Source organism: Mastacembelus armatus, chromosome 17, assembly GCF_900324485.2.
Source record: "Mastacembelus armatus chromosome 17, fMasArm1.2, whole genome shotgun sequence".
Lineage (NCBI taxonomy): Eukaryota > Metazoa > Chordata > Actinopteri > Synbranchiformes > Mastacembelidae > Mastacembelus > Mastacembelus armatus.
The window spans coordinates 9,687,286-9,809,181 of NC_046649.1; the positions used below are offsets into that span (position 1 = coordinate 9,687,286).

Here is a 121,896-nt window from a genome sequence, read left to right on the forward strand (position 1 = left end):
TTTGCACATCCCGTTTGATTTTTGTCATGTTAAATGTTTTATTGCTCTTCATTAAAAAAATATTAAAGTATTCACATTAGCACCTTTTTCCAAGACTCTTCCAACTCTCCATGCTGTGAACACTGAGTCAAAATTTACAAACCCGCTGATCATTTTCTTTTTGTTTCTAATAACTTATAAATAACTTATTCCCTGTGATAGACTGGTGCCCTGTCCAGATCCATAGATCCACTTTGGTCTGATCAAGACTGATCTATGCTTCATATGTTTTAAATCAAACTAAACCAAACACTAACACTATAAAACCACCATAGGACAATAGCAAATATTTTATTTGACATAGAATGAAAGAATAACGCCATGACAACAAACAAATCAAAGTAACATAAAAAAAGATACTATACCATTTCTAACTTACCGTTGTCATCTATATTGTTGGAATGCAAAGCACACTGTCAGTACATCTCATTAATACCAAATTTATCTAATCTTTGTGTTGTTGCTACAATAAATATATAAGAATTACATTACAGTCAAAAATATATATGATGCAAAACACTTAAAAAGTAAATGACGCCCAGTTATGACCCTTGTAAAATCAACACTCTTCCATGATGGATGGAGTCATCGTCCCCCTACACACGGTCCTTTCCTGGCTGGCCTGCAGAGCGGGCCGGTGGGTAACGTGGAGCTTTCCCTGAGCTTTTGTTGCTGCAGTTGCAGCAGAGGATGCACCCTCCTATGATGATGAGGCCTGCAGCACCCCAGCCGACATACAGGGCACTCCCAAATTCATACCTGTGAAAAATACACAGTCACTTAGGTACGTATTTGTAAAAGAGAAAAATTTCACAAACTTACCAGCTCAAACTCATAACATTATTGAAATGATATTATATTCAGTTAATTTCAAAAATGACTTTTGCTGCACATTATAATTATAGAATTAATGAAACAAATGAATATGCTTTAAAAAAGATATAGTTAATAGTTCATTTTTTCAGAAATACACTTCCTTACTTAGATTGCTCTGCATAGATAACAGAGAGATAAGACTGATAACACGCTCATCACTGACTTCTAAATATGAAGCTACCATCAGCTGCCAGTTAGTGTAACTTAGCCTGGAAAAATAGGAAAACAGCTAGTCTGACTGTCCAGAAGAAGATTGTAGTTTTATGTGCCAATCTTTTTCATGACTACAAGCCCCAGTGCTAGCTGCTCCCCAGTTTCCAGCTTTTATGCTAAGATAAGTCAATTATCTGCCAGCTGTAGCTTCATATTTAGCATGTACTTCCAAAATGTAAAAGTGTTTTTATCAAGTGTGCAATAATAAATGACCCAAGACTAAGCCTGGACTGGCAGGAGAACAGCGTGATAAAAGTGTCTCCAAAGTGTCCTTCCCCTGCATCATTACACAACCCTTCAGTGGCCTCACCTTGAATTGGTGGGAGTTAATGGGTTGTAGAAATCCTGTGCTATTCTGTGGCCATACCAAGACGTTCCCACCAGAGCAAGCAGACCTGGAAAACCACGAGCAGAGAAACTTTTTATGTTGTTCTGCTTTATCATCATCATGAAGGCAAAAACCCACATATTCAACATACAAGAGGTGCTGCAATATGGTTGTTAAGGGAAATCACACATGAACATCATCCTTAGGTCAAAATATATACATATATCATATAAGCCAGACGATGTTCAGGGAGTATCTGTCCATTGTGTGTCTGAAATTAATGAACACGGACCAGCAAAAATGAAGATACCGCCTCCAACCGTTGCCACTTTTGCCTTCTGCTCTGGTTGTTCTGCCATGCAGGTGGTGCATTTCATGCCCACTATCTCCATCAAGATGGCAATGAAGCCCAGGACGATGGAGGATAACATCAGGCCTCGTGTGCCCTGTACGATCCCTGGAGGCAACAACAAAACACAGGATCAGTGAATTTGGGATGTTTGTATTAAAGTTCATTGCTTTCTAGGGTTTCTGTCTGGAAATCTTAAATAAAACCTCATCTTTGTTTTAATGGTATATAGTAGCAAAACATTAAGCAGGCAGTTCTATATAAATGTAGTTATCTCTAAACCTCAGTCTATTGCCTATTGACTTCAAACCAATACAAACGTCTTTATGCTCAGCCAGTGGCTGGTATTTCACTGACATGTCTCTACATGCATGCAGTTTTACAGGGAGGGTAAAGAGCCACAACCTCTCAGGATGTTTGAATGACCAGAGAGTTTTCATATTTTTCTTGTACTGTACGTTGGAAACAAATTTTTTAACTTCAGATATTTCAGAAACTCATAGTATAAATTTTATAAACATAAAATTTTTTATATATTTTTACAATTTTTTATATGGTACGCTATATTTTTTTTAATCTAATGCATCATTTATCTAATTTCCACATCCACAAATCTACCTGCCATAATATTGTTGATATTTCCAAACAAGACATAATTAAAACATATGTAAAACCATGTTACCTGGCAGTTCGAGAAGTGAATCATAGACTTTACACTGAATCTGACCAGTGCTCTGTGCTGCACACGTTTCCCACAGTCCTTCATACAAAGCCTGAGCTGTAATGATGTTGTCTCCTGCATATGACGAGGCTTTCCACTCCACCATGGCTGTAGAAGCTATCGAGCCAATGATGCCCAGGAAGGCCAGCGTGAACCCAAGAAGTTGTATCCCTAAATTGGCCATTGCTTAACTTTAGGAATTAAAAAGTAGAAAAAAGTAGGAAATATGGACAAAGGAAAATTTTCAGTTATAAAGACGCTGGAAAAAAAAAAAAGCCAAAACTTTGCTGATCTTGTTCCTGGTGGATTTGGGTGGTGGATCTGCTCCCATACACTGGTGTCTACCTGTGCATCCTCAGAAATAACCTAAAGAAGAAGGAGGATCCAGGAATGTCATCACCTCTGACTGAGGTAAGGAGGAGCAGGATGACACCTAGTGGATGTAATGGATGTAAAATTACTGAAACCTCTAGTCTGACAGTGCCACCTAGATGAGACAACACTGCAGCTAGGATTTCTGTCTATTGAAGTGTTTTTAAAAGCAAAAGCAAGTTTCATTATCTATGATTATTATTATTATTTGTACCGGCAGCAGTAGTTTTAGTAATTGTTATTGCAGCGTTTGTTCTATTCTGACAGAGCTGCAATAACAATCTGACTAGTCGTTTGTAACAATGACCTATTTTTCCCATAAAAGTACATTTTATCTCAGATCTGTTTGTTTTGTTTTGGTAAACAGTGACTCGGCTCTAACAGGCATTTGCTGAAACTGACTGAAAAAGACCAGACCCAGTTATATTCTGCTGAATTACAGGAATGCCTTTTGATTTCAGGAGGAACTTTTTTTGTTGTGAAACAAATGAAACCACAGCAGGAACTGGCCACTGACCAAAGGTTTTGTCTTGCCTAATTCAGATTTGTTGTTATTTGCACTTTCTGTCCGCTGGCTCGTAGGTCCACAAGGAAACTTGTTTCAGTGCTGTGTGATCCATGTGATACAGAGGTATGTTGCATTTTCATTTATATAACTGGGAAAATGGAGTAGAACAGAGGATAGTGTATAGATTTTCCTTCCAGTATAAAAACATTATAGACTGTGGTTTCCTGTTAATTTACCCAAGTTTTTGTCTTGATTTGACAGTGAAAATGGACAAAGAAATGGGCCTGACTTTGTTCCTGGTGCTGCTTCTCTGTCACAAAGGCAACACAGAGTCAAAAACCTCTTGTCCATACACATGTCAGTGTTTCTCTCCGGTCCAAGTGCTGTGTGCTGATGAACAAATTACATCTTTACCCAGTAACTTGTCCAAGGAGGTCAAGGACTTTATTATAATGACAACAAAATTGGAGTACCTGTTCCCTCACACTCTCCGGGAGAGCCCCCAACTCACCAAGCTTGTCTTTTTAAACAATGCACTGCGAAGTATTCATGCTCAGGCATTTGAGAATCTAACTGAGCTGCAGGAGCTGGAGATCAGTGGAAACCCTCAGTTGGACCATTTATTTCTGGGGACTTTTTCAAAGCAGGGAAATTTGACTAAACTGCTGCTCAACTTTAACAGGTTCAAGACAGTGCATCCTGGCATGTTTGACTCCCTGATACAGTTAGAAACTCTGCAGATGAAGGGCAACGTTATATCAGCTCTGCCAACATTTCTTTTCATGAACCTCCAAAACCTGCACGTTCTGGACTTGTCCGAAAATAAGCTGGAGGAAGTGAAAAGAGACACTTTTTCTGGCCTGGCTAGGTTGGAAGTTTTGAAAATTAACAACAACCTGATTACCAATCTTACTTCTGACATGTTCCACAATATTTCTCAGCTGATCAAGCTTCACTTGGAGTGGAACAGGATATCAGAACTTGCTGATGGCGTCTTCTCTGTGTTAACAGAACTAAAGGTGTTAAACCTTCGTGGAAATCTTCTTACAACTTTCAGTGACAAGGTTTTCGGATTTGAGTCATTTAATTTGAAGGAGATGAACCTAAAAGACAACAAACTGACTGCACTGTCCTCTCTTGGCCGTTTGACGTCTCTTTCTGACATCATCTTGTCCTCTAACCAGCTCTCCAAACTTCCTGAGAATCTTTTTACAAATGTTACACTGCTGGAGAATGTGGATCTTTCTGAAAATCACCTCACATCTCTGCCTCAAAGGATCTTCAGTAATTTATGTGGCATCAAGATGATCAACCTCCATAAGAACAATTTAAGCAGGCTGGACGCCAGGCTGTTTGAGGATCAGGATTTCATCCAGCAGCTGTACCTCTCTGACAACCAGCTGGAAACTCTCCCATTGGGCTTTTTAGACCATTTTGCCATCCAGCATACAGTGAGACTGCATGGAAATCCCTGGAAATGTGACTGCCACATGTGGTACCTGCATGACTGGGTGGTGAGAAACAGCCAAGATATTGAGATGCCGGAGAGGATGCTCTGTGAGAGTCCTGGCTTCTTGAGAAGGCGGACAGTCACTTCTGTTGACAAGGACGAGCTGGTGTGTCAGGTGTCTAAAAGTACGATGCCTGATCTCAGCAGCTGTAGCCTGCAGGCATCCAGTGACACCATAATCATCAATTGTAAAGTAGAAAAATGTTCTCCACTGACAGTAAAGGTGCAGTTTCAGGAGGATGGCGGCAGTGTTGAGGAGCACATTTTCAAAAATGAGCCTGAACCTTTTCAGTGTAGAAACAAGACAATGATCGAGAACCCCAGTGAAGTTTTCCCTGATGATTAGACTTTGTTCTATGTGCAAATATGTCCTCATGCATCTGTCGTTTCTTCACACTAACACATCATATGTCCTGACTGTCAGAGCCAATACAGGTAAACAAACCTCTAACTTAGCCGTTGATAAGCAGTATGTGTGAATGCTGCTGAAGGATAAGAGGGGTGGATGAACCCTTTTCCTGTAAAGTTCAAAGTTCAACTCACTGTTTTTTAAGATCCTGTACCTGCTAAAAGGAACCATGAGGAACATGTTAATCATCTGCTAATGTGTTAGCAGCATTTGGACTGTAGAAAACTTGGGACAGCTCTGTGTGTGTTTTAGGTTTCTAAAATACAATATTTGACTTATTAATACATTAACACCACATTTGAAAGCACAAGAATACAGTGAAAACAACAATGGAAGTTATTTGATAAAAAAGGATGGAGTTATCAGTCTATCAGTGTTTTACTATTATATATTACATTATTAGATGATTACTACTGTTGGATTCGAGTGCAAGCAGCATCTAATGTAGTTTGGACTATATTATATACTGTTGGGTACTTTAACATGTAGAAATGCATCATATTTTAAGCTCATCATAGTTGTCAAGCAAAGCAATGCAGTAAAAAGTACAATAGTTCCTTATGAAATGTAGTGAAGCAGAAATATAAAAGTAGCAGTAAATACTGTATTTGCAAATGTTTATAGTACTCAGAATTGTACACACATATTTTTTCTAATTTACATCTCAGATATATCGAAGGGAGCCGTCCACTCTGTCATCTCTGGGTTTAAAAAGTTTATCAATAGCAGCCAGTTTGTCCCTGGTCACCAAATAGCCACTGAACACAGCGAGGGATGATAAAGAGTGAGGGAGAGGAGCAGGGAGGAGGAAAGCCTCAACACAACAAGGCACCCAGATGGCTACACCTTGAATACAGCACTCTAACCCACTCTTAAAAAGGGTCAGAGGCCAAAGGGTCAATTGGGCCCTCAATCTGAGTTGAATGACGTCACAATTCACATGACAAAAGGTGTCTTACTCCCAGAGTTTGGAGAGATGGCCTCATGTTGGAGGTAATCCTCACTTGGCAGAGACTATGTGGGTAAAAATAAGATTGAACAATTAAAGGACAGAGCTGTTATCTAATGAGCAACAGCACACGTAGCATAATCTAAACAAACAACATCCTACATGCAAATGCATCAGTTTCTACATTCATAAATGTCATGTTACCAAAACTAACTGCAGGATTACAGGTGTGAAATAGAAGTCTGAGTAAGAAAAACTAAGCAAATGTAATCACTGTTCCTTATGGGTTGATCACTTAAAATGTCTTTGAAAGTTTTACTTAAAGCTGCCATAATCCATTTTATATTACCAGTGAAATGTGTAATTTGAATGGTGGTGAACACACACAGAGTTAAGACCAACTAGAGTGTTTCAGCTTCTTTTTAACACTTTGTTTTGCTTCAACAGCCCATAACTCCACTCTCATCTATTTTGTTTCCAGCCACAGAATAAAACTCTGCATTGGTTAGCTGGAGAATATTTAGCATTTTAGCATTTTCTATGGTAGTTAAAGATGAGTGAATATAATATACAGGTGAATATTGGACTTCAATCTATCAGGTCCAATGAAACATGACCTAACATACTGTAAGGATATACTGAGTCTTTATAGGGGCATATTTATATCAAGCTAAAAAAAAAGCACTGATTTGAGATTTGACCTATGCATCAGTGTATAGTAACTTTTGCCTGATGTTTTTATATCTTTGGAAAATGATGCAGTTTTGTGTGTTTGAGTGATGGTTGGTTCCACAACATACCGTATGTTTGTTCGTAAAGATGAAAGCAATGCTGGGTTTAATGTCATTTCAGAGGTTAATAGAGCTATCATCACCACCAAACCACCTGTCAGCATCTATCACCTCTAATTACTTGGTGTGGCCAGCAATCTCACAGCAGTAGTGTTTTGGTGCTGTCCTGTGGGGCACAGTGAAAAGCAGCTCTTAACCCCCATGCTCAGACTCAAACTTTCTGTCCTATGTATCAGTCAGTTAGTGCCAGGCACCACGCTCCGCACAGCAGCTCTTCAGATGGGAGAGGAAAGAAACAGAGAGGAGGAGGCATTATCTGCTGAGACATACAATGTCCATAACAACACAAAGCCCTGGGGGGGGTTCCCACAGAGTTTAGACTGGCCACTGAGGAGAGAGGTGTTGAGGGCAGGGCAGGGTCCTTGGGACAAAGAGTAGAGGTCATCTTAGACTGGGGCAAGAATTCAAGAGGAGAGTTTTTGATCTGAAAACGTAAACTAACTTAACATCAATTTGCTGTGTGTGTCTAGTTATCACTATTATTTTTATTAATAACAAAAGGCTTGTGTCTCAGTCCTAAAACTACAGGACTCAGTAACAGTATATTGATCTCTACTTTAATGATCACTCATTAGCTTTACTTACATTCAGTCAGAATTCATTCATTCATGAAATCATCATGACAAAACAACTGCTATTGTGTGAACAGGTGTCGATTAAAGTTTCTCTCTCACCCCATGACACACACCTCCATGATACAATGACCTGAACATCTCAAAAACATAAATAGGCCATTTTGCATGCTCAAAATGTGATCCTTGCTTACAAACAAAGGTCAATATTTACCCCTCAGTGCACCCAGACCCCCGGGTGGAGGCAAAATTGGTGCTGCTGACCAAATTAAGAACAGCTGACCTGATGTGGGTGTTAAGTGGACGAGGAGATGTCACCAGAATGGCAATCTTTTAGCATAGCGGTACACCGCCCTTTGTCTTGTCCACTGCTATTGGAGGATAACAAGAGGCTATAAGCTCCTTATCATCACATTACAATTATTGAGGACAAATCAGGAACTATGGCCCTCTGGACTCTGTTCTTACGCGGCTATCCTTCTTTTATTTCCGCAGATGGAGAGGTTTTATAATGCATGCTTGCAGCTCTTCTTTGTGTATTACTAGTTGTTTGAGTGAAGAGTCATTGCAAAACATGGCTGCGAAACAACAGACATATCCCGCCCACACTACAACTCCCAGAAGCAGAGGAAATTTCTCAAGAGTCTGTTGTTTTGCAATTGAAAAACTATCCAAACACATGACCAGTTTGAGTGAGCTTCTCTGGTTTGCTGAGCGTCATCATTTGTGTAATATTTTATAAATGCAATTCCATTGAGCCCAGTGCTTGAACTTTCAATCTTGGTTCCCTGATTTTAAAAAATCTGTTTAAAATCTAAGAGCAGGCATCAAGATTGAGAAAGCATCCTCTCCCCACAGTGCTGCACAAAACAACAGGCCAGTATTTGTTACAAAGTTGTTGTGAAGTTTGCTCAGCAAGCTCTTCAGCCAGTTAACCAGCCCCAACCTTTCTGAAGAAAAAAAGATTTAGCTGAAGGCAACGAAAGTTTTCAAGTTGACTAAAGAAAGCACCAGGATTTTCACAACCTCTAGATACTCAAAGTGTGTTTTAATTTCAGGCTTCTAAACTATAGTTCTGCTGCAATTTATGAATGATGGCCAAGAGCTACAGCAAAACAAGGCCCCAACCCCCCTCCCCTCCATTCAACACTCGCTTTTGAATATGCAATGACTTGTTTTCAATGGCCGCACCAACATCATTCTGTGTGGCTCCCAAGTAATACATTTTCTACTTATAGTGCCTCATATTAAATTCACCCCCTGGAAGCTGCTTCCATCAGTATGTTATTGAGTTAACAAAAAAACAGCCAGCCAAATAAAAAAAGGAATGAATTGCAGTGAAGGAACAAAGAGTATTGTTCATTCACTATTGATATCGAGTGCATAATCTATTCATTAGCCTTGATGTGAACCACTGCTGACTACTTCAACCCCTGTCAAGCACCATAACAACCCTAAGAACAATATTACGCTCGTTCACCCGGAGAGGCGGAGGCAGTGGAGGTTTCCGGTGAGTGTCAAAGGGAATCAGAGGAACCTGTCACTGTGTTTGTGAGCAGAGACCATCAATCATGGAGCCTACCCAGCTTCAAGTTTACTGTGCTCTGCTTTGCTGGGTTTGGGATAATACTGCATCAAACTGGGGTTTTGATTAGCAAGGGGCGGTGAGAGACGGTAAGAAACAATCAGACAAAACACGGGGGGATCGGACCAACCTCCAACAAACGTGTTTCCTCAAAAATGGCCGACATTTGCTGAAGCCAATCCATCAAAAACCACTCGAGCTTCTCCATCACGTATAATGTAGATATAGATAGGCGCAACCTGTCAGCACTTCACAGCTCCTCTTATCTGAGGGACACAGCCTGGCCTGAAGAGTTCTCAAAAAGCCTTTTAGTCCAGGACCTTTGGGAGCATCCAACAATAAGCCTTCTTTAGCCCAGTGAAAGTGACAGCATGGTCCTCCCACTCTCCCAGCCATTAAACCTCTTCCTGGATAAACAATGGGAAGGCCCTTTATGAAGATGGAGAGGGTCACAAAGAGAGGAGCCACTGAGCCACTGAGGGGCCCGTCTTTGTTTTTGTGTTTTAGAGGCTCTTCTCAAAGGATGCTCAGATAGGGGGGGGAGCTCTGTTTCTGTCGTTTAACCCTCCTTACTGCCACTCAGCTGTGCCAAAACAGAGATGTAACTTAAATGACTGAATCAGCTCCGCAAAGTGAGCAGTTACTGTGTTACTGTTAGAGTGACAGAAATGAGTTAATTCACATTTAGATTTATTTACTATGTTGAAATGAATAATTAAATACTGATTTTAGGGTTTGATCCTTGATCTCAAACAATATACTCATGAGTGTAACATACTGTGACCATATTCCTGAAAGAAAAAAGGCACTCCTACTAAGAACCTAATTTGTTATACTTTAGTTACGACCTAACGCTCAAACTGTGTGAATATTACACCAGAAACAACCAAATGAACAGTCATGGATTGTGTGTGTGTGAAGTTTTGACTGATTGATGCTGTCAAAGGGAGGCTCTGTCTATTGGTGATGGGCTGCCAGGTTTGTTGATGAGTTGCCAGATTTAGGGCAACATGCTGTTGGACCGGCGTTGTCATGGGAGTGTGAATGAGGGCCACCTGTGACCTTTTGGTCATGCTCTGCCTGTGTCAGCACCACACACAGGACACAGCTGGGGCTGTCAGTCCTTCAACTGTCCACTAAACAAACAGGCTGGGTCTGCAGGGCTGTTGTTGATGAGCTGCTGTGCAAAATCATCATCATCTGCATCCCCAAAAACTTGAGTCACTTTATGAATCTCAGTTATCTCCCTTCTAGTGCCAGATAATCCAGGGGAGAGACCTCAAAAAGTAACAATAGGTATTTACTCCTCAAGTAACAGGAGGATCTTATTTAGCTCACCCTTCATTTATCAATCATCCATTCATCATCTACTACTTGTCATTTCAGGGTCGAGGGGAGGCTGGAGCCAATCCCAGCTGACACTGGGAGAGGGGTGGGTACACCCTGGACAGATCACCAGTCCAAGGCAGAGACAGACAGTCACTCACACCTATGGGCAGTTTAGAGTCACCAATTAATTAATTAAGCTAACCATAACCTACATGTGTTTGGACTCTGGGAGGAAGCAGGAGGACCTGGAGTTAACCCACACAGCCATGGGGAGAACGTGCAAACTCCAGAGAGACGAAGGGCCAGCCAGGGATGTGAGGCGACAGTGCTAACCGCCATGTCGCCCAGGATCACAATCTTGCCTCATCAGTTTCACATGTCCCATGTGGTAGGACCACAGATAGGCCTGCAGGTATCAACAGACCCTCCTTACTGTGCTGGCAGCACATCTTTTGGACTCAACATGACCTCTCATTGTCTTTGCCTCATTAGGGAGGAATTTATTTCCAGCCAGAAAGCAGATTTTCCTGTCCCTGCAAAATGAATAATCAGGTGTGGTCAAGACTCATAAGAGGAGTGCTTGTATTTAAATGGCTGCAGTTAAATGCTCTGTGATAAAGTCAAACTGAAGCCCACAGAGGCAGCACAGGCTTATCCATCGCTAAATGAATGTGCATCATCGTGACAACCTGATGAAGGCTTTTGACAAAGACGCCATTCCAGCAAACATTGTAGTAAAAATCATAGAAAGCTTTATTAATCACAAAAACAGTGCTTTTCAAGAGCTTTTCATTTAATTTCCTGACCTCCTGTGGCAAATCAATCATGGCATATCAACAGAAAATGACAGCAAAGAGGCAGAGAATATCTCCTAATGTCCATATAAAAAACACAAAGGTGTGAACATCCCTCTAAAGAGATTTTGAAATACATTTACAAAATGTACAAAAATATGTTTTATTGTGTGATAGTCCTTTTCCCCCACAAGCTGCTGAGTTAATTTCCTACCATGGTCTCCACACAGAGTCTGAGGTAACCGGAGGTGCAACAGGTGACATGTGATGACTATTTCGCACACTCAGGGGTGCAAGGGCTGCACTGGGAACGAGAAAAGCGAACTGTCCGTCTGGCGTTGGCACAACCTGGAAACCTCCGTACAGCTTCATTGCTTCTGGGGATACGTGCATCGCTGAGACAGTCTTGCAAGGCATCTGTGGGCTTGAAGCAGCTGGAGTCTGTGTACTGGTCTGTCCAAGTCCAGGCGTACCCAGATGAGGTCCATAAAAGCTCACAGCGTTGATTTGCGTCACACAGACTGCCAGGTGGCTGAGGAGGCGAGTCCTCACCTCTGAGTTCACCCCTTCACAGGTGGACAGGAAACGGGTGACCTCTCCAACACACTCACTGAACCCGGCTCTGTATTTACCCAGGACAGACGGGTCTGTGGTCACAGCAGCTGTGGAAGAAAATACAAATACATGAATACATACATTAGATAGATAGATAGATAGATAGATAGATAGATAGATAGATAGATAGATAGATAGATAGATAGATAGATAGATAGATAGATAGATAGATGGGAACATGTTTCTGTCCCTCTGTTGTTAGAGATACTTGAATTACTGTGTGCACATCAACACTTTCATGGTTACATACCAGAGATCTGAAGTCGCTGCAGGTTCCTGAGGTGCTTCACGGTCATCTCTAGTATATCTGCCTTCTCCAGTTTGGAGTGCCTGGAGCTCTACACAGAGCAAAGAACACAGGTGACAGTTTAGTTTTAGATTTCCTCATGTGGGTTATTTGCTAATCTATATAAAAATGTACTAGGGTAATCTGTGTATGCTCTTACATCTTTCTTGAGCGCGTCCAGGATAAGGGTTTTCAGCTGGCCCAGACTCTCATTGATACGCGCGCGTCTGCGCTTTTCCATGATTGGTTTGGAGGACTTGACAAAGAAAACATCAGAGAAATGATAGAAAACAGAGCCTGTAGAAAACAAGTACATATAAAAGAACATATGTTCAGAGAGCATACCTTTCTGTTCTCTGTCAGGGTCCGGGGTTTTTCGGACGTGGAGTCGCCACTTGCCGGAGATGTTCTTTCCGTAGTACCTGTCGGCATCTTCAGGTTTACAATTAAAACCGTGGATCAGAAACGCTGCACCACAATCAACAGTGAGTCCCGCCTTCCTGACCTCAGAGGACTTTACAGATGACAAACGTCAGGAGCGACTTCTGCCTCCTCGTCCCGTCCGCTCCCGTTTCCAGCGTCTCGGGTCTTATTTATAGAGCCCGCGTCCGCACGCGAGCGGCTCGTGTGCGAGTTCCCCGGGTTCCACCCGTCTGTCCAATGGGCGCGCGGCACACGGTGCCAGGGAGGTGTCGGGCTCGTGCGACCAGGCTCTCCCATTGGCTACCTGTCAGTGGGCACGACAGGTGCAGCATGGAAGTGTCGGGTTGAACTGCAGTGCGTCTTTGGATAAAGCTTAGTCTCGAACTCAAACGTTGTGCCCACTTGTTTCGAGGGGATGTTATAAAGCGTTTTTCAGCACATGCAACGAATTCATGGTCAAACTGCATCAGTGTTAAATCCCTTAAAGCCATTAGCTGTTTCAGTCACATAATGTGCTATAAATGTGTTGTCTCTGTTGTTGTTAGACTGACACTGTACCATAAACTCATACAATTACCCTACATACAAAAAATCAATAATAAAAAACTTCTAACAACAACCATAAAGAACATTAGATGATATCACAAAACGTATTTTTTTATATTTCAACAAATGTGTCTCAAAACATGTACAGCTTTAGTACAACCAGTGACCAGCAGCACTGACAGCCTGGGGACGAAAACAAAACTTATGAATGTGGATTAACAATCACATCATGTGGATTTTAACAGCCATGTAGTTCTGATAAGAGGTAAATTGTACCACCTCTTAATACAATACTTCTATAATTTAGTTTTCCTATTTTGATTAATGTGAGTATGTAAACTGTTGAAGAGATTTCCTCAAGATGTGTTCATTTGTAGAGGTTCTTTCTAAATGTGTGTCTGCTTTGGCATACAGACACACACACACACACACATTCACACATGGAAACACACTTTTAGTGGGTTATTGAGTCCTTCAGAGACCTCATCCTCTGACACACTTCAGCCCTGACGTCCAGTGAAGAAGAAAATCACAGACACAGTCAGTTGCCCGCTAACTGGCATGAATTCTGACGTCACGTCTGTGGGCAGAAATAACAAATATTTATGAAAAACCCATGTGGTGCATATACATATACATATATATATATATATATGTATATGTATATGTATATGTATATATATATATATATATATATAGTTATAGAAATTTTTATACCTTTATATATATATATATATATATATAGTTATAGAAATGTTTATACCTTTATATATATATATATATATATATATATATATATATATATATATATATATATACAGGCTTTCGATGGTTGCTAAATGGCTAAATGTATGTATAAAAAAACAACACACGATGTTTTTTAAATTCATGAATATAAAAATTAAATTGAGTAAATAATTTCAAGAACAGTACATTTATTGGCATCTAAAGAGCAGAGATAAAACAGACACAAACTGGCTGTTCATCTGCTTTCAGACTGTGGAATCTTTCGAACATCTAGACACAACTTTTTATGTTCATCTTTAGACTTGAAATGTTACTACTGTGCTGTTTTCTAAAATCCCATTTTCTCTTCCTGTGTATTGATTTTAAATGTTACTCTGCTGTAAAACTAATATATTCCATAAAGCAATTTTACCTTTTAGCTTTACAGAAATTGGTCTGTATGCTAATATGTCAGTGCATTAATTATTACAAAATTAACATTTCTCACTAAAAACCATGCCCAGTATGTAAGTGATGAACCCCTGAAATACAGATCGATAATGCTCATAACATACTGATGTATTCATTAATAAACGTCTCTATCTTGGACACCTCTATCCTCTCTGATAGACTTCAAACACTGTGTGTAAAGCTCCTAAATCCTCAGATGTGAAATGACCCCAAAAACAGAGCAGTGTTTGCACCGATGGCTTCCTTGTGTGAGTAAGACATCTTCAAGCTTCACTGGAGTCTAGACCTGAGTGAATATTAGATAAAATCAAATGAAATAAAGTGAAACCTTTACCTAAATGACTCTGACCTGTTACGTAACCAGTTATAACATTAGCTGTCAAACCTACGGCCTTTTATTTTTGCTATGCTGCACTAAATCACTCTGAAATAAAAAACCTTATCTGTTTCCCACCAATACATTTATCTCACACATGCACCGGCCCTCCAGTCATACTCATGGGATCACATAAACTGCTCAGTTAATCTTCCAACTGGATGTTTTAACATGATGCTTTAAGACAGGCCAAGGTCCCTACACACAGCAAATGAAAGGGTTTGTGGACAAGAGGCTGTGTAACAATAAATTACATCCTATCTGTTCTGTTTTCACTGAGCCTGCTGCTCTGCCACAACAGCCCGTTATTGTGCGGACGGAGGGTTATAGCACAGTCCTGATCTGTATCAGTGTGGGAACCCGGGAATGGATGTCTTTGTTGAAGAGACATGGAAGGATTAGAAGGGTCATCAAGGTCCAACATGAGACTGATAATAACAAGAAGAGGGAAGAAGAGGGAGACTTGACTTATTTTGGATCTTGAATGAACAACAACAGATCATATCAACCGTTTCACATGGCAAGAAAACACTCACTAAAAAAAGAATTTGTGTAGTACAAGACCAAAGTTGTGAAATAAGATCAACAAAGAAGATGAGAGATTCAAATTTAACAAAAAAATACTAATCTCCACGTTCTATAAAAGATTAATATCTATTGGCTGATAACCTTTGTCTGAAAGATTTGACCTAAGGAGCATGTTGGTTTTGTGCTACTTAAATTTTTTATCTCAAAGCTTTTGTAAATGCCCGTTATTGTTATTTAACATCCATCCATTCTCTATACTGTTTAGTCCAATTCTGTTATTTAACAATATTATCAAAATAACCCTGACATAGTTTCTGATTGGCTCTGTCCATTAAGATTTTTCTTTCCTAGCCAGATATAGCTCAGGACCTTTGAAGACATGTGGTCAGCTTCTGGGTTGTGTCAAGAATTCAATCTAAATAAATAACAGAGGATTTTAAAGATACTGACGCTCTCCCTTCATCAGCCAACATTTTAAACCAAACAAGACAGAGTCTGGAAAAGTCCATTTTCTGATGACAGAGATAACAGTTGTCTAGATATAAAAGCAAATAATGTAACCATGTTCTGTTGTCTTTAGGACAAAATCACTTTATTGCAGGTAAAAAATATTCGGTCTTAACTCATGCCGAGACAAAACTGTCAAACTATCAAGTTAGAATGGACAAATTCTGATAAACATCTTTGCTCTGGGCAAGTTCTGTACAAGGGGCCACATCCCAGTTGCCACACGCCTCTCCATTTTCACCTGGTGTAAAAGCTGTGGCCCCTTTCTCCTCTGCAGTCGCCACAGCCATGTGGGCAGTGAAATGACCATCCTCATCATCAAATACTGCCAAGGTTCCCTTTCATCTGCTTGTATGAAAACATACAACTCGCCAGGAGGGGAGGGTGCAGACAGAGGGGATCACTTAAACATCTCGTCCACTGCTCTGCTCCATCTCCGTCCCTCCTTCTTCCTTTGAATTCCCCTTAAAAGAAGCAAGGGGGGCCGTCCCATAGCAACTCCCAGCCCCTGGCCCTGCCCGCCTTTTGTCCCCCTCCCCAACAGCAGTTTCTGCTCCAGAAGCCTTAGACAAGGCTTCCATTAATTGCAGGCCTGTGTGGAATACATGAGGGACAATGGGCCCAACAGAGTGTCCGGCCCCCAGACAAGGCTGGAAACAAGTGGTACAGGAATCTGGCAGAATAGACTCGTCCTGGCTGATGTCACTGAATACATTTACCTACCTCAGCGCGCATTCACTCTGCGCTTTGTTTTATTTGGACAAAAAAGAAGGGGTAGGGGGATGTAGCGGTATCAATGGAGAAGAGAAGCTGGATGGAGGGGGTTCAAGAAAGGGAAATAACTGGTTGCTATGGTGACAACCTGAATTAAAAATATGGTTGAATTTAGCAGAGGCAGAGATGTAAAAAGGGTAGAGGGCATTAGATTAAACCCTGCATGAGATAAGAGAAGACTGAAAACAGAGGTTTAGCTTTTTCAGTGTATTCAGCCCTGTTTATACGGCAATAAAGAGCAGATAAAGGCTCAGGAGATTAAGAGACTCATCTAGACTCATGTTTGTCAACAACAACCTGAGCGGTTTCAAGTCAGCTTATTCCAAGTCAGTTCACCAGCCCCGGAGGAGATGCTTAGCTATGGCACGAGAAGCTGCAGAGGAAAAGGGGGACCATAGCAACTGCTATTTCAGCCTAACAACCTGCCATCTGTCACCGAACATGGTGGGTTTTTTCTTAAAAAAGCCAGCTTTTAGATCTTCAACTTGGAGGCAAAGGCAATGAGACTGAAGTCTTATTGAACTCTGGGTCTCCTGCTTTGAAAAGGGAACCCAGTCATCGCCTTATCCCTCATCAAATTGAAAAACGCTTTTCGAGATTCTAAGAGAGGCCTCACATTTAATTTTTAAAACCCAGACATGAAAGTGTTTCTAAACCACATTCAAGAGTGAAAACTCTTTAAAGGACTAGTTAGCATGTAGATTATATGCATTTCAGTGTATTGTCAAAGTATCTAAGTGTATTTACATGTTAATATGTTCAGGGATACTATCGTCCTGAAAAAGTGCCGGGGGGAGGTTGGTTAACTGTGTATTTTCTCTCTGTGGACCATGGGAATGTGATTTCTTTGTACCATCAAGGTTCAAACACATTCCTGTAAAGCCATGGATATTATGAGCATTGATTCTGTGAAGCCAAACAACCTACGAACCTGTTCATCATCTAGAAAATGAGGCTGTTGTCCATAAATATACTCTAAAAGTAACAGAACCTCTGCTTAAATTAGATTTTTCTTCTTTTTGATGAAAAAATCTGAAGCGTCGAGCTAAAAAGTTTCCCTCAACAAGACCCCTGCTGATGTCTTGCCATGTGGTGCTTATCCTTATCCAAGATTAGTCCATATCCATGAGTGTGTTTGTGTTGGGATTTATGAATGTGAAGATGGCCCATTCTTGCCACTCAAGATGACTCACAAGACCAGCGTTTCGGCCACTTATGCTGTGAAAGCAGCCTGGGGGATGCCCTTTCAGCACTCGAGGACCTCTGGCTGAGTCCCCTTCACACAGCAGATCAGCCTCACTTGGGAAAAAGTCCCTTCTCTTTACAGGGGGAGCTGTCCAGAGGGATGGTGCACTCCTTGTCCCAGGGCCTCCGTTCTTCACCTGCCGGCTTAGAGCTCATCACTTATGCACATAATCCCTGGTTAGCGCATGTGATCCACCAGCTCGGGCCCAGGCCCCTGGCCCCCAAGCCTCCCCTGCTCACATGCTTGCTGGGTGGCTCCTGGGTGGCCATAGCAACTCTCATCTTCTCATGACAGTTAGGCTTCAGTCATGGCTCTAAGTCCCTCTTCAGTCTCTGTGCGTCTTTTTCTGTCTGCAGCTTTCTGAATCCTAAAGCCTTCCTCTGTTTGTGCGTTGCTCTGTCTATGGCTCTCTGTCTCTTTTCTCCCTGTTTGCTTGTTCCCATGCTGTGACCCAGCTGAGTCTAAGAAACTCATCAAGAGTGTGGCACCTTCAGGGGCCACAAAAATGTGTATTAGTGCTTTTCTAATCTACATTTTAAGGCTGGAATTGCCATCACTGCAGCCTGAGGGAAGGCCTGATCTCATTTTACTGAGAGTCTGATCTGTGAACTGAGACAAGATACACTTGCACTTGTACTTTGTTTCATTGCAGCCTCTGAGTGTAGATCATCTCACTGTGACACAAGCCCACAGCCTCCACCATTAGTTTGTTTAAAGTGCTGAATATGGCGGACAGCGAGAGAGGCAAACCAGCAATGTGTGGCCCCACACTAACAAGTGTCACAGTGATCCGAGCTGGTCCTCCCCCTGTGTGAACGCCATGTGAGAGGCGGCTCCATCCATGCCCCCGCTACCTCAACACAAGGCCCTCCATTGACTTCTAACCTGTTGCGGGACCATGAGAGACAAAGAGCTGCGGGGCAGGGCCCGTCCCTGCAACAAGCCTGTGAACAAACGTTAACACGGTTGCAACTGTCCACCCCCTGAATCACTGAATTTATTGACCAACCACAGAGCCCATTCAGGCAAGGAAGGCCTGATAAAGGAAGAGGGACAGGGATGCCATGAAGGCCAAGGGAAGGAACCCATGCTTAGGGGACAGGAGGGAGGAGAAGAGTTTTGTGACCGCCTGGTGGGTCACAGACCTTTTACCATACGTGGGCGCCTTTGTGTCATCTGTAAAATGAAGCCAACCGTAAGTGAGCATCATGCTGGCCTTGTGTCTGGACTACTAATCGAGACAAGTGTCTTACGAGTGTCCAACAACCTTTAGAGAAGCTGCAGCCAATTGATGCCTGCATGCCGACTTTTTGAAAAATAACACTGAGAAAGCACCTGAATTTTTAGCACAACATTTACGGTAAGTGGCTAGAAAAACTCTACAAAATATTCTGAGAAGGCCCGATCCATTTTAAGTAAAGTAAGAGGAAACAAAGACCAAGTGTGCACAGCCCAAATCTTGAAAGTACACAACTCAGACAAAAAAAAAAAAAACAACAACATATGGGCAAAGGAGAAAGGAGGTGAAGTCCAAAATGTTTGAAATAGCACACATCTGACAGCAAGCTTGAGAAAATCTTTTTCAGCAAGAAGCTAGCTGTGAGGAAGAAAGGCTGTGTGTTTTAGCTTCATTATGTCTCTGCACCACTCTCCATCTGTTGCTCTACTGATACAAAAGGAATACAGCAGAGTACACAAAAACCCATATTGGTTAGTGGAGAGGCAACACTTTCCACAAAACTACATCGCAAACACTGATCGAAAGCAAGATATCCCAGCTCTGTACACATCAGTGTTTACCGAAAAGATGATCCGTGTATGTCAGGGAGACACACATGAATTCATGATGCCTCCTCATCCTCATCATGAATATTCCCAAAAGGCTCTTCCCTGATCTGTGGGAGATTCCTTTCTTTTTGGTACAAGCGAGGACCCCCTTCCCTTATTCACAGTCCCCTCTAAATCCACCCATTCACTGCCTATAGGCCCTGATCTCCACATGAAATGATACCAGTCTTTCTCCTCCACTCTCGCGCCTTTAAGCGCCCATATGCCAGGCAGAGAGGAGGCTGGGAAAGCCCATAATTGATCAGTAAGTCTTGGCTGAAAAAGTGTGACCAAGGTCAGCCCCCCACGAAGCACGCAAGAGTGGCTTATACAGATTTATTGGGAAATGTAATCGGAGTTCTGCAGAGCAAACACAGGAATGTTCGCTGACAGTCACAGGAACATTTTTGTCACATTGGAGAAGTAAGAAAATAAGTAAAAATTTTCAACATTACAATTGTCAAAAACACATTCCTTTAAAAATAAGATTTTTAGTAACATCGTGACAGATTTTTATATTTCTACTCATTTCAATTTATACAGTTAACTATAAAATTACACTCAGCACCAACATTAAAACCATTGGCAGGATAAGTAAACAACACTAACTATCTCATAATCTGGCACCTGTCAAGAGGTGGGAGTGAGTGATCAGCCAGTGATTGAAGTAAATGTGTTGAAATTAGTCAGTACCTACAAAATGTGAACTAAGGAAGGACAACCGGTGAAACTGCCACAGCATTATGGGTCCCCAACGCTCACTGACGCACAGCCTGTCCGTTCACCACCTACATAAAAATGACTGCATATGGTATTCTGGTATTCTCTGATGGCAGTGGCCTCTTTCAACAGGACAATGCACCCTGTCACAACACAAAAATTATTTGAGAAACATGACTAAGCGTTCCAGGTGTTCCCTTGGCCCCCAAATCCCCCCCCAGATATGAATCCGATAGAGAGTCTGTGGGATGTGCTGGACAAACAGGTCAGATCCATGGAAGCCCCACATCACAACTTATAGGACTTGAAGGATCTGCTGCTACACTCCGGGTGTACAGAGGACAGGTCGCTGAAGATCAGATGGACAATAACAGGCAGGTGGTTATAATGTTGTTGCTGACTGGTGCAACTGTAAACAATTACCTACAAAAGCATTAAAAAGCAAAACTGTCACAGCATTGAGTGCCTATTGATGGATACTGATTAACTACTTGATTCATTAATGAAAACATTATTATCTATGTACAGCACCTTGGTAATGTTAAGTGGTGCAATTAGAACATTTTATAAAGCATCTGGAATAGTTCACATTGATTCTCTTACACATTTTGAATTACAACCACACACACAATGGCAGTGGAAGAACAATTTTTAAAAAAAGGGAAACACATTTTTACTTCACTCTTCCACGGGAAGAATTTCACCCAAAGCAACCCTAATAGAGAATGTGGAAGACTGGTCTTGTGTTGACAGTGACGTGTACAGTCATCTAGTGCTTTTGGTCCATCACAGGGAAAATGTAATTGTAAGAACAGCAGATAATTACTGCATAATTACATAATTACTCTAAATTGTATCTGATCTTTTCTTCTCAGACTGACACAAAATGCATTTCCCTTGGTTCAGATATTTGGTCAGATAATTACAACAATTTCAAACACTGAAAAGACTCATATTACACTTATATTGCATAGTGAATGTACAATGACATTCCATTTGTATCCCAGTGGCAGCAGTACTGTTTTGTTAAAACATCCTCTCACCTTAAAGGAATAGCTCGATATTTTCAGAAATACACGGAGAGTTAGATGGGAACGAAAAGACCCCCCTGATGCATGAACACTAAACATGAAGTTACAGCTAGCAGCCTGTTGGCTTAGCACACTGACTGTTTCCCCTCTTTATACTCGGTTAATTTGCTACCATCTAAACAGCTGTTGTCTGTAACTTCATATTTGGTGTACAGATTATTTTTTACTAGAACTATTCCTTTAATAGAGGCCTCTGGCTCAGGTTTCAGTAGTATTTCACGGATGTAAAGGACAGACATTTGTGAAACTCCTGGACCGCACATCCTGCAAACATCATCTCTACATCCGTCACATCTCTCAGCTCATCTCAAGCTAACTCAACATACAAGCTTGTCTGGGGATTTAGGACTTTAGGATTTCGGTTTAGTCTGAGTAATAGTTTGCTTGTTGGTCATGTCAGAGGGGGGTCAGAGAGATTTGGGATTGCGGATTGGCATAGGTGACACTAAAGGGTCTTGGGGGCCAGTCAGCTTCATCCTGCAGCTCCAGGGCCACCTGCATGTAGCGCACCCTCGGGAGCTTGTTTCTCCGACAGAACAACCAGGAGAAGAAGAAAGAGCCCCAGCGATCGATGGCCACCTGAGGATTTGAAGCATAATCATCAGAGACTGAAAAGAAATTAATGAATGAAGACATTTCTACATTATCTGTGCTGAATGAACAGGCGATTTTCTCTGTTGGTGTGTGTTCATTTAGTTTTAGTCAATTTATTTGTCAATGTCTTGACATTGACAAATAAAGATGAAATACGTCTATTTATTGGTTGAGAATTTGAAATGGAAGAAGTCTGAGTTTTAAAGCTGTGGCTGTCAAAATAATGTAATCAACAGATTAGCTAGGTTTGATTTTTTTGATTATTACAAGTGTGTTGTGATACATGTACATGCAACACTACTAAGACTGTGTTGACTGAAAAAAGAAGAATGAACAACACGGATGATTCACACAAATTTTTAAAATATTTTACGTTACCTTCCTGCAACTGTGGAAAGTAAATACTGACATGTAACAGCTGGAGACACCAAGAATGTAGCAAAGCAAGAGAAACTATCTAGACAGTGAGAGAAGACTAAACAAAAACATAAGTGTAGTCAAAAGCTTCCCAACCTGAGTAGCGCCAGCAGAGGGGGTCTCTGTGGGGTGATTTACCCCCTGACTGCTTCTGAAAACTAGTCTCCACAAGATGATGTCAAGGATCAAAATCTACAGGAGATTTCAGTAGGAACTTGAAAATTTGCCCATCAAACATGACAAAGGATAAAAATTAGGTTAAAGCTACAAGAAAAGGCACAGACAGAGATGAAATAAAATCACTTATTGATTTAATCCATCGGGCAGTGATTTACTACTAAAACTGATTAGTGGGGAAAAAATCAACACATGCCAATCACAGTTTTCTACTTTTCAACCAAAAAGGAGATAAGTCACCACAGTGTATTTAGGCTGGGGTGTCTTGAGAGTGTACCTCCAGCAGGAAACACACAGCCACATTCCCTCCGACGAGGACGACCATCATAATGCGCCACTCATAGGGAACACACACGATCTGAGGGGAGGCAGAGCAGCAGGATGAGCAGTAAATACGACACCACACGCTCTGTTTACAGAGAAGAAACACAACAGCAACATTTACCTGCAGGAAGCTATCGATGACCGGAAAAGGATGCAGCAGGATGAGGAAGAGAAAAATATACAGGCCAATGCAGGACAGCATGAACAGCCCTTGTAAATCAAAAATAAAGAAATTTGGTACAATGACCCTACATAGTTGTCCTAAATTTGCAAGAAAATCATACATATATTTAATTCCTTTATTTTTTTCATTTTAATTGAATTTATAAATATAATAAGCCTATAGGAATTGTATTAAATGTCTTTTATATTTTATATAAAAGTTATATAAAAGTTTTATATCTTTTCTATCATTTCAAATTTCTTTCAGCTGTGTGTATGAAGCCACACTTCAAAAATAGGGCTGGCAAGTTCAAACCCAATCTGTACTGACACAAATCTCTGTCTACACCTGACAAAGAGTCACGACAGGCTCGGGAGATTATTTCAGGTGCCACTCATGTTCTCCATTCTGAGCAGATGTTTTAGAGTTGCTCTGTGTAGAAATGACCATTTTACAAACTCGTTTGTCCCCGGCTGTAACAGCAAATAATGTGTGGGTGTCTAAGGCAAATTTCCTTCAGGATAATAACGTCGATCTATTCTAATCACTGCTCTTCAACAATACAAAAGACAGTTACAGTTCTTGTAGCTTGGCTGTCTGAAGGGCTTTCCCTTCGAGAAGACGATGGCCACAGCCAAGTACTGGAAGCAGGAAATGTAGAAGATGGTGGTGTTCTCGTAGTTTCTGATGTTTTTGGGGTCATGAGGAGTTGTCACATTCAGGCTGTGAGAAAGGTTGGGCCTGGAAACATTACAGGCGCTGCAGAAGAAGAAATGACAGAGTGACAGTGAATTCACACTTCTGAAAATGTGATGCAGAAATAAAAACGAGGCCTGAGAAAAGACGACAAAAATGATTTATATGTCTTCACCCATTGTTGTATTGATACCACCTAACAAGAGCCAAGTTAAATAAGATACACAGAAGATTCACTTCATTATCACTAATTCATTTAAAGCTCTGGAACCAGGGCGAGGTGTGGAGTCAGCATCATGTGCAGCCATCACTTTATTCTCAGAGTAAGAAAGAACCTAGGGAAAACTAGAGAACAGGCCAGAACAAAGGAATATTTATAACTATACCTTTTACATTTCTATCTCAAACAATAATTGACCGATTTCTTGTTTTGGAAGGTGTGAAGTTCAGAGTTTCAGTGTTACTCACTCTGACTGAGGTGTCCATGTCTCGTACCAGCTCTGCTGCTGTACTAAGAGGAAAGCCAGGACCTGAAACACCATGCAGGTGAGGATTTGGGTCAGAACTGAGAAAAGCAGCGGGGCAGAGATCAGACTGCACGGCGGACGATAACACACCAGCTCCTTCCACGCAGGGTTCAGACTCACTGAGCACAGAAAAAAAAACACCATCAATGAGTTGATCCCCAAATATATTTGGCTGCTTTAAACTCAAACACTGTTTAAAACCATTTTAGTGCCTGTCTTCATGTTACTCACTTGTAAAGACAACGGTGAGAATTATGGCGATGTCTATGAAGAGAAACTGGAAGTCTCCCAAGTTGCTAAGTATCTACAATATCAGAAAAGTAGATAAACATTCACACAGCAGATCTACACTTAAAACACTCACTTCAGCATTGATGTGAATTAATGCGATCACATTATATTGCAAGTATTTTACTGACACTTTTCCCAGGAACAAAACGATAAGAGACATGTCACTCTGTGGTCGCTGCCTTTGTTTCATGGCCAATGGACCGAAAACCCCCCACATCCTTTTAAACCCCAAACTTGCTTCTACTTGCTCCTCACGTCTGTTCTGCTCATGAACCTTCTGCATCTCTTGTGGGAAACATATCAGTGTTTGTAACTCACTGGCACAAATCCCACAGAAATAAAAGTGCAGCTGAGATAGCATGTTCCACACATCTTCATCAAAACCTAAAATTGCTCTGATTTTTCTATTTCCTAATCAGTGTTACTCAAATAATACAATGTGATGTGTAAGGCTGGGAAACAGCGCTGTATTTACTGAGTAGAGCAGGATGACACTGAGGTACTGGATGATGCTGTAGAGCGCCATGAACTTGAATACGCAAAAGGAGGTTACGAGGGCGGCACGACCCTCCCTGTGGAAGGCAAGAAAATCCCAGTTAGAAAACTCAAACCACTTTCAAAATGGTCAGTTTGCACAGATGCACCACAATCCACCAGAAACGCTGAAAATGCACATTTTACTCCACAATAAGAATTTTCTAATGTCTTAATTTGTTTTACAGTCAAACCCATGAATTAATTATGAATGTACATGAGTGAATCCTGAGAGATGATGGTGTTACTACACCCCGGGTGGTTAACAGACATATCTGGTATACAAGTTTGAAAAGATGCATGAAACAACTTGTAACGTGCATTATGGGATACATCTGCAGTGCAAAATTCTCTGCTCTGAAAAATATTTCCAAAATCCGTGAAAAACCATCCTGGTGACAGTGGTGAGTTGCTACCTGATGAGGTTGGGGACACAGGAGATGTTTGGGGTGGAGGAGGTGAAGGGTGAAGCAACAGAAGCCTCCAGCTCTGACAAGGAAATCCCACTGTGAGCTTTCTTCAGGGCCTGAGGACAGATACAGTACTCCTTATAAATAACAAGAGGTCAAGTTTGAACGTGACCACTGCTCACAATTAATTTGCTTTTACTGAGTCTTAATTCTTGAATCTATTTTTGTGCCTGAGTTGGCAAAATGTATATTATTTACATTTCTGTGGCCTCCACACACAGCAGCATTTTAACTAATATTGACAACAACTTGATGTAGTGGATCACAGAAGGCATCGCTAAATACACCAGAACATACACAGAGACAGCACTATGATTTGTGCATATTAAATAGATCTAATCAATACTTACACCACAGTCATTAGCGCCATCACCACACATCCCAACAATGTAGCTGGAAAGCAGAGTAAGTGAAAGTTAAACATTTGCCACTGATGCTATAAAACCACAAAATCTCCATGAGACTCAAAATTACTGAACAGACTAAAAGCACAAAGTCAACAACACACTCACTCTATGCTCTGCAGGACTTCCACCAGCTGAGTCTTCTGGTTGGGAGACATGCGGGCAAACACGCTTGCTCTCAGCACAAGCTGCAGCGGCCCCGTGTGGAGAGAGAAAGAATTACAGCAACATCCAGTTTAAGTGAAGGCAGGAGGAAACACAGACACCAGCATAAACTACAAGTATTCATCTGCATATCCTGGTTTCAAAAAATCATGCGCCTGGACATGAAGATGTTACTGAACTTGTACCTTCTGGACGAGTTGAGGGAAGTGCTCCATGATAACAGCAAAGGATCTGCCACTCATGGCAAAGTGATAGCTTTGCTCCTGAAGAGTCAGTTGCTTGTTATTTATCCCTTCCCCTAGTTTGATCTCCACGGTCTGGAGGAGAGAGGATGAGTCTGTGGTTACTGAGACACCATTACTGCCACACTGCATCACCTCAGTCATCATTCATTCATTCATTCAACCTGTATCTATACAGGGTGGTCCATTGACATCCATTCTTTGTACTGACGCCCTGTGTACACAAGACAATAAAAGAAGTACTTTTAGACACAAATGCAAATGTTTATACTGCACAAAACCAATAAGCAACAAACCCAACAATATAGAATGGATCCAAACAAAAACAGGTAACAGGGTTAAGAACTTAGACTGAACCTGCATTGGAAGAAAAAACAGGATGAAGTCAAGTTAACTTCAGGGTCTGCCCTTCACTCAGATGTGTTTGTGGCACATACAAAAATCCAATGTTTTTTAAAGGCCTGCTTACCAAGATCGGTTCTAAAATCATCTTGCAGGTGTAACAGTGCGTGCATTCCTTCGCTTTAGTTTGTTTGATTAGTTTTTTAACTCGAGGCACACAAAGAATGCAAAGAGATGCCTGAACATGCAGCTCTCACACACCTTAATGTAAATAACAAAACATTCTCACACAGCCACAGATGATCCTGATAGAGTGTCAGAGGAGTCTGTCACACTCTATCATAATTATATGGACATATCTGAAGTGTTTTAACTGTGCCCTGCCACCCTAGACTCTAATGCGACAGACAATGGGTTACAAATATTAAGTCCTCTTAAATGATTATTAATGTTTTTGTGCATTGATTTATTCATTGCTCACTGGCTATGAGACTGTCTTACCTGGCTGTCCTTGACAGTCTGAGTGGGGTTTGTAGTGTGATGCCATGTGATACTGGCAGGGAGGAAATCTTTAGGAGGCATAGCCTCTACTAGAATGACTTTCTCTTGTGCATGCACCATAGCACAGTCTCTGGCAACGGATATGGCAGTCAACATGTTATCACCTGACAGGTGGCACAGGAGAAAGAAGGAAAATGAGAATGTATTAACAATATAAATTCATCTATTCAGAAGTTACTGACAAAATTCACGGTGTTGGGTCACCTGTAACCATCAAAGTGCGGATGTTAGCCTGCTGTAAGTCATGTAAAACCCCTGCAGTCTCCTGTTTAACTTTGTTCTGCATGATGATCAAACCAAGGAACTCCATGTTGGTCTCTATCAGGTCCCTGAAAGCAACAGATCATTGATTTCATTTATTTCTGACTAATAATACTAATAAAACTAATAATTCACGTATGTAGTCAATTTTTTAAATTCACATCGCAGGGGATCAGTGAGGCAGCACGCATATTTTACAATTTAATATTATTAGTTGTTCATTGCGTCACGTCATTTCATGACTCTTTCTCTGTTGGCATTGCTTTTCCTGCTAACCTTCTTTGTTCTTTTCTGTTTTAGTTAATGATTTTCTACATTTACTGCAAACAACCAGAAACAGCCAGGAAATTGTTTTCAAACAAGCATTCGTGCTGGCAAAATGAGGTAGTAAATAATTAGTCTATGATCAAAGCCAGGCGCTATAAATCAATCATATCTAGCTGTGCAGTATTACAGTTGGCAGACATCTCATTAATCTGATGGGATTTTCCCTGCATATCACTACAGATGCAAAACAATGACTCATGCAAACAGTTTGTAGTTTGATTGTGAGATATCAGACCAATGCTCATGTTTTATATAACTGGAACAGTTTCTGCTCCTCAATGTGTCAAATATTTGCACATCGTGTCATTTGATCTATGTTTGTCCAGTTATCAGAACTAAGTCTACCAAACATCAAACCTGGACAAGCTTTATCAGCAAAGCAGATTTTGTTGCAATGTTGACAGTGGGATGATTCATTTTCTCGTCTGTACCCAACCTTCTGTGGATGGGGGTGTACCTGCTGAGGATCTGGACTTTGTGCCAGGAGAGTTTGCACCCCAGCTGTCGATGTGCCAGGGCAATAACCCTGAAGCCCTGTCTGGTGTAGGTGTCCAGAGTCTCTGTGAAACTCTGTGGGACTGGAGAGAAGGACAGAGCCATGTCACACCTTTTTATTTTTTTAAATTTAGGTGGTATATATTTAAGAGAACGGATATCGAAATATATTGAAAGACAGTAAAAGGTATTTTTAGTTTATGGTCAGTAGCTCACCTGTGTGCTGTTCGCAGAGGCTGGCCACGATTTCAGGTGCTCCTTTCAAGTAAGCATCCATGTGTTTTTGCCCCAACCTCCTGACCACTACACTCATCCTCTGCTGCACTGAGGAGAAAGGGAACTGACGCACGATACCGATCTCACAGGACTGATGAACAAAAGTCACACGTTGCAGATATGGTTAGGACCATAAGAAACTTTAAATCCATAGTTTTGAGAATTTAATACGTTCGACATTTGGGAAATATGGTTGATTTCTTTCTTCCTTGCTGAGAATAAGAGAAGACAGATTTCTTACTAGACTAGATCGTACTAGTTTAGTTCTGGTGAACAACTTGTTGTTTTTAAACTTCATTTTTGAAGAGATGAAGATATATGAGATGTAACATGTTGATCAGTGAGCCTTGGGAGATGCGGACAGACAAATCAACCTTTGGATAGACCCAGGGCAGCTGGTTTTGTTTCCAGTTTTTATGATAAGCTAAGCTAACAAGTTGGCAGTAACTTTATATTCATCCTATGAGAGTGGCATCAAGTTTCTCTGACTCTTAGCAAAAAAGTGAAAAGGCATATCTGCCACAAAGTCTTTTTGTGATGATAAAAGTTTTCATATAAAACAACTTACTGGCAGGTCAGACAGCTCCTGTAAAAACAATGAATGATATAGTTGAGAGATCAGGCAGGAGGTTACAAATATATTTCTTTGTAGCTATAAATCAATTCCCTGATCCCAAAATCATAGCATGGTGTGTCATTATACCATGCTCTGTGTTTCTGGACTGGTCTGATTTGTTTTATGGACACTGGGCTTTGGAGGTCGCACAACTGTGGGCATTATGGGATTGTGTAGTGCAGTCTCCTCTTCAGTGGCCTCCTCTAGGACCTAAACAAATAGCACATATAATAATATCTTAACAATGAGCTGACAGATCACACTAAGCCTGGTGTGACAAAAAATAAACCTCCTCCTGACTTTCCTGGGAAGAAGAGAATTGTTTTTTCTGTTCCTGCTCAAATATCTGTGGTTCCAGGATGATTCATGTAGAGAACAGTAGCTGTGCCTGTAACTAAGTATGTAAACACTGATCACCATCACCACTCCTTACCCAGCCTGTAGCGTTGAACATCTTCAGGTCTAAAGGATCTCCAGAGAGTTTGCCCTCGATCTTGGTAAGTGAGTGGCAGGTGGCCATGCAGGCCACAAATGTGGAGTTCACCAGGCTCTCTTTGGCCGCATCAGACTCAGGTGGACAAAAGCTGTAATGGAGAGGGAGCATCACACTCACTGACTGTTTGTGACGACGACAGCAGTCAAGCAAACTACAGATGAGTAGGAGGCTGTTTAAAGAAAGATCATTGTGGTTACTAACAAAAATGATTTACCTGACAGATAGGAAGCCTTTTCCCAGAAAAGAGATTAAATCAAACCATCCACAAAAGAATACAGTGTTAATTTGCAAATTTATTAAAGCATGTATTCTGAATGTAAGTGTTAAAAATCTGAGCTGAGATATAGGAATCTGAGCAAGACAGGAAAAAAGATTTTTAGGTAAATCAGCTAATTAAAATACAAATTAATGCAAAATAATACAAAACATATTTCCATAAAAAAGAGCTGTTCCTTGAAATTACCCACAATACCTAAGAATATTAAAGGGATTGATATTAAAGAGATTACAGTATAAAAATAAAGGCAAAATCAACCCTGTCCCTGAGGAGTTTATAATACACATACTTTGACATGCAAATAGCCAGAATGGAGAGGAAAACTAATTTCAAGAATCCAAAAGCAATTTTCTACAAAATTAGTTTCAGTTCCTGCCGACATATCCCTCCAAACCTTTGATTCATATCAGTTTTACAGCTATTCCCAGGAAACTGATAGAGATTAGTGTGCTAAATAAAGCAAACCCAATAGTCTCTCTCTTACCTGCCATCTTCAGCTCTCTGAATACCCCACAGGTCCAACCCATCCTCAGTCAGAGTACCAGTCTCAGGGGAGAAAACATACAAGCATGTTTAGGAATCTACCATATTAATAAACCACGACATCAAGAAATCAACCTTAACAGCCTGCAGTTCTGAGACTGTCAGACATTTGGTTTTACTGTACACTCAATGCATTTAATGAACTTACTTAACCCTCTTGTGTTAATCTTATTTTCTGGTAAGCATTAGGAGGATTAGTGGAGCTAAAAAAAAAAAAAATTGCAGCTGGGTTATTGAGTGGGCCGTGGCATTCAGAAAAAAACTCGAGACTGTGACCTGCCACTGCATCTTTTTAATCAGATACAGACATGACAAACGGCCTGATTCCCACTGAGATCGGTCAAAACAATCATTTGACATGGATACTGGGCTTCCACAGGCACATTTCACTGTATTCTGTGTATTGATGACTAGGTAATAGAGAAATATAAGAATGAGCAAGACAGAGAGCTTCATAAAAGACACTATGCAGAAACACGTTGTTACTGGTTCAGTGTTACTGCCTAGAGCTGTACTGTCTCCTGTGCAAAATAGTGTTTAAAGACACATTCAGAAATCGAATGCTGACTTAAGGCTGCAACTACTTTCAGCATGAATTCAACTAAATTATATAAGATGTTTTCCAAGTGATCAAATGAATATCTTCTTCAATGCATGACATTTCATGTTGTGGCCAAACGGAAGCATTGTGCAACCACAGCGCTGCCTCGAGACATCATGATTCATTTTAATTTATGGTTTTGATGGTCAGAAAAACCATGAAGTCAAGTCTTATGCAAAAAGTTATCTGAAGTGGAAATGGATTTGGATGCTTCATAACTAATTTTCATGCATTCTGCATCAAGAATCGATTCAGTTCTGATGGGTACAGCGTCTAAATATTCACTGTGCAAACTGTGTTTCCTAATTTCTTAATGCAGGAACAAAAACTGTAAGAAATGACAACTTTGTTCTGGCCTACCTTGTCAAAGCAAACCAGGTTAAGTTGACCGCAGATGTTGATTCTTTGGGGACTGATGCAAAAGATGCCAATGCGCTTTAGGCGCTGCTGCGCGTACACGATACCAGCTGTCATAGCTGCCGGTAAGGCCGGGGGCACAGCGATGGTGATGATGTCCAGAGATTCAACAATGATGGTTTTAGCTGGAACCTGGATGAAATCGATAAAACAGGCATCAACAACAGTCAATAACACATTTAGTCATTTACTCACCCCTCCTCCTCCATACGAGCAGCGATACCTCGTTCATGACGTTGAGGACGACGGTGTAGACGAAGCCGATCCCTGCCACACCCACCAGGCACAGCAGGAACAGGTACGCATCCCGGTACAGCTTGAAGTCTGTGGGTTTAGGGTAAAGGATGGCACGCACAAGCTGGCCTTTCTCCGTACTGAAGCCTGTGGGAACGCAAGTGATGACATCTGATTAATCCACACAGTTGTTAATTACATTTTTTCACTTATTCTGTCATATTTTAGTGACTATGTTAAGGTAAGACAACATGGACATGAGCAATAAGAAACCGTTATTTTATAGAAAAGACCCATAAAAAATATATGCTAAATTCAAGGGAAACCACCAACATATTGTTTATAAAATTATTACAGGATTAATAAAACGTAAAGATCTCTAAGCTGTGCATTGAAATGATTGCAATAAATTATTTTTTCTTGTAGTGACATGCAGAGGCTGAGTGTGTGCAGTCGATGAGGATGATCAATGTACTACTGTCATTTTCAAATTATGCTCTTTCTAACCTGTTCTGACCACAACAGCTGTCACCAGTTCACCAGTATAGAAGCGGGTCTGGATAACATGGGTTCCACAGAACAGGATGTGTCTCTTATGGTCCTCTACATTGTAGGTACTGGCTGCGTCTTCGCCTGAACTGGGCAGACTGGTCTTGGTAACCGGCACACTCTCTCCTTTAGGTAAAGTCAACAAAAAAAAAAAGCTTGTGTAAACAATGGTCAGTAACCAATGACCCAAAGTAAAAGGAACCAGCATATTGCAAAATAATATGGCATGGGTATAAACATTAATTGACTGAATGGCTTACATTTAAATCACCTGGAGAAAGAATCTCCTGTTTTTTAATGGAATTACTAACTCAGACATCTGAAACAAGGCCAAGGGTCTCAAACAGACATTGCTTGTGAGCCAGAAATATCAAGGACCACTGTTTTCATACTGATGTAATCTTTAACAATATATCACATTCAGTAAGCTCATCCATATGTTTCTTCAGTGTAAAATCTTAATCTAGAAAGAAGCTTTCAGATAATTGTGGTGTAGTAAAAAGTGCAAGGTTTCTCTCTGAAATCTGGTTGAATGAAAGTGTAAAGACACACAAAGTGTGAAAAACACTCGTATCAAACAGAAATAAAACAAGTTACAACCTGTCAACATGCTTTCATTTACAATACAAGTTCCACTGATGAGCACGGCATCGCAGGGCATGATCATCCCATTTGCTGGAATAATAATGACATCACCTGGCACAAGCTCTGTCGACATGGCCTCTTCAAAATCTGCGATCAACAATAACATCTGCTGTAGATGGTATCTTTCACTGTCTGGTTTCAATCATGAGGATGCCACCAAAGAATGTGATTCATGCATTACTTAAAAAATAAATCAGGCGACTTAGTAACGAGGCCTGAAATGTCATCCCATTTATATATTTTAGAAAACATCATTCATGAGTGATAAAATTGCACTCCTAATGTCACTAATATGCAGCTCTCATTACAATCAAAAAGGAAAACATACCCTTGTTTCCTCTGCACACTGACACACGGACCACACTGTGCGCTGCAACCATGTTGTGCAGCATCACATGATGCTGAAATGAGAATGTAGGCAGAGACAGACAGAAAATGCTTCTGTAAACACACACAGAGACAAGATGCTATAACTGAAATTAACTATATATCAGCTAATTTTTGCCCTCGGATCAGGCATGACTCACCTTTTTAATGGTATACAGTGAGGTACCCACTGAAATGACAGACATAAGAACTATGGTGGCAGCATAATAGTAATAGTCCTCGATGCTCCACAGGATAACACTGAAGAGCTGGAAGATGTAGAAAGGATTCAAGACCTGATGGAGGTAGAGGAAAAAAAAAGCTGAGAAAATATTGAGGATATTGTCACATGAATGCAAATGTGTCAGATGGTAAGAGCTTAAAACTCACCTCCTTTATGAGGAGCTTGAATAAAGAGGGCACTCTCACAGCAATCTCATTCTCTCCAAAAAACATTCGCCTGATTTAAAAAAAAAAAAAAATGTTTCAAACAACCAGTGGTCAAAAGGTTTCTGCTCATGAAAACACTCAGTACTTTATTCTGTATGGCAGAAACTAGTCAGATCAGAAGAGATTTAATCTGATTGGATTAATCTGAAGTGTTCCCAAGAGGCTGTTTTCCTCAGGATTCCCCCTGGTCTTTGTGGGCCTGCTGATTTAGTCTTTTAAATCAATCTTCCAAAAAAAAAAAAAAAAATGTACACCACACATATATATATGTATATATATATATATATATATATATATATACATATATATATATATACAGTGGGTACGGAAAGTATTCAGACCCCTTTAAATTTTTCACTCTTTGTGTCATTGCAGCCATTTGCCAAAATCAAAAAAGTTCATTTTATTTCTCATTAATGTACACTCAGCACCCCATCTTGACAGAAAAAAACAGAAATGTAGAAATTTTTGCAAATTTATTAAAAAAGAAAAACTGAAATATCACATGGTCATAAATATTCAGACCCTTTGTAGTGACACTCATATTTAACTCACATGCTGTCCATTTCTTCTGATCCTCCTTGAGATGGTTCTGCTCCTTCATTGGAGTCCAGCTGTGTTTAATTAAACTGATTGGACTTGATTAGGAAAGGCACACACCTGTCTATATAAGACCTTACAGCTCACAGTGCATGTCAGAGCAAATGAGAATCATGAGGTCGAAGGAACTGCCCAAGGAGCTCAGAGACAGAATTGTGGCAAGGCACAGATCTGGCCAAGGTTACAAAAGAATTTCTGCATCACTCAAGGTTCCTAAGAGCACAGTGGCCTCCATAATCCTCAAATGGAAAAAGTTTGGGACAACCAGAACTCTTCCTAGACCTGGCCGTCCAGCCAAACTGAGCAATCGTGGGAGAAGAGCCTTGGTGAGAGAGGTAAAGAAGAACCCAAAGATCACTGTGGCTGAGCTCCAGAGATGCAGTAGGGAGATGGGAGAAAGTTCCACAAAGTCAACTATCACTGCAGCCCTCCACCAGTCGGGGCTTTATGGCAGAGTGGCCCGACGGAAGCCTCTCCTCAGTGCAAGACACATGAAAGCCTGCACAGAGTTTGCCAAAAAACACATGAAGGACTCCCAGACTATGAGAAATAAGATTCTCTGGTCTGATGAGACCAAGATTGAACTTTTTGGTGTTAATTCTAAGCGGTATGTGTGGAGAAAACCAGGCACTGCTCATCACCTGGCCAATACAATCCCTACAGTGAAACATGGTGGTGGGAGCATCATGTTGTGGGGGTGTTTTTCAGCTGCAGGGACAGGACGACTGGTTGCAATTGAAGGAAAGATGAATGTGGCCAAGTACAGAGATATCCTGGAAGAAAACCTCTTCCAGAGTGCTCAGGACCTCAGACTGGGCCGAAGGTTCACCTTTCAACAGGACAATGACCCTAAGCACACAGCTAAAATAACAAAGGAGTGGCTTCGGAACAACTCTGTGACCGTTCTTGACTGGCCCAGCCAGAGCCCTGACCTAAACCCTATTGAGCATCTCTGGAGAGACCTGAAAATGGCTGTCCACCAACGTTCACCATCCAACCTGACAGAACTGGAGAGGATCTGCAAGGAAGAATGGCAGAGGATCCCCAAATCCAGGTGTGAAAAACTTGTTGCATCATTCCCAAGAAGACTCATGGCTGTACTAGCTCAAAAGGTGCTTCTACTCAATACTGAGCACAGGGTCTGAATACTTATGACCATGTGATATTTCAGTTTTTCTTTTTTAATAAATTTGCAAAAATTTCTACGTTTCTGTTTATTTCTGTCAAGATGGGGTGCTGAGTGTACATTAATGAGAAATAAAATGAACTTTTTTGATTTTGGCAAACGGCTGCAATGACACAAAGAGTGAAAAAAAGGGGTCTGAATACTTTCCGTACCCACTGTATATATATTTATTATATAGTTAGTTTAGCTGATATCAGTGAGCAGGTCATATAAGCTGAAGAATACATTTCTTGTCAGGGATATTTGGTTCAATCCAGTCTACAAGACCTAAACTAACACTGCACAGAAAAGAGGAAAACAAACGTTGCTTTTTTGTTGTCGTGTGTTGTGTTGTTTCAGTCTGTTTTAAGGAGTCGCTGGCACAAACACCAACATCTATAACTGGATTTTAACTTTTATGTAGTTTGATGGAGTTCTGAACTGCGAACTGGAAAGGAGAAACTATTCTAGTGTGGACAATTTGTGGCAACTTTTCTGCTGTCAGTCATGTTTTTTTTTTTTAAATAAATGATAGGACAGTAGAGAGAGAGAGAAGGAAGACATGCAGGTCATTTGTGACAGCCGGCTCAGGAGTCGAACCGGCGTCCCCTGCGTTCATGGACGGGCATGCTACCGCTCCGCCACCAGTGGTCCCTATCAGTCATATTATTTAGTCAAACAGCTGATGGTCAAGAGGCGTTTTTGCTGCTGCACAGTAAAATCTTGTAAAATCAGTAAAATCACTGATCATGTGTTACACACCATTCACTAGCAGGCCTTGAGTCTTCAGCAAGTTAACAATTAATTTTATCAAACTAGGGATGAGTGCCCACAAACATTGCTCCACCCACCTTTCACTGACCAAGCACTGATAACACTGATAACATGATAACACTGGTTATATGACCTGACGCTTCATCCACTTACTATGAAGAGGCTGACAGTTTATTTAATTAATGAATGATACATAAACAATCTGTAGGAAAACATGGTGTGTGTGTGTGTGTGTGTTATGCACCTGTAGTCCTGCAGTGTTTTAGAAAGTCCAGAGCTGTGGTAAGAGTGGATGTCTTTACAGCTCACCTTCAAATCCTCCAACCCTCTAGAGAAGTCACAGAGATCATCATAATTTGTACTGGAGTTACACAGAACAGCAGCTTTATGACACAAACTGCTACCACATATCCTCAACATTTATTTAGAAATTGTGTCTTAAGCAAGGAAACACTGGTGTGTTGTTTAATTTACAGTCCGACTGATAAAACCAGTGTGTTCTGTCGGAGTCTTACCTGTACAAATCAAAGTTCTGTATCTTGTCATTCCAGTAGTATTTAGTGCTGTGGTGGGTGAAATAGTGGATCTAAAAAAGGAAAAGGGAATTCATTTAATAAACATGCATCACCAGTTTATTCCTGATTTACATATGCTCTAATCCCTGACCCTAGACATGCATCTCAATGCAACCAGTTATTGAGCATTAAACATTGAAACAGAGCAAATTTCTCATGATGATGATGATGATGATGATGTGCAGCACTGACTTTGTGGCCTCCGTCTTGATTTGCCAGTTGACCTGTGGACTGCAGATCCGGATCCAGACTGTCATAGGGTTTTTTCCCAGGAGCCAACATCACATGTACTCTGGTTCGAAACCACTGTCTGAAGTCATCCTGTGATGAACATAAAGGATTACATTTTTCTTAGTCACCTGTGGTGTAATAGAGCATGTGTACCAAACAATGTGTCATGGTGGTTTGCATTATGGTATGATATATTTCCAGTAATGCTTTATCTATTTAGAAAAATATCTATTTAGAAAAATATGTATGTATATATGTATATATATATATATATATATATATATATATATACACACATGTGACAAAATAAGGTAACAGAAACAGAAGTTAACTGTGTGAAAACAGAAGGTCATTACCGTGGTCCTGAGCAGCAGTACATGAGCGTCCTTCAGTGAGGTGTGAGTGCAGGTACCCTTGACGCTCCACTCAGGCAGCCAGTACAGCAGAAGCAGCAGGAGGCCACCGGAGCACACGGTGCCTACACCCACCAGGATTATCTTCCAGACACAGGGCCGGTACCCCCACACCTCCTGCATGGGCATGCACGAATTTTAACAAACTGAAGGGTGGGACAAAATTATTGCCCTGTAGATTTCAGAGAAGGTAGACCTATGATAGTTTGCTGTGAATAAACGTTGCTTTTCACTTCAGATCTTGTTTGGAGGTTATCAGGTTGTGGGAAGTGGAATGCCGGGCCCATTTTCAAAAAAAACAACAAAAGATCAGCAGTCCTCTTAAAATACGGCTGCTGTTTTCCTGTGAAATGTGTCTGTCGGTCCAACAGCAGCCTCAACTTTCTCACAGAAGACAGTTTGACTTGTCATTGAACCACAGGCTTTATAAATCGTTTTTAGGGTTGGCTTTGTTCTGTTAGTGTCCCAATGAGCCAATGAACACACTCCAAGCCCCTGAACTGGAATTAAAATTTTTTTTAGAGACATGTGTTGTCTTACTGTGACTGTATAACTTTCCTTTCCAAATATAATTTTTAACAAAGTAGGTAATTTCCTGGTACTATCGCATTTAGCAAACATTACTCAAACAGTAGTACAGTAGTACACTGAATATCTTTTGGATACTATTCAACAGCAGATTTCCACACGTTTAATGCTTCGAAGAATTTCTATGGCAGCAGGACTATGTGTTTGGGATTTACCCAAAATATATAAAGGAGTACAAAATAATACAATGCCTGTGTTTGTGGTAATGAGGGAGCTCATGAATCAGTGAATTGGTTTATCCCAGGGGTGGGCTACCCATGCTCTACTGGATCAGGTGTGTGTGTGTGTGTCCAGTCAATCAGAAGCTGGAAGATACCACCTCAGATGAGAGAGGGACTGCAAACAAAGTGGATTGTTATCATCCAGTTTCTGATTGACTAAACACACCTGATCCAGGTAATGAGCAGTGAGTAGGGCTGGGATAGTTGGAGAACAAAGAACAGTGGCCCTTGAGGAAAATGGGTTGGCCTAATTTAGTTAAACAATATATTTTTAGTAGTACCAGGCAATAAAGGAGCTCTCTGGCATGGAGAAATAAGTTACAGCCTAATCAGATTACATACACAGACAATACCTGTAGGATCAAATTCTTGGTTACAGTTTGTTCATGAGATTTGCTGGCAAAAGAAAAATATCACCTGCGTTATTCCTTAAGGCAACACATAAACCTGATGACCAACTTCTTTTAGCAGCTACATATAAATGACTTTACTCTAAGGGAGCAGCAGTTTGCCACCTGCTGAAACATGAAAACTCTGGGAACATTTTTGGAAAATAGTCTTGATGTCTTCCACTGAGTGAGAGATTTCAAATGTAATGTGTAAGTACAGTAAACATGATGCAGTTGGTCAGGCAGTGCTGGTACAGCAGGTGTCTTTTTACAGAGCCAGGCTATTTTATTTACCATTTCTATTCTTTAGGCCAACTGTTCTCATTTGTGACTAACACCCCTATTTCACCCCAAACATTGTGTTTTTTTCCTCTCTACACAGCTACAAATTGTTTTTCATCCTTCAATAGAAAATAAAATGATTTTCGGGGGGGGGGGGGGTTGAGAGAAGTGAATCTACCATCTCATCCTCCAGGTCCTGGTTGATGAGCTTGACCTCTTCTGTGTCCATTCTGTCACGAGTGAAGCAACTATAAAACAAAAACAGAGACAGGACACCTTTTATTTTTTCCTTCAATCTAGATAAAAGTGTTGAAAGACACTTGGTAACAGTATTTAACTGTTGGGTTCTGAAAAAATAATAAAATAAATGCAAAATCACGCATGTTTGTTTACTTATCTCACGCATTTTCATCACTGGACACCAAGAGAGGAAATGCAATGAATAGAAATGTCTCCAACTTATAATACGTGATCTCGTACAAGGAAAATGCTTATTCACCTTGGCCCTAAAACAGTGAGCTGTAAAGACCAGTAACAACCTGACTGAAGTTTGTTCAAAGTTCTTCAGAAGACAAACAGCTCCTTTACATGTTCTCTGAACACTACAGGTGTTGTTCTGGTCCTGATCACTTCTACAGCATACCTCCCAGACACAGGCTCTCTCTCACTGCATAGTGAATACAAAGCTGATGTTAAACTGAGACCTTTGTTGTATTTTCCCCATCACCCGAGCAGAAACACCACAAACACCGTGTGAAAACGTGCAGCTGAGTCTCACCGACCTGCCGACGTCTCCTCTGTCATTAAATCAGAGCTTGCATGGTCGGATCGTTGTGTTCAAAGTTTGCTCGGATGCCCTCTGCAGCCCGTCCACCCTGATCGCCTGAAGAAACGCGCCGACACGCTTGTCAACAGTGACCCGCTCCACGCTGCGACCGGACCGTCCCAAACCGGTCCATTCAGAAGGAAGTCGGGAAAACAGGATGTGAGGTCACTGGAGGGCACAGTGTTTGGGCTGAATCGCTGCAAGTTGTAACAAGACGCAGAAGTGCAGTGGAGCTGGCCCGGAGCCGTCAGCCTGCAGCAGCGACAGCAGCTCGGTGGACAGTTAGTCTGCAGACCGTGTTATTTCAGGCCAGCGGCAGAGAATAAAGTCCGGTTTGACTCAGACTGTGGCACTTCCCGGAATAACCTCTAGGGTCTTTCACAATTGTTACAACAGCAGACAAGAAAAAACAGCCGGGGTAGTTTCAAAATACATTTATCTTCACTTTAGAAACTTACACTGATGAAAACACATCGACTTTGCACATTATACACTGACTTTAACAATGAAAGCAAGTCAGCATCTCTTTTAATGTAAAAAAATGACATCAAATTACAAGATGACCCCTGTGTTCACTGACAATAGTGTCAAAGTGTTGAGAGTTTAAACATGTTCTCACATTTGAAATATTAACAGATAAAGGAAAGTGTTACACATTTTGAAGGTTTTTCGAGACATTAGCATTTATTTTCTCCTCCTTTAACGGTATCCTGCGACACACCAGCTCCACGGCCTCTTTCTGAAAGAAAAATAATATTATGCATTTTTTAATGAAATTATTTATTTACTAAAATTAAAATTAAAGCTAAAACTAAAATCTGTTAAAGAAAAAAAAAGGTGCATAGAAAGTATTCACGCACGTGGCACCCTTTGTGCATGTTGTGCTGAAGATTGGATTTTACATTTACTAGTTTTTACAATGTGAGTAGAGTTCACCTGTTCCAAGGTGAATCAACTGGACGTAGTTTAGAAAGGTGTGGTCTGACAAGATAAGAATTTAAGAAGAAGCACTATGTGGAGCTGCTCACCCTCTGGTTAATGCTACATGCTGGTGGCTGCATCAGTCTCTCACAGGGAGACTGGGCAAAAATGGGGAAAGGATGAATTCAGCTAAATATAGAGAGGTTCTTGAAGAAAACCTGCTCCAGGGTGAACGTGACCTGAGACTGGGCCAATGGTTCATCTTTCAGCAGGACAATGGAAGCAAACAACTTGGACAACACTGAAGTGGCTTCAGGACAAGTCTCTGACTGTCCTCAAGTGGGCCAACCTAAGTCCAGGGCTCAAAGGAGCGTTTACAAAGTACTGAATTAATTCAAGCTCCAAATGAGAGATTTTAGTTTCTGATTTTTAATACATGTTCTCACTTTGTCATTATGGGTTACTGAGTTTTGACTGATGGGCAAAAATAGTCTTATCCATTTTAAAATTAAATCAACTCAATACTGTATGTAAAAACAGTTTCTGCACTGACTCTAGTCATCAATAGTTCTTGTAAAACCAAAATAATAAAAAAGCTAAATCTAAATTAAAAACAAGATTAGATCTAAAATACAAGGCTCCATAAGAGCACAAGGTCAGACCAATACAAAAGTCAGACGAGTGTCTGTGTCAAATACCAAATGAAGTGAAGTATCAGGTTAATGAATATGCTCAAAACTTAATTTTTCAAGCTGACAACAGAGGAGAACTGGGTTTTTTGGCCATAGGTAAACTAAATGCAAAATTAAAGCTGTTAACAAGCAGCAGTTAATTTTATACATCCAGCAGTGACATTTACATACAGTGGGTATGGAAAGTATTCAGACCCCTTTAAATATTTCACTCTGTGTGTCATTGCAGCCATTTGCCAAAATCAAAAAAGTTCATTTTATTTCTCATTAATGTACACTCAGCACACCATCTTGACAGAAAAAAAAACAAAGAGTAGAAGTAGAGTAGAAGCACCTTTTGAGCTAGTACAGCCATGAGTCTTCTTGGGAATGATGCAACAAGTTTTTCACACCTGGATTTGGGGATCCTCTGCCATTCTTCCTTGCAGATCCTCTCCAGTTCTGTCAGGTTGGATGGTGAATGTTGGTGGACAGCCATTTTCAGGTCTCTCCAGAGATGCTCAATAGGGTTTAGGTCAGGGCTCTGGCTGGGCCAGTCAAGAACGGTCACAGAGTTGTTCCGAAGCCACTCCTTTGTTATTTTAGCTGTGTGCTTAGGGTCATTGTCCTGTTGAAAGGTGAACCTTCGGCCCAGTCTGAGGTCCTGAGCACTCTGGAAGAGGTTTTCTTCCAGGATATCTCTGTACTTGGCCGCATTCATCTTTCCTTCAATTGCAACCAGTCGTCCTGCCCCTGCAGCTGAAAAACACCCCCACAACATGATGCTCCCACCACCATGTTTCACTGTAGGGATTGTATTGGGCAGGTGATGAGCAGTGCCTGGTTTTCTCCACACATACCGCTTAGAATTAATGCCAAAAAGTTCAATCTTGGTCTCATCAGACCAGAGAATCTTAATTCTCATAGTCTGGGAGTCCTTCATGTGTTTTTTGGCAAACTCTGTGCAGGCTTTCATGTGTCTTGCACTGAGGAGAGGCTTCCGTCGGGCCACTCTGCCATAAAGCCCCGACTGATGGAGGGCTGCAGTGATAGTTGACTTTGTGGAACTTTCTCCCATCTCCCTACTGCATCTCTGGAGCTCAGCCACAGTGATCTTTGGGTTCTTCTTTACCTCTCTCACCAAGGCTCTTCTCCCACGATTGCTCAGTTTGGCTGGACGGCCAGGTCTAGGAAGAGTTCTGGTCGTCCCAAACTTTTTCCATTTGAGGATTATGGAGGCCACTGTGCTCTTAGGAACCTTGAGTGCTGCAGAAATTCTTTTGTAACCTTGGCCAGATCTGTGCCTTGCCACAATTCTGTCTCTGAGTTCTTTGGGCAGTTCCTTCGACCTCATGATTCTCATTTGCTCTGACATGCACTGTGAGCTGTAAGGTCTTATATAGACAGGTGTGTGCCTTTCCTAATCAAGTCCAATCAGTTTAATTAAACACAGCTGGACTCCAATGAAGGAGCAGAACCATCTCAAGGAGGATCAGAAGAAATGGACAGCATGTGAGTTAAATATGAGTGTCACTGCAAAGGGTCTGAATACTTATGACCATGTGATATTTCAGTTTTTCTTTTTTAATAAATTTGCAAAAATTTCTACATTTCTGTTTTTTTCTGTCAAGATGGGGTGTTGAGTGTACATTAATGAGAAATAAAATGAACTTTTTTGATTTTGGCAAATGGCTGCAATGACACAATGAGTGAAAAATTTAAAGGGGTCTGAATACTTTCCGTACCCACTGTATATCCTGTTTGTGTCCAAATGCACATCCAATATTCACTCTCCTTTTCCATGTCACCTGAAGGAAAAAAATCTGTTCTTTTTTAGCTACTAATAAAATCACTTGTGCAGATTTAAATATACATTTTAATTACATTTTTGATGTTCTGAGCCTATTCATATACCAGTAAAACCTAATGTTACCTCCTCTGCTGCCTCTTACTCGACTCCTGCCTTTGCCAGACCCCAGACCTGCAGGCGGTCCACCAGGACGCCCCACCAAGCCCCCTCTGGCACCCTGACGACCCCTTTCACCTCTGGGTTTTGCATAAGCCACAGTAACTTTGCTGCCATCGATCTCACAGTCCTCCAAGCCTGCTTTAGCAGCTGTGGCATTTTCTTCAGTCTCAAACTCCACAAAACCAAACCTGAGAGAAATGAAGAAGATAGTAGGTGGCATCCACAATAAGTGGAGAAAAAAATACAAAAAAAAAAGCACTGAATATTTATACAATTATCACAATTTTTCCACCTCTTTGAAAGTCCTGTGTCTTTATCTACAGTGACTCTGGCACTGAGAGCCCCTTCAAAGGCACTTTTAAGAGTCTCTGCAGTCGTCTTCTCAGCAAGATTCGTCACGATCAGTGTTTTTGATAGGACTAAAAAGAAAAGAACACACAACTAGACCATCACTATTTTAATAGATCATCACACAAACTGACATTAGAAACACTCAAAGCTGATGTTTTCAATCAATAAATCAATTTGAACTAATCAAGCAACTTACTGGACAACAGCTAACACCTACATAAATAATATAACATGAGCTGTCCACACACACCTTTTTCCTTCTCTGGCTTTGCTCTCACTTCACAGAACTGTACGGTGACCGCCCTTTTGCAGATCTTAATGTTTTGGGACGACTTCAAGGCCTTTTCAGCATCTGCCACTGTTGCAAACTTCACAAATGCATATCTGAGGAAAAACACCAAGATTGCTTAAGAACATTTGGAAAAAAAAAAAAAAAAAAAAAAAAGTAGCTCAGTGTACATTTGCTCACCCTCTTGATTTGCCTTTATATTGAGGTATAGTCACTTTAACAGCTTTCTGAAAGACCCTCTTGAGGTTTATTTCTTTTACAGTAAAAGACAAATTGCTCACAAATAAGATGTTGCTGGGAGGAGCTGGAGCTGTGAGAAAGAGAAAAGATCTTCTGTTGTGATACTTCAATCCAGATTTGACTGCCTGCATTTCAGTTAAATAAAAATCGAATAGCTGTAGTAAAATGTTAGCTACCGTAAGCACATTGGTGAATGCCCAGTGACTTACCTTTTGTGATGCTTTCATCGTCATTGGTTTTGGTGACTTCTGTCGAATGCGTTTCTCCTACACTGTCTACGATCAAAACACGGCCTTGGATCTTGGCTCCTTGCCTTTTTTGTCGTACTTTCTTAGCAATGGCTGTATTATTAAACTCCACAAAAGCAATGCTGTTGGAAATTATTATAAACATTACTAAATGTGGTCCATGATGTAAGTTTTGCACATTTAAAAAAATAACTCACCCTTTTATCGGGGTTTTAGTCCCACCAGGAAAGCGGACAGCGATGGCCTTGTGGAAGATTTTCAGAATGTCTTGTTTTGTTGCGTCGTACGGGACATTCTTCAGAAACAAACACCTGGCATCTTTGGCTGCCACAGAGAGGACAGTCCTCACTCAGACAGATTATGCTGTCTCACATTACATCACTTTAAACTTTTACATTACATTAAAAAAAAAAATCACTATTTACATTTCCTAAAGAAAAATCTAACTCAAAAGCATTTTCATTCATTCAGCCTCTAAAATAAATTGCCAGTTGTGGTTTGAACACAGACACACTACCACTGCATCTGGAAAGTGACAGGTAACAATTTAAATCTGATATAATTAAATAATTATAGTAAGATACGTTACTTTTTTTGTCCACTGGTGCAGCTTTCACCTTCACCTTGTCCTCACTTTTGACCATTGCTTTAGCAATCTTTATTGGTTTATCAAGGACCATCTCTCCAGTTAACTTCAGGGCTTTGGTCATGTCCATCTCTGAGGCCAAATCTACATGTGCATGTTTTCTGCAAGAGCAGAGCATTATTTTTGTGTTAAGTATGACTGTCTAATGCTCCCGCTACATGTTTGCTGCCCGAAAAAAGAAATGAAGCCTGTGACCAAAAATCATGTAAATATGTACTCACTTTGACCGAGCTACTCTGATGTCTTGAACCAGGAGACTCTGTGTCATGAAGTACCTTGCTAATGAATCTCTGACTTCTTCAAATGGTTTGGAGTTGTTCAAGTTACCAACAAAAACACAAAAACCTACAAAGTAAAGAAGGCAAATGTGTGAGGGCAAAACAAAAAAATAAACGTGGCACAAAAAAATTACCTGCTGGTCTTTTCCTGAGATCATACCTTCATCGATGAGCTTAGGTTTCTTAGATGGCGATGTCTCAACATTACAGCGTGCCCTCTGTTTCCCATTTACTGCAACAGATATTAAACACGTTAGCTCAAACTAAATCAAGCAAGTACCGGCAGCTACCAGTGTCCAGGATTTCTGGTCTCTTTTTGGTTCTATCCCACTGTCACTAAGACTGTATGGTGTACAAGAATTTCTTTTTTACTAATTTCATAGATGATCTACCTACCTACCTTTTTATTCGAAAAATGAAATTCACAAAACTTGGTTCAATATATATTATAGACAATCATGTTGTAGATTCTCAAACTTTGATCATTTTTAAGCCAAATAGTAAAATTACTTCTCCATGTGTAAACACAGTGGACAACGGTGGTGATGTAGTTTATGTGTAGTAGAGATAAAGGCTTTTATTTGTTTTGATTAGCCGATAAAAATCTGAGTGATGGATATTATATTTGTTTCTAACAGTGAAAATGTTTCAGAGACCCCTCCTCATTTGGGAGTACACAAAGGTGTTGAAAGCTACAGCATATACGGTCAAGCCCGCAATTATTCATACCCCTGGAAAATTCTGACTTAAAGTTACTTTTATTCAACCAGCAAGTTTTTTTTTTGATTAGAAATGACACAGGCGTCTCCCAGAAGAAAATAAGGCGATGTACAAGAGGCATCATTGTGGAAAAAATTATTACTCATTTTTTATTTACATTTGAACAAAAAGTGGCATGTGAATAAAAGTAACTTTAAGTCAGAATTTGCCAGAGGTATGAATAATTTCAGGCTTGACTGTACATACTGTGGGTTGCTTTAGTGGTTTAATAAGAAGACTTGTGCTTTTTAACTGCAAGTCAGAGAGGGTGCTGAGGAGAAGTTATCTGTTAGATCACTTGTCTCTTCAGAAATCATCTGTTCACTTCCATTGGTTTTCTGTTTAATATGACAGCTCTCTTCTTCCTCATTCTTCCTCTCCCTGGTTATAGTGACTGTGGGTGTATTTTCATTTCTTTCACTGTCCATCTGAGATTCTAAAGAGGAAACTCCATTACTGGCACCGCTGAAATCTTCACTCAGACGCATTGTGTATTGTATGTTGTAGGTCCAGTACCTTGATCACCAGTGATGCCCTCCTTCTCCTGCTCCATCGAATCTACAGCATCAGCTGAAGAGATGGCCTGAGTCTCTGCTTCTGAAAATATCATTTATTATAAAGACAGTGAAAACCTACTGTAAATGGATGGAAGCTGACCACAGCCTCTGTTTTCCGAGACCAATCAGTACACTTGGTATCGTTCATGTCAAGTGGTGTTTCATATTTACAGTATTCCTTCCCATTAAATGCTAAAGTGGCAGGACCTCAGCTGTGTTTACACCAGAACCAGGTACATGTCATTTACAAACACGAATCAACATAAAAAGACTGGATCTGTCCAAACGGAGCATTAAAGCTTCTAATGTGGACATAGTATAAATGTTTGGGTGGAGAATTGCTTTAAAATCAAACGATGAGTAGGGACTTTAGGTTTACCCATAAACTAATGTTTGCTGTACCTTTCCCCTCCTGTTTCATCTTGCTGTGCTCAGTGGGAGAGTCCTCCTCTGTACCAGCCGTCTGCTCTGTTTTGGTCTGTCCTTCTGAAAAAACAATCATTAAGTTGATGACTTCATTTTTATTAAAATATTCATCTAAAACGTTCATTTGTTTAAATAAATAACTTACCAGCATTAAGGTTGTTATCTTCTTCAACGTCTTTGGACACAACTTTGCTTTGTCTTTTTCTACGTCTTGTAGCCTGAAGAAAAACACACTTATTATTAAAAGTATGACCTGTATGTTTTAGAAAAGTGGCCCTGGTACTAAAAATGAATCCAGTATGAGTTTTCCTACGATGATTCACTTTACATCTTTACCAGAGCCCCAGGTGTGATGTCTTCAGACCACACAACTGGTCTAGTTCAGAGACAATTAACCTAATAACATTTTTTTGAGAGAGTACACACTTAAAAACCAGCTGAAAAGTTGTAGAGTTGTACATAAACACACAGGTGTCTTCTCGTGAGATTATCACCAGCTAACCAACTGTTAGCTAAGCTAGTTAGTTTGCAGCTAATAAGACTAGTTAGCCATGTAGCACACACTACAGCCTGGTCAACACACATATGAGGCTAGATTACTCTCACATCTACCTTTTCCATCTTTAAAAAGCACAATACACAGTCTGACACCACTGTTTGAAGCAGGAGAGTAACGTTACACGTGTGTTGAGCTAAAAACATCCACATGCGACAATGTTAAACGAAGCACTGCGCATGCGTGTGGTACTACGGGTGCCGGTGAGGAGGGTGTGTCAGTTAGGTGTTTGATTTAGCGTTAATGACTGGGTTAACCGCAAAAAGACACGGCAGTGTGTTAACTTCACTGCTATAAACACACATTCTGTGCAAATATTGGTCCGCAGTGATGTATGTTTAAAGAGAGAACACGCGTTTTAATGTGTTTTAGAAACTACTAGCAGGCTTAAAATCATTTCCTGACAATTAGCCAAGTTAGCTAATTAGCTTGTGGTGACCAGCTCATGCTGAAGTTGTATTTTCAGCTCAAAACTCCAGTGTACAGAAACTGAATCCGTTTTAACCACGTTATGGTTTCACATACTATGTATTTGTGTTGGACATGAGGAAGAAACTTCAGCAATGTGTTTCATCGAACAGGTAGAACCGGATCAACGAGGAAAACAGTACAAAGGTCAACAGGACGGACTGCTCCGTGCCAGTTAGGTATTATCGGTTCAGGCTGTAAACAGGATCAAAATGAGCTGACCGTGGAGGACGTAGGGCTGATTAGAGGAGGACTAGCTAAAGGAAACTTTTCTACAATGGGGAGTCAGAGAAACGGTTTCAATAAGGAGATGTTTATTCTATCGGTGGATGTCGGCACAACATCCGTTAGGTGTCACGTCTATGACAAGGAGGCAAAATGCCGAGGATCATGCTCCACCAAGGTATTTACCCCAGTCTTGTCAGCTAGCCCGCGTACACCACCCACTGTACACTTTATTCAAAACATGCAACACATTGCTTTGCGATTGAACTCTTTTTAATAATTTAATAATAATAATTTCTCCAGGTTGTCGCCTTGTATCCAGAGGTGGGACATGTGGAGATGGACCCAGACGAGCTGTGGAAAGAGTTTATCAGTGTGGTCAAAGGAGCTGTGCAAGGTACAATGGCACTAGGTCCTGTTGCCACATCTGTCAGCAGTTAAGGTTCAGACTGGATGTGATTTAAACCCCACGCCCCTTTAGATGCAATACTTTATGTTCTTATTTATGGACTGCTGCGATAATAGTAACGTTATACTCATATTTTGTTAAGGTTCTGTAAGAAAGTTGAGCTGTTGTTTCATTGGATTATGTTATACTGAAAGTTGAAAGGTTGTTTTGTCCAAACTGAAATGATTATACCCCCGACTGGTTCTGGCTTTGTACAGATAGGCATTAAGCCCAGGACAGGACATGAATTTTCATGGGACATTTGGTTCCTGTACCTAGAAAGGATACAATAATTATATTCAAGTCCCAGTCTCCTGCTCCTCACCATAATCGTTTTGATGTATGCTTGTGCTGCGATAGATGCAGGAATACAAATGCACCAGGTAGAGGCCCTTGGTATCTCCACTCAACGAGGCACCTTTACAACCTGGGACAAGTAAGTTGAGCACAAATAACACTGGTCAACACTGAAATCGTTACTGACTTAAAAAAGTCCTAATCTGTAGTATCTTGGTGTTCTGAACATGAATATAACCATGAAAAATTTTTATTGGCTCTCGTTTTGTAGATATTTCAGATAGTTAATTTTCTGTTTCACCAGGTAAATTTATCCCGTAGGACTGTAACAACATCCTAAATAGGCCTAGAATGATGTAAGATTGCAATCTTACACTGCATAATACCATCATGCACACATCATCCAGAATTAATTATATCCTTTTGTGATGCAATGGAATACTATTGCTGAAGTAAGCTGACATCAGCAGTGTACTTTCCATTCGGAAAGGTGGAACATTTAAAATATTTCACACTATGTACGAGAAAGTTGAAGCTACTGTTACATGAAACCGTAAACAACAAACTCGAAAGTACATTAATACCGTGGACAATTTTTGCTCTATTTGTGGGGAAGTGACATTTGTCAACCAGAAGAAAAGTATCACTTCTCAAGTGAAGAAGACATATCATCTTTACTTCGGACTCAAGGTTGGTGACCAAGACAAGCCTTGGGCCCCCGCATATATGCTGTGCTGCATGTACAACACAGCTTTCACAGTGGTTGAATGGTGAAAGACCATCAATGCCGTTTGCTGTCCCCATGGTGTGGAGAGAGCCAAGCAACCACACAAATGACTGTTACTTCTGCTTGGTTCCTCCTCTTTCCAGCGGAATAACGAAGCAAAAGAAGTCAAGAATAGTCTACCCAAACATTCCGTCTGCATTGAGACCAGTTCCACATGGTGAGGGACTTCCTATTCCAGAACCTCCAGCAGAATATTCTCTTGATTCAGCTGATAAGAACAAGGGTGTTCTTCTCCTGGTCTGTCAGCATGCAGTGATCCAGATTTTCATTTTGGTGCATCTTTAACCCCACACAGAATAACAATTCAGTTCAACAACCTGCTGCAGGGTGATGCAAAACAAGCATGGAATGCTTTTCGCCTAGTCTACAAACTTTCTTTGGAAAGTTAGGGCAGAAAACTACAAGGAACTAGTAGAAGACATGCTGATGCAGTATCAGAAACTTGACTGCAATATGTTTCTAAAGATTCATTTGCTTCATACCCATCTGGATTTCTTTCCTGACAACTGTGGTATGGTTAGTGATGAACATGGCAAACGTTTTCATCAAGATATTGCAACAATGGAACAAAGATACTAGGGAAAATGGTCCACTACCATGCTGGCTGACTACTGCTGGACACTCCCCTGAGATGCTCCCAGAGCTCCCCAGAGCTGTACAAGAGACAGGCAAAGAAATCTAAGAAGAATTTTTTTACAGGTATTAACCCTAGGCCTATTACTATTGGCATGCATTTCGTGATGTAAACAATAGTTACTGGAGATTACAAAAAAACTAGAGCCAATTTTGCATTTTGACTGTCGTATTCGTGTTGAGCACATAAAAGTTGATAAGGAATGGCTAATTTTATTTCAGTAACATGACTTGTAAAAAATTGTTGACCAGTGTAATCAATTGCTTTTTCTTACCAGTATCAAAACACTGCTTTCTTTTCACTTTCTTTCTTTAAACTTACAGGAAAACTGGAGTTCCCTTCCATAACTTCATCAGCTGGCAGGACCAGAGGGCTGCAGACCTGGTGAAGTCCTGGAACACGTCCTGTACCATGAAAGTGAGTTTTTAAGGCCTTTGTAATACTACTTTTTGTGTATTATTTCCTGTGATCAAAAAGATGTGTAATCTAAAACACAGAACTTTTAAGTGCTTCAAGCCTTGAATATACAGTACTGAACTTTTGCACATTATGGCTTTGCTTGTTTTTACAACAACCTCAGGCAATCCATGTCATGATGAAGGGGCTGTACTTCCTGACCAGGCAGAAGCGGTTACTTGCAGCAAGTCTTATTGTCTTCTCCACTCAGCATGTTACCTTCCGCCTTGTCTGGGCCCTAACACACTACAAGAAGGTGTGTATGTGTATGTGTATGTGTGTAGGCTGGTATTTAAACCACTTAACTGATATGAATGTAGAGCAGCTAACATGCACATTGACCTTCTTGCTAAACCCTGCTATAAGTGTGCTGGTCTGAACCACTGTTTATATGGAGTGGTCACATTTTACAGTTCAACCATAAGTAAATCCAGATTGACTGAAAAGTAAAATTACAAGTAAAGGCTACTAAAAGACATCAGAATTATCCTAACTAATGTTATACATGTTGAATAATCTAGCAATTTTATAATTTCGATTAATCAGTCAATTGTTTGGTCTATAACATGACAGAAAATGATGGAATTACTTGAACTGATAAATCCAAAATGTCAAATGTATTCATCTGCAAAGACTTAAAACAGTAAAAGCAGCAAATGTTCACATTGTAAGAAGCTTCACCCTCTTTTTCACCTATAGAGGGTTAGCACTAGTGTAGCACGTTAATTCACATTAATTTAAAATGAATGCAAAGATAGCTGTATCAACAGGTAAGATGCTTTTCAATAGTTGTAATGCAAGCCATGCAATCAAACTGAAAGGCCTCCAGGCTTTGAGTGTTAAAGTATTGACTCATTAAACGGAAAATAAAAGCATACAACCCGTCTCATAATCCATCAGGTCTTTCTGCCTTATTATATTTCTCTGTCCTTTCAGGTTCGTCAGGCAGTAGCTGAAGGAAACTGCTGCTTTGGAACAATTGACACTTGGCTCCTTTTCAAACTAACAAAAGGTGAATTTAAGCTCATATGAACTCTCTCCCACTAGGAGTAAAATTTCTTCTGTTTACAGTTCTTTTAAAGAGTACGGTAATATATAATTTTTCTGGTCAATTGCCTGTCATTGTCCAAAAGGATTTTAAAACCCTTGTGTTTCAAATCCTGTTACCTTCCGCCTTCATCTCACAGATGAGATTTCTGAGAAATGTTAACTCTAACTTCTTAGAAGGGGTTAGAGGGTTTTTTTGTAAAGAAATACAATAATTTCTGTAATGCACTGTATTTTAGGACGCGTCCATGCCACAGACTACTCTAATGCCAGCTCAACAGGGATTTTTGACTCCTATCAGGTCTGGTGTCTGTCATGTTATTTACTGTTCTTTTCCATGTTTCTTGTGAGTTTTTTTCCCACATCCCTATAATGAGACTTTTTTTGCAGATGTGTTGGAGTGGTTTCCTCTGCTCTCTTGTTTCTCTGCCTCTCTCTATTTTCCCCCAAGTAGAAAATACAGGGTAAGTCAATCATTCCTTCCAAAACATCTATAAAGAGAATTTTATCTATACAACACTCAAAATAATATTGGTATGTATTTATTAAAGGGTCACAACAAAATAATGGTTGGGTACCACTGCTCTGAGTATTATAACCTTTATAATTCAGTGAAAATATACACTCATAATGTACCACATCTTCATGATAACACTGTTTCACATTGTCCCTGGTTTCTCCTTCATGATGCTCCAGCCATGACTTTGGTTCTGTAGACCCGTCTATCTTTGGTGTGTCCATTCCCATAATGTCAGTGGTGAGTTGTCCGGGGTTTGACTGTGTGACTGTGATTTTAAAAAAAAAAAAAAACTGCAACCTTCTGATTTCTGATTTTGCCAGTTTTTTTTTTTTATGTTTCAAAACTATTTATCAGGGGTATTTAACTAATCAGCAGCAGGGAACACATGGCTTGTGTTCAAGTGTCTCATTCAATTGTAAGAATAGTCAAATTTTTACAGGATAAAAAAAAGAATGCATACCGTAGGAGTAACTGGTCGCTACTTTGTCTGAGAAATTAAAACAAGACAGTGATTATAAAAAAGACACCAAAACACAGAATGAGTTAAGACAGTAAACCTGTATTGAGTCGGTTTTGTATCTGGTATGACTGGTCTTCTCATAGTGAAAACCTTTATTAGATATTAGTTATTTGTTAGTTATTGGTTTTAGACATGTTCATTGTTGTTCAGTTGAAACAAAATCTGTTCAGGAGTCAATGTTTTCACAACACTCCAGTGACTTCTTCTGTTCTCTAGATGGCGGACCAGCAGGCAGCCATGTTTGGAGAGTGCTGTTTTGATGTTGGTGATGTGAAGATCACCATGGGAACGGGCACCTTCATGGACATCAACACTGGGAGCAAACCACATACATCTGTAGCAGGTATGCTTCACAGACATTAACATTTCATCTACAGTTGTCTGTGCCCTCACGTTACAAGTTAGCACTTTCTTCCCTGTAGGTCTGTATCCTCTGGTGGGGTGGAAGATTGGTGCGGAAGTGGTATACCTGGCAGAGGGCAATGCAGCAGACACAGGCACTGCTATCAAATGGGCACAAGACCTGGGTGAGACATGACCTGTATACATTAGTTGTGTTGATGGCTTCTTTTTAGTCTTATTTGTATTTTAAATGGAATGGATGGAAGTTGTCTTTCATAGTGTAGGAAAAAAAATGAATAATTTGACTGGAAATGTCAGATGTGTGAAACATGACTCCAGATGAACAACATTCCACAGTTTTGTTTTGTTTTTTAAACCTGTTAAGCAGCATAACAAGTTCATAATATGTCAGTGTTGTTCATGCATATTTAAATCCTTTACACTAAAAGCGTCTATAGAGTTTGGATGGGTGAAACCTGTTTGTGTTGTTGCAGAGCTCTTCTCTGTCGTTCAGGAGACCAGTGCCATGGCGTACAGTGTCAGAGACTCTGATGGAGTGTGCTTTGTGCCTTCTTTCAGTGGCCTGCAGGTAGACGTGCATATGTAGAACGTGCATGTTGAGTGTTTATTTTTATACACAGTGGCTATTAAATATAATGTATACATGAGTGTATTCACACAAAGCAAAACCAAATGTGTATTGTAGCATATATATATATATATATATGCACTTTACATTCATATTTAGTCTTAAAAAGCATTTATTTAATGTTTTTTCTCTTTTTTTCCTCTGTAACATGCATATGTTTTTTTTTTTTCCTCTGCCTTCCAATTAGTGATGTTTGTAAGTGCATGTCCTCAGTGTGTGGTATGAATTTGTCATTCATACAGGAACGTATAGTTTAAATACGCTGATTACAAAAACCAGTTGCCTAATGGTTATTTAAACAAGAGCTATTGAAACAGTATAACTACACTAGTTCTGTCAAGACTTTTGAGTTGTACTTACGAAAGACTACAGATATTTGATGCGTGTGTGTGTGTGTGTGTGTGTGTGTGTGTGTGTGTATACACTTATTTATCCAAAGGCTCCTCTGAATGATCCTAAAGCTTGTGCTTCACTCATGGGTCTCAAACCCTCAACCACCAAAAGCCATCTGGTTCGTGCCATACTGGAGTCTGTCGCCTTCAGGTGAATCATTTTGAGGAGACTTTGTGTTTAAACGTACTTACTGTTCTTTCTCATTCATGCTAATTGTTTTTCTTTCTGTATTGTTCTTTTCTTCCTTGCAGAAACAAGCAGCTGTATGAGATCATGCTAAAAGAAACCCAAATTCCCATTACAAAGATCAGGTGCGGACAAGCTGTACAGTCAGACTATATGATTATAGTAAAGTAGGTTTGAAAGACTCAACATACACAGGGATATCAGGGAGGGGCATCTCTTTGATATCCCAGCTTACACTGGGTGTAACGCAACAAACTCTCATGTACCCTGCTTCTGCTAATGCAGTTGGACTGTTATTGGCACTCCATTATAGGTGTATGTTTCTCTGATACTGCTACAGTAAAGTGTGTTGCAGTGTAATTGAGTGCTCTCTCTCTTTGTTTCCATCTCAGGGTGGATGGCGGTGTTTCCTCTAATGATTTTGTCATGCAGCTGACTGCAGACCTGTTTGGTAGAAAGGTGGCCAGACCCCAGTGTCATGAGATGTCATGTTTGGGAGCTGCGTTTGTTGCTGGACTTGGCGTGGGTATGTATTCATGCGCTTCATGTACACTATGCTCTTTAAATCCCAAATACAGTGGGTACGGAAAGTATTCAGACCCCTTTAAATTTTTCACTCTTTGTGTCATTGCAGCCATTTGCCAAAATCCAAAAAGTTCATTTTATTTCTCATTAATGTACACTCAGCACCCCATCTTGACAGAAAAAAACAGAAATGTAGAAATTTTTGCAAATTTATTAAAAAAGAAAAACTGAAATATCACATGGTCATAAGTATTCAGACCCTTTGCAGTGACACTCATATTTAACTCACATGCTGTCCATTTCTTCTGATCCTCCTTGAGATGGTTCTGCTCCTTCATTGGAGTCCAGCTGTGTTTAATTAAACTGATTGGACTTGATTAGGAAAGGCACACACCTGTCTATATAAGACCTTACAGCTCACAGTGCATGTCAGAGCAAATGAGAATCATGAGGTCGAAGGAACTGCCCAAGGAGCTCAGAGACAGAATTGTGGCAAGTCACAGATCTGGCCAAGGTTACAAAAGAATTTCTGCAGCACTCAAGGTTCCTAAGAGCACAGTGGCCTCTATAATCCTCAAATGGAAAAAGTTTGGGACGACCAGAACTCTTCCTAGACCTGGCCGTCCAGCCAAACTGAGCAATCGTGGGACAAGAGCCTTGGTGAGAGAGGTAAAGAAGAACCCAAAGATCACTGTGGCTGAGCTCCAGAGATGCAGTAGGGAGATGGGAGAAAGGCCAAGTACAGAGATATCCTGGAAGAAAACCTCTTCCAGAGTGCTCAGGATCTCAGACTGGGCCGAAGGTTCACCTTTCAACAGGACAATGACCCTAAGCACACAGCTAAAATAGCAAAGGAGTGGCTTCGGAACAACTCTGTGACCGTTCTTGACTGGCCCAGCCAGAGCCCTGACCTAAACCCAATTGAGCATCTCTGGAGAGACCTGAAAATGGCTGTCCACCAACGTTCACCATCCAACCTGACAGAACTGGAGAGGATCTGCAAGGAAGAATGGCAGAGGATCCCCAAATCCAGGTGTGAAAAACTTGTTGCATCATTCCCAAGAAGACTCATGGCTGTACTAGCTCAAAAGGGTGCTTCTACTCAATACTGAGCACAGGGTCTGAATACTTATGACCGTGTGATATTTCAGTTTTTCTTTTTTAATAAATTTGCAAAAATTTCTACATTTCTGTTTTTTTCTGTCAAGATGGGGTGCTGAGTGTACATTAATGAGAAATAAAATGAACTTTTTTGATTTTGGCAAATGGCTGCAATGACACAAAGAGTGAAAAATTTAAAGGGGTCTGAATACTTTCCATACCCACTGTATCCACATGTGTTTTGTAAGTCAGTTTAAACTAATACTATATTTACAGAAAATCATTTTAGGAGTAGGGGATTGAAGTCATCAGAGTTGCAGCCATGTGTCTTGGAGTAGATGATCAGCACAGAACCTGAAATGTGTACATGAGATGAGAAGCAGCTCTGTGAAGTCACTGTAGTATCTAATTTTACTCTAAAAATGTTACAACACATGGTCATGACATTGAGTTTCATTTGAAAAGTCATGATCAAAATTCCTATTTTTAGACTTGCTAGCGCAAGAAGCAAACTAAAAAGCTGATGTTTGTTATGTAACTTATGTTCCATTTAATTATTCACGTTATGTAATTAGATTGTTATACGTTAGTTGACGCTTAATCAAGTCAGGTAAAGATGATAGTTTAGTACCTGTTGTTTTGTAACAGGCCAGTAGCAGGTGTTGTCCATGACAGAATGCTAATATGGACTATGCCTTATTTAGTGTTGGGTTATTTCTCCACTATTATTTTTTTTTTTTTTTTTTTTTTTGTGAAGTAGACCTCTTTGTGTCACCCACAGTGCAAAACTGTGCATTTACAGGATGTTCTGTGTTGAGTCTTGCCTTGACTGTCACTACAGGTTTCTGGAGGACCCGTGAGGAGCTGAAGAAACTGCAGAGCACTGATGAGGAGTTCTTGCCACGAAGTCCACTGAAGGAAGGTGTTGACATCCAGAGTCAGGAATACATCGCCATCCTCCAGAGCTGGGAAAGAGCTCTCCGGCGCTCTATGAATTGGTACAGCAAGGCTTGACACAGTGTGCACACCCAGGGAGATCCATGGATTTATGAAATGGAGAGAGTGGCTGTAAATGCGGATGATCCTTTCTAAACAGAACTAATAACCTTAGGTGGTGTGTCTAAACTAGTTTCCAGGTTAATCTTTGTGAATCAACTATGAATCCTAGTTCAGATTTTGGGAAACATCGAGCAAGGCTTCTGGTGCTCAACTGTTGTTTCTTTTTCCTACTGTGAAACAAAACACAGGTGGTCACATACACTGATACACCACTGATAATTACAGTTGAAGGTCCAATACAGGTCTGATCCAGGCCACCCACCTTCTTACATTCATTCCAGATCTCAAGCCACTGGTGCCTTTCCATATTACAGTACCCTTTTTCCTGCTGGAATGATATTTTGATGAATATTTACCCACAGGGGGGCGCTAATGACTTGACAGGTTTTTATTTATTAAACTTGCCAGCGCACCCATAGAGCACATTTTAATAAAGAGCAGATATTGAAATGAAATTTATACATGATACTCTTTGGTACAGAAATAAAACAGCGATTGACTCTTCTGTTCATGACACCTCCGGTTCAAAAGGTTTACGAAGGAAAAAACTTTTTGAGTTCTCACTTGAAATGCACTTAAACATGAACTAAGTGTTTACATTTGACTGGAACAAAAACTAATGGCATATATTTTCTCTGAACAAGGGAATTCCACTGAATTTCTATATTTTCTTATATAAATGTTGAATGAAAGTAAGATGGGATTTCTATGGGTAAATGTGGAAAGACTTAGATATTTCAACTTTGCTGTAACCGCAACATATTTTGTGGGCCAGCTCTTTATTTTTGCTAATGAATAATCTTTATCAAATTGCAGATTAACACCTGATTTCTCTGGTGCCTAAGAACAAGTTGATCAGGGACACATATGGATTGATATAACCTTAAACAGAGATGAGACATGCACATACTGCAGCACAAAAAAGTATGTGAACCACTTGAAATCAACTGCTTTTCTACATTAATTTGCCACAAAATGTGATCTGAGCTTCATCTAAATCACAATAAACAAACACAATGTGCTTACGCTGATAACACACAATTCTAATTTGTGTCTTTATCAAATATTGTCTAAATCACTTTGATTGATGAAAGACAAGAATTTTAAGTTTCCTGTTCATAAGAAGCATCTACTGATGTGAACCATGCCTGGCAAATAGGAGATCTCTGAAGACATAAAATCAATAGTATCTAATCTGCATAAGGCAGGAAAGGGATACAGAGTAATCTTAAAGTGTTTAGCCCTATAGAGATACTTTGGAATGACCTCAGGAGAGCCATTCACACCAGACATCGCACAAATGTGTCTGAGCTGAAACAATTCTGAGAAAAGGAACGGTCCAAAACTCCTCCTGAACATTGTGCGGGTCTGATCCACAGCTACTGAAAGCTAATTGCTTAAAGTCATTGCTGCCAAAGGAAGTTCGACCAGCTATTAAGTCCAAGTGTTCACGTATGCTTCCATCCAGCACTGTTCAAGGGTGTGTTCAATAAACACACAAAAAAATTAGAACTGTGTGTTATCAGCTTAGGCATATTGTGTTTGGCTAATTAACATTAGAAACACCATGTGGGTCAAACTTACCCATGACTGGTTTTAATTAGACATTACTATGTTTCAATAAGTTATTTAAGTCCCTCAGTCTTTGACTTTTCTTGAAATCATGTTTTGTGGCATCTCTAGTTGTTATAAATAGTTAAAATAAAATCAGACTAAAAATAGAAGCAGTTATACCTGTAAGCGGCAGCAGGGTCAGATTTACCCACTTAAATAACAGCTTACAGTGTTTTTACTTTAGTCTCACGTTTTAGCATTTTATGTTCGTAGGCACTGCCTGTCATTGGCAGAGGACAATATGCTGAGAAATTTATCAATATTGATCTTATAATGGATAAAAGAAGACAATTTGTCAGTGCCAAATGGACATTAGCGCGAGTGAATCAAATGGGCCTATATGAGCAACATGTACATCAAGATATGTTCAAAGATAATTTAGTCTAGTTACAAATGTGTCCTGTCTGTTAAAATTAAATTAGTTTACTTACTTTTATTTTTCCATGGTTATTGTTTGGTGTCGTGCTGCTATATGGACTATTTTATCTGTTGTCTCTTTAGTATTAATAATGCTGAATGCATCTTTAAGTTGCTAGTAGTTTGTTTTATTTTGGGCTTCTTTGTTATTTGAAGTCTCTTGATGTTGGTCGGTAATTGAAATTATAAACAAAATATATTGTTTATAATGTTTATATATGTTTGTAATAAAAAAAAATACTAGTTTTTAACACTATCCTAATTGTCTAGGGAATTTTAGTAGTTTAAACAACCTGAACTATTTTAATATGTGGTGAATGGTATAATTGTAATGTATGTTTCCTTTTAGCGGCTGAACTATGTTTAGTGCTGTCTTCGATTGATTAATGCAATGTGTCGTGGGATGCTTAAAATTCCAAAGAAGACCAAAGCACATACTCATGCATACTAATTTCATTACTCTGGGCATTTCTTTGTGAATAGAATAATACAGTGACCTAAAATATTCTTAGCATGGTCAATACAGTAGGTGCATCAGTAAATTGTACCCCATTGATGGTTTTAGGTTTACAAAGACCCCTGGCTGTTGATCTGTTAAACCAGTTAATTCTAAGGGGTTTGCATACTTTTTCTTGCCACTGTGCTTTTTACTGGGTGTCAGTCCATTTATGTTTGTGTATATTGTTTACTTGTCCCAGCCATACGATGTCATATGAAAATGTTTTGACTCGTCACTTCACTTGATTTTAATGTAATCATATTATCATTCAATGTGCCTGTACTTAAGTCACATCATAAAGCAATGTGAATCTTATCATAGCAATGTGGCTATTGTTACATAATGTTTGCCTTTATCAATACTATAGTGTGGTTCTTGTATTTTGTTATGCAAAGTGACACTGTGCAATATTGAAACACCTCTGATCAAAATGGCTTCAAGTTATTACACGCAAGATTTAGTACACTTGTACTATTCAGTTCTTGAATGGCAAGCATCATCCAATCTGCTAGGAAATAGGTTTGTGTAAGTGCATATTTTGTTACCAAAGCTGAAAGGACTAATAATAAAAACATATATTATCAGCCGTTGTCTGTGGTGACTTGAGAGTGTTGTGCTTATTACAGTAGGTGTGACTGACTTGGTGAGTGAACAGACACAACCTGAAGAGCTTTTCTTCCACATGGACTTTGGGGAAATGCTGCTGTCTCCTGCTTGGGGAATTGTCAGAAACACAGGCTGTTGGATGAGTGTGGGAATTGCTTCCCATTGATGTGACCAACCTCTCTGTGAGGGTTGCTATGGTAGCTTGTGGATGGAGTGACTGAGAACAAATGGGGTGTGTATATCGCTCATGGTGCCAGTGTGATGAAGGGGGTGCTAATTGAGTGCACAGAAAGGGGGTTTTCCAAAACAATGGGAAGACTGTGTGCTTGTTAACTCAGATGAAGAGCAGAAGTGAGTTTTGTGTACATCGCACAGGTCTATACAGTGCCTCAGGTTCCTCTCTACACCCAAACACGTCCTCTAGCTGTCAATCTGACATGGACAGCTTTTTGACCAGTGGGCTTGTGTGGACTTCACAGGAAAAAAAAGTGCTAGAGTGACTGAGACAGACAGGACTAGCCCATGAATCAATGCTTCCGGCTCTCACACTAATCAGTAAAATGTGTGTTTGTGTGTGCCAGCGATGTGCCTGGTGCCGCATTGTATGAGTTGTGGTGGACCCTGCCTTTCAACAAATTCAATCTGACAGCAGGAATTGGATGCAATGCGACCACTACTCCAGTCCCCTCCCCCATACAAGCTGAACCCTGCATCAGGGGTCATTATATAACTCCCTCTTCTCTTTTCTGTCCCCTTGTGACACACTGGGATTGCTCACTGAAGTGTCAGGGGGTTGGAAGTTAAGCTTTTGTCGTTTTTCTCCCTCTCAGTCTTTCAGTCTCTCCCCCTGCTTCCTCAGCATGTTCCTCATCTCTAAATTCAGTTCATCTGACCACTGACACAGCATACATGTGCACACTTTGCCAAGGAAACGTACATGGAAATGAAATGACAGACAATAGTTTTGTTCAACGTGCGTAGCTAATACCCTAATGTCAATATAAAATCATTCAAGAGTAATGTGGCATCCAAAACATCTGTTTACAGTGTAATCTCTGCCTCTGTGTATGTGTATGTGTATGTGTATATATATATATATATATATATATACACATACACATACATACTGTGCTGACAGTAGTGCTCAATTGCCATAGCAACAAGGAATGGTAAATGCCCCAAATATCTATGTCATTCACAAGTAATATCCTGATCACTTTCAATATGTTGATCACTGGCATTTATGCATTTTAGGACATTTCAGGTGTTCATACTGTATATATTTATATATATAATGTGTGTGTGTGTGTTGCTGTACACTTATAGCCTTTGCTGCCCATTGGATTGGTTAAGGGTTTGGTGATTCAGTGCATACGTGTTGCACACAGAACAGCTTTAATGAAGCTACAGTAAAAATAAGAGCACTATGATACAGAAGTATAAAATACCTTTTGCTGAACTATAGCTTCACTACTATCACGGACGCACCTTCAGTCCTAAACTCCTTTGGATTCACAAGAAAAAAAAAGGTCACGTTTGTGTTTGTTGAATGATCCCACAGCCTGCAGTCACTTTATATAAAATGGAGATGTCATCGTGTCCCCCAATGCACGTAGCCATCATAATGGTATTGATTATAAGAAAGATAGCGCGCACGCTATTATAATTTGTGCGCGTAACGTTGCGTCTCCGTCGTTAACCAATGTACATCCATCTGGTCGCACTGCATCAGCTGCCACGACGGGGCTTGTGTGGACGTCACTGATTTTTTTTTCCTCTTTCCTCACCTTCCCCTTCTCTTTGTGTGTGTGTGTGCGTGTGTGTGTGTGTTCCACCACAGCATCTCTCTCCTTCTGCTCTCCCTCTTTCTACACCGCCCACTCCTTCCCAACCATTGATCCGACCACTCACCGCCGCCTCGCCGGCTTCTTCGCTTCATTACATCGCCCGCTGCGCTTTTCTGCATTTTTTTAGGAAAAAAGAAAACGCGCATTTTGGACCAAATAAAATATCACCATGGCGAGCACCGAGGACAAAGCGGCCAACAAGGAGAGCGCGTCCAACTGGAAGGACTCCATCTACAACCCGAGGACCGGGGAGCTGCTGGGTCGCACAGCCAGCAGCTGGGGTAAGAATCCGAGTCAATTAGTGGGGATGTGCTATGACATTCACGGGGATTATACCTAATCTGTTGTTTACCTCCTTCCATTGGCAAAGCATTGCTTCTCGATTATATGGCCTGGTATATACTTGTGGTTATGGATGGATTAAATGAGATACTGTATAGTTTTTCCATTAGCTGAGGGGCCGTCATTGGCCTACATGAAGGTGTGAAGGAGAAGCCTGTATCAAGAGCATCATCAAGATGAATAATGCCACCAAAGGTCTGCACCGGTCTCTCTTTGCTGCATACACAGGGATAACCAACTGGGTGATAATCAATCATAACAGCAGAGATTTTCTAATTAGTTTCTGTCATCTGGATTTGGAGGATTGTGAGGAATGTGTTCAGATCCCAGAGCAGATCCCAGGTGACAAATGCCCCGCTCATATCGGAGAACTGTGCCACAGCTGAATCTATAGCTGATCAGGCCATACATTTTATGTAATGATTCCCCAGTTATTTCCAGAGTGAGGTGGTAACACGCCACCCTCCCTCCAGCAGCCAGCTCCTATAGGCTAACACAGGCTGTCAGGCTGCCTGGGCCCCTGTGCTGCTGTGCAGTGGGATGCTCCATTGCAGTTGCATGGCCGCCCACATTAGCATGCCTGTCAAGGTCAAATGGGATTCCCTCTCTCCTCTTTCCCTCTCTTTCACACACTAGGCAGGTGCATTGTGGGATACTGTCAGAGAGGAATGAGAGAAAGGGGGGTATACAGCAGGAAGCTGAGGGGTCCATCTTTTTTTTTTCCTCTCTGTCAGCTTAGAGGGCATCCGTGCTGTGAGAGCTGGGAGAGTGGTGAACCATTTTGAGTCAGATGTTTCCATAACTGGCTCATTTTTCTGTTTCTCCTCCTGCCTTGATGAGTGAGACAGCAGACGTTTTGAGCATTGCAGCGTCATCTTAAAAATCTTACGTGATTTGAACACTGAGGGTCTCTAGTGAAAAATGGCTTCACGTTTGTTAGCAGTGAGCAGCGTCTCCCCTTCATCCAAAATGGTTTCTCTCAAAGGGTTAGTACATGCAACTGATGATTTTCTTTGGCTTGCAGAGGAATAATGAAGAAAATGAGAAGGCATTTGTCCGTGTCCGTGTGTGGTTAAAGCTCATGCTTAATTATACATGACTGCTCTCTGCCTCCTTCCCTCATTATGTCTCTTTCTGTTTCTCTGACTTCAGCCCTCATTCTGCTGTTCTACTTGGTTTTCTACTGTTTCTTGGCTGGTATGTTCGCCCTGACCATGTGGGTGATGCTGCTCACTCTGGACGATCATGCTCCGAAATACAGAGACCGCGTTCCCCATCCAGGTCAGTGTCTCTCCACATACAAGGGGAGTAACAGGGGCTTTCAGCTGTTGTAACTGGCACCATTCATTATTCATACTCGCTCCAACGAGATGCTGTCACAATAATGCGCTACATTACAGCTGCTTTTTGTATCGACCTGTTTTCGAGCATCCTCCTGTGAGATGTCAACAGCAGAGCTGAGTCGTAAATGTTTTCTGTCCAGGTGTAATTCGAGACAAGCCCCAGTGCTGGCTGTGCGTTCTCTGCTCTTGTTGGGATGATATGCTACTTTATTTAGTGTCTCTGTTGCAGGATTGGTGATTCGTCCAAATACACTGGATATCTCATTCAACAAATCTGAACCACTCAAGTACGCACGGTTTGTCCAGCACCTGGAGTCCTTCCTGCAAAGTAAGTGCACCTCTCCCAGATACACTGATAACTGAAACATCCTCTCAGAAGCTTTTCCATCGACTCGTCCACGTATCTGAATATATCTGTTCGTATTGTTTCCCACTCTCTCTCTCTCTCTCTCTCTCTCTCAGGGTATAACGACACGGAGCAGGAGAAGAACGAGGACTGCCCTAAAGGAGAGTATTTTATGCAGGACGATGGTGAGGAAATAAAGAAAACGTGTCGCTTCAAGAGGGGCTCTCTGAGTTTTTGCTCTGGCCTTTCTGACACCACCTTTGGATATTCTGAGGGAAAACCCTGTGTGTTGCTCAAAATGAACAGGGTAAAACTTATTTTTGATGATTTTTGGGCTGGTTTCTCTCATGTTTTTTTTTTTAGATGCTTAACTGTGAACTGCACATTTGTCTTTATATCCCCTCATCTTTCAACCTGTTCTTCCTCCTCCTTCTAAACTACTTTCATCCCGTCTCTAAAATAAAATGAATAATTATATTAATTTCTGACTTTGGTTCCACACACACACACACACACACACACACACCGCTAATAGTCTCAACTTTTCCTGTTTCGCTCACCCCATAGATCATTGGCCTGAAGCCCCGTGGGGATCCCTATATCAACTGCACAGTAAAAGTAAACATTTCTCTTCGGACTGTATATGTTCTACTTGCTTGTATGTCTATTTTTTTTCTTTTCCTTTCTTCCATATAAAAAGACACTGATAACCATAACAGTCTCAATATTTTCTTTCTGTTGATCTTTTTTTCCTTCTTTTTTGTTTGTTTTGTGTCTGATTTCTTTCTGCATGCTGTCACTGATGGCTTTAGGGTAAGATAAATTATGTAAATTCTCAGGATAAGGCCAGTAGGAGTGTTAGAACATATTTTTATTAAGTAACATGTCATTATACATGTGCCTCTGAATTCATCATAGAGCCTTTTTAATCTAACGGGTGTCATTTCTAGCCACACATGTCTTTTTGCAGGTTAAAGCAGGACACATCATAGTCATTGCTTTTCCTTTTTTATCCCATGTCCTGTCTCGTGATCTTGGAAAAATGTCTGATTTGATATAAACTAACCAATAAAACATTTCATGTAATAATAAGTCGTAATGGGCTAACACATGATTTTGTTTGCAGAGAGATACCCCAATTCAAATGCAGTATTTTCCCAGTGAGGGACGTATTGACAAGATGTATTTCCCCTACTACGGCAAGAAAGCCCATGTAAGTGTTTATCCCCGGTCAGATCACGTCCTCTAAGATCCTCACACTGATGCATTATTGACAGATGGATGTCTCTTTCCTGATGCAGAAGAATTATGTGCAGCCTGTGGTGGCTGTGAAGCTGCTGCTTACCAGGGAGGAGTACAACAAGGAGCTGACAGTGGAGTGCAGGGTAGAGGGCTCAGACCTCCGCAACAACGACGAAAGGGATAAGTTCCTCGGCCGTGTCACCTTCCGGATCAAGGTTATCGAGTAAAACAGAAAACCACCGGTAAAAATAGAAAAACCTGATGCAGAAGCTGCCCATGTTTGCTAAGGAGTTATGTTTTTAAAAAAAAAAAAAAAAAAAAGGAAGGAAGTGTCAAAGACGTCACAAAGACGGTATTTTGAGATGTGGCCAAACAGTCTGATGCAGATTTGTTTGGCCTCCTGCAGGAAGGCCAGATACAGATCTTGAATGTTGTTTTTGGTGACATTTCTGACTCTTCTTTCCTTTGTGATTCCTTGCTGATCTCCTCAAAGATCCCCAGAACAAGACACAGGCTCTGCTCCTGACTATCCATCCTTTCATTCCCCTCTTGCACTGCTCATTCTTCACTCAGTATATTTTTATTTTCTGTTCTTCAGCATTGATGTGATTAGATAACTTATAGCCATTGCGACCAAGCCATTTGGAGGTGTTGTGTAATTGCTGATACAACTTTTTTTTTTTTTTAAATGTTTTTAGATCTTCCTGCTGTCAGGAAGTGAGTGTTGTTTTCATCTCTGCCAACTGTATGAATGACTTAGTATCACTGATGGTGAGAGGATTTTTAACTTGCTGTATAGTATAGCTGAGAAAGTAGAACATTCATTCCAACACATCTCCCGTGTGTTATCACATCACAAAGACCTCATAGCAACGTACCTTGATAATCAAGTATAACCACTATATCCCTGTATATGAAATGCCAGTTACAAAGTCCCTTTCTCCATATAAATACATTGTGATCCTTACCATATTTAGGGAATTATAGATAGATCTTTGTGTTGTGGTCTGCGTAACCACAACCAAGTCTTGTGCTGTCTGTCTGTTTGTCTGCATGTCTGTCTATCTGTCTGCCCATCTTACTGTTTGCTCACCTCTCCACTGCAATAGCCAATATGTGGGTGAGCCCTCCAGGAATAGATAAGTTGTCTTGCTCCACCTCGCGAGGTGCTGCGTATCGATGATGGCTGAGGCGACACACAGAAGCTAGGGTGTAAAAATTGCTTTAGGGCGGAGAGGCGCTGGAAAAAGCGTTGCAAAAATAAAAAGTTCACTGTAAACTATGTACTGTATATCTTTACGTGATCTGTATATCTATCTGGGTCTCAAAGATTGTTTGATAGTTTTCTCTCTTCTTCAAGCCTGTTGATCTGATTGTCTGCCAATCTATTACTCTTCAATGTATATATATATACACTATCTACCATATTTACTTACTTCACACTGTATTTTTGTCACAAAACGCAATGTCTGTGCACTGTAAAGAAATAATTTAAGCAAAGATTTACAGGAAATTATCTTATTCAAAGCTATGTTTACACAGTCTTAAAAGGAACCCACATTTGAACAAACATCTTGTAACATCTCTTCAGGGTGCCTTAAGACCTGATGAAATAAATTGTGGAATAAAAGTGATTTTGAAGAAAAAAAAATGGCTATTTTTACATCATTTCTTAACTTTATAGCTTTTTGCCAGTGGGACGAAAAGTAAAAATATTAAATTTACTTAAATAAAGATACCAAGAAAATATAAAAATAGTTAATTACAAAATTGCATTCAAAATCATAATTCAATAAAACAACAATAGTATTAATAGCAAAATACAAGCAAAACAGCAAAAGACAAAACTAAAGTGCTGTATAGAAGAAAAATGACCCATGTGATTGATATTTATTTGATTATTAATACATATATAGTATCTGATATGAACATTCAAGTGAAGTACAAGTACCTCAGTGTACCATTAATAACAGTATCTGTGTAATTTCACATATTTACTAACGACCATTGGTTTTATGGTCCCTGTTTGATCATTCAGGAACAAGATTTAATGTGGAAACTAAATTAAACAAAGGAATCTCTAAAATAACTATGTGGGAAAAATGTAGTTATAATATGCAATAGTTTGAATCAACAAATCTTTTGCAAAGACCATTAATTTTAATTAATCGCATTCTCACTGCCACATGAGGGAGCCAGAAACAAGACAGATGGAGCAATCTTGTAGTGAAAGTGTGGCTCAGCCATGGTGCTGCCATAAGGACTGAGCAGATGCACAGACCTGAGTAGGTTAGTGAGGCATTTTTCATTTCCTGTTTGTGCATCTTGTGGTTTTTCTGGCTTCACAAATTGATGTAGACAAATCCACACAGTTAAATAGGGCCCAGCTTTCCACAATATCACAGACCACAGCCGCTGGTAAATAAGTTTGGTGGTTAGATGCTTAATGTCTATACTAAAATGTTACTATTAGTTCAAACGTTTAGTACACTTGCAATGATTTGTAACCACCTGTTTAAGCCTTATTAAACAAAGCGCTTGGTTTCCCAGCAGTCAGGGTAAATGAGCCTTTGATTCACAGGTTATGTTTGGGGCTTGAACCCGGGCATGTTTGTCCGCAAGTGTAGTTATATTTCTAATTATTTAGATGTTTACTGAAGCGTAAATGGCATGGGAACGGTTGTACCTGTTACTATGCCCACAGAGGGTGCACGGGCCGTAGAAGTCAGAATATATCATGTCACTATTAGAAGTTGGATCACACCTGTCTGCTCTAATTTCACAGCACCTCTCTCCGTCCAGCTCCCACAGAGCCCCGAGGCAGCGGTAGTTCTGTCCCTCACTGTCAACAGCAGTCTGTGCCCAAGTCCTGCTATATGTGAGATAATCTCTTGGGGTTTAGTCAGAACAAACATCAACCAGTATCCACTAAGCTCTTAGCGTCCTTGAGTGAGACTGCTGTAAACAAGTGGTGTTGGAGACAAAAAGCAAATACCCAACAGATGAATTAAGAAAATAAATTGGGAAAGGTTGTAGTTGTAGGATCTACACGGGTCGCACATTAAAGGCCATACTTGTGTTTTATGTGTCAGTGTTTAAATGTTTTCTACTGTTATTTTCTAAGGTTTTGTTCAAAAAACTCCATCAGTCAATTTACCTTTTCAGCATCCACAAGCTACTGGCCAATTTCTAGGACTATCTTCTTGATTTGCCAGAAACAAGGAGACGCTCGATAACCTGAAGGGATTTGAGCCTGATTTAAGCAAAGAAGGCGCAAAGATAACACTGATTATCGCCTTATCAGCTAAGAGTTTAACTTGGTATTCTGTGGCAGCCTGGAGGACAGCCTGGCTGTAGTCAGCATCCTGAAAGGGATTAATACAGCTGATATTTTTAGGTTTTACTCCAGAGTCCTCGGCAGCACTTTCCCTGTGGTTATATATAGTCCAGAGAACAAGTGGAACAGGGAAAAATTTGGGCCTTCTCTGACACTGGTTGTAGATGTGTTCCTAAAAATAAAATTAAAAAAAGCATTGGGACAAACATAGAAAGAAAAGACGCACGTTTTAAGACATATATATTAATTTATTCAAATCGTTTGAGATTCATGGAAATTTCTGCTTTACATCTCACATTTCTATAGTATCAGTTGTCTCATGTTGTATTTACAAGGACATGTATTATCTGTATATATTTATACCATATTAATATTAATTGTAAAAACTCAACTCCAAGGTCTGGAAAGTTCTGGATCTGGAAAAGCAAATGAATACCCTGAGACAGGTAAACAAGAACAACAAAGATTTCCTAAACTAAACCAAGTCTCTAAGTTCAGCTTAACATCCACAAAGGTGGGATTTTTTTCATGACCTGGCTAATATCAGTCCACTTATCTCAAACTAAGAAAAGAGCCCTGAAGTATCACAGTGTTTCAGGGCTGTGGGTGGGGCCACCTACACATTCCTGGTACAGGAATATATTGCCCCCAATTCCTCTAAATGTACCTCCTCCATACACAGTAATTAACAGCCAACGAGCCTTCATTTCTCACTAAGTTGAGCCTCATAGCACCAACAGCAGAGGGACTCAGTGACAAGGTGTTCAGTATTCATCATTTTCTTTAAAATCAATCCTAAATTTAAATGACTTTCTGTACATTTTTTCTGTACATCTCTCTGTGCCTAGTTATAGATATATTTCCTTATATACAAGACATACAATAGCAACAATTGCTTTTTATGGTTTTAATGAAACTAAAATATCAGTTGAGACGGCACAGCTCAGCAGTGGTTAGCACTGTTGCCGCACATCATGAAGGTGGCAGATTCAAGTCCTGTTCGACCCTGGACTTTGCATGTTCTCCCTGTGTCTGTGTGGGTTTTCTGATACTCCAGCTTCCTCACACAGTGCACACACATGCAGGTCGGGCTCAGGTTAATTGATGACTACATTTCCTGTAGGTGTGAATGTGTGTCTATATGTCAGCCTTATTACAGAGTAGTGATCTGTCCAGGGTGTACCCTGCTTCTCACCCAGCCCCCACCCCCACCCTTACATAGATAATCAATGGATGGAAACCACCTACATGTAAATTTAGTGGCCAACCTTAATCAAGATCACAGCATATAATACTTAACAATACAACTGTCTCTTTCACATGTAGTTAAAAAGCACTTTTCATTGTAGAGACACTGTGACCTTATGATGGCATCAGTAAAAGATATAAGGTGAGTAGTGCTATGAAATATTGTTTAAATGTCTACACATCCAAATGTCTCAGTGTTCCAGTTCCAGGTTTAATGCAGAATGTAATGGCATTGTTTCATAAGGGAACCCTGTCGAAAAAATAGTTTCTTTGTTTTGTTTCAGACAGTTTCTCATAAAGTTACATAGTATTTCTGGCACAAGAGCCCTTAACTTATTTTTCTATCTTTATTGAAAACATCATAAAAATCACTCCTAGTTATGGTCAAAGTATTACTAGTCTACTATACGTAGACTACTATGTGTGCAACAGAAGCTGTGAATCAGAGAGATGATAAATACATCATCACATCCTCCATGTTTTACTGAACGTTGCCTCAAATACAGTAGATTTATAAACCATGAGCGTCCTTTCTAGAGAGGGATGGTACATCTTTCGCCACAAAGATGCTCGCGCTCACGTCTGTTGTAAAATATGATCAATCTTTTACAACGTATTAATGTGCATTTGCATTTGTAATAATTGTGAGTTATTACTGGACATGATATTAAACGTAAGGGCTCACAGCAATATGCATGTCCCAGATTTCTTGTCATCATCACCACCACCACCCTCTTTCCTGTTGGGATCACTGAGCTCGTCAAACAGTCCAGTGTCAATCATCTCCGTCTGCCACTGAATGGGCACAGCGCCTGTGTTAAACTCCTTGAAGAATTTCTCGTCCTTGGCGTCAAACTCAATGCCCCTGATCTCAGAGAACTCCGCAATGTCACCGATGTCCTTTGTGTAGACAACGTTAGGCTTGGGCTTCCATGGAGGCTCCACCAGCCCGGCCTCCAGACGGGGGAAGTTGATAGTCTTGAACCATTCGTGCTTCCTGGGATCCTCCATGTTGTTCCTAATGAAGAGGCAAAAAATATACTTCTCAAAGTGGCTACACAAGTTCATGCAACATGGTGGTTGGAGCAAAGTGAAGGTTTTTCTAGCATCCACTGTTATTTCACTAACTATCCTACCAAATTAGCATCTTTTTAAGTCTGAAACTACATGTGGAATTGATTATAGATGTTTTGTTTTTTTTAATTAATTCTAATAAACCAAACTGGGACTGAACCATTGTTGTAAGCCTTGTAATGGTTTTACAGAGAATATTTATTTTAATAGTTAGACACAATACAAGAAAGTCTGACCTCATGCCCAGGCGCTCATCAATTTTTTTCTTGAGGAACAGCTGGATGATGTCCTTAGTAACTGCATCAAAGCATTTGTGTTCCCACTTGGGCTCCTCGTTGATAATGCGACGTTGCACCTCCTCTTTCTCCACCTTCTCCTTCTTGCTCTCAGGGCCTTTGAAAGGTGTGTACCCTGCCACCATCTCATAGATACTGCAGCCCAGGGCCCACCAGTCCACTGACGTCCTGTATGGAGTTTTTGTCAGGAGCTCTGGGGCCATATATGCTCCAGTGCCAGCCTGGAGGAGTGCAAGATGAGGAGTAGAGAAGATTGACAGGAGCAATGAGATAGGTGCATATCCATCCATTATCTATACTGCTTATCCTGCAGGGGGTCATGGGAGCCAATCCCAGCTGACTCTGGGCGAGAAGCGGGCTGACATGTAGGGATAGAAAACACTCAGACCACACTCATAGTCACACCTTTGGATGACACCTTTTAGAGTCACCAATCAACCAAACCTGCATGTGGACTGTGGGAGTATGTGCAGAACACCTATGCAGACAGGGGAGAACATGTACACATCTGTGTGGGTATTGGGTTTAAACCCAGACTCTTCTTACTATGAGGCGACAGTGCTAACTACTGCATCACCGTGTCTATGTAGTTTCTTTTTCTCAGTGTTTGTCCTGTGTGCTGATAGGGCCCACTATGCTGACCCACATGGAGACACTGATGCTGCAACAAAGATCCCCAAATAAGCTGGCCTATCTTCTGGCCTGTCGCTGCTCCCCTGTAGCACTGATATTTTATGGGAACAGATTAACAGCCTGATGCCCAGCCCCTGCAGCACCTAATATTCCGAGGTGGTCTCTGATCCGAGTACTAACTAGGCCCCACCGTGCTTGCCTCTGAGGGTAGTCAAGATCAGGACCGGGGCTAAGTGTATAGGGCCACCTTTGTGATACATATATGAGATATATCCTTCCATTAGATATTCCTACCTAGAAAGTATTTTTATATGATGATTAATGTTGACAACCTTCATATTTCCTCATTCATAAGGGTTAGACAGGTCAGTTCCCTGGTTTGTAAAAACCGTAATCAAGTAATCTTCTCTCTTTAACTTCTATCCTTCTCTCTTTTCTCCACTCTTTCTCTGCCCCTCTGCTCCTTGTCTTCCCTCCCTCGCCCTGTGTGACCTCACCTGCTGCCTCAGACCAAGAGCTTAGTCCTAATGCTAAGCCTACTACCTGTCAAGAGTCATGTTTGTCTACATACTGCCAGAGTTGTCCAGCCTCTTATGTAAAGGCCATTTGTGGAATGCTTTCACTACTTGCAGAAATACGTAACAGCCAGACGACACAGCCATTTCTCTAATATATAGTGACACACACACAGGAAACTGGCATAAAGCCTACTGCTCACTCTTTGTTACTGCAAGTAGGTCCTGAAGAAGCCCTGCTGGAAAAACCTGTTCAGGTGATCTCTTGGTTAGTACAGGTGAAGTGTTATTTAGGTATTACAAGGACTGTAAGATGCACTGTTCTTTTGTGGCCCCTTTAGACTAAATACTAAGTATATTTTAATACCACATAAAAGAGTGTGGGTCATTTAACAAGCCCTTACAACATCTGCTGTTGTAGTCATAAAACCTTTAAAGATTTTTTTGCAGGACAGATTGTGATTACTAAACATGTCTAGTAAGTCCAGATGTGTGCTTTATTCCAAGACGTCTGCCACAATTTGGCCACAGATGTGCCTGCATAGACCCTTCAGACTGACTGATGACATGATACTCCACTGGCCAAACATCAGCAGGTATGTGTGTATGTTGGTATATATATGGTCATACAGGTTACAGAATTAAGAACAGAATTAATCTGATCTCAGTCCATATGACGAAGAGCTCTCTGAATAAGTCTCAGCACTGTTATAGTCCCCTTCTTTACAAACTAACATCTTTAAACATATTCAGTGTAAGTTTTTACCTGGATCTGTCAATCTAATCAGGGACAGACTTGTGTAATGCCCACTAAGCAGATTAGGGGACCAAAGCCAGCCTTGCCTGTGGGAGGTTAGCCCAGTCACTTTGGCTGGCTGAGGAGCATCAGAGTTCTGGATAATGAGCTTACTGGAGTTTCATAGAGCTGAGAGCTTACTCTTTGCTACTGCAAGTAAGTCCTGAAGAAACCCTATTGCAGCATTCCTCATCATTTTTCAGGTCATCCTTAAGTTTGGCCTACACTGTAGCTATTATCTGACACCCCATTCAAATTACATATGTTTTTGATCTAACCTGACTCATGTTTACAACTAAGTGATCGGTTTGACAGACCATCATAATGTTCTGTCACACTGATAACATTGTCTTTTACACATTGGCAGGTTATCCCGAATAGATGCAATAAGTCTTCTGCTCAGCCACCTTGAAACATCAAGCTGAACTCATTAACTACTTGGTATCCCTGTTTCTCTTTCTCAGTGGAAGAAGAATTACAGATTACAGTGTTTAAGTGTTGTGGGGAAGAGCTCTATCAATATAACAGCTCTAAGGAAACAACTACATGCCGTTTACCAAGTTACTGGAGCAAACCCGCTTACACTTTTTGATTTCTACTTTAACAAGCACTGGGCTCTAACATAGCCCATACACATAATGGTGCCCTATAAATGGCCAAGGTACACTGTGACTGCTAAAAATTCAAATGAGTTGCATAATGGATTCAGAGATTCTCATTGCACAGATCTGTAAGCAAGCCAGTAATTCCCTGTCCAGAATTAAAGTGAAAACACCACCCAGACTGACATGCAGTTCAAGAGCCTGAGATCACTTTTTAGCCCCAACCTCTCGTGCAAATAAATGAACACAGACAAATGGAGATGTAGATGAGCTATCACCCAGCACTTTTGTTCAGTGGTTTATTCTGTGAGTTAGTGTCATTCTTGTTGATTTAAAAATCAGGTCCACATAGGCTAACAGAATCAGGAGACGATTTTTGCCTGACATTTGGTGTGTGGAACTTCAAAGACTGGATGATTAATAGATGAAATGGTACTTTGGGGGTAGAACTATTTGATCATGATATAAAATCGTATTATTCCTTTTATCATTGTTGACATCATCCAGCTACAGTAGGTGCTTTAATGATAGCAGCACCCTAATGGCTTTGGAGTGCAACTTGGTCTACTCCTTTATTCTGTTTGTGAAGAGAGCAGCATTTCCCTTTTCAACTAGAACATCTTTGTTGTGTGTACATAGACTCACCATCTGAGTGACAGTCTTCTCTGGCGTTATCTCTATGGCCAGACCCAAATCTGAAAGTCGGCACTGGCCTTGGTTATCCAGCAACACATTCTCAGGCTTCATGTCACGGTATATGATATTCATTTCATGCAAATGCAGAATGCCAGTGGTGATCTGTGCTGTGTAGTAGATGATGCGCTTCATTTCAATGCCCTTGTCCACACCTTTGCCATCATAGCCTATGTTGTAAATGTGGTACTTGAGGTCTCCTCCATTCATCAGGGTCATGACAAGGCACAGGTGGGTCTTGTTGTCATAAGCATAGGCCAGGTTGACCAGAAACAGGCTATTAACCTTCTCCAAGATTTTCTTCTCCAACAAGGCCATCTTTTCACCACCTTTCTTCTTCAGTCGCTTTTTACACAACTTCTTGCAGGCATACATCTGGCCTGTGTTCTTCACCTGAACAGCACATACCTGGAGAAAGGCAAATTATTTGTTGAAAAGAATGACTTTTTTATTACTGATTTCCGAACAGCTGTCTTGTAGAATTAATTGGAACCCAAATCAAGGCCCAAAGGTACCAGGCTAATAGACAGACCTCTCTGTTTGAAAGTTTGAAAGTGAATGAAAACAATGCTGTAAAAATAAGATCCTCTACTTCAGTATTAGTACAGTAAAGCAAATAATTTGCCTGACACAGATGTGTAATTGCTGGTAGGACTAAAGGCGAGAAAACTGGTTCAATAAGTAAACCAGGTCCAGTACCAGGTGTCTCATTCACATCTTTAAGTTTAACTTTTACTTGTCATGCCTTCTCTATGGACAGAAGATTAGGATCATAAACTGCAAAAAGTTAAATTAAACTACCCAGTGTCTAAAATGATTGTCCAGCATAAAAGCTTTTTTGTCAAGCAAAGTTACTTTAGTCAACCACTGTAGATTCATAGTAACAGCCTTAACCATGGTTTTAAATGACATCCTACAAACCTTTCATTTTAGATTTAGAAATTCTTATTTACACATGTGGCATAACTTTTAATTACACCTTCAATCGGGTTGTATACTTAGGCTTTCTGCCAAGACACAGGCTTATTGCCAAGAGCTTGGTTCCTCAGGGGTTGATCGTGGGCCCTCAGTTTTTAAGCTGTATATCAGTTACATCTCAAATGCATCTGCTACTTTTAATCAAGACAATAAAACAGGAATTATCTACAGGCATCTTCTTCAGCTTCAAAATTTTTAAATAACTATCATGACAAACTATTGCATTCACAAGACCTTCACGCTGTTTTCGATTTCCGGATTACATTCCATTACACATACAGACATTTTGGCTCTTTCGTATGTTTACATAGCTCTTCATATTTTAAAACTAATGACCTCAAAACTATTGAATGACCTCCAATTTTTGGTTACTGATTTGTTATTTTTCTTTACTGAAAATGATATCTTGATCTCAGTAACTAATGAGGGTTCCTATGAGCATGTGAAGGATGATGTCATTAGTTATATCAAAACAAATCACTATTTTCTTCATTGTGGTCTTGTATTTGTATAATGTCATGGTTGTCTGAAATTATATATAGATGCATTTGTATGCTTACCTCTCCGAAGCCTCCTTTTCCTAGAGTTCTGAACTCATAAAAGTATTTGTCACTGATGGGCTGTTTCTCATACTCTTTCCATTGGAGAAATCTATCAAAGAATGGGCTGGTCTGGTATTCTGAGAAGGGTTTGTCTTTCAGAAATTCTCTAACACCTTCCTGAATTTTGGTTTTCATCACCTCCTCAAAGTTGGCAGGTGTCACAGATTTGCACTTGTCAGCAGCCTCCGGACTAAGAAAGGACAGGAAGTTCTTAGAGTCAGCCTTGCAATATGTGTTGATGATGTTTTGGCAAGCCTGGCCTTTTGTTGCATCTTCAGCCAGGTCCCAATCATACAGATCATCCAAGAAATCTGCAGCAAGCTTGAATTCAGCATTACTTGCTAAAAATTCTCGGAAAATCTTTTTGCCAATAGGCTGTCTTTCACAAAGCGATGTAAAGTCCTTTTCAATGGAAGTTCGGATTGCAGCACATTGCTCAGGCTTGGGCAGAGACAAGCTGCGACGGCGCTTTCTCATCTCCTTGTCATCAGAACCCTGGGCTTTTAGGTAGGCCGTGTTGGCCACCAGGTTATCCAGTGCCCCCATGTCACACATTTTGGCAGCTGTGTATGGTTTGTTCCCCCTAAGTGACTGGGTTCTTTACTGGCTTCCCAGGGATACCCTCTTTCAACCAGTGTGGCGTCTCAGATACCCTCTTTCAACCAGTGTGGCGTCTCAGATACCCTCTTTCAACCAGTGTGGCGTCTCAGAATGTGTGCCTTCCTGTGAGTGCAATTTGCTCCAAAGCCAATGTGCAAATGATCTACTTCACCCAGCCTACCTGCAAACCTAAGACACACTGACACACCCAGTAATTACTCATTTAGAATTAAATACCAGGGAGGGATTTTGGCTTAAGGATCTTTGTGTGGTCTATTCAAGGATGCTGTGCACCGAAAGGGAATCGTAAGCGGGCTCTGTCCTAAGAGGCTTTCTAGCCCTCTATATTTGTTCATGATGTTCCTTAGTGTTTAACAGTGGTCCCATGGATTCTGTCGACTGTATATTTACTGATGAGACAGTCCAGGAAACAAAAAGGAAATCGTAAAACAGCTATTAAAATAGCAAGACAGCTTTGAAAATATCTCATAATACTTGTTGGAAATTCCTCTAATGAACATTGTGAGAAACTGAAGTAACATTAATATTTGATATTTACATACATTTTTTATGTAAGGATAAAAAATAAGACTGCATTTGAAGCCTTTCACTTAGACAGTTATAATAAGCACCACTCTAAGATATGGCATAATATTCCCTCACATACTCAGCTTCTTCTCTATCCTCCTCTCAGTTTCAGTACAGCGGGTACTTTCAAGAGCTTACTCGTAATCTGTATGATTCTTCATGCTCTTTCATGACACATTCACAACACATTCATCAATAAGCACCACCAACTTACCATGACACAACTTTTAACATGAAACAATAAGCTGCAAAAGTCCTATGTAACATTAGTTCTCCAATTACTGTATCTTTTTATACCAAGATGTATATGAAATGTAATGATAATCATCCCAGAATACCACTTTACACATCTGTGATGTAAGTTTACAATGTAGCATTGGTTGTTAAAATAAAGTGTCAACTTATTCGATCAGATCAATGTGGCAGAAGAGCTCCTTTCTACTGGTCCATTTTTAAAAGGCCTCTGGCACATGACCTAATCCATGTGGCAAAACTGAGGTTAAACCAAGATCCTGTGATCTGCTATATACCTGAAGAAAAGCTAATTATTGTAACCAAAGGTATGTACCACAGGTATTTTAAGATCTGAACATGCATTATCTTCTTCAGTGTCTTGTCTTATTATACTTATGTAATTAGACTACATGTATAAATATACTGTATATATTATATGTATTAACTTAATATATATATGATTAAGTAATAATATACCACACTGGACAGGTGTTCATTATTACACATATTGTGATGAATAGTCATTTTCCTTACTTTGTTGCTGTTGGCAGTAACCCCACAGCTAAGTAATGTTAGTTCATTCAGTACAATAAAACTTCAATAATATTAGTTAATCCATTCTCAAATGGTCCCAAGCAGCCAGTGCAAAGGCATTCCTTGTAGAGCTCCAGATTATGACCTTTTGAATTACAAAAGGGCAATCTAACACCCACACAAAACCATCAATTTGGATGTTAGTCTATATGTTTTTTGAAAAAAGAAATTATACAAATCAGTGTAATTACAATATTGATTAATGGATAAGAACCTTAACTTGCAATGTATTTACTAATTATTATTACAAATTCAAAAACTTACAGAGAAAGAGGCATCTTACCACTTAAAGAAAACTGCTGTAAATGTCAGCAAAGTGTCAGTAAAGCTCATAGTGTATGTCTCCTGAGAGGATGATGAGGCCAGAATGTAGGTTTTACTTTCTACCAAGTCAGGGAAGTGGAGAAAAGTAAGTTGAGAGCTAACACTTGACTCTATGTGTTTCCTATTTACAGAGGATCCCTGCTGAGCCATGTACCTGACTTCAAAGGGTCATCACAAATACATGTATTCTTTAAAAGATATGTATAGCATAAGTCAAAACATAAAACACAGCCCTTCACATTCATCTGAAACAGAGAAGTCAGTGACCAGTACTAAAAGGGACTCTACAAAAAAGATGGATCTGGTGCAACTTTTCCTACAACACAAAGTAAAATCATCTAGGAAGGTGCTGCAGTTGCTACTTATGTGGCTGCATGAACAAATTTGCTGTGGATTACTTTGTAATGTTAACACATTTCTGCTTTGCCTTCTTTATTTCAAGATCCAAGAGGAACCAGCTACAAAGTTACTGAGAAATCATGCAGCAGTACATACATGCATCTCTGTTAATTTCTGAATTAGATATGTAATCTTTTATAATTCTGTTTGTATAACCTTTAAAGCATTAACCTAACTTGGGGCTGGGGTAAAGGTAAAGATAGGCAGAGCATTCTCATCCTATCTCCCACATGATCCACTACATCATCATTATATTGTCTGGCTCCATGCTACTATGGACTCTCTCAAGTTTTCTACAGGCAGTGGACATAACATATTCACACTAGAGCAGTGACAAATACAGAGAGGTGGAGAATGAAGGTGGGGAATACAGTGAACAGGGATTTTTCTGGGAGTTCTTAGTAATTAAGTAAATAGAACCAGATACAACACAAAAAACATCTGGTGTAAGTTATCAAGTCATTTAAATCACTAAATGGTTATGCTGCACAAATATGGCTTAAGTTGGGATGATAGCACTCACCTTGTAAGCTACAACGAAACTCTCACAACTGAACCAGGTACAAGTGAAAAACACAATGTGGAACCCCACTTCATGTAAGATGAAGGATAGCAGCTGGGTGTAAATCACCAGACATGGCCCAGACACAGGAGCTTAAGCAAAACTTGAAATCTGATGGGGTGGCAGTGGGAGAGGTGGCAGTCAGGTGTGGAGCTGGCAGATGTAAAGGTCTCTTTCTGACTGATCCTCACAGAAAGGAAGCCTGACTGGTTTTGGCACATATGACCCTGCAGGTCAGGTGGTAAAGATGGCTCACGATGGTGACTACTATGTGAAACAAGAAGACTTCAACGCTCATCCTGAAAACTGTAACAGTTATGATGTGTGACTGAAGTGACTGGCATCCTAACCTGAAGATGGGTGATGAATGAGAAGAATGAAAAGAGGAAATGAGCTCACCACCAGATTACCATCTGGCATTAAGTTGGATCAGATAACAGGTAAATCTCCCTTACAGAGCATAAGGAACCAACTATGTACAAAGAGTTTGCTAGAAATGCTTGATTTAGGGAGCTCTGGCTATGGTCTGAATGGTGCTTCTCTGTAACCAGAAATTTTCCACTGGAACTATAGTCAGTGTGGTGGTAATGACCATAAATTACTAATGTAGTTGGATGAGGCAAGAGTTATTGGAAGATGACTTCTTGATGGCCTTTTATAGTCCGTAGTGAATGGCTTCCCTTAGCTGGAGATATTTTTCAGGAGCAGTAGGAACACCATAACACCTAAACATTAGATATGTCCTCTGGTCACAAAGCAGAGCCAGTTTCTGAGTCACCAGCACAGACTACGTAAAATCAGAGGTGACGTGTCCCTTTAAGGAGATACACTGCAGGCCAGTAGTACAGGTGGCTCGACTGACTTCTGCCTAATCCCGACTCATGATAGTGATGATGTCAGCATCAGCTGAGCACAGGATGGACCATTAGCACTAGTAGCTTGTGCCCCCTAGGGGACGGTTTCTTCATTTAGAGCACAGCATTTATAATTCTGTCCTACCTCACAGACATTATCTGTGTCTTCGACATAGTCAACAGACACGAAAATGAAAAGACAGATCAGAAAAAGAAAATTACATAAAATTCTGCCTGGTTGCAAAGTGAGTGAGAATGGAACCAGTAAGGGATTAACTGCTAATTATACGCAAGCTGATTATTTTCTTAATAGATTTTTCCAAGTTAACTAGTTATATGTAACCTCCTAATTAAAGTCATCATATTAATCTGTTATTAAGCATGCATTTACAATAACAATTACTTTGCCATTACTTACCATGTTTGTGTCCCATTGTGTAAAGCTGAGCATCAACCTACTAATTTGCTATGTAGATATTGAGATTTTACTCTAAATTAGTTAATTGTCATTACTCACAGAGAGCACAATTGTATATTATCCATAAAAACAATATTAATTACAGAATTGATCACTACAACATGCATATTATAATAAACAGATAATACATTCTGCACTGTCCTGTTGTGTCTTTTGGTGTTTATACAGAGCAACCTCAATAATAATAATATTGAACAAACATGAATAAAAATGATTTTACATTTTGCAAACAAAATACTTATCAGCTAATCAATGCACAACTCATTTTAGGATGATAAACATGAATAAATAAAATATAATATACACATTATTATAACAGTAACCCTGAAACACAGGATTTATATAAATGGCTTAACCTGTCTGGCTCTGCTCTGCAGTCTCCTCTACCAGTGTTCCTGTGCACTCTTCTTCGCCAGTGCTTCCACCTGATGATACTTTGTCCTCCCAGACCTGATCTGACAAAGGCTTGCTGGAATCACAGCCAGCCTCTGGTACAGGGTCAACACTGCAGCAAAAACTCGAGTCAAGGTCGGTAGTTTCAGTGCCAGGATTGGGGATAATGCTAGGGTGGGCTCCCCCATCAGAATCAGAGTTTTCATCGAGTGTCCTCTGTTTTTGTATCTGGGTCAGACATCTGTCCTTCATGTTGTTCCTCAGTCATGTTGTAGCCAATCAACTTCTGCAGGTGTAGCTTGCTGCTGAAAAAGATGCTGCGCCAGCCCACCTCAAGTGCCAAAGACGCCACCTCAGCTGAAACTGTTTTGCAGCTGCGCCGCACTGCCTGCTCCCAAAACTCCTCTGACCCACACAGCTTTGAGCAGAAGTAAAAAGTACAAGCAATATTACAAGAACAGATGATGTTGAACTGATATAGTCTCCAATTTGTTAAAGAATACGTAATTACTTTAGATTTAATAACTGTTGACTTATAATGAGGTATTCACATGAGAGACAGTAGACAAGACTTGTGAAGGTAAGCTAGACAGAACTCACCTGTCTGAACCTGTGTGATGTCCGTGCAAGCTGACCCACATCCTCTACCTATAGATAATTTATTATCCGCAGAAGTAAGGAGTCAGACAGGTGATCCAGATAATCGTACTGACACAAAGCCACTTGTACTGTATCCCAAAACTGAGCTACAAACACACATTTTCAAATCAAATCATCATGGTAAAATTTGTGAAACGTGTTTTACACACAGAGACACAGTCCTAAATATGAAGTCCTTACTCTGCAGGCTAGTGTCATCCAAGAAGTCCTCGTGAGACTCCCTCAGCTCCCCAGGCCTGGAGAGTCTGTCTACAGATCTCACAGATATTTTCCACCATCTCCATATCACCTGAAAAGTATCATTTTAAAGAGCTATGGCTTTTCTTTGAACAACAGTTACCGTTAATAAAGAAAATATACATTTAACAAATTCACCACAGTGGACTGAGACAATAGGTGTGGAAAACTTTCCTTAATAAAAGCACATGTCAAATGGTATGTTGCCATGGCAACATCATTCTCAGCTTTTTAAATTTGAAGTTGGGTTTATGAAAGTTCCCGAGAGATAACTTAACAAACATAATGCAACACAAAACACAACACATGTAGCCCACAACAAATCTGGGTACATAGAGCGAATAATTAATATTTCTCTTATTAAAACAATAAAACATTGGCTACATCTCACATCCAAACACAGCTTGCCCGACTTTTCCAGTAACAGCAATCAGTAATGAAGCACCAATAAAGTCTGTCGTGATAGTCCAGTGTGTACATTAAATTAAAAAGTGTCTGCTTGTTTTGACGCCAACAGTAATTATCCATGAGTCTTTTTTATTTTTACAAGCGTGTATTAACTTGTGAATAAAGTCTCAATGTGTAAATTTGCCCACTGCAATTCTAAATGGCCATCTATCATCAGACCCTATATGTCTTTCCACCTTTCCTCTTCGATAAAACCTCTTTCCAAGTTTGTTATTAAATGTTTACATTTCGCTATTATGCAGCTATCTGCACTATTTTTGTTTAGAAATGGCAGCCAATTGCGCACTCCCTGATTTATTTTCCTTTTCAGTTAAAATATGACCCAAATTCTTTATGCAGCTATTATTCTTGTCCATTAGGTCAAAATCATATTTAAGCTTTTAGGAGGACTTTAAAATCGAATAGTTTTTTCTTGATACAATTTAGTGGAAGGGGATTTCATTCATGTGCTCCAACAGGATGGACTGTATGTGACAATTTATCTATAGGCCCATAGGAGACAGTAAGCTCATTTTCCCTATTTTTCCAAGCAAGTCTATTTATATTTACATTTTTCATTTGCCAATTCCATGTAATTCTACAGCTAATAATACAAACCCTGTTAAATGCATCATACATGTCTAATATTTCTCTTGGTTTTAATGAGAAAAATTAGGTGGGCAAAATATCTGGAACTCTATAAGCTAAAAGTTTCAATGAAAAAAAAGACCAATATAACCACCACAGCTGTAGGATTAATTGCACAGCTGTTGTAATAACTGGTAACCAAGTGAATTTTGTCACCCCTCTGTTTGAGTAAAGACTAAGACTAACATATCAAATTCAAAATTGTATTTAAAAAACTTTTATTCTTTCCTACATATACAGTGACTGCAGACAATAGCCTATTCAGAACCACTTCTGAATACTTTTTTGTGGATTTAATAAGAAATTTACTTTTTTTGCCTATCAATCTACCTTCAATGAACCATAATAACAAAGTGAAAACATGCATTTAAACATTTTTGAATGTTTATTTTAAAAATCAAAAGCTAAAATCTGCCAATTGCAAATGCTGTCATTTACACTTTGGTTGTTTAGTTTGTCAGTTACAAAATATTAGTACACTAAGACAATTACCTCTGCAAATTAAATGTTAAATATGTCAATTTGTAGTTTTATCAATCAATTCAGTTGCTTCCTTGCAAAGATCCTTCACACATGGCATTCTTTAACTCCTTTAACAGTCTTTTAGAAGTTGGGAAAGCAAAAAACAAGATAGTGTGTAACACAAAATAATTTACATTTACAAAATAAAAGATAAAATTCTTCAGATAAAGACACAACCAGTCTTAAATTGAAAGACTGTGTATAAATGGAAAATCAGTGTAACACTTTAAACACAAGACATGCAGTATTAAATAAATGCTTAACTTGGTTTTTTGTCTAGCTCTGAACTGCAGCCTTCACTCCCATTGCTTAGTGCATTACTCAGTGCATTAGGTTAGTGTTCTCTCATCAGAAGCAGAGATCTGGTTTGTCTCTGAGCTTTCATCAGGAGATTTCTCTGTGTTTGTATCTGGGTCAGACATCTGTCCTTCATCTTGCTCTTCAGCCTTCAGTTTCCTGCGGCTGATCAACTTCTGCAGTTGTAGCTTGCTGGTGAAGAAGATGCTGCGCCAGCCCACCTCAACTGCCAGAGATGCCACCTCAGCTGAAACTGTGTTGCAGCGGTGCCGCACTGCCTGCTCCCAAAACTCCTCTGACCCACACAGCTTAGGAGCAGAGGTGAAAATTATAGGCAATTTTACAAGAAAATTTTATAAAATTGTACTCATATAGTGCATAGTTTATTAAACAATTACTTTGGCGTTTCTGGCTTCAGAATGTACTCAGTTCTCAGTTACACAGTACAGCTTTTGTAAATGAGAGATTTGAGTTTTTAATTTTGAATATATTTGCAAACATTTCTGACAACATGCTTTTACTCATTATAGGTTATTCAGTGTAGATTAATGTGCAAAACTCATTAACAGTAGACAGTGTCTTATTTCAGAATCTAGTTCATTTTTTAAAGCATATCTCTATACATATCTGGAACTCACCTGTCTAAACCTGCGTGATGTCCGTGCAAGCTGACCAACATCCTCTAGCTCCAGATAATTTATTATCCGCAGAAGTAAGGAGTCAGACAGGTGGTCCAGATAATCATAGTGGCCTTGACACAAAGCCTTGGTGTACTCCAAGATACGACAACCGAAAATAGTACTGACCTCACCTGGGAAGAAGCCAATTAGTTTAACTTTCATTCATTTTAAAGAATTAAATTTGTTGTCACACAGATTATTTACAAGGCAAACATAATTAGAATCTGAATACAGACCAACATACACCCAAGTTACTGTAAAATAAAAACAATCACTTTTTGTACAGGGCTACTGTAAACAGAACTTCCTAAAAATGATTTTATATACTGTGTAAGATTTTTTAAAGCCTAAACGTGAGCCGGGATTAGACCGCCGTGGTTAGTTTTACCCTAGTGATGATGTGTTGTTGCAATAGTAATCCTGCTCACTGTACTTATGCACAGGATTTGGAAATTAAGTATTTTTAAAAATAAACAAAACACAATACACACACAAACTTATGGGTACAAAGCCACTATGGATGCACTATCCATGGCTTACTGCTTTTTTTATTATTATATTCAACAGTATTTGTGACTGGAATGAGTATAGCGCCTGTTTAAAATTAATGGATTATACACCAACAATGAGCTATAAAAATACATTTTATAAATCAAAGAACTGAGAGGTTAGCATGGTAAAATTTGCTTGATATGTTTTAGACACAGTCCTAAAAATGAAGTCCTTACTCTGCAGGCTAGTGTCATCCAAGAAGTCCTCGTGAGACTCCCTCAGCTCCCCAGGCCTGGAGAGTCTGTCTACAGATCTCACAGATATTTTCCACCATCTCCATATCACCTGGAAACGCCAAGTCAGTCATGGATAATTGATGAGAGAGAAACCTTAACATACTATGGAAACCCACAGCTTTCTGCTTGCATGCATGTTTTAACTATCTACACTATCGTTAGAGCTGTCACAAATAGACCATAAAGAAAGTGAACACCTAACAAATGCACACACTCACCACAGTGAAATAGAAAGCAACAGGAGTAAGAACACAGTTTAACACAGGGGTCTCAAACTCTCGGCCCGCGGGCCATTTGCGGCCTGCAAGTTTGATATGTATGGCACTTTAAGGGGGTCGCACACCGAACGAGAAACGCAGCGTCCCGTCACGCCACGTCTTTAAAATTATTAGTGTACGCACACCGGCGGTGCCGTACAGCGTCTGTCCGTGGCGCCCAGCTACGACTCAGGACGCTGTTCAAATTCCTGCCGCGCCACAGAGCGCCTTCTGCATGGTTTTATATTAAATAACATCATATTTCTCTCAAATTGTCGTTAATACATTATACAAAGACACCACTGCTGCAAAATACTAGTTAGCTACTTGTATTTGTTTTCAAAAATGTAAACACATAATTAAATGTATAATAAACGTAGTCCTTTTAATCTTATTATCTAAAATTCAGGATTATTTTCTTTATTTTCATCAGATCAGATCATTATTTTGCATATACACTGTGCATTATGCATTATTCATTACCATAAAAATGTTAAATATAAAAAATAGATATTATAAACTGAAACCGAAACTAAAATAGAATACTACATCTGTTTAATTAAAATACAAAAAAACTTTACAAGGTGTTTGGTTACGTTTTCACTCAGGCTGGCTAGCTAACGTTAGCTTTTACAATGTAGTTGCCTAGACAACAGATACAACAAAACAATAACAGACTTAACAGATCATACCACCAATTATTTTAACTGATTAACGTTCAAAAGCTACAGCTACAAATATATTTAAATAATCATAATAATAAATTAAGTTTATTTTTATCCATCTTGCAGCTCAGAACTTGATTTGAAATTGAGCTCGCGGGTACAGAATGTGCGCATCCAGTGTGCAATACACAAGAGTTGTCATTCAGGACAATTCATGTTCAGAAGAAGGTTAAAGGTTAAAAAACTGTTAATACAGACATTTGAAAGAAATAGAAACCACATATAGTCACAGACTAGAGAAATCTAATTATTATTATTATTATTATTTTATTTATTTATTACGGATTGATTGATTTATTTTCTTATTAATTCTTAATTTGTTTATTTTTTATCTTATTTTGTGTTAAAAAATAAAAATAAAGAGATTTAAGAAGATTGGAATTTTTTTAACAAAGCTTTTCTTGTGGAAAAACCTGATGCGGCCCAGCCTCACCCAGACTCTGCCTCTAGCGGCCCCCAGGTAAATTGAGTTTGAGACCCCTGGTTTAACATAACTACTGAGATAAAGTTAAGGTAGCTGCAATTTCCTGCGGCCATAGCATTACTGTCAACACACCCTATGTGTTATGGGCTGACGTTAACGCTATGTAAAAATGTGTTAACGCTATCTGTTGCTTTTCTCTTTTATTTACCATTATTGCTTTTGTTGACTTTTATTTAGAATAACTAACGTTGCAGCTCATTCAAACGTTGTTGGAGTGTAGCTAACTAACTTATTTCTGACGAATGCGTCTACTGAGCTGCCTATCTAGCAGAAAATACAGATGACATGAAATCATTATTTACCTGGCGTTAGCTAACTAACTAGCTAGCTAGTCCTGTGGCTCTAACGTTGGGGAACGCTAGGTTACCGTTATTGTTGCGTTTGGCGTTAACGCTAAGCTAGAAACACTTAAAAAGTTACCTCATAACACGTCTGACAAAATATAAACTTATACTTACATCTGACTTGGTGACTGAAAAATAATAGAAATTCTTGTTAGGCGCAGGACCCCGGTCAGAGATTTCAAACAGCGGGTCTGTTATAAGGGACGCCATGTCAAGGTGTCTCCGTTGTCATGGCAACGCCACGTTCTCAGCTGGAGCAGTGGAGAGTTAGCATTTAGCTTTTCATACCCACCGTCTGGAAATTATAAGAAGTCTGCATCACGGTGGTTAATAGGACTTAACGCTAGTTGAGTTCATGAAACACTGGCCATTGTTTCTCAATATAACTGTTACGTTCACCTAGTATTTGATATTAGTTACTTATTAAGTACACTCAGTGTTAGATCTCAGTAGTTTCAATACAAGTACTTACGCTTTAATTATATAACCTCATGTTCATTTTTAATTTGTGTTTATTTTGGAGACTATTTAAATGTTTAGCCTACTCTCACATGGACAAAACAGTAACATCTATAAGATAAAACCAAAAAATGGCCTTTACGAAACTCAGCTAAATATACTTATAGGGTAGTTACACACTCATAATTGTAGTTAAAAATCTTTTAATTTATTTATACATATATTTATATATGTACATGTACTTACCTATTCTTGTAAAGACAAGAAACACATTGTCAAATTCATTGTTAGTCACTGATGGCACAGTTGAGACCCTAGTTCTCCAGTCACAGGCTGACTCAGTAATATTCCCTCATCTGTTTTCTTTTGCCTTTTTTTAAGCAAACTAAACTGAGATCAGTGTTTCTCCTCATCATGGATTTCTCTCCAAAACGGTTTTAATCAAAAGGCAAAGAGGACAGATATCAAGAGATTGTGGTGAACACAATATTTTCTAATTAATTTGCTGTCAATTTCACATTTTGGTCAAACCCACAGCCCCTAAGATTCTTTATCAGTGTTTGAGTTCATCATTATCATATTCATAAAATAGAGTGAATACCTAGAATGTGCACCTCTGACGTTTTCAACCAGCAGGAGAGGTAAATAAGAGTATATTGATTTCTCATAGATTATATAGGGTTTGCAGAACAAATAAATAATAATTGCACTTCTTGTATCATTGCTCCATTTGTGCTCTTGCAGACATGTCTGTCCCTTTACCTGGTGAGTTAAAACACCTCATCAGTGCTGGTCTCATATTCAAAGAGATGTCTCTACTTGTTTTCACCATGTCCCACACATATGCAAGAGACATTAGTTGCTTAGGGTTGTAGGCAAATTTTGACATTTGGGAATATCACTCTGTAAGTTAATAAAAGACTTTTCATACCTTTGTGCTAGTATAATAGTAGTTATGCTAAAACAGCAGGAAAAAAATCCCTTTTAAAAATAAGATACCTGCATCATAATGGCTGTTTCAAACCACAGATTATGGATTTGGATGGAACCCTGTTAATAATCTTAAAAGTCTATACCCTTACTTATGTAAATAGTCTGTAGTGGTTGATCTCCACAAGGAGTGTATACTCACCCTTGTTGACAAGGTCCGTGTTATACATAACATGTACTTAATTGCAATTACAAATGATGATATGCACAGAGCTTACAGTCATAAACAAAAAAAAATAAAAGCATATAATGTATTGTATATAGTCCCAACAGTACCCCCCCCCCCCATAACAGTCCCTTAGTCTTCAATATAGTCCTTTGTACTCCTTCATAGTGTTGTAAACTTTTTTTTTTATGGGAAAAAAGTCTTTTTTTAAGAAATGTACTGCCAATATTTGCGTGATGGAACAAGTGCTGAATATGTGCTGCATGCTGCCCTCTGATGGCAAGGACTGGGTGCTGTGCTACAGGAAAGGGTTGGTGGATGATCCCCCTGAAGGGAATGACCCAGCAGGGGCTCCTGCCTGAAATAAGAAAGGGAGTCAGTATCAAGATTGATGACAACAACATTACTTCTGAGTTAGAGTTACCACTTCAATTTTTTTCAGTGAAATCATTTGCCTCAATGGTTGCCTAAAGTTGATAAACCTTTACACACTGCATTCTTTATTTCCTTTACCCATCTTTAAAAAGCTGCGAAAACAAAAGACAGTGCAAGCTCACCATGAAGGGGTTATTGGACATGCCAGGGGCAGCCATGGGCTGCCCAAAGGGCGTCATGGAGGGCTTGGTCTGACCATAGACTGGGAATGCAGGGCCTAAGGGTTACAGAGGGAAAGGGATTTACAGCAGGTTGAGTCTTCACTCTCCACCAGTCTCCAGCAATGTGGAGCACAAGTATTTATTTCATTGCAACAATAGGCCACAAAGAGTTAAACAGTCATTTTTACAATTATTTAAATTATGAAAGGTTGTTTCCCCCCCCCCCCCATTCTGAGGGATTGTGAAGAGGAGAAAAAAAATCCACAAGTGCCAAGCCAAGTCTCAGATTGCATTCAGGTGTGAACAGTGCCTTATAACTGATGTCAGATTTGTTCATTATCTTTCTGGTCAACTGCTTTGTACCCTAAATGCAACCTTTTATCACTCTCCAGTGGAGAGGGCCATCATGTAGATTAAGAAAATACATACAATTCATGCCAGGGAACAGGCAGATGAGCTAAATTATACACAAGTATTGCACAGGTGGAAAAGGGTGAGAAGACAAAGGGATATGGGGAGGCCACTAACCATTAGACTGAGGGTGGTAGGCCCCAGGTTGAGAATAAGGGATGGGGGCCTGGCCAGGGAATTGTTGCTGGAAGTTTCCGCTGAAACTGGTCGGGAGGCAGTAGGAAGAAGCATTCCCAAAGCCGGCAGGCATGCTCATAGAGCCAGTACCAAACGAGGCTATGAGACACACAGTATGTGTGTTCAATGAATGCACACACACGTCATAAATCCTAGATACTTTGGCAAATCACAAGGCCACTTGGCATTGTAACTGGGTTACATAAAAGTAACACAAATGTCTAAGTAAAAGTCTAAGCAAAACATTTTTTATTAAATAAACTTTAAATACACACACACCTGCAGCTGGAGCTCTGCCATTGGTCTGGAAAGGGTTAGTGGCCATCTCCGGAGCAACAGCTGCAGCAACAAAGGGATTTGTGGATGGGATGGCTAAATGAAATACAGGAATAAGTTACAAGGTACGTCCTTAAAGTACATGTCAAAACGTGCCAAAAGTGTAAAACATTTTTTCATTCTGTATGCATGATTGTCACAATAATCACTATTACTACCGCCAAAGCCAGGCTGCATGCTGGGTAACACAGGGGGATTCTGGGCTGGTGATGAACCAAGCACTGGTCCAAATATGTTCCTGTAAAGAAAGTTACCAGATTACATCTATAAAAGACATACAAGCAGTTCAGCTGTGAAAAGAGTTCCTACAGACGGGAAAATGATGGTTTTCCCAGTGTCAGGATTAAATGTATGCATATTCATCCTTGAGTAATATGAACGGCAGGTCAAAAACGTTATTCAATAATACATAGCGCATTGATCATACTCATGTAGTATTCATACAATAAGGTGTATAAGGGTGTGAAGAGTAACGCCTGGAGAAAATGAACTATTTCTGGTGAACAATTCTAGGCAACAGATTGCCCGTCTCTCACCCTTGCACACTGCTGCCTGTGGAGGAGCTGAGTTCATTGTCTAACTCAGCTAGAGCAGCATAGCGGTCCTGTGTGCAGCTTCCTGTCTGGGACTGGGCAGGGACAGTACTAGACATTGATGGGACTGGCACAGCTCCCCCTTTCAAAGGTGAAAAAAAAAAAAAGTCATCAAAGATCAAGTGCCACATGTAGGCACATGCACATCAAAATGTTAACAATACAAGGAAATGATTTTTGACATTGTGTGGATCAGGATTAAATGTCCACTGGGTGTCTCCCTTGACAGCACTTCTGAGATATCCTTTTCAAATTAATTTAAACTGAACAGATATCCTAGTGTGTTCTCTACATCTAACCCCTGAGCATGTCTTGCTCTCTTTAAAATATTATACAGGAGAAATGTGATTCCATCGAGTTATCAACATTTGCTTACCAGGTGTCATGTCCAACATATGCTCTGAGATTCTGTAGAGCACTGCTGGAAACACAAAGAGCTTGTCCAGTGGACACTGAATGAGAAATTAATCAAAAAAAAAAAAAAAAAAATACTAATGTGCAATGAGTGTGTGTGGAGAGGGTGGAGGTGGACAATGGTGGGGAGAGGGGGGGTACCTGATGAAAAGGACTTTGATAGGGGTGATGTGCTCAGATGGGATGGAATTGCAGTGTTTCCAAATGCCTCAAAGTTGGCAAAGTTGGTATTTGAATTACCATGAGGTGCTGCAGCCATACAGAAGGAAAAATTAACAGACAAACAATGGCAGGGTAGCGCATGGGATGATGACAAACCAAACAGCACATGGTGCTAAATATCAGTATATCAGGATCTGTTTTAGTCTGCATGAAATGTGGGAGCCTTAAGAGAAAGGCATCTTACCTGACTGGCTTGGAAAATGTGCAAAGTTGGCAAAATTAGTAGAGCTGGCAGCTTGAGTTGGTGGAGCAGCAAAGATGTCTCCTCCCAGGTCTGACAGCAAATCAAACTTCTTCTCTTGAGCAGCACTGTGAGCCTGGGAACGACCTAGCCCTGGGGACTGGGTGGTAGGTGTAGAAAATAAGAGGCTTCTAAACTTTGACAAAGGTGATATTTAATGGGTAAAACGGAGCTTGCTGTGCATGTCTGTTACCTGGCGCAGAGGAGTCTTGTTGAGCTGTAGGGTTTTGAGGGGTTGCACTTCTGGGGTGCTGCCAGTGCTACTGGCTGAAGAGCCAGACACAGAGGCCTGGACACTTGCTACTGTTTTTGCCTGATCTGGAGGAACATACCTAAACATTTAGGAAAGAGCACCAACAAATATACACATATTCAGTCCTAACAGGTACAGCTTTAATAAAATGATCTGATAATGGCACTATGTGAAAATATGCAACAGAAATCTTTTTAGATATAAACAAAGATGCTGTTTCAAATATTTTCATGTACTGGTTTAACTGAATCGATTCATGTTTTAGTCTCTTCGCCTTCATACATAAACAACAGCATCTATGGTGGTGCAATCTTTATATCAACAACAGAGTGCATGAGTAAGATGACACATGGACATAAAGGCCTAAACAACGAAGATCAGAATATTAGTCTGAAACATATGGGCAACCAAGTCCATAACTGCAAAATGGTTTTTGGCAGAAATACCACTGAACTGACAACACTCTTTCATTTACATCTAATGAGTAACAAGCCGGTATTACTGAATGACCTGCAGAAGTATTGTCAGATGTTTTAGCACACTGAAGAATTTAGTCCCTTTCAAATGACAGTATTTAAAAATCTATGTAGCCAGGTAAAATACTACAGCCTAATTCAACTGTTATACAATTTGTATCCATAGGGTGAAGTACTGAAACCAGCACAGTCGTGAATGTTGATCTAACCCTGATGAACAGTTATCACACCGATAAACAAAAATACTTTACCATCTTTTTTTTTCATATTTTTCCTGAAGGAACTCTTTTACTTTCTGTGGTTCTCGGAAATCTGGAACAACTGATGTCCTGTCATCATAGAGGCCCAACCAGATGTGTTTACAGACCTGGTAAAAAAGGGTTTGGAGTGGGGGGTGGTGGCAAAAAGAGAGGTGGGAGAGTATAGGCAAGAGGGGGGAGGGGACAACAGAGAAAAATGTGAGGAAAAAGTAGTGCGAGAGGAATGCCAATAAAGTTGACTTAGCTAGGCTCAAGATGGGAGCACAGAAACAAAGACAGGTTAGCCATAACTAACAACGTGAGGACAAGTCCATTACATGAAAGTGTGCTTTATACCTCATTGCTGTGTTTCTGTAGAAACTCAATTTCCTGCTGTGTAAATGTGGTCATAGAGATAGACTTCACTCTGTGTGGCGGATTCAGTCCTCGTCTGTGGGTGGAGGAGGTATATGTTAGTTAGAGAGAAGCACGATGTAACCCATGGATGCTGCCAATGTGGAATCTAAATTAGCAAACAAAACAGACACATGCTTTTAAGAGAACATATACTTTTTTAACTATTTTTACTATTTTTAACTAGTTCATGTAATTGCAAATTAATTGAATTCCCTAAAACTAAATCAACATCTCTCATTAAGGAGAGAACATTATAACTGTAATGCAGATAGGACTTATCTTTCAAGGCTGTTGTGTTAGACTTAGTTAGATGTAGCTAATAAACTGGCAATCAAAAACATATTTATAGTGTCAGTAATACAAATGGACTGTCTTTAACACATTAAATCATAGTGGATGTGTAGGATTTTCAACAGTAATTCAGTTAAAATCTCTACAAATGAATCTAATCTTAGCATATAGCTAAACAATAAACAACTGTGTAAGCATTTGACATTATGTGGTGCAGCCACTTAGTACACACTTAGTCACATTTTGAGCCAAACTGAAAATCACCCATACATATTTAAGATGTGACAACTGGCATGATATTAAACACCTTTGCTGTCTGGAAGGTCCAACAAGTGTTTTCCTAGCAAAATCTGCATCGTGAAAATGAATCTGTAATGTGAGTTCTGCCAATGAGAGTGAAGACACACAAATCAAGTATATGGAACAACATCCACAAGTCTGTGCCATAACCTGCCCAGCCTATGACACCTGCTATTGTTCTCCACACAGGTAGGAAAACTTTTCACAACCACCTGCATATCTCTCAGATCAGTTTTAATGATAGAAAGATAAAGAAACAGTTGTCAAAGAGCTTTGACCAGGCAGTCTTGAAACCAAAAGGCCTATGACAACCTTGAAGTAGCACCAGACCTTTATTGTGGACATGAGAAACACAGTGTAGTCAATGACTGTTATTCTACCAGTTGCAGCTTTAGGGCAAACAGGAAAAAACTAAACTGCTATTGAAAAAAACAAAAATCATGTTCCAACTGCTCAGTTAAAATCTCTACAAATGAATCTAATCATAGCATATAGCTAAACTGTTTGCCAGAAAAGGATCTGGGCAACTCTTACGAAGCTTGGACAGTCTTATGAGATCACGGCACACCAGCCCCAAGGTAAAATGAATAAAGCTAAACAAAGGGACATCCTGCCAGACAAACCATCCTTCTATCCAAACTAGGAATTAAAAAAAATTCCAGACATTTTGACACACAAGAATGAGGAAATACCAGAGTGTTCAGATGTACAAAGCTGAGTCAGAGCTATCCACTGTACTTACTGCCAAAGGTTCATAGGATAAAGGTTCGTGGATAAAACTGTGATATAGATATTAAGCATTTAAAACTGAAAAAAGAGGGCAAACATTTAAATGACTGTATGTTTTTAAAGTGATACTATCACTGTCCACACATGGAAAGGGAGTTCATTAACATATTTCCCCTCTATCTTACCTTGATGTGCCACTGTCATTAACCTTTACAATTAAATACTGAATAAGGACTCAGACTGAACTAAAAATATCACACACAGTGCATGACAATAAGAGAGTCTGCCAAAAGAGTGATACAGGGCACAGGCTGGATTTGCAGGAGGCTTTCAGGTCTCTTTGACAGACCTAAAGAAAAGACTTGTGACAGCAGTGTTATCAGAAATATTTGCCTCTATGAGCATAAAAGGGCGTGGGCCTTAAGGAAACGGTATAAATCAGAGTCATTGCCCAAATCCTGGATGTGATATCACAACTCTCTGCCTTTCTGAGGAAGAGGTGCTGTGATCAGAGAGCAGCTCCCGACGAACCCACTCCGTCTTTCGACTTTAAAGGTTTTTCCAGGTTGAGGGACCCACCCTGCTCCTCTTTATCTAGAGGGGTGTGTGCGACTTGGCCTGTCGGAGGTCCAGCTAAAGTTCAGGGAGGAGGTTCTCCTGCAACGTGCTGACACAAACGAGTGACCCATGGGTGCACGGACCAAAGACTGTCCGTGCTAATCTTGACCGCACATGTGCTAATCTCCCAACACTTCCCCTCAAATTCAGCTTACATGGACATTTCCCACCACGTCTAACCAGACTGAAGTGAATCTGCCCACACCCAGCCCAGCGGCCTCGGACTGAACCCGTACCTGTCCTCACTTTGACGCTAGCTAACGAGCTAACGGTACCGACAAGTCCGTGCCGGACCGGACAAATCCACGACAGACAGCGGTGCCGCGTCGTCGCCTGGTGGGCACCGTGAACAGTAACGACAACACCCCCCCCCCCCCGACACAGGACACAGAAACTCACAGGATCCCGGAGCAGGTGGTACAGACGAAGGAGCCCACTGTCATGTTGACATAGGTCGGGCCGCGCTGGTCGCAGTCGAAGCATTTCCTATTCGCGGGCAGGCTAGTCATTTCCCGGAGCATCTTCAGATGGGTCTCCTCCTGCTTTCGTTTAGCGCTCGTCGCCATGACCGAAAAAAAACAACGGCTGGTATCACCGGGGGAGAAGTCTGGTCAGGGACCCGGGGCAGGACGGGTGTCTTCAGGGCGGACTTCCCGCGTACGACAGCGGTAGCCAGGCGGACACCTCTGAGGTCTGTCGGGGAGACTGGGCGACTGCCACTGCTCTTCTTCTACACGGACACACGGAGCGGCCCCACAGGCACCGGCGCCACCTGCTGGTTTGGAATGAAGCCTCAGATTTTGATGGAAATATTTCAGAGAAAAATTATTTCAAAATGCTGTAATGAAAACACTGCAGCTATATGCTTAATGATTTTAATTTAAAAAGCATTACAGCTTCATATAAAACAGTGTGTACATAAGTTTCTTTAAAATAAAATAAAATGTTCTCATTCACAACTCTTCTTTTTTCTTTTACACATGATAGAACTTCATCTTTTAAAATTCAAGCCTTTGGTCCCTGCCTTGGCACTCTTTGCACAACAGGTGCTCATTGAATATCTAGTGATGAGACATCCCCTGTCTCCAGTTTTGGCTTAGGGCACGGCCTCCCCGACAGTGATCCCACTGTTCTCTTTCAGAGAGGTCCACCGCCTGCTCTGGTTTTCTTGGTGCCTTTGCAGGAAACTGCTGGATACACTGAAGAGCTGCTCAGTGAACTGCATTGTTGCAGCCACCGCTGTTGAGACAAGATCAGATTATTGTATTGTCAGTGGGGGTGGCACTCCCCTGCAGAGACGAACACTTGAAGTCAGCGTCATGGAAGGTGCCCCTGTTGGCTTTTTGTAAACTGGGTAGAAACGAAAAGGCATGTTGAAAACTTGAGCCCTCTGCAAATGCAAAACCATTATTTAACATCAAGCTGCAGCATCTGAACAGTTTAAATTCAATGCTGAGCAATACAGAAGATAACCGATTTGAAGATAGTCCTTAGGTCAGGATCCACTGTAGGTAATTTTTTTATATCAGACCATAGAGAAATCTGAACAGTCAAGGGGGACAGAAAAAAACTTCTTTCCAGCTCTGAGAGTTAGGCAGCAACCAGCAGACAGCAGTGGACTTATTTTGACTTTGGTCTCTTTGTGTTGTTGTTTAAAGAGTCCGCAGTTTCCACGGGCTAGAAGAACAAAGACAGAATCAGAAAGAACTGTTCAGATAACAGATCTGGACCCACTGAAGTTTTCCTATTAACGTGATTGTTCCTTATGTCCCTTTATGATTTTTTTGGCTGGAATTTATCCAAACATGTTTAAGGTTGTTTAAAACTGTTTAAGTTGAAAATGCAACAAATTCAAAATCATTTTTGTAGATGATTGCTACATTCACCTTTCCTCTCTTTCTGGTGACTCTAAAGAAGTCCTCCATGTGAGTTTGCCTGCTATGTCCCGCTGCCCTCTCCTTTTCCCGCTCCTCTCGCTTACTTTCCCGCATCTGATGAAACTTCTCCAATCGATGACGGACTCTGTCTTCCCTAAAACAACAGCAACACAAATACAGTTTGTAACTGTCTCTGAAAGAGACACAGTAACATGTCATATGAATAAATATAACCTAAATCACTGTGTGTGACTTAAATCTGAGTTAAGTCCAAGTGCCCATCTCTGTATATTGAAGCTTAGTCTGAGCAAAAATTAAAACCATGATGAAAACATACTTAAGGAATTTGAAGTCCCGGAGGAACTTAACCAAGGCTTCTTCATCTGGTTCGGTCCAAATGAGCTCAGGAGCTCCAGTCTCTGGTGCTTCCAAGAATATCTTCCTTGCCTCTTTGTACTTCCATGAATGTGGCACAGGATGTTTCTGAACAGCAGTCGACAAAAGTATCTTTTCAGACTTTACACTTCTGTAAATGTACATATAGAAAGAACAACAAGGACCACTGGTTGTCCATCTTGTACCTCTCTGTTGATATGCAAAACTACGTTCTCAATAGTACGGTGCTTCTGGATCAGCGTCAGAGCATTTTTGGGACCCAAACCAGCTATTTTGTCACAGTAGTCGCAGCCCAACAAAATGCACAGGTCAACAAACTGGTGGAAGAAAAATTATAAACATATCTAGAGTAGATAGATAGATACATAGATAGTATGACAAATTGAAATCTCAAGTAATGTTTCTTACCTCCTCATGTTCAATGTCGAGCTTCTCCAACAGCTTGGGTAAAGAGTATTCAGTTACTTCACTGTGACAGAGAACAAGAGCATAGATCAACATTAGAGCTGTTTCAAAACCTCAGTCCATCCTTCAATTGAAGCAAGAGAAAACAATGTGCATGTCACCGCATCACACACTGGTAGATATCATATATGAACGATAAAGGCTGCACATCAGATAGAGAACACCATCAACAAGATGAGTCAAACTGACAGAAACTTCTTTAGCAGCAGTTTAAGGTGAAAACAAAGGAAAGCTCATTTCTACATCCCATTTCCATTAAAAGTGATTGTCCTCATAACATATGTGCTGATGGACTGCTGAATGCAGCTGTCTGTCCAACAGACCACTGCTGCGACCTGACAAAATAAGAAGCACCTACTTATGTTTCAGAGAGTGACCCTATCTTGAAATACTTCTGTCGGCTCGGCCCAGTTTGCTAACCTTCATTTTTGTTTGGTAATTGACCAAGTGACAGGTAATGCATCAAAACATTAGTGTTATCATTCACACATAACAGATGTACAGATGCCACAAACATACGACATGAGTCATCGGTTCATAGAAAACCTCAGGACAGTCTTTCAAGCAACAGATGAACTGCACAGCTCCTACCTGTCCCTCTTGGCGTTCAGCTGGCGAATAAGCACATTGGCTCCAAATGGCAGTGTGTCCATGTCCTCTGATGCCACCGCATCCACAGTCCCCTCTTTCACCAGCTGGGCACACAGTGCCTCAGCATCTCCTGGAGCCTGAAGCACAGGACAGAGAAAAGAAGGAAAGATAAAAAAATAGCAACGCATGAAAGGGGGGAGTGAAGGAACAAGACAGTATATATCGACCTTTGTGTGCACACACACACACACACACACACACACACACACACATGCATTGTATGAACTCAAAGTACCTGGATGACAGGTACACCCAGAAGCTTCAGGAGTTGAAGACAGTCTTTGGTCTGGGAAGACGCTGCATGGAGCATAAAAGACAAGAGATTCAATTAAAAAAAGAGGCATTCAAACATTATCACCAACAAATACAGCATATCTGAGGTTTGGAAGGGATCCTAAAACTAATGAACCTCTACTGTTTGTTATCACTTAGACGTTAGACGTACCTGCCCCCGTGCAGTTGAAGGAGTTCCTCCCGGCTGCTTCAGCTCGCTTCTTAAGCTGCAGGTAAATAATGAGTTTCAATTAGCCTGGGTCCCTGTCATTTGTATCACGCTGTCTCCATCATGGCACCCTATCCCATAAAATTCACTTTCACTTCCTTCTTTTAGATATTTTCTTCAATCACCACATTATCACCAGTTCTGTCACCATTATGAGCACAGGAGGGAAGCATTTAGATTAGTCTTTCTCTCAGACCCTTGACTGTCTTACACACAGGGGGGAGGATATGTTCAGTGTCAGGTTGGGCCAAAAGGTACAGACTCATGCTGTCACTTACAGCAGCTCTCTTCTCCCAAGGAGGTTTTCCGTCAAACACGAAGACTGGTTTTATATCATGCTCCAGGAAGGTGAGTGTACGGAAGAAGACACCTCTCACAGGGCTACAGAGAAGAAAACAGGGCATTTTACATGCAACAGGGCAAATGGACAGTTGCTTCAGAAAATATCTAGACACCTTCATTTTTTGCACATCTTCCTGTGTTATTCATTTAACAGAAAAGTGATTTTTTTTTTTTTTTAAATGGGCAAAACGTTCACAGGCTGATACAACACCACCACAGAGAACAACCTAAACAGAAAAATGGGTCACTGAGCACTCACCTTAGTTTAGGTGTCATTGCACGGAACTGGTTCACAACAATAGAGGTATCCAGTGCGATTACTTGTCCTGCGGATCATAACACAGCACCAAAGTATACAATTTCTATGGAGTCACAAACAGCTTGTCTCATACAGTGTGCTGCAATGTGGGTGTACTATATCACCCATGTGAAATACTTTAACAGATGTAGGGTATGAAGTACTGTTGCTTCTTTTTAGCAAGTTTACTTAGAGGAAAATACTGACGTGTAAGCATCTGTCCATTATACAATAACACAAATAATGAGATTAATTTACTTTGTAGGCAAATTACTTGACTTCAAATGCAGTATTACCAACCACTTTATCACCACTAGTGTGTATTTTCATTATTACAGCTACATTTAATCATTACTCTGTAGTTATATCTGAGGCCTCAGCCCCCTTGGGCTGTTTGTTTTGGCACGTGACAGCCATAAAAACCAACAGGAAACAAAAACAATATTTACAATTTAATGAGATGAACAATTATTTTTTATTACTAGTTTTAAATACATTGTCCTGAAATCAGGAGTTAATTTGACACCTTTTCATTATTAAGCATTAATATGTGAGCAGCATTTAAGCCACGTTTATTTATTTACTATTGTTTTTACGTAAACAAAACAACAGGAAATACACACACTCCGTTCATGTATCTTTAAAATGTACCATCATACAGTTATTTTAGTAAATGAAGTTAGTTGCCGTCACTGTAACTCAGACAGTACAGGTTACTCACCTGTATGAAGTGGGCTGATGTGTAATATAAAAGTTAGCTCGGCTTGGCCCGGCATGGCTCGACTGTATGCTAACGTTAGCAGTTAGCTCGCAGTTTAGCACGACTGAAAATGAGATAATCGCGCTGATGAAACGCCAAGCAGGCGCCAGGTGAGCCACATTACCTGTGTAATCGCTGATATCCTTATAAGAAAGAGCGTCCGGAGCTGCTGAGCGGATCAAATCTGCCAGTTTCGTGATCCCCATTGTGCGACCAGGACCACTTTGTTTTCTGACTCTAGCTGGTAATAGACGATAAAGAGCTGGTTTTAAGTTTGCCCCAAATCAAACGCGGTTTGTGGAGGCTGCTGGGTTAGAGAAATTAGCTCCTACAATTACTTTAATCAGACGAGACGTTTCTCCAACAACACCCCATTAGAAAGCAGGGCTCATCTTCCAGATGTTGCACAGCAGCAGACAGACCAGTAGGGGCAGCACTGAACATGAGACAGAGGTCTGGAAGAAATGAACATCTTCATTTATTACAGCAAAATATTTACAAACAATGTATGTATTTATATATTACAAAAAAGTAAAGTATTGAACATAACTCCTCAGGTTTAAATAATGAGTGCAGTGTTTACCACAACAAAATGATCACAGCAATAGATTAATATCAGAATTATATGTGATAAATAAACCTCCATGACATTCATGTACGCTGTTATTAAAAAATAATGACATCAGTATTCACATACATTGCAATCTATTACATATAATCGTACACACAATAGCTCTAAGATGTATATCACACTGTTTCTTGAGTAGTCACAGATAATACAGTCGCCCCTCAGTATTTTTCTCGTCACGTCGTCAAGCTAAGATCACAACCAGGGTATGTGACTGCCAACAGGTAAAAAAAAAAACATTAAAGGACAACTACATTTCAACAACAGCCTATTCCAGTACTGCACACAAATGAAGGTAACAAGGAAATCTGATAACATCCAGGAAATATTGGTATGGTATGTCCAGATTTAGTGGTTATATTTTGACACTTTAAGAAGGTTGTTTTTAATCAAACTGACGAACTTCATCTTCAGACAGGTCAGGTCAGGTCTGAAGCCTGGTCCTGGTAGTGTAGTTCCAGCTCTGGGCTGGGTTCCCAAAACAGTTGTTGCTGAAGTAAATCCTTGTTTCCCTTCTCCTAAGTCTAAAAAAGTCCACTCAGTTTACCCTCGCATAAAAGAATTATCTGTTTTTGTTGCTGTGAAAAGGATTTATCAAGCTTAAAGGTGCAATCAGTAACATCTTCCCCTTCACACAAAGTAACTAGAGCAGATCTGTAAGGGTTTGCAGTTTTTGCTGATTCATGCCAGGCACTCCTTTGTCGCTTTAAGGTTACTAGTTTCTATATGATCTGTACCATCTTTCAGTTCTCCTAAAGCTGAGTGAATGTCAAAGGAGAATTTGAAAAGTGGAGAAAGCTTCAGACCCTGAAGTGATTCGGAAGTGAACTGCATTCTATGTTGTTTCTAGATTAGGCCTAATAGAGTATCTTTTATTCACTATATGAAACCAGCTTAAATCGTCAGATCTTATTTGACAGCTTGGAATTTGTCAAAGACAAATCTCAACATAGAATTTGTTACAAACACGTGAAGGGTAGTGCATGAGGACATTGCTGACGATATTGTAGCTTCACAGTTGATGTAGATGTTTATAAAAACCCATATTATCAAGGAATTGCTTTGGCTTCCAGTGTTTTGGGAGACTCTGTCTTGCCCCATCTTAGCGACGGAACCAGATCCAGGTGTTAATGAGCCAGAACGCCACCGTAGCAGAATACAGAACCACCTCTCTCTTGGATCGTTCCTTGTTTTCTTCTTCCAGCAGCTGCAGACGTCGGTTCAACTTTATAATCTGGGTGAACACATGGACACAGACCACATGAACACAAAAAGATATTTTTGCTGATGCGAGAACACTGTGGCCATGCTAGGTCCGGGGGAGATTTGCTAAAGAATATACATAAGTCTGTCATTATCTGCTTTTAAATTTTAATTTTAATTGTGCATGGCAATGTCAAAAGTGGAACAACAATGAAAACAGCACAATATCAGACATGAAAAAACCTCTCAGATGTTCTCCTGGGATTATCTGTTTTCAAATAACGTAATAAAAGAAGCAACTACAGCAGCAACAGTTAAACAATATGTTTAGTGTACTTTTGTGTACTTTGTTACTGGTACGTGATTTGATTAGTTTTCGTACTGTATTTGTTTCGTTGAAGTATCTAAAGTGCCAGTATTAATGGATTACAGACTGTGTGCTGCTCTGCCAACAGTCTTCGAAAGCAGATATGGGATAAGTTTGTTCCAGCATAATGACAACCCAGTAAACTGAGCAGGACGGAGCAGACAAAACAGGCACAATATGCACCACACTAGAACAGCAGCGTCTTAGCCACAACAAACACAGTCATTTAGATGTGTGAGACATATTACCTGTCGTCGTAGTGACGAGGCATCCACTAAGCCAGAGTCATCTGGGTTTATATCCAGGGCCAAGTCCAGCTGAGTCCTTTGGAGATAAACATAATTTAGAATAGCGATAATAGTGATATGGCTACAAAAAGGCAATGTACACTTCCAGTATGACATCCTGGGGGATATATTCTGATTTCTCCCCTTGGTAATTCTGTTGACAACTCAAATGCAGCTGTTGAACAAGAGCAGAACAATGTGGCTTCTTCCATCTTTTAGTGAGAAATGCCAACATCTCTCAAATCAGAAACAAAGATCACCCCAGTACAATTTTCACACGCAGCACTTCATTATGTCATGTTATTCATCAAAAATGTTTTTCCTCTCCTGACATTATCCAGCTGCTTTTTCACCAGAAGCACTGGCTGTTTGCTCTGAGAAGCTTCCTGAACACACTGAGTTGTGAGATTTTCAGGGACAAAGAAGAGACCACCTGCGGTGGCTGTCATCCAGCATCTCGAGGACCTGCTGGTACGCTCTGCGTGTTGTTGCCTGGATGTAAGACAGGAACCCCGCAGCTGTGAACAGGCTGATGTTCACATCCTCAGGGGAACAGAGGGGTGGACACAAGCGGACTGGGGGGGCAGAAGGGGAAGGGCTTACACTGGAACAGAGGTGAGTGGGGAGAAACGGTAAAGACAGAAGATATTTTTTAAACCAACCAAGAGCAAAATAAGATAGAGTGGTAATAAACACAGAATCAAAAGACAGTAGCAGTTAAACAAAATTGTAACAGTCCTCTCAAACGTGGATGTGGCCTTACCTTATATCCCCTCTGATGATCTGGCTGCTGTGACGACCAGATATGTTCTCACTAGCACTGCGTTCCCTCCGAGACCGCGAATGAAAGTGGGCCTAAAGAGGACACAAAGCCATGAAATTGACAGCATGTCAGTGCTCTCCATTAGAAGCTACTAGACAACAAAAGGTTTTTTAAACTGCCACATATAAATAATGGCTTTAGTTGCTTCTGTTGGTATGAGGATGGGTAATGTATCCTTTCATCTCCTGATAATCTTTCTTCATTTCCTTGTTTTTCTTTCTTCTTCATGCCACTGGTTGGCTCTGTAAACGCCTCTTCCCAATATGTGACTTTTCTCAGGGCATGTTTGTGTTCCTCACAGCCAGCTCATCCTGTTGTTGAATACGAACTAAAATAAGGCCTGGCATTTCTTTTCTTCTGTGACCTACCATTTCAGTTTGGTAAGCAGCATTTCTATAAGTGGTTTTCACATTTATCCCCAAACAGCCTGACTGTAGTCATTAATAAAGATGTGTGCAACTATTTCCTCTTGTAACCACAGTCTCAGGTGTTTGCTGCAGGTTATTGTATTCATGAAGACAGGAGCTGAGAAGTAAACACACCTTTTAACCATCAGTGGGGGCACATACTATTATAGTTAGATAGATACTATATTCATCCCCCATAGGGGAAATTCAGATTGTCCAGCAGCTCTTATATTTACTTTAACATTAAAATGTCACCATAAAATATAATAAAGTTATTATATTTATATTAGGTGATTATATTATATTTTATTGTATTATAGGACAACATCAAAAACAACTGACCCAAAAGAATGAGAGAAATAACCGTATCTTCTCTAAGGATATTTGTGTGGTATTATTTGTATGAAAAAAAAGATTTCAATGTTTTTATCAAAATTTCCAATACAAATGTCCATGTTGGCTTTTATTTTTCATTCAGTAACCTCCAAATTAATAGCTGTCTACTGTTTTCAAACTTTATGGCCTTAAAACTGTTTCCACTAAATTAGATTAACTAATGAGAGATATTGCACTATGATACTATATTAAAATAAAAGTATTATTGTAAATTATGGACAAAAGTGCCATGTTTTGTGACATAATCCCACACTGCTATAGTACCTCTCCTATGGTAATACACAGACTAGTGTAATAGAGCGCCAGTGCTGGGATCAATGTTAAGTTCAGCGCATTAACAAAATTCTGTTCACACAAAGATAAAAATAAAAAGGACACAGAACAGACACCTTTGGCGCTTACCATGTGGCTGGGATTGTTTTGTGAAGAGGCAACCTGGTCTGTCTCAAGGGAGTCCAGAGGTTGATCTGTAAGGGTGAGGACACGTGGAGGAGCCTTCATGTTCAGGAGGTCTGCAGGCGGGACAGACTGAATCAGGTCCAAGTCTCTTGGACGAGTGAATCGAGGATCCCCGTCGTCACCTGCACATGACACATGAGAAGAGAGACAGGAGGTCATGAGAATAATAAAGGTGTTATACTGCATGTTTAGACTGGGACATTCATATGTTTTGTTTTGCACATTATATGCTGAGACACAAATGGTCGTACATATCTTAGACATGAGTACATACTGTTTGGATTTTCTACTGGGTTCTTTTTACTAAAATCCTGTCTGCTGTCCTCACCTGCAACAACAATCCTTTCAGGAACCTGCATCAGAGTCGTGTGAGCAGGCAGAGGCTGCTGAAGAGGCAGGGGCCCTGTATGGTTCTCTGGGGCCATCTTCAGGGTCTCAGGGATTCGCATCTGCTGGCTGATGCCCTCTGTGTACTCCAGCTCATAATGCATACGGTTCATCTCAGCCACCTCTGCAGAGGGTGAGGTGAAGGTTGGCCTGCTCATCCAGCCTGTACACATATCAAACACAAGAAAATGGAGAAGTTAGAAAGTAAGATGTTAAAACAATGTTTAAAAGTAAGACCAGAACCTGCAGGTGATTATGTGAGATTTATGGTGCAATTCAGTTTGGTACCACTGATAAACAAACCCAACAAAGCTCATTTCTGTGAGTGTCCCTCATGTTAATATCAGTGCCACCCTGCCCTTATGATTATAGTCTAAAGCAACAGCATTGTGCCTAATTTAAAATGACAAAACATGGTGAATTAAGTTCTTACTGATTGGCTCTGTAGCAAAACCTGATCTGTAGCTCCTGTGAAAGGACCCAAATATGAGGGCTCGTGGTGGATGGTAGAGGGTGCACTGGATAAACTCAAACCCAATAAATGACATAAGGAAAATACCAGTGACGGTGTGAAGTTATGCAATATCGCTGACTTAAGGTGCACCTGTCGTTAGCACATGGCTTCAATGTCACTGAATGAAAACCCACATTAGGCGCCATGTCCAGAGGTAGCTAGTACCTAGCTAATGTCAGGGTGCACTAGTGTCTGACGGGCAGTAGCTGCTGTTGTCTTAACCACAACACGTTAACCGAGCAGAGCTGCTATGGCTGTAAATGATGTGACTACTCACCGTTAAGGTTTTAGCAGCGGAGTTAAGATGTCATGTGTCAAAATGTTGTTCGCTGTGTAATATAAACAGTATTTACCGGGACCAACGACGACTGAAGCGTAAAGACACACGGTGTCGGCGGGGGCGGGGCTAATGAGCTACGCTGTGACACTGTGCGCGGCGCGCCAGTACGGACCGTCCGGGTTATAAAACAAACGCACACAATTCTTGCACTAAAATGATCTGTTTCCCAGGCGGCGTTTAAGTAACAAACTATTAATTAGACTCAGAAATTATTTAGTTCATTATAATTCTAATGCAAGATACTGGGGACATGAACAAAACAACTATCGCGTTACGGAACAGCACTGTTTCGCATCTAGACAAATTTTTCTCGTTTGTGAGACTGTACCTTGTTTTGAACAAAATGTGTACATGGTAGAGTGTACTTGGTAATGTTGTTTTACAGTTCAAACAATGTGCATGTAGATGTTTAACTACCAGCATATGTTTACAAAGAGCCAGAGAAAAACTGCATCTGACTGGATGCTCAGGTTTGATCTTTTGCATTTTGGGTGTTGAATTAAAAGGGGCCCTGTGATGGACTGGTGACCTGTCCAGGGTGTACCCCTGCCTTTCACCCAAAGAGAACTCTTGTCACAAGAGATCGTGACAATGGGGTTTAAAATTGAATAACACAAAACGCCATGTAAAAAACTTTTCGACTCATTAATACTGAGACAAATGTATGTAAATGCTGGATTAAAATGTCATAGCAGCATCTACAAAGAGGATAAACCTTTGTGTGCTTGTACTGCAACGGAGAGAAAGTTTAGAAATACACCTCCCACAATTCTGTCTTCGACAACCAGTGCGCATGCGTCGTTTGCCTGGGCCATTATTTTGTCCTCCTCAAGCTTCAAATGAACAACAGGCTAAGCCTTCCTTGAAATGAATTAAATATTAATCCACGGAAGGGACGTTTTATTTCTTCGTGTTCATCGCCGCCGACATACATGGAGTCTCTCGGTCAGTAGCTGCTTGTCTCGCCGGGCTGTTCGGTCCTCCCTTGGACTCGGAGGCCGAAAACAGTGTGCGGAGTGACAGCCCCGTTAAAGCCAGCAGACTGGGTGTTTATCTAACGTTAGTTGGCTAGCCACCTAGCTAGCGACCAGACAGCTAAGAGGGGAGACAAAAACCCGAACGGACCATTTGGTAACTTCAGGAAAGATAGAGCTGTGGCTGTCCCTGTCCCGTCCAACCTGCTGAGGGGATGGCACACCTTCGAGACATGCAGAACCAGGTACAGAAATCCTTTTTTTCACCAGCTGTCACCTCCCTGCTTCTTGTCCGAGACAAGGCGAGCCCCCATGGCTGTCAGGCTTTGCATGAGTAGGTGGATGGAGGGCTAAGCCATCAGTGCAAGTGCAAAACGAAAGGACATGCACAGACATTAATTCATTAATTTTCCATCTCTTTCCATGTAATTGTCAATCATTTTTATTTTAGTATAAACAAGTGTTTTGAAATTGTAATTGTTTTATACATTAAAATCATAAATGAACGTCTGGAGACTTCTCCAGGTGCCTTCAGTCAAATCATCACTCATTTCCTGCTGCAGTGTAGAGACAAAACCACAGAACTTTCAAGTGTCATGCTTCTTGAATTACATCCTGGCATGAAGGTCTGTCTGGAGTCTAGGTAATTATATGAGCTGAGACTAAGTACGTGGTTATTTACAACAATAACAAAGACTAATCATCCATCTCATTTTTTATATTTGTGCAGTGCATCATTTGCTCTTAGCTCATAGTTTCTGTGCTATTAAAGTATTTGGAAATAGATGCACAAATGCGCACACACAATTCATTGATTTTTTTTTTATTTATTTATTTATTTATTTGCTGTAACTGAACCAGAATACCCGGTTGGACCCCGAAGAGTACTTCACCAAGCAGGAGCGGATTGGGAAGGGTTCTTTCGGAGAGGTCTACAAAGGCATCAACAACCGCACAAAGGAGGTGGTGGCGATTAAAATTATAGACCTGGAGGAGGCAGAGGATGAGATCGAAGACATTCAGCAGGAGATCACAGTGCTGAGCCAGTGTGACAGTCCTTTTGTCACTAAGTATTATGGATCATACCTGAAGGTGAGATGATAACACAAATAAGGCAACACATAAACAGATAATTATGGTTAACTACGTGAAGCTGCTTGGAAACACAGCAATTTTGAATCCTAAAAATGAAACATGTTGTGTTCATCAAGTGTTCTGTTTTTTCCTCTCAGGGGACCAAGCTGTGGATTATCATGGAGTATTTAGGTGGAGGATCTGCTCTGGATCTGGTAAGGTTTCTATTTTTACTCTGCTTTTGAAGTTTTATACAATGTGACAGTTTTTATGCTCTAGAAGCAAAACCTGACCTGATTCTCATTTATTCTTTCCAACAATCCACTTTTTTCTGATTTATTCTTGTATCCCACTTTCAACCTAGCTACGCCCAGGGCCTCTTGAAGAGACTTACATTGCTACTATACTGAGGGAAATACTGAAGGGCCTGGAGTATCTGCACTCTGAAAGGAAGATTCACAGAGATATCAAAGGTGAGAGATCCCACATCAGTAAGTGAATGCGGTACTGGCAACTTGCATATCCATTCTTAATCAGATGCACACGGAAATATGTTAACAAGCTGTATAAATGTACAAAAACACAATCTGTCATCTTGCAATGACACAACATCACATGTAGGTGTTAAATTTCTGTTTGTGTGTGCAGCTAATTTTTCTCCTCTCTTGTGCTCATATCTCCTTTACAGTTTGGTAATCGTTAGAGAATCACAAAAGCAATGACGACAAGGTGACAGCTCAACAAAAATAGAAAATAAATAAGACAATTGGCTAGACTGCTTGTGGATTTATTATATAGAGATTGCATTCTTGTCTTTAAACTCTATTCTTGCCAAAGGCTCTGAACATCTCCTGATGTCTGAGCTGTTTGCGTTTGCCACCATGAAACTGGAGAAGTGTCCTTTTTCCATCTGTCCATCCATCTGCTGCATTTAATAAGATGAATGCTGCTGATTACATTTGGACAGTGCTTCACATAATAATTAATCACTGATTTGGCTTTTTGAAAAAGTGTTAACTTTATTATTTCGTCATTTATTGGGGGTGGTATGTTAATTGACACCTTGTCCTTATTGTTGTTGAATTGTTTTGAATGATCTGTATTTCAGTGTTATTTTTCTTTATCTTTCTCCCAGCTGCCAACGTGCTCTTGTCGGAGCAAGGTGATGTGAAGCTGGCAGATTTCGGGGTGGCAGGGCAGCTAACAGATACGCAGATTAAGAGGAACACTTTTGTTGGCACACCTTTCTGGATGGCTCCAGAGGTTATCAAACAGTCAGCCTACGACTTCAAGGTGAGGCCTGAGTCTGTGGAGTGGACCAGGGACACTGTAACGGCCTTGAGTAGCAGTTTGCTCATTTTATTTCTTACTTTTTAGTTGAAGAGGTGTTAACGTTGAAAGAACACTGAGCTCATGAAGTGATAAAGTTTCAATATTGGTGGTGGGAAATGATCTCATCCACATCACTTTAATTTGACAACTGAGTTTTATTATTCACATATTCCATATTCGTATGCAAATTAAACACACTTTATTTACACTTTCCTCTCTCCCACTCAGGCTGATATCTGGTCCCTGGGAATCACTGCGATTGAGTTGGCTAAAGGAGAACCTCCCAATTCCGATCTACACCCTATGAGGGTCCTCTTCCTCATCCCTAAAAACACCCCACCCACACTTGAGGGACCTTACAGCAAACCGTTCAAAGAGTTTGTGGAGGCTTGTCTAAATAAAGATCCTCGTTTTGTAAGTAAAGCACCCACATCTCTCTGAAAGCATCGTAGCAAAACTAAAATGAGACCAAATATGCCTGTTTGGGTTAAATACTTTCAGAAGCAGAAACATTTCCAGACCAGCACTGCTATTCTGAGTGAAGGCAGTAAAACTTTGGGCATTCATCCTGTCAAAGATTTTGTGATTGGATTAGCTGCTAATTCCTCAGATTTTGTTCTTTCCTTCCTCAAATATAAGAAAATGATAAAAATCACATTTCACAAAGAACCTGTTAAGATAGTCTGAGTAATGTGGTCTGGGCACTGGAGTTTCTTTTCCAGAGGCCGACCTTTTATTTTTATGCTGCTCCCGTCATTATTTCTTTTCTGCACAGAGGCCAACAGCCAAAGAGCTTCTGAAGCACAAGTTCATCACACGTTACACCAAGAAGACTGCTTATCTGACAGAGCTGATTGACCGCTACCGACGCTGGAAATCAGAGGGACACGGGGAGGAATCCAGCTCTGACGACTCAGACATGTGAGTCTCAGGAACTACACTCCAGTTAAAACACAAATACACACAAATCCATATCAACAACTATGTTCACAACCATTTTAATCAAGAATATGAGAATTTGTTGATGGACAAATATTATAAGATGTAAGTCTTCTGTCTTCTGAAACATGCTTTTTTTTTAAATGTCAGAATAGAGCATGTGCCTTTTTCTCTTTTTTTTACTTTTTCTTAACTAATACAACGCAGGAAAGAAGAGAGCAGAATACACATGAACACAAACACATTTTTAATATTAAATTGTCGTAAATTCAGACATTTTCTCTGTAGTTAGAATAACAAACTCTTGGATTCATTATGTGCCTGATAATTGCCCCCATAAACATCTCTCTCTCTCCTCTTGACTTTACTGCCCCATCTGTCCTCCCTTCTTTTAGGGATGCTGATGGTGATGTGGATACATGTCCCATGTGGACCTTTCCCACTGTCAGACCCAATTCCATGAACAAGTTACAGAAGGGCTACACGCACACAGATTCAGAGGTGAAAACATATGCAGCACTCACACATAGTCAGATCTTCAGCTGTTGTTTTTCTAATGAACTTTTTCCTTTTCCCAGACAGGAGATTCAGTGAAAAGACAACCCAAGTCACAATGCTTGTCTGCTTTGGTAACACCCATCTTCAGAGAAGTAGGTGTACATTTGGGAGTGGGAACAATATAACTTTTAATATTGCTTTTCATTGCAGAACAAATACAGTTCCTTCTTTAGTGTTGAATGACACTAACTTTAAGCACTTTTAGATCCCTTACTGGTGACAGTGTGTACACACAACACTGTCTGATTGTTGCTCACAAAAATGCATTGAATCACCAAAAGCCTATAATTTTCTGCAACTGAAGGAGAAAAACAAACCAAACTAAAGAGCTAAAAACAAAAGAGGAGCTTTCTAAACACAGTAGTAAAAACCATAAAGCCATCAGCAATTAAGTTCAAACCCATGTATAATGCAAATTCAAATCTGTCTTTATAATAGACTTTCTCACCTCTTGCTTTATTGTTATTTATTTATACCTACTATCTTAGGATCCATGTAAACTCTGAAATTTTTTCTTTGATTTTTTTTTTTTTTTTTTTTAACCTCCAGTTGAAGGAGAAGCGGCGGGCGAGTGGTGGGGGCGTAGGAGCTATTGAGGAGTTGGAGAACGCCTTCAACCTCGCAGAAGAGTCCTGTCCAGGCATCTCCGACCGCCTTGTCACACACATGATGGAGAGAGTGTGCAGGTGACATATGGCCGTCAGCTCTGCATGATCATCACACAAAAGAAAGCACACATTTGTTCTTTTTAACCTGCTGTTTCATGTTCTTACAGGTTTTCTTTAAACGGTAACACCACCCCCTCTTCGCGGTGAAACCCCAGCTGGATGTAACTTAACCTTGCCCCCCTTTCCGGTCTCCCAGATCCACCCCACTTCTCAATTACGGACCACAGAAGAACCCTACTCCCCAGAGTCCCAAGCCTAGCCCTCTTCAAACCTTTGCACCCTGTCCCTGAAGAGATCTTTTAATTAGTTATAATTAAATATTTTTACAGTTTTCTTTAATAGCGGAGAGTATTTAAGACAAAAAAAGCCATGACATTTAGAGCGTTGTGTATACCTGTTAGATCAAGAAGAAAAAAGTATAATAAAGTCTATGGAAAATGTCTCATTGTCCATGTCTTGTTTGGTAATACTGATATTCACACAAGCAGGATTGCAGCATGGCTTACACAAATAGTTATTGGATAAGTATTTATTGCAGAAATGATCACATTGTAGAACGCACTGACCCATTATGGAGCCTCCATCCATCCACCCATCAAAGTCTGGAATACAAGCTTGGGGATTTTGGGGTAAATGATCTCTCTGCTCATGGAGCTGTAATAAGTGACGCCATGTTACAGTCGGGGCAGGTTCATGGAGGTTTTGGATGTCAGAGGCAAATTCTCTTGCTGAATTGAAACCCACACAAAGGAAGTAGAAAGCATTAGCTGACATGTGCTAGGCAGCTTCATCCCCTTCAAATGTTTCAGGGTTTAACTAAACAAGTTTCATAGCAAAGTAGTAAACTTACATGCACATAAACCAATTGTTTATATGGAGGTAGATTTATGTTTATTGAAAAACAGAAATGGTAAAAAAAAAAGAAAAATCACAGAAGCAAATGAAGTTGAATAAAACTTTTATTACAATAAATGCATCAAATACAATATCTGGTACTTATATTTTGGATAAAAACAGCACAAAGGAATGTTGACAACTCACATCTTGGCTGGTGAGGGAAACGTTGGCTACGTTGACCTTGTTGGGTCACTTTAAACCTCTGTGGTCATAAAAACCACAAAGCACTCAGCAGTTGGGACCCAAAAAAGTTTAAAATCTCACTGAAACATGAAATATCAATACTCCCTGGCACAGTACTTCACTTTACAGTATAGAGGAGACATGAAACAAATACATTTAACTGAAAGATGCACCAAATAGAGGCATGTCACAATTAAAAGCACCTCACTTGTCCGTCCTTCATTTGTCAGGTCTGCAGGAAGACGTCAGGGGTCACAGTTTAATTCTTCAAGGCCAATCTTACTCAAAAGGAGCTTAACAACATCTGAACCTGGTGACACTGATCAGACAACTGCACTAATGGATATGGAAGGGTGGATCTGACCCCAACACAGCACTTGAGGGGAAATTCAACTGAAATTTTACCAGACGAGGTTGAGAGCTGCATGCATATGAGTAACTGAACGAGGTGGAACCTATTTAATGTGTTAATTATAATCACATTTTCTCTTGACAAAAATACTTCAGTAATGGCATAAAAAGCTACTAGCTACTAGCTTTGACCATAGTTGACTCTCCCAGTGAAGCTCTTTGACAGAGCTAAGGTCAGCATGTGCTTTAAGTGATGTTTTGGGATTAAAAGCACAGGAGCAGAAATACTTTGGTTTTCCAAACAGCAAAAAAAAGAGAAGAACATTCCCAATGGGTTTGTATTAAAAATATATGCCACCATTTTCAAAGATGGGTCACATGACTTCATTTGAATAAGTTGCAAAAGTTTAATAAAGACACAAAAAATAAGAAAGAGAACCATGTGTAAATATAGAAACCTAATACTGTTTGAATATATTTTACTGTATGTATAAAAAAAAATGTCTCCAGATCCCATGTGAGACTGGATGAAGACAGTGGCAAGCTGTACGAGTCACTAACCAGACAGATCTTACACCTGACCTGCTCTCTCTCTCTCTCTCTCTGGTCAAACCCGAGCAGTGGCTCAAATACCTACAGTAGAGTGGAAAAACAGAAAACATTCAAATCGGAGAATTTTTGAACTGTACAATCTTGTTTTGCATTTTTGTTCAGTTGTTCTGGAAACAGTGTAATCAACACTGGGGCTGCACTAAAGTGAGTGCATCCTGCTCCTACCAGTCTTTTCACACATGGGGACCATCTCCTTCTCCATCTCCATGCTTCTGCATCTGGGCCTGCATCTTGGCAATCATCTCCTGCATTCGCCTCAACTGTGCAACACAAAGCATCAACATGTATGACCGGGAAACAGCAACTCCAGCAATGATGCACATTCATTAAGACAACCAGGATTTCTTTTCCTAGTGTAAGTGTATTATCATTCATATCTGTTTGATATTTATAAAACAGATTAGAGGAAACTGCTTAGACAACCCTCTGCTGTAAACCTGAATCAGTTTCACACATGCATGACTGGTTACCAAACAGAGCAGAAACAATTCTCAGAAATATTTAACAGTTTCCAGTCTTAACTTTAACTAACTTTGTTAGGCCAGTGTATGTCGTAGATCATTAAAGAATTAGTTTGCAATTTGGGCAAATGCATATTTTTACGCTTAACTTAGCACAGCATAAACATTAGTGGGCAAACATGAGAGAGGCATCTACCTTTTGGCAAGAAAGCTTCTGAATAAGCCCTAAGTAGTGTACTGTCTGAAGTAACCCACCTCAGCCTCCTTCTCTTGCAGGATCATGTCCTTGTCCATCTCCTCCGGCTCCGGTCCATTTCTGCATGAATGACACAGGTATACTTACTTTTCATGTTACTGTGATGCTCCTGGCTATAGAATCAAATATTTTTGTAGAATATATGCCAATTAAAGCATCATTGAGGCAATGTTAAATGCACAGTCAAGCGTTTTCATATATTCAAGCTTTATGTGATCATTTATGAAGCACTGTAATGGCAGAGTTAATACAGAACTGTGTATACGTGCAAGCCTGAGATTGCATGTTGTACCATTTTAAGTAACATCAGGCAACTGTGACAACAAAAGCCACACTGAGAAAGTGACAAAAAAGGGTCAATAGGTTAGTGGAGTTTTTCTTTGTAAAGGGACAGAAAAGCTCGCTAGAAAAATTGGTCATCTACAACAGAAAGCTGTAAAAAGATGAAAGCAGGAAGACGCAGGAAAAGCAGCAAGAGCTAGAGTCAGGGGAACAGCGTTACCTTCCCCCACATGGAGAGAAACAAAAAACTTTGTACCTTATGGGAATGGACAAATCAAGACCAGACAGCCATCACTGGACAGATGGCGAGGCCATGTGCAGACAGTTAAACCACTCCCTTATCCTGGGTTGGTTTTAGAGGAAAGTCTAAAAGAATCTTTTTGGTCTACACTGAGGGTTAAATGATGAAATATCAACACTATGTTAAATGACAATTATTCTGTTCTAGTGATACTTCAACTGGCATAAAGTTGAGCTCTACCACAGCCTAACTGGTTAACATGCAAAATGATGAGTTACAGTGTAAACTACAATGAATGACTGGACATCCCACTGTAAAAGTAAGAATTCTTAATAATTATCCTCCTTGGTAAATGTTTCTGTGATGTGTGAATGTGCCTGACTAAAGCCATTTCTATGTATGTCTAACACTACTTTGATATAGTCTATGCTCACTGTATATTCCTGTCAGAGGAATGCTGAGGTGGGGGAGGTGCAGAAAAGCAAGCTGACAGACAAGTACGTACGCCGGAGACAGAGGCAGAATGTAACCATGGGAGGACAACCTGCCGCCCCGTTTGAGGCGTTCCGAGCGGAAGTTCTCATAGTGCAGGTCCTGGGTCACTTCCTGTAGATCCTGCATGTGGGTTCTGTGGGGTTGCGGAAAAGTCATCAAACAAACACTCCTGCATATATGTTGTGACAACTACAGATGATTCAACGATTCTCCTTTTGAAGGGCAGACGTTTTGTAGTTATGGAGTACTACACTTGAATATAAAAGCTACAGGCAGGGATAGGTTTTCTCTCATTGTTACAGGTTTCCTGGCTACCACAGCATTTCAGGAAATCAGAAAACTAAAAGCAGTGTTCAGTATGTCTTATGCTTATGCTTTTAGCCTCCTCTAGCTCGAACACTCACATCAGCATGATCCGCAGCTTGAGGAAGTCATTGTGCTCTGGGTTCTCCACCTCCACCACCCCCCAGGGGTACAGACGGCCTCTCACCTTCTTCCCTTTGGCCTCAATCTGCTGGTTGGATCCTACTACTGCGAATGGGATGCTAGCCTGGAAAAGAGGAGTGGTTCTGCCTGTCATTACAATTCAAATACCAGCCTACGTACTTCTGAAACTAAAAACTAATTTCACACGCTGTGGTTAAAAATATCATATTGATTTCAGAAGAAAAGGCTATTAAAGAAATGGCAGATTTACCTTAAGGATCCTGGTCTGCTCTTTGAAATCCTCGTCCTCATCTGACTCAGCATCAGGAAGGTGATAGATTTTGATACCATGTTCATCAATCTCATCCAGAATCTTACAAAGATAGTGAAAAAACAGGCTATTATCTGCCATGTACACAAATGACAACCCGTCTCATTTTCTGTCTAGACACATCTGTATCTCTAGGGATCTTCAGTACAGCTACAGCAGTGAGAATGAGACATGACAGCTACTGTTCTTCCCTAAACAATGCACAACTCTGTGGTGCTTACTCTGCGCTTGAGCCTCTCTCTCTCTCTGAGGGTCAGCGTGTCTGCCTTGGCAATGACAGGAACCACGTTAACCTTATTGTGAATGGCCTTCATGAACTGGACATCCAGGGGTTTCAGGCTGGTCAGACAGGAACCAGATATAGAGAGTCAAAGAGAGGAAAGGATTCAAGTAAGCATTTATGAAAAGCAAAGAGCAAAAAAAAAAGGGAACTCAAATATGTGAATTTGTGTACAGAAAAACCTCAGCATACTAAGTGAAGAGTGTACAGTACAAATGCATAGGTGTATTACTCACCCATGGCCAAGTGGAGAGATGAAATAGAAGCAGCAGTGAACTCTATTGTCAACAATATGTCTGCGATTGAGACCACTCTCATCATGGAGGTAGCGCTCAAACTGGTCATCAATGTAGCTGATAATGGTGCTGAAACTGGATGAAAAATATATATATACACAAATAAAAATCTTAAGGCCCAGGTGAAAATATAGTGCCTGCCTGCAATCCTTGTGATTTAAAACATTGCCATTTATTTTTAACTGGCCAAGATTAGCAGCTCATTAGCAGTTCAAGATCAGATTATCTAAATCTAAAAATATTTGATCTCTTCATTGACATACCAGTCCTGGCTGTTGATGGCATCTCCGTATCCTGGTGTGTCTACCACTGTGAGACGGAGCTTCACTCCTCTCTCCTCGATTTCAACAGTCGACGCTTCAATCTGAACCGTTCTTTCTATCTTCTCTGTTGTAAACAAAGAAAATAACATAAGGACAGAGGCTCTGCTGAGTTGCATTTGCTTATTGTGTGCTTTTGATATGCAGGTTTCTCAAAGTGCACTAAAAAAACAAGTATGTCTTACCTGCTGCTCCAGGGATGACTCTCTCAGGGTACAGGTCAGTGAGGAAAAGGCTATTGATCAGGGTGGATTTTCCAAGACCAGATTCACCTTTTGACAACACAAGAAAACAAAACAACCATTTTGCATCATTTTGAGTAGATCAAAATAACATCTTGCTAAAAATTAAAATGTGTAGTCAGAATATGGCTGACGCAAACCTCCTAGTACAGAATTCAGTTTCAGCTAAAAAAGAACAAAGACATCCTCACTGTGCTGCAGGAAACAAATCATCTGCCTGTGACGCACACCAGATCGAGCCCCACAAAGAAATACATATCAACGTGATCCTAAATATGACAACACTTTGAATCTTTTCTGATTAAAGAGTCAAAGTGTTCTCACTCAGTGGCATTCAAGTGCCTCAAGTCAAGAGAGTAGATTTACTCATAACAATTAGCACCAAAAACTAAATACACAGATATCCTCCTCCAACTTCATTCTACAAGAAAACCTGAAGAATTTGGCAGTAATGTTGTCTTTGTGGTTAAACAAAATATATTGTACATCAACTCCAGAGTCAAAAGTGTTTTCATGAATATTGCAGATCCACTCAATGCTGTTAGTCTACCAGTGGGACTTCTTTTTTTCTAAGAAAGTCTTTTAAACTACTGCAGCAGTTTCGTTTAATCAATAAGTTAACAAAATTTAGGAAAGCAAGAGATGTAAGAAACTATGGTCCACAGCCATAATCAACCTAAAGTCTATGTGCTTTACCTGGAAATGTTGCTAATGCGATTTCCATGTGGTAAACTTGTGTTATAGGAGAAATTAAAGTCAACATACATTACACAAACTACAAGCTCCGGTACACATTGCATTTTCAAAGAAGTGTCTGTAATTTTATCTAACCATAGGCATAGATGTATGGTGATGAGAATGTATAGTATTTCTATTTGAGGGGGCAGAGCTGCAGCTCTTTAATGTACAGGAAAACACAGATGTATTTAAGAACCCAGGTCACACAGAAGGTTAAATAAGCCCTCAGTGAGTATTCTTGCAGTAGATGGATCAGCAGGCCCTGTCCACTGTGTGAACCAGTCTCCTGGGGCCCACAGGCTACATTCCTCTCTGGTTTATTTTAAAGCAAATGGATTGGTAGCGTTAAGAGGAGCTTCTTCAAGTACAGAGGTTCACACACTGTATTTCCATCTGACAGCAGCTGAGCAACTACACTATTGGGACATCTGCCATTATCTACTGAGCAAAAAGCATCAATGCACACTAAGGCACTTATGCATCACTGATGGCAAAGTAAGTAAAAGACAAAACAGGCATCTCACACCTAACATCTAACACGCAAACAAAAAATGCTCCAGGGGTCAAAGAGTTGTTCAACTGTCACAAAAAAGCCCATTACAAAAGAGAAACCGTATGACAGCAACATCTGGAAATTGTCTCAGCTAATCGAAAAGAATCCACCATTAAGTCACAGCAAACAAACTCACATGAGCCAAAAAAAAAACACATTCCTTAAATGTCCATGTTTAGTTGTCCAGCTTAAACCTTATCACTGAGATCATTTTACAATCTGTGTCATGTGACAGCAAGAAGAAAATGGCAAAATTAAAAGAAGAAAGGATAAAACAGTGATACTCACCTACCACCATCAGTGTAAACTCAAATCCTTTCTTTACTGACTTGCGATGAACCTGATTTGGCAGGTTGGCAAATCCAACATACCCTGGGGTCTCAGGGTTGGTGAACTGACCCTGCTGTTAAGAAAAAAAAAAGCAAAGTTTACACAAGAGTCAGAACATTGTTTATAAAACAAAGTTAAAATGAAAGATGGTATGTTTTGTTTTGTTTTTTGTTGGAGGATATATCCAAGTGAGTTTTGCCACTCTCGGCAACGACATGACGGCTAATTAGAGCTGCTACAGTAGAGAGCACAGAGGAGACATCTGTTCATGAACAGCTGGGGTATTTATGAGGGACACAGTGACTTCTCTGGGATCTATTTGCAAAAGACCTCTACTCATTATTCCAGTGTTCATGGTCCTTTCCTGCACAGAGCAACTCAACAGCACTTGTTTCAATGCTAGGAAAGGGCAAATAAAAACACAAAGATAACTGCTCCCCATTTAGTTTGCCCCGTCCTTTCAGCAAAGGTCATGACTTATAAACGTGATAAGCACTGCTCTGCCTTTTGGGCCTTTCAACTCAAATAAAGCCACATCATAAAGTCACGAGGGTAGCATTTGAACAACACCCTGCTGAGAATAAAGTGAGAAAACAAGAGAAGCGCAAAATGTTTCACTGAGATGATCAGTTAAGACTTAAGTAATGAGAGCAGACTTACTGTTCATATTTCTAACAACACCTCTCCACCATGGATAAAGGAGCATGTCAGTAACATACTGTTTGTAGTTCACCTTACTTATTACCTACCTTAGCTTATCACCACTACTAGTGCTACACCATGAGAAAACAGTCCCTGAAACAGAAGTGGGAATGTGGTATTTCTGCATGGTCGTTTCATTTGAGACTCACCTTCATTTTGTCAGCCTGAGACATTTCTTCCTCTTGGTAAACCTGAAAAAACGACAGTTTCATGTACGGAGGACTTACGGTATCAAAAGGTAAAGAAATTGGAGTATATGTGAATCTTTTCCTGAAATGGAAGTAGTCCATGCAGACACATACTTACAGGCCTGACTGTGAGAGACAGGAAGTCTGGTTTGTGCTCACAAAGGTTTGTGAAAGTAACTCACCACAAAAAAACTGCTTTCCTGCGACAACATGAGCTACTATGCTCAGAGTTAACTACAGCTGTCTTCAGTTTGTCCTACAGACGCGGTGCTCGGGCGGTGGATGTGTTGAAATTTGGCTTTTTGTTTTAATTTTGATGTAATTTAGCATTTTTCTATTTAAACACCTAAATCTGAACTGTTTATAAGAACACCCTGTGTGTCAGGAGGAAACCAACTACATGCCAATATAAAAACACGTATTGTGTCGACTAACTAATTAGCTAAACATTACGTGTCCGGAAATCGCTTGGAAACAATCCAAGAAGCCTTATAGGACTCGTCTAGATTAATAACTAATACGTAACCCTAGCTAAAACTAAAATTATTGATCTTCCGTACCGTGTTACTGAAATAAAAAAATAGCGGTGGGGCTAATTAGCAGCGCCTGTTTCTACCATAGGAACACAGTGGGTGTGAAATGGGCTGGTGCTGTAAAGAAAACCTCTATCTGGTACTTTTGTTGATGAAAAGCTGTGAAAAGGAGCCCACATCACAGCTTTTAGCCAAGCCCTCAGCCCCCGTTAGCTGCCGAGGCTAACCGGGTGTAAAGCGGGACTAGCCCGGTGTTAACGGCTAACTCAGCGGCTAACGTTAGCGTCGTCGTCTCATACCGCGACCTCCACAGCCCTGACACACCTCGGTGATAAATAAGAGATAAGTTGGAGAAAGAAGCAGGGATACCTTACGGTGTGGCCGCTGAGAGTCCAGCACAGAGAGGGAGGCTGGCTGACTATGAGCTGCAGACTTGGCGGACACCTCAAATTCTTCAGATTCCGGTGCAGCAGCTTCCTCTCGCACACAGACCACAATGCACTGGGCGACGGCAGCAGCAGCACCCTGCTCCACTGACTGTCAATATACATATGTAATATATGTAATATACACAATATACACCCTATACACCGTGCATGGGCTGCTCACACACTTTAGTTGGCAGAGTAAACACTGTACCAGGCACAGCAGCTGGCTCATATTAACAACAGAGGTGTAGTAGTGAGGGGAACAGCCTGAAACTAATAGTGTGCTTTGAGATTTGTTTTTAGTATTTATATGTTAACTGTTAAACTCTTACTGTTGGCTCAGTAAATACGCACAGACTATTTATTGCATCTAAAACCATGTTACTAATCAGTCACAG

At 40.3% G+C, this 121,896-nt stretch overlaps 14 protein-coding genes across 23 annotated transcripts; 4 read left to right on the forward strand and 10 right to left on the reverse strand.

Annotated features, from left to right (window-relative positions):
* Positions 1 to 314: 314 nt before the first annotated feature.
* Positions 315 to 2,868, reverse strand: cldn1 (claudin 1). The gene is made up of 4 exons (XM_026313901.2): positions 2,488 to 2,868; positions 1,749 to 1,913; positions 1,439 to 1,523; positions 315 to 798 (listed from the first exon to the last, which is right to left on the reverse strand). Exons 1-4 carry the CDS (start codon positions 2,708 to 2,710, stop codon positions 636 to 638), a joined length of 636 nt encoding a protein of 211 aa, XP_026169686.1. The 5' UTR covers positions 2,711 to 2,868; the 3' UTR covers positions 315 to 635.
* Positions 2,869 to 3,466: 598 nt separating this feature from the next.
* Positions 3,467 to 5,612, forward strand: LOC113134295 (carboxypeptidase N subunit 2). The gene is made up of 2 exons (XM_026313595.1): positions 3,467 to 3,529; positions 3,668 to 5,612. Exon 2 carries the CDS (start codon positions 3,673 to 3,675, stop codon positions 5,260 to 5,262), a length of 1,590 nt encoding a protein of 529 aa, XP_026169380.1. The 5' UTR covers positions 3,467 to 3,529; positions 3,668 to 3,672; the 3' UTR covers positions 5,263 to 5,612.
* Positions 5,613 to 10,850: 5,238 nt separating this feature from the next.
* LOC113134143 (transcription factor HES-1-B-like) lies at positions 10,851 to 12,738 on the reverse strand. Its single transcript, XM_026313382.1, has 4 exons — positions 12,652 to 12,738; positions 12,467 to 12,562; positions 12,271 to 12,358; positions 10,851 to 12,067 (listed from the first exon to the last, which is right to left on the reverse strand). Exons 1-4 carry the CDS (start codon positions 12,736 to 12,738, stop codon positions 11,616 to 11,618), a joined length of 723 nt encoding a protein of 240 aa, XP_026169167.1. The 3' UTR covers positions 10,851 to 11,615.
* A 7,314-nt stretch (positions 12,739 to 20,052) lies between these two features.
* On the reverse strand, positions 20,053 to 40,392 carry LOC113133789 (probable cation-transporting ATPase 13A3). 5 transcript variants are annotated; one of them, XM_026312684.1, is made up of 34 exons: positions 40,022 to 40,392; positions 39,779 to 39,906; positions 39,418 to 39,487; positions 37,703 to 37,876; positions 37,308 to 37,436; positions 37,056 to 37,126; positions 36,785 to 36,868; positions 33,942 to 34,011; positions 33,713 to 33,847; positions 33,514 to 33,586; positions 33,141 to 33,272; positions 32,499 to 32,666; positions 31,981 to 32,138; positions 31,701 to 31,889; positions 30,681 to 30,742; positions 29,857 to 30,007; positions 29,511 to 29,633; positions 29,376 to 29,393; positions 28,748 to 28,898; positions 28,494 to 28,614; positions 27,653 to 27,777; positions 27,389 to 27,552; positions 26,489 to 26,620; positions 26,247 to 26,326; positions 26,085 to 26,127; positions 25,681 to 25,790; positions 25,206 to 25,302; positions 24,671 to 24,743; positions 24,381 to 24,558; positions 23,794 to 23,975; positions 23,175 to 23,263; positions 23,007 to 23,087; positions 22,649 to 22,744; positions 20,053 to 22,120 (listed from the first exon to the last, which is right to left on the reverse strand). In XM_026312684.1, exons 3-34 carry the CDS (start codon positions 39,466 to 39,468, stop codon positions 21,938 to 21,940), a joined length of 3,693 nt encoding a protein of 1,230 aa, XP_026168469.1. In that variant the 5' UTR covers positions 39,469 to 39,487; positions 39,779 to 39,906; positions 40,022 to 40,392; the 3' UTR covers positions 20,053 to 21,937. The 5 variants fall into 5 exon arrangements, with proteins under 5 accessions (XP_026168469.1, XP_026168468.1, XP_026168470.1 ...); XM_026312683.1 differs by lacking the exon at positions 39,779 to 39,906; XM_026312685.1 differs by lacking the exon at positions 39,779 to 39,906 and having other exon boundaries at positions 28,748 to 28,850; positions 40,018 to 40,392.
* Positions 40,393 to 40,484: 92 nt separating this feature from the next.
* On the reverse strand, positions 40,485 to 48,162 carry LOC113133790 (nucleolin-like). 2 transcript variants are annotated; one of them, XM_026312688.1, is made up of 14 exons: positions 48,033 to 48,162; positions 47,566 to 47,638; positions 47,397 to 47,480; positions 46,954 to 47,034; positions 45,839 to 45,910; positions 45,622 to 45,745; positions 45,344 to 45,501; positions 44,952 to 45,072; positions 44,716 to 44,876; positions 44,447 to 44,576; positions 44,228 to 44,361; positions 43,919 to 44,045; positions 43,591 to 43,814; positions 40,485 to 40,804 (listed from the first exon to the last, which is right to left on the reverse strand). In XM_026312688.1, exons 1-14 carry the CDS (start codon positions 48,126 to 48,128, stop codon positions 40,743 to 40,745), a joined length of 1,647 nt encoding a protein of 548 aa, XP_026168473.1. In that variant the 5' UTR covers positions 48,129 to 48,162; the 3' UTR covers positions 40,485 to 40,742. The 2 variants fall into 2 exon arrangements, with proteins under 2 accessions (XP_026168473.1, XP_026168472.1); XM_026312687.1 differs by having other exon boundaries at positions 44,952 to 45,078.
* Positions 48,163 to 48,183: 21 nt separating this feature from the next.
* gk5 (glycerol kinase 5) lies at positions 48,184 to 60,579 on the forward strand. The gene is made up of 16 exons (XM_026312689.1): positions 48,184 to 48,847; positions 48,973 to 49,066; positions 49,478 to 49,553; positions 51,159 to 51,252; positions 51,416 to 51,547; positions 52,228 to 52,303; positions 52,578 to 52,639; positions 52,729 to 52,802; positions 53,035 to 53,095; positions 53,595 to 53,721; positions 53,801 to 53,905; positions 54,215 to 54,309; positions 54,809 to 54,912; positions 55,014 to 55,073; positions 55,341 to 55,474; positions 57,416 to 60,579. Exons 1-16 carry the CDS (start codon positions 48,722 to 48,724, stop codon positions 57,586 to 57,588), a joined length of 1,593 nt encoding a protein of 530 aa, XP_026168474.1. The 5' UTR covers positions 48,184 to 48,721; the 3' UTR covers positions 57,589 to 60,579.
* A 2,206-nt stretch (positions 60,580 to 62,785) lies between these two features.
* atp1b3a (ATPase Na+/K+ transporting subunit beta 3a) lies at positions 62,786 to 66,523 on the forward strand. The gene is made up of 7 exons (XM_026312690.1): positions 62,786 to 62,897; positions 64,111 to 64,239; positions 64,531 to 64,629; positions 64,764 to 64,954; positions 65,215 to 65,265; positions 65,774 to 65,860; positions 65,949 to 66,523. The coding sequence occupies exons 1-7, from the start codon at positions 62,786 to 62,788 to the stop codon at positions 66,114 to 66,116; spliced, it is 837 nt and encodes a 278-aa protein (XP_026168475.1). The 3' UTR covers positions 66,117 to 66,523.
* Positions 66,524 to 71,155: 4,632 nt separating this feature from the next.
* Positions 71,156 to 77,218, reverse strand: grk7a (G protein-coupled receptor kinase 7a). Its single transcript, XM_026313614.1, has 4 exons — positions 76,622 to 77,218; positions 75,036 to 75,491; positions 71,785 to 72,065; positions 71,156 to 71,492 (listed from the first exon to the last, which is right to left on the reverse strand). The coding sequence occupies exons 1-4, from the start codon at positions 77,216 to 77,218 to the stop codon at positions 71,156 to 71,158; spliced, it is 1,671 nt and encodes a 556-aa protein (XP_026169399.1).
* Positions 77,219 to 84,143: 6,925 nt separating this feature from the next.
* fbxo36b (F-box protein 36b) lies at positions 84,144 to 87,989 on the reverse strand. Its single transcript, XM_026314227.1, has 4 exons — positions 87,893 to 87,989; positions 85,909 to 86,017; positions 85,139 to 85,311; positions 84,144 to 84,808 (listed from the first exon to the last, which is right to left on the reverse strand). Exons 1-4 carry the CDS (start codon positions 87,986 to 87,988, stop codon positions 84,533 to 84,535), a joined length of 654 nt encoding a protein of 217 aa, XP_026170012.1. The 5' UTR covers position 87,989; the 3' UTR covers positions 84,144 to 84,532.
* A 434-nt stretch (positions 87,990 to 88,423) lies between these two features.
* agfg1b (ArfGAP with FG repeats 1b) lies at positions 88,424 to 96,445 on the reverse strand. Of its 2 annotated transcripts, none has more exons than XM_026314362.2 (12): positions 96,106 to 96,445; positions 93,709 to 93,802; positions 93,364 to 93,479; positions 92,577 to 92,715; positions 92,327 to 92,483; positions 92,062 to 92,169; positions 91,450 to 91,588; positions 91,072 to 91,151; positions 90,857 to 90,949; positions 90,518 to 90,676; positions 89,951 to 90,045; positions 88,424 to 89,751 (listed from the first exon to the last, which is right to left on the reverse strand). In XM_026314362.2, exons 1-12 carry the CDS (start codon positions 96,270 to 96,272, stop codon positions 89,692 to 89,694), a joined length of 1,407 nt encoding a protein of 468 aa, XP_026170147.1. In that variant the 5' UTR covers positions 96,273 to 96,445; the 3' UTR covers positions 88,424 to 89,691. The 2 variants fall into 2 exon arrangements, with proteins under 2 accessions (XP_026170147.1, XP_026170148.1); XM_026314363.1 differs by having other exon boundaries at positions 93,709 to 93,874; positions 96,106 to 96,243.
* Positions 96,446 to 96,567: 122 nt separating this feature from the next.
* On the reverse strand, positions 96,568 to 101,463 carry LOC113134810 (probable flap endonuclease 1 homolog). Its single transcript, XM_026314332.1, has 12 exons — positions 101,336 to 101,463; positions 101,122 to 101,238; positions 100,199 to 100,265; positions 99,876 to 99,978; positions 99,541 to 99,595; positions 99,331 to 99,392; positions 99,036 to 99,172; positions 98,388 to 98,448; positions 98,165 to 98,296; positions 97,921 to 98,066; positions 97,593 to 97,737; positions 96,568 to 97,383 (listed from the first exon to the last, which is right to left on the reverse strand). Exons 2-12 carry the CDS (start codon positions 101,201 to 101,203, stop codon positions 97,327 to 97,329), a joined length of 1,047 nt encoding a protein of 348 aa, XP_026170117.1. The 5' UTR covers positions 101,204 to 101,238; positions 101,336 to 101,463; the 3' UTR covers positions 96,568 to 97,326.
* mffb (mitochondrial fission factor b) lies at positions 101,454 to 106,878 on the reverse strand. Of its 3 annotated transcripts, none has more exons than XM_026314335.1 (7): positions 106,746 to 106,878; positions 105,896 to 106,117; positions 105,511 to 105,689; positions 104,246 to 104,337; positions 103,916 to 104,086; positions 103,444 to 103,519; positions 101,454 to 102,859 (listed from the first exon to the last, which is right to left on the reverse strand). In XM_026314335.1, the coding sequence occupies exons 2-7, from the start codon at positions 106,110 to 106,112 to the stop codon at positions 102,728 to 102,730; spliced, it is 867 nt and encodes a 288-aa protein (XP_026170120.1). In that variant the 5' UTR covers positions 106,113 to 106,117; positions 106,746 to 106,878; the 3' UTR covers positions 101,454 to 102,727. The 3 variants fall into 3 exon arrangements, with proteins under 3 accessions (XP_026170120.1, XP_026170118.1, XP_026170119.1); XM_026314333.1 differs by having other exon boundaries at positions 103,913 to 104,086; XM_026314334.1 differs by having other exon boundaries at positions 103,913 to 104,086; positions 106,822 to 106,861.
* A 718-nt stretch (positions 106,879 to 107,596) lies between these two features.
* stk25b (serine/threonine kinase 25b) lies at positions 107,597 to 112,793 on the forward strand. Of its 2 annotated transcripts, none has more exons than XM_026312834.1 (11): positions 107,597 to 108,027; positions 108,638 to 108,874; positions 109,015 to 109,071; positions 109,221 to 109,329; positions 109,992 to 110,149; positions 110,417 to 110,602; positions 110,964 to 111,109; positions 111,523 to 111,628; positions 111,706 to 111,777; positions 112,235 to 112,371; positions 112,461 to 112,793. In XM_026312834.1, exons 1-11 carry the CDS (start codon positions 107,998 to 108,000, stop codon positions 112,498 to 112,500), a joined length of 1,278 nt encoding a protein of 425 aa, XP_026168619.1. In that variant the 5' UTR covers positions 107,597 to 107,997; the 3' UTR covers positions 112,501 to 112,793. The 2 variants fall into 2 exon arrangements, with proteins under 2 accessions (XP_026168619.1, XP_026168620.1); XM_026312835.1 differs by having other exon boundaries at positions 108,644 to 108,874.
* A 501-nt stretch (positions 112,794 to 113,294) lies between these two features.
* Positions 113,295 to 121,571, reverse strand: septin2 (septin 2). Its single transcript, XM_026312837.1, has 13 exons — positions 121,440 to 121,571; positions 120,499 to 120,540; positions 119,606 to 119,720; positions 117,970 to 118,056; positions 117,728 to 117,851; positions 117,405 to 117,539; positions 117,110 to 117,227; positions 116,829 to 116,930; positions 116,536 to 116,681; positions 116,181 to 116,264; positions 115,113 to 115,173; positions 114,562 to 114,656; positions 113,295 to 114,417 (listed from the first exon to the last, which is right to left on the reverse strand). The coding sequence occupies exons 2-12, from the start codon at positions 120,520 to 120,522 to the stop codon at positions 114,570 to 114,572; spliced, it is 1,083 nt and encodes a 360-aa protein (XP_026168622.1). The 5' UTR covers positions 120,523 to 120,540; positions 121,440 to 121,571; the 3' UTR covers positions 113,295 to 114,417; positions 114,562 to 114,569.
* Between the last annotated feature and the right edge of the window lie 325 nt (positions 121,572 to 121,896).

Excerpts from the sequence above, each read along its gene's own strand:
- grk7a (XM_026313614.1), bottom strand. The coding sequence starts at position 77,218 with ATGTGTGACATGGGGGCACTGGATAACCTGGTGGCCAACACGGCCTAC. Across the intron at positions 75,492-76,621 it reads GAAAAGGAGGCTTCGGAGAG|GTATGTGCTGTTCAGGTGAA; the intron begins GTAAGCATACAA and ends GCCTTTCTCCAG. Across the intron at positions 72,066-75,035 it reads AGAAGACTGTCACTCAGATG|GCTGGCACTGGAGCATATAT; the intron begins GTGAGTCTATGT and ends GCACTCCTCCAG.
- gk5 (XM_026312689.1), top strand. The coding sequence starts at position 48,722 with ATGGGGAGTCAGAGAAACGGTTTCAATAAGGAGATGTTTATTCTATCG. Across the intron at positions 52,304-52,577 it reads CCTTTTCAAACTAACAAAAG|GACGCGTCCATGCCACAGAC; the intron begins GTGAATTTAAGC and ends ACTGTATTTTAG. Across the intron at positions 52,803-53,034 it reads CCCCAAGTAGAAAATACAGG|CCATGACTTTGGTTCTGTAG; the intron begins GTAAGTCAATCA and ends ATGATGCTCCAG.
- fbxo36b (XM_026314227.1), bottom strand. The coding sequence starts at position 87,988 with ATGGCGTCCCTTATAACAGACCCGCTGTTTGAAATCTCTGACCGGGGT. Across the intron at positions 86,018-87,892 it reads TTTCAGTCACCAAGTCAGAT|GTGATATGGAGATGGTGGAA; the intron begins GTAAGTATAAGT and ends TGGCGTTTCCAG. Across the intron at positions 85,312-85,908 it reads GGATGACACTAGCCTGCAGA|GTGAGGTCAGTACTATTTTC; the intron begins GTAAGGACTTCA and ends GCTTCTTCCCAG.
- LOC113134295 (XM_026313595.1), top strand. The coding sequence starts at position 3,673 with ATGGACAAAGAAATGGGCCTGACTTTGTTCCTGGTGCTGCTTCTCTGT.
- LOC113134810 (XM_026314332.1), bottom strand. The coding sequence starts at position 101,203 with ATGGGGATCACGAAACTGGCAGATTTGATCCGCTCAGCAGCTCCGGAC. Across the intron at positions 99,173-99,330 it reads TGGGTGTACCTGTCATCCAG|GCTCCAGGAGATGCTGAGGC; the intron begins GTACTTTGAGTT and ends CCTGTGCTTCAG. Across the intron at positions 98,297-98,387 it reads TCGACATTGAACATGAGGAG|TTTGTTGACCTGTGCATTTT; the intron begins GTAAGAAACATT and ends TTCTTCCACCAG.
- stk25b (XM_026312834.1), top strand. The coding sequence starts at position 107,998 with ATGGCACACCTTCGAGACATGCAGAACCAG. Across the intron at positions 110,603-110,963 it reads TAAATAAAGATCCTCGTTTT|AGGCCAACAGCCAAAGAGCT; the intron begins GTAAGTAAAGCA and ends TTTTCTGCACAG. Across the intron at positions 111,110-111,522 it reads AGCTCTGACGACTCAGACAT|GGATGCTGATGGTGATGTGG; the intron begins GTGAGTCTCAGG and ends CCCTTCTTTTAG.
- atp1b3a (XM_026312690.1), top strand. The coding sequence starts at position 62,786 with ATGGCGAGCACCGAGGACAAAGCGGCCAACAAGGAGAGCGCGTCCAAC. Across the intron at positions 64,240-64,530 it reads AGACCGCGTTCCCCATCCAG|GATTGGTGATTCGTCCAAAT; the intron begins GTCAGTGTCTCT and ends TCTCTGTTGCAG. Across the intron at positions 65,861-65,948 it reads ACTACGGCAAGAAAGCCCAT|AAGAATTATGTGCAGCCTGT; the intron begins GTAAGTGTTTAT and ends TTCCTGATGCAG.
- LOC113134143 (XM_026313382.1), bottom strand. The coding sequence starts at position 12,738 with ATGCCGACAGGTACTACGGAAAGAACATCTCCGGCAAGTGGCGACTCC. Across the intron at positions 12,359-12,466 it reads TGGACGCGCTCAAGAAAGAT|AGCTCCAGGCACTCCAAACT; the intron begins GTAAGAGCATAC and ends TGCTCTGTGTAG. Across the intron at positions 12,068-12,270 it reads GCAGCGACTTCAGATCTCTG|CTGCTGTGACCACAGACCCG; the intron begins GTATGTAACCAT and ends TTTCTTCCACAG.
- LOC113133790 (XM_026312687.1), bottom strand. The coding sequence starts at position 48,128 with ATGTGGATGTTTTTAGCTCAACACACGTGTAACGTTACTCTCCTGCTT. Across the intron at positions 47,035-47,396 it reads GATGAAACAGGAGGGGAAAG|AAGCAGAGACTCAGGCCATC; the intron begins GTACAGCAAACA and ends TGATATTTTCAG. Across the intron at positions 44,577-44,715 it reads CGATGAAAGCATCACAAAAG|CTCCAGCTCCTCCCAGCAAC; the intron begins GTAAGTCACTGG and ends TCTTTCTCACAG.
- agfg1b (XM_026314362.2), bottom strand. The coding sequence starts at position 96,272 with ATGGCGACGAGCGCTAAACGAAAGCAGGAGGAGACCCATCTGAAGATG. Across the intron at positions 92,484-92,576 it reads ACAAGACTCCTCTGCGCCAG|TCCCCAGGGCTAGGTCGTTC; the intron begins GTAACAGACATG and ends CCTACCACCCAG. Across the intron at positions 90,950-91,071 it reads CATGCAGCCTGGCTTTGGCG|CCATCCCATCCACAAATCCC; the intron begins GTAGTAATAGTG and ends TATTTCATTTAG.
- LOC113133789 (XM_026312681.1), bottom strand. The coding sequence starts at position 40,043 with ATGACAGAGGAGACGTCGGCAGGTCG. Across the intron at positions 37,877-39,417 it reads AGGACCTGGAGGATGAGATG|GAGGTGTGGGGGTACCGGCC; the intron begins GTAGATTCACTT and ends ATGCCCATGCAG. Across the intron at positions 25,791-26,084 it reads ATGGCGCTAATGACTGTGGT|GCCCTGAAGAAAGCTCACAG; the intron begins GTAAGTATTGAT and ends ATCTGTCCTCAG.
- mffb (XM_026314333.1), bottom strand. The coding sequence starts at position 106,112 with ATGAGCAGGCCAACCTTCACCTCACCCTCTGCAGAGGTGGCTGAGATG. Across the intron at positions 104,338-105,510 it reads AAAACAATCCCAGCCACATG|GCCCACTTTCATTCGCGGTC; the intron begins GTAAGCGCCAAA and ends TGTCCTCTTTAG. Across the intron at positions 104,087-104,245 it reads ATCATCAGAGGGGATATAAG|TGTAAGCCCTTCCCCTTCTG; the intron begins GTAAGGCCACAT and ends CCTCTGTTCCAG.
- cldn1 (XM_026313901.2), bottom strand. The coding sequence starts at position 2,710 with ATGGCCAATTTAGGGATACAACTTCTTGGGTTCACGCTGGCCTTCCTG. Across the intron at positions 1,914-2,487 it reads TTCACTTCTCGAACTGCCAG|GGATCGTACAGGGCACACGA; the intron begins GTAACATGGTTT and ends TGTTGCCTCCAG. Across the intron at positions 1,524-1,748 it reads CGGTATCTTCATTTTTGCTG|GTCTGCTTGCTCTGGTGGGA; the intron begins GTCCGTGTTCAT and ends GTGGTTTTCCAG.
- septin2 (XM_026312837.1), bottom strand. The coding sequence starts at position 120,522 with ATGTCTCAGGCTGACAAAATGAAG. Across the intron at positions 117,852-117,969 it reads AGTCATCCCTGGAGCAGCAG|AGAAGATAGAAAGAACGGTT; the intron begins GTAAGACATACT and ends TGTTTACAACAG. Across the intron at positions 117,540-117,727 it reads GCCATCAACAGCCAGGACTG|TTTCAGCACCATTATCAGCT; the intron begins GTATGTCAATGA and ends TTTTTCATCCAG.